Source organism: Myxocyprinus asiaticus, chromosome 10 (genome assembly GCF_019703515.2).
Source record: "Myxocyprinus asiaticus isolate MX2 ecotype Aquarium Trade chromosome 10, UBuf_Myxa_2, whole genome shotgun sequence".
In the NCBI taxonomy this organism is placed as follows: domain Eukaryota; kingdom Metazoa; phylum Chordata; class Actinopteri; order Cypriniformes; family Catostomidae; genus Myxocyprinus; species Myxocyprinus asiaticus.
This window is the reverse complement of record NC_059353.1, coordinates 32,871,329-32,988,184: the sequence shown is the minus strand read 5'-3', so window position 1 is coordinate 32,988,184 and position 116,856 is coordinate 32,871,329. Positions and strand designations below refer to the sequence as shown.

Below are 116,856 nucleotides of genomic sequence, written 5' to 3'. Positions count from 1 at the left end.
TCCAAAATAGATTTGATGTGCTCCTATTGGCTGACAGCTCTCGGTGGTATGTGTGTATGTATGTTTTGAACTCCCAGTCTCCCACAATGATATTGAAACTGTAGCAGGGGGAATTTCTACTGGTCCACCCCATGTCCTCAGAGATTCTAAATTTGGGTTAACATAGGCCACGTACACACTACAAAGTTTTAGGAGTGACGACAATCTACAAGTTTTAGCTTTTGGTACTTAGCTTATTGTAAAGCATTTTGAGATTTGTTTGCAATGTAAAGCTCTATATAAATGTAATGTATTATTATTATTATTCAGTGTGGGAGTGAATCCCCAAAATTTTCATTTCATTTGTGTACGGAATACAGGATGGTTACTCCTGCAATGGTGTTTAGCTGCAGTGTGTATATGGCCATACATTGCTTGAATCTGGTCTCTGTCTGACTTGATAACCTCTTATGTTTGCTCACTTACAATACTTTCTTTTCATATAATTTAGCTGTTGTCAACAACAAATAGGCCTTAACTATAGGCGTAGTTGCAGGAATAGACCTACAACAACAGGTAACTCTCTTTTAATGTTGTCTGTACCAAACAAATTAAACAAGTTTACTTGGCAGTTCATTAACCTGAGGTCTCACAATAGACACAGGCACAATAGTTTCCTCATGATTGCAGTGTTCTCTGTACTGCAAAAACAATGTGCCACACATAGTTGGGATGAATGCCACTGAGTGAAATGAGATTTGGGAACACTTTTTTCCTGTCAGGCCATAGAATTTAATGGCACAATTAGAGAGGCTTCCTGGTAGTTTGCAGTGTTAATGTTTTTAAGTACTGTAGTTTTAAATGTTTAATTTTTAAATCTCTGAACCAGGAAAAGGATGCTTTCAATTTGAGACAAGTTAGCCCTGCCTATTAGGAAAAATGTTAGCCTGTCACCATTACCTTTCATTGCATCTGTTTTTCATATAATGAAAGTGAATGGTGACTAAGGCTAACGTTTTGCCTAAATCTCCTTTTGTGTTCCACAGAGCAAAGAAAGTCATAGACCCCTTTTACACCTGGTATTAAGATGCGTTTCTGATGATCCGATCACATGTTGTCAGGCAAGACACATTGCTGTTTACACCTTGTCGCTTAAATGCTTCTCCTGTGACCACTTGTGTTCGAATTTCAGTGGGTTACTGCATGATAATAGCCCCCCCCCCCCAAAAAGTCATAAAAGACAAAGAAAGCATGAATAAAACCGGTGTCGTGCCTAAATCTGACTCCCCGTTAGATTATTACTCCCGCTACCTGATTAGTCCCTACTATGGTTAGGGTTAAAGGTGGGTGTTGGGGTGAGCTTTGGATTGATTACACCTCAAATGCGATGTGGACAAATGTGTGGTTTTTTGATCTAATCACAAAACATTTTACACCTGTATTTAATAATGACTATTTGTGATCGGATCACCCGAAATGCATCTAATATCAGGTGTAAATGGGAACATCATGAGGTTGAGAAAATGATTACTGAATTTTCATTTTGGGGTGAACTATTCCTTTATAAAATTGCATCTAAGGTAAAGTTAAAAAAAGAAAATAGTTTATTAATAATAATGATAATAATTATAATTAATTAGTTAATTAAAATAAAAGGCAAATGACATACATTTCTCAGACATTATCAATTCATCAATTACCAAAACAAAAAAAAAAATACCATGGTATTAGCATGTTTATGTTAATGGTATTACATGTCTAGACATGTATCATCATCATATAATGGTAGCCTGTTCTTCTAAGTACCTTATGTTATTTTAAGGTACCCATGAATATACTGTAGTAGGATAATCATTCCACTGTATACATCAAAGTAAAACCATTATTACCATCTGATACTGTACCATCCACTGAACCACATGGCACCGCCACAGTACTCTTTTGAGGGTTGAGCTTTTAGAATAACAGACTGTGTTGTGTATTTTAGTTGTATGTGGTTATCAGTGCTCCACCAACATTTAGAAAGCAGTGGTGGACAAAAAATTTAATAAAACAGGACATCCAAAATAGCAATAGGCTTCTTGATGGACAAATCCAGTTATTTTGTGGCCAGCAGTCTGAAGCAAACAAAAGGCAGCGCTTGTTCAGAATAATGCATGTCAGTCGCCCAGTCTTTGGCTGCTTTGAAAGAGGCTGTGGACAACCAGCACTGTCCCACTGTGCGAGGAGGTTCTGTAAGCCACGTTACTATATAAAAGACTGTCGATTCAAAGGCAAAAAAGCCTCAACTATTTAACAGCGAGTTGTGGGCTCTAATTATGGGGAACACAGGCAGGAAAAAGTGGCTTGGGGTTTCTCAATCCAGCAAGTAAACGTCTGTTTGTGAGGACGAGATGTTGTTTATTGAAATATTTTAAGGGCTAAACAAAGACGACTGTCATTATGGATGGTCTCCTCAGAATGTCTCGTATATACAGTACTGTATCCATATTTCACAGGATAATACATCGCTCTGTCTGCTGCGGGGGCTGAAACTGGACTTCAGCATCCACATCCTCAGAAAGAGGTAGTAGAGCCACGTAAAGCCAGAGATACAAACAGCGCTCAGACCACCGGTCTTGATTAAAAGGGCTCTGAATGTATTTTACGCTTCCAAGCTCATATGCGCTACTGTACAGAAATCCATCGGGCCAAAATGGTACTAATATCTAATATATAATACTAATATTTTTTAGGGCCTTTGGTTTCGCTTGCATGCAAAAACACCCGCCAGCTCAGCAGGAACATAGATTTTTTTTAAATAAGCCAAAATGTATGTACATAGAAAATACAGTAAGTGTGTATTAAAGATGTTTGGGGACTAGAGAGCAAGGGGGCCACTGAAAGCAGTCTTTGTGTAAGTGTGGAGCCCATCCTATGCCCTCCCCACAGTGGCGGTGCCCAGGCCCTGTGGTGGTGGATCACAGTTAATAACTGTGCGGTTGGCTGTCAGGACCACTTAGCCTGATGCGGGGCAGGCCGGACCTGCGAACAAAGCTTCCACTGGCCAAGTGTGTGTGTGTTTGAGTGAATACATGCTCATGTGCACACCAGTATCATGGTCAGAGGAGAAGAAACTTACACTCGAAGGTATGGAGACTGGGTCCTCCATAGCTCTGTCTAAACACGTAATGTGTGACAGTTGCAATGTGAAAATGTCTTTTTGAGTTAAAGGTTTGATGAGTCTTAGTAATTTGTATTTGTTAATTTGTGTACATTGAACCACATGCCCAAGGTAGGCAACCTACTGTATATATTGTGATGTTAAAGTAAACCGCTGCAGAATACAAAATGCAAACTAGAAGGTAAAGGTTGTCAAGACAAACTTTGATGTTGGCTGGACAAAGCCTGGCCTCACAGTTTAGATAGAGTTTAGGCCAGCCAGCAAGACAGACAGACAGACAGATAGATAGATAGTCCCTCTCTCCAATTAACTAATGAGATGAAAAAACAACTTTCATGGATTTTATTTGGTAGTAAAGTTATATGCTGGGATTCAAAGTCCAGCTCATATTCAGCTATTTAGATTAGATAAAGGCACGTGAATACATGGATACCTAGCCTTCAGCTTTATGCTCTGTCCTATTCTAGCATCTGATAACAGGATGCCTACTTTCTACTGAAAAGACTTACAGACGGTGTATAATTGCAGAGATTTGTGAAGCCTTTTGCTTGATACAACAACACAGCAGCATGTTGCTTATTTCAAAATGTTAAAATATACATGACTTGTAAATTTCTATATGTGGAAATGCTGTTTAAATGTGTGACCAAAGCAGTCAGTTGGTGGTTTTATTTATTTATTTATTTATTTATTTATTTAGCTCTTCTTGTTGATGACAATTATCAGTCTAAGTGGAAACATAAGCAAAAATAGCAACTTTTACAGGTTTGATGAATGTGTAATATTATTTGTCTCAGTGATTCATAGCTCATTGATCACCTCTGCATCATTTTGCAGCCATCTTTTTTTAGTTCTCAGCATTGGTAACTGCTTTGTCAGTCAACATGCTCCAGGGCTCCTGTATCAGACTCCCTTGGGTGGAGGCTGGAAAAGGTTCCCTCCACTCAAGCCAACAAATTAGATTCCAATCAGTTAGAGAGCCCCAAACACTGCTTCTAGCCAGACCCCCAAGCCTGCAAACACAAGCCACCTTGCAGCCCAGATTCCACCAAGAGCTACACAAAGCAAAGAGAGCTTTGGCCTTGTTCCTGACAGGACCACTGAGCTCACCATTGTCCCCTTCCCCTTTCCTCACACACTCTTTCTGCAGACACAATGAAAGAAACCAGGTGCTACAGGGGTTGAAAAAGTATTGGCTGTTCTTCTCTCTTCACCCCTGGAATAAATACACCATTTCCCACTACTTGAATCATTTGCACCATGGCCTTTCCACTTGCTTTTTTAATTTCTTGCTTTCCAATTTCATACTGTCAAGTTTCATTTGTAGGTCACATCAGAAACATTTAGATTGTACAGTGCAAATGTAGAAAATGTACAAATCAGTTTGTTGAGCTGACAGTTTACAACACTACATTGTTTATGGGCGCTCCACAAGATTATAGTGTGCTTTGCATGATTGTGTAGCTAGCACTATATTGCAAATGGAAATCAAAATACAAAGTCAATGCATTTAATATTTTTTCCAAACTAGCTTTGGTTTGTTTCCTGCTATAGCTTAACATTACCCCCAAAAGTTGCTTTCCCCCCGACAGTCTCTAGGACAATTTTTAGGACCATATTGACTCTTCTACATAACAACTAGCATCTCTGAGGTCAACTTGTCACTTGAGGTGTCGTATAAGTTATTTTTGAAGTGTATGTGGCTGAAAAGTCTCAATTCTTCATATACTGACGAATAAACTAATGAACACTCTCATCATAAATGATTCTGTCAAGTTTCAGCTATCTGAACAATTCAGTATATCAATTAATTATCTATTTGGCATGGGTTAGTAAGTCGAACCAACAACTGTATATTTTTCAAACTATATTCTGTATTGTTATTTGCTTCTGTTGAATGGACTAATGGATCATCAGATGTGTGAGTTATCAACTGTGGAAAGTAAATTGACAGCCATAGTCAGTGACAGGCTTATAGTTTTTGCCACTGGCCCAAAAAACTACAGCCAGGTTCATGCTCACTGCAACTGGCCTCTTTATTGCCATCCTTGGATTATATTATTATAATTTGCTGGCATATAACCACAGTTTACACACTTTTGATTCTTTGTACTGTATGGATTTCATAAGAAACCTTTGCATTCTCCTTTGAATGTTATGTCATGCGAGTGTTTCAGAGTGAAAATCCAATCTATTATTCAATGCCATCACTCATGGGATTCAATTTATTCGATACATCATCCTAAACTTAAATTAAGCTGTTTGCAAAACCATTAATGTACATGCCTGCTTTTAGATCAAATTACCCCACCCTTCATCTGAGAGACTTTATCCTCTAAATAGTTTGGATGATATTAAGTTAAGTAATGGCACATGAAGAATGAGGATCATCCAGAATCTCAGCCTTATGCAGTGTTATCCCATTGTCTCCAGGTGGTCCTCCAACTTATTTCTTGGGTATTCTTCCTTTCCCTTGTTTTTTCAATAACAAACCAGCAGTTCTTTCCCCAGTCTTTTTCCCCAAATACCTCTGTTCTTAAACTAGGCAGATCCAATGGTCACATATTACTCATTCAGAGTTTTATTTCCTTTTAAATCCAGCTCTGGCTCCTCCTTGCCTCTCCTCACTTCCCAAGCCTGCCGACATCTTTTTCTCTAATGAACTGGGGGTATGCTGTCATTGTAGTGTAGAGGGTCTGCCCCTGTTAAACAAAGTCCAAGAGCTAAGTGTTACATCAAACAAGTGTTGGGAGGGAAAATGACATATATGGGGACAAGCCAATACATAGCACTGCTTGGAGGTAAAGTTGTCTCACATGGCCAATGAGATGAAGTAACAGAGAAGAGGAAAGTGTCAAGAAAGTGAGAGACTAGGCAGGAAGGGGGGCTAACATCAGGGGGGAGGGCGCTAAACCGATCTGGTTTGCGCTATGATGAATATATCTGTATGTGATTATTTTGACAGCAGTTATAAACCCATAAGGCCTGGCCCCAGTTCCTGCTCTTGTTGATTTAAACCACTGAGCCCCATAAATAATAGCTGATTAAGTGGCCGCGCCATCTCTCTTAGCCCAATTTACTGCTGCCTGGGTCTGAGCGTTGTGGCCCTCAATGTGTTCTGCATTAGTATTACTGAAAAAGACTGAGAATACAGGGGGAATGGTCCCATGAGCAAGGGGAAGCCCTCAATGAAAGAGGATTTAATAGATTAAAACGTCTTTTGTTACATATTCAAACAGACCCAAATAGTGGTTTAATTCAGAGAAAACATGGCAGAGATACGTTTATGCCATGAGCATAAATGTGAACAGGCATAAACATGCCACACTAAGTAAACTCATTAATTAAAGAAGTTTGATATTTATAGATGGGACATTCACTCTAACTGCTATGTGTTTATTTTAGCCACTTTTAACACTATGCATCCATGGTTCAGCTGGCATTAGTGACGTGGTAGCCATTGTCGTTGGAGGATACATTTACATGGGTCATTGACTTAGTATATATTTCTCTAAATGAGCTTCTATGGATATTTATGGTTAGTATAACTGACCGTTAAAAATCGAGCAGTTTGTATTTTGGTGAGGGGATGTTTATAGCATTGTGTGTGTCTTGAATGAAGTGGAAAAAGAGAGTGGAAAATGCTTGCGTTAACACTGTCCAGACAAAAAGCTGTAATCATTAGCTAGTAAAATAAAGACTGAATGACACATCACTTTATATGAAAATATTTGTTGATATATGTACCCAGTCTGTAAAATATGAAGACTAATGTGGCATCCATTCATCTGTAAACTCAAATTTAGATCCCTTTTAATTTTATTCAACTATTAGCTCTTAGTTTTACTCTAATGATTTTGCACCGCAGAGTTTCTGTTTCTACAGATGCCCTCTGAAGTGTGAGAGCTCCCTCCAGCTGTCACTTATTCTGTTTAACAGACTTGTTTGGCAAGCAGTCTTTCTGACAAGGGGAATGGTGCAATGGTGGTAAGTGGGCTTTGAAATTTAATTTCCCCCGCTTTAGTGGGATAACATTTCATCACTTTAGATTAGCCAGCCCAGGTCCCATCAACACATTTAAGAGGGTAACCTTCACCTCCCCCCTCAGCAGTGCACAGTGAGTAGTATGAGATGACAGCGCTCTGCTAACCTGGCCAAGGGCAGCATAGCAATAACAAATACATGATCACAGTGTGACCCCTGACCTAAGAGCCCTTGCCCAACACAACACAGATTATTATCAAACAGAATGGCTTCAAAGCCACAAACAAGGCAGTAGGAAAGAGAGCACACATACACACACAGGGAAAATATAAAAGGATTATTCAATTTGAAAAACATGTATTTTTCACATAATTTTATATACTTAGAATAAGCATACAATGCTTTTGCAGTTGAGAAAATTTGCACAGCCACTTAAACCAAATTCTTACATTGATTAAATCAGAACGATTTGTCAGAACTTTGTAAATTTGTAGTAAGCAGAATAGCATCTCAGAATGCACAACACATTGAAACTTGAGGCGGATGGGCTACAACAGCAGAAGACCACGTCGGGCACTTTAATAGGACAATATTGTTCCCAATAAAGTGCTCAGTGAGTGTATCATTACAGTTCTGTCTTTTTTGTAACTCTGCAAAACAAATGATAAAATAAGTATAAATAAAGGAACTCTGTTACAAAATTGTGTGCCCAATTATAAGGCAAGTGAGTATTCTGATCTTATTATTTCCATGCACATTTTCCAACTCCAAACCATATAAACTTGAATGCTTATTGGATTCAATCATTTTCAGGTGGTACGTATTCGTGTAATGAGGGAGGGTGTGGCGAAAGTGACTAACACCTTATATCAAGGTGTGCATAATTATTAGGCAGCTTCATTACCTCAGGTAAAATGGGCCAAAAAAGAGATTTAACTGACACTGAAAAGTCAAATATTGTAAAATGCCTTTCAGACAGATGCAACACTCTTGAAATAGCTAAACTATTGAGGCGTGACCACTGGACAATCAAACGTTTTGTTGCGAATAGTCAACTGGGGTGCAAAAAACGCATGGAGAAGAAAAGGCGCAAATTAACTGCAAAAGACTTGAGAACAATTAAACGTGAAGCTACCAGGAACCCATTATCCTCCAAAGCTACCATATTCCAGTGGAGTGTCCAGAAGTACAAGGTGTCAAGTGCTCATAGACATGGCCAAGGTCAAGAAGGCTGAAACACGACCACCACTGAATATGTTCACAAGTTGAAGCATCAAGATTGGGCAAAGAAATACATGAAGACAGCTTTTTCAAAGGTTTTATGGACAGATGAAATGAGAGTGACTCTTAATGGACCAGATGGATGGGCCCATGGCTGGATCACTAATGGACACAGGGCACCACTTCGAGTCAGGTGCCAGCAAGGTGGAGGAGGGGTATTGGTATGGGCTGCTATCATTAAGAATGAGGTAGTTGGACCTTTTTGAGTTGAAGACGGACTGAAACTCAACTCTCAAACCTACTGCCAGTTTCTGGAAAGTACTTTCTTCAAGCAGTGGTACAGGAAGAAGTCCTCAGCAATCAAAAAGGCCATGACCTTTATGCAAGACAATGCTCCATCACATGCATTCAAGTACTCCACTGCTTGGCTAGCCAGCAAGGGCCTCAAAGATGCCTAAATAATGACTTGGCCCCCTTCCTCACCTGACTTAAATCCTAATGAGAACTTGTGGGCCCTTTTCAAATGTGAGATTTACAGTGAGGGAAGACAATACACCTCTTTGAACAGCATTTGGGAGGCTGTGGTTGCTGCTTCAGCGAAAGTTGATTGTGAACAGATCAAGAAACTGACAGACTACATGGATGGAAGGCTCATGGCAGTTATTGAAGAGAAGGGTGGCTATATTGGTCACTGAATATTTTTGAAAGGCCAAATATGTTATTTAATTGTCATTTTGTGTTATTTATTTGTTGCACCTACTCTAAAAATGGAGAATAAACAATTGAGTTGGGAGAAATCCTTTTTGTAATTTAGTTGCCTAATAATTGTGCACACTTATATATTCCCCTGAGAAAGACAAAACTCACGTTTTCTTTGTTAAATATTCAGGTTTGAGGTTCAATAACATTTTGGATTGACTGAGAGCATTGTGTTTGTTCAACAATAAAATTAATACTGAGGAATACAATTTGCCTAATAATTGGGCACGCAGTGTACTGTGGATTGCATTGAAAATTGTATTGTTTTCAAATCTGTGATATCTTGCATTAAAACATGTCTCTGGTGCACACCACTGAATCTTAATTGTAAATAAACAGAAATATAGACTACAGACACATCACAGAGAAAAAGAAGGATCAAATTCTGTGGTACTGCTCAGAGCTGAGTCTGACAGTCTGCTCTAGTCCAGAGCTCTCAGGCCTGATTGAGGTTTTAATAAGTACGAGTAATATGACCTGGCTCCAGTCCCCATTTCTCTCTCCCGCTCTTTGTTTTTTCTCCCTCTGTCCTTTCACTCAATGTTATAGTGCATCAGAGCCACATAAATCTGTTCCAGCTTTGGAAAATTTCACAGAGCCAAAGAAGATTTAGAACTGAGAAGGTGGATCATTGATGTGCAATACTGAACACAGCTCACTGACAATGACCTTCCTTACTCTAACCAACACATCAGCTCACTTTTTTAAACTTTTTTCACTTTTTTCTGTACTTTTAAACAGAAAAATCACCTCCTCTGAGTCTCTGCTCCCAAACCTCTGAATATATATATATATATATATATATATATATATATATATATATATATATATAAAACAAACTTTGGCCTATTACTGTATATTATATCTACAATGATTCATTAAGAACAAACCTTGTCATCATTTCGCTACTGAAAGCAAATCATAAATCAGACTCTTTGACAGATGACAAGCCAATCTACGATAATACCAGCAGTGGCTCAGTTCTTCATTGGTGAGTGTCAGTAAATGATTCACGTGTTATATATCCGCCCATTTGTGAAACCAAACTTGTGCATGCCATTTTTTTCGTTGATTGACAAGGCTGTTCTTTTGCCAAACTGTTGTCTTTTCAGTGAAGGCTGTGAAAGTCAGAAAAGCCAGATGGCCAAAGGAAGAATATCCAGTCTCATCCACCCTTGTGTTCTGGTGTAAAAAGTTAGTAATATCAGTAAGACCACTTCCTTTTGATACCTGTCTGTCCAAATGTTTTGGATAAAATACTTACCATATTTACAAGAGCTCTCCCAGTGTCTTGGGTGTTCCATACTGGGCCATGTTTAGCACTGATGGGTATTACTGATCTCTGAAGTATTACATTGTTGTTTACTCAGCACTGTGTCTTAGATGTGTGTCAGTGATTGTGTTTGTTTTAATAAAGTGAGCCTCAGTCTTAGGAATTTGTTTATTATCCTGGTCTCTAAGAACTTGGACTTTGATCCCTATTAAGTTAGTGAAGACACAAATGGCATCAGCATCAGTAGCTCTAAACAACTCCCAGACGTCCTTCACCTCACCCAAGTCCCTGAGACTGTTCTTTAATGAGAGCTCAGTTGTTTTCCATCAGTGGTGCATATGTCTGTGTCAGTGTTGATACATTGTCTAGACACCTACTGGATTGCTTGTTCCCATGCAACCTGTGATGTTTTATTTTTTTTTTGGGGGGGGGGGATGAGACCATGAGAGGAAAAATCTGCCTTTTTAAAGATGCCTGTCAGGCTGAATTGTTGTAGTTAAAATATTGAGAATACTGTTAGAGAGGGAGAAGGACAACAGGCCAGTGGATGGCTAAAAAAAAAGATAACTGGCTTTTAGTATTCAGGTTCAGTTGAATACAGCCCTGAGAAATCAAGTGAGTGTTGATTACAGTATTTCTTTATTTATTAATACAAGGTACAGAAATACACTTAGTGCTGGTGTTAAAAAAACAGCTCATCCATATGTATTATACTGTATCAGGATTATTGGACAAAGTTCCCAAATAGCTGACCCTGTGAAAGATAACATTGTTGCATTAATTAGGACCTTTGTAACATTCTAAATCAAAATGGATTATTTTGTCATCAAAACAGCATTGGCGCTCATAAATATGATTGAAGCTCAAGCTTTTGTTCCTGGTTACTAATAATTTTGTGAAAAATTCCACAACGTCCACTGGAGGGAGACTTGTAATGGAAATGTGCTAAATCTATTGCAGGGGTTCTTTTGCCAAATATAAAAGATACTCTGATGAAGCGAGTAGTTTGGAGAGAATAAATGGACTTTCCATTGGACTTCTGCTTACTTTTCAATTTAATTTAAGGAAATACAAGGAATAGTTGTGTGGAACACGAGTAGTTTACACTGAAAAAACAATCATTTATTGGCTGAATATTTGACCTCTATTGCAGAATAAATTTTTATTTAGCCTACTTTTTGTAATGCTGCATTTTTAGCAAGAGTTTCTAGATCTGTGACAACATTCAAATGCACACACATTATAGACCATTCTCTTTGTGCTGTTTCTTCAGCTCAGACCAGTAACGTCCCTTGAGGAGTTAGTTAACAACTAAAATTGAACAAATTCATTAGCGAAAACACTGCACGGGCTATGTGGTGGGTCAAAACACTTCGTGGCTAACTGACTGCCTGGTTTTCATGCTAAGTGGGCAGATCACATTCTTAAGGGCCCCTCCTCCGCTTACAAACGCTGGATCAATTTCTTTTTGCTCTGTTTATGTTATCATTTGTAAATCTTACCAGAACTGGACCATGAGGCACAAGGGGGAACTCATACACAGTCTAATGAAGTATTTACAGATCATTCCAACTGTCAAATACTTTTGCCCAATGACATAGTGCAGAGTGCTCACGCTTAACAACTCGAATTTGCTTTCCAAGCTCCTGCCTGAATGTCCTGGGTCAGGCGGATTTCATTTCAGGTAAAAACCACTGCGAGGAGCTGAGGATAGGGCCAGACAGACATCCAGATCTGTTGTATTCACCATGTAGCCTATTAAATGAAATCAATAGTTTTTGTTAAGTAGGCTATAACAGATCTCGTGGGCTCCAGAAAAAAAAAAAAAAAATACAATTTTGCAAAACATGTTCTATTTTGATGCTTACAAATATCCATGTGATTTTTTATTTATTTATTTTCTCTTAAAAGACCAAAATGAATTTGTAGGACAAGCAGAACGTATAGTGTCATTTTTGTACGTTCTCGTGTCCAGGTAATTCAAACATGGATAGCTTTTTATCCGTGATAATCACCAGCATTTCCACGTTAATTGTCTAGTGTTTTTATTTACAGCAAAGTTTTTGATTTGGTTTTATGAACCTCTTCCGACAATTTTCCAACAACAACCATAACAGCAGCAGGAACAACAAACAACAACAACAAAGAACAATAGCCTACTAATACTAATACTAATACTAATAATTTACATTTTACCTATTATTTTAGTAAATATTGCACGTTTTCTTCACTCTAAGTAGATTATAGCCTAAAATCCACTGATGCAGGCATGATGGTCTCAAATGCACCTAGAAGGGGGAAATATAGCCTATTGGGGAACTGTGACCTCTGAATTGACGCAATTTGTATCCGCGCGCTGGACTCCCTATTAGAGTTTCGCTTATAAGACAATTATCTGGGTCTTGATTTCGGTTAGAACATTATCTAATTGTCCAATACTTTTTTTTTTTTTTTTTAAATAGTCAAATGGGTTTTATTGCAATGATCATGGGATCATTCACTATGTTTATCTTCGCTTTAGGCCAAATAGCTCAAATAAAATAAAACTGTACTGATTACTTATTTCTTCTCCAACAGAAAAGACATACATGACTATAACTAATTAGACTTAACACGTGCATAATACTATAGTGAAACTAATATATTAACCAGTCGTTTATAGTCTTTATATAGCCGACTATCTTATTACATTAATTATGCATGTTTATGTGCTGCGGTAAAGGAACGAAATTGTCGGCTTAGGCTGAATTTCCTGAAAACATTGCAAATCACGATCTTAAAATCATCTTAATTTACGTCGTACGTAATTTTATGATGGAGCAATGCCTGTTTCTCAAGCAAACTGATTGCTCTTCATGGTAGACCTTGAATGTATCGGTCAGTGAGCTGTCATGTTCAAAAGTGCTGATCTTAAAATTTTACCAACATGCTATCTTAAGGATTTTGTCTCCTAAACACTAAAATAGTATCTACAAAAATACAGTCACGTTGCATGTTATTTGGTCGAGGTGCTGGCAGTTATTAAATATTACCGATTATACACAAAAATTGTGGTTTAGGTTAGTTTCAGAAATGTTAATGCTTTATACATCGAGATTAATTGCCAAAATAAGTGGCCAAGATAATCGCATGTAATGTGATTACACGCGACGTGGATCATTGTGGTGATGTAGGCTATACAGAACACGATTACAAAAACGGCCACGGGCCGCTTTGCACCCGCACTGCAGTTAACTCATATTCATATCCACAGAGAGACCTTGGTGTGTTGATAGATCTGGTTTGAGATCTGTGACTGTACAATATTAGGCCTACTTTTCACTGTTATTATGTAACATGCAATAGCCTATGTGAGTCTGTGACCGAAGTGAAGCAGATTTGAACCTGTCATTGGACGAAGAAGTGGACGGTGAAGAAGAGACAGAGCACGGGCTATATATATGCAGAGCCACAACTTTTTGGGACATGAATGTCATTATTAAGAAAAGAATAGGCCAATATCATATCTTGATTGAGTTAATAAGTTAGGAAGGCCTCATGCCTATTGGCTTACATTAATAATACATTATTGTCTGCAATGTAAATTCACACTTATCACATGGCATACGGTTTAAAGGCGATTTTACCAGCACTCGTGAAAGCGAACAGAAAGTTGCTCTTTACTCTATGGATTTAGTTCAGATGCTCTCGTAAATTTATGAAAGTTTTACGCACTTACGTGCTACTGAAATTCTATTTTGTACGAGAAACCCATGCTAATTCGATTGGAAAAGAAATTAAGTGATCAGATATTGATGACGATGATTATTATTATGTTTATTATTATCATTATTATTATTAATATGATTATTATTACTATATGCATATTGTTATTATTAGTAGGCTTCCATTTGTTTTATGAAATCATTAATACAACAACAACAACAACAACAACAACAATAATAATAATAATAATAATAACTATTATTGTTGTTGTTATTATGATTATAATTAGGCTATTATCATATATTCTCTAAGTGTACAATTAGGAGACGGTTTTGTTCGATTTGAACAAACTTTCTGACTTGTGATGAAATTTCCCGCTGGTAAGAAAGCCCAAAGAGGGCATTTAAACATTGATTTATTGACATACTGTAAAGATGCAATACATAGTTGGATTGACTTTTAATGTCAAACACAGTTCATAGGTTTGCGAAACACAATATTAATATTTATTTAAATACAAAGTTAGTATATGTTGTAGTGAAACATGTATAGAATGAGCACAAATAATTGCACTATTTGTGGGATAATTAATTGGCTACTTAATCAACGAACTATTTGCACCCAAGTGTCTATAGTAAATGGTAGTCTAAAAACAATGTACACTATGCAGGTGGGCTATGTGCTTCATATGTACGTTCATTAAGTATGTGAATTCAGTATTCATTCAGTAGCATGTTTTAAATCCCCCCCCCCCCCCCCTTTACCGCAGCTCTATCGCAACACTGAAAATAACTTTAAAGACCAGACTCAAATGCAATTCGATACAACTTTATTCATTGATTAAATCGGGAATCTGAGAGTATAGGTGTATGTTTGATTCAGGCCACTAGACGATGCCATTTGCACATTTACTGCACATCAGTCAACATAATCGTCAGTGATCTGAAGACACTTCATCTTCTTTTCAACACGTAACCCATATACGAAGACGAACACGTTTGATTCGAACATAGCATGTCGATGTTAGCTTTTTTGTATTTTTTATTTTTTTATTTTTTATTTTTTTAGAGAAAATCCTTTAGAAAGCTCCATAATATAAAACCTTGAAGGCTGCTCAGTTATTGTCAGTTATTTGTTCCAGGTATCTTACTTGCATTTAAATGGGTTTTCAGTGTTGATCTGGAAAAAAAAAACGCCCTTTAAAAATGAAAGACTTTCCCAGTGATCATTCTCCAATAAAATCGTATTTATTAAATGTTTTTTGGGGGCGTTACATGAGATTAAGCAGAAACTGGTAAAACAGATAACCTCTATATTCAGATTATTTTTCAATTAACATGGGGTTTTTAATGATTCTTAAACTTTAACATTTGATCTCCACGTCTCCAATCCTGAAAATTTGATTACATCCTTGATCCAACCTGTTGAAACGGTCAATTTAATACAAATTTCAGACGTGTTCAGATTTATCGCATGCTCCGCGCGTTCCAAACGGCCGCGTAATTATTGTCATGATTTACAAATGCTTCGGGGAAAGGGCATCTTTTCAATTATTTACTTTCTCAACCTGAATTGTTTTCTTGTCTCTGGCATATTTATTTTCAATTGTTTCACGGTTTGACTCTTTCTGCTTGACTATTGTTTTGATTCTAAGAAGTCAGCTAAATTTAAATCCCCAGTTACCTAAGAAATGGAAAGGGGAGCGCTTAGGGGACAGTCAGAATGCTCAAGAAAGGTTCCCAAATTTTAAAGCTCAATAATTTAAATGTGCTTGAGTCACCAAGCTCTTGCATGCAAAAAGTTCACATCAATTAGAGAAACATTCTCCTTGACAAATACCGTAATGTTCATTCACATTTGGTAAAAGAGTGTGGCTTGTTTCTTCAGGGGAGCATTGTCATAACAAATGATTAAATTTTTTTATAAATTCATAGGCTGCAAATATAATAAAGTCTCCATTGTTCATTCCCCCTCCACTCTCTCTCTCTCTCTCTCTCTCTCTCTCTCTCTCTCTCTCACACACACACACACACACACACACACACACACACACAAACACAAGCAAACACATATCCTATGTCATAGTCAAGCCTTTAATTACATAAATTAAATCAAATGAACACATCTTCATATGAGCCTATAACAGAGCTTGGTAAAATACTTTGATAATTTGACCAATATAATACTCTTATTATAATATAATGTAATAATTTTCACAACATTCCCACTAAAACTGTAATGTGGGAAAAGTCAAATAACAAGGTGTTATAATTTAGCCTTGGGCATCTGCCATTTCCACAGTTTTGTTGAGTACACGTTCATAATATATCTGCATATATTCAAGTTACATCATTATTAATTTAATTTTGTATTTAATGCTAGTTTGTCTTATATTTTACTCATTTTTAAATCTGCGCTATGAAATATTCATTTTCTCACAGGCAACGTATTTCCACAATAAAGTGTATTTTGCCAGCAGAAACAATAGCTATTCATTGAGAGAGACAGCGCTTTGTGGTTCAGTGAGAAAAGATGTTACTATAACTTTATGAAAATCTATTGAACAGGCGTGAAGGGTAACACGACCTAATACATTTGAATTAATATCTTACCTCAGATTTGTTGGTTAATAATTTTGCTTGGGTCTTTATTTGCCTCCCTCAGAATGTCTCGTTTCTTATATAAAGTTGAACGAGGCAATGACAAGCATATTGTTATAATAATAATAATAATAATAATAATAATAATAATAATAAGCCTGTATTAATTGTGATAAGTCTGTCTCTCTATATCCATATATTCATATTTTTTTGTATTGTATTATTATTGGTCATAAATGTTTTAAAATTGGTTAGTGCCGTTGTAGAGGTAAAGAAGCAAATTTGCTGAAGCAAGCAAAACTTTTGCAGTTTGTATTCTGTCAGTGACCACAAACATATATGCCACTTAATTTTTTTTTTATGCATAAAAAGTGACCAATTGCGCTTTCAAGATTACACGAGATCAACAGGTTTCAGGCAGTAACCTATGTTACCTCCCCCCCCCCCCCCCATATTTGAACACATTTTCTATGGTTTCATCCAGACCAGCAGGTATTAACCACTGAGCTCTGAGCCTTGTTGTGCAAATGAAAATTCCCCACTCTCTCTCTCTCTCTCTCTCTCTCTCTCTCTGATTTCGACATATAGTGTATTGACCAATTGCAATACTTGGTCCCTATTAGCAGCACAGTTCCATATTTTACCTGTCACTGACACGCAACGCTGCATCACATCATCATCGTGATCATTATCTTATATAATAATAGTAGCAAATGAGGCTGGAGAATCAGCCAGCGTTTCGCTCCCACATCCTAAAGCGTCTCAAACCAGCTGAGCTGCACACACATTTGAGCAATTAATGAGTTCTCGTTCAACCACTCTTGGATAAAGGTAAGAGATCTCTGAATATCTGCATGCTCTTTTCAGCGACAATTTAATTACAACTAGAAGACAGTAAAGCTCAGGCCACTGTTGTGAACAAAAACATTTATGGTTTTAAGAGAAGGCTGTGAAGGATCAGTTGGAACTGAGTTGGTATTGTTTTCGTAACCGTTGAGCTATGACAGCAACCATGGTGATTTAAAAGAGGTCAAAGCATTGATGAAGACAGCCAGACCCTGAAAACTTGAGTTTCACGTGCAACATATTGTATTTTTTCCATGTTCCAGCATTGCCTGTTCCTCTTGGACACCACAACTACCGGTGCACGTCGTTTTCTCACATCTTAAACCGATTCATAATCTTTACCATTGAGTAGCCTGAACATACCTCTCTGCTTTTAGCTTGTTGATACTGCAGCTGGTGTAATTTATGCTTTGAATTGTTCTCTCTACTCAGGACCACCAAATACGAGTCTGACACTTCGAATGTGCTTTTAGAAACCATCAATTAGAAGGCGATTCCGCTTTAAAAAACCAAACAAAAACCAAAGTATAAGCAGAAACAAAATTACACCTAAGTAGTTGATGTTTCTTTGAAAGTGTCTATTCCATCATTTGCCAAAAAAAAGATGTGTCCATTTTCCGTTTTAACATTAACCCACAAATCCAAGTTTGGTTTGCCCCACGGGATATCCATTTTTTTGTCACAGTTTAACGTGGGTCAAACAGATCAGTGATACTATCTTTATGCAGCTTGCTTTTCAAGACAGAAATGAACATTACAGGACAACGATGCATTTGATCTGGTAAAATGCACTGAATCAAATAAGCATCCTTACATGCATTTTATCTCAAAAGGTTTTTCGGTACTAATGCAATTTTTATATTGAACTAAAATATAACTTCTAAAATTAATTTCAGCATAGGCAACACCTGTACAAAAAATAGCTGTTAAAAGAAGTCCAGTTTAAAAGTAAGGGATATATGGCGGAATAGCGTTATTGATAACTTATATGAAATGCAGTAATTACCTTAGCCGCCCCTCCCTCCCTCCCTGTCACACTTCCTCTTCAGTCCGTTCGCTCTCCAGTCCTCTCCTCCCACTCCCACTCCTCTCTCTGCTCCCCCTCTCTGTCAGTCCGCGCGCCGCGCAAGGGAGAGATTGAAAGTGACACTCACATTTTTGCTCTTGAGATTTTACACGCCGTAATAGCTAGTGTCCGCATCGCACAAAGCTGATATTTTACGTATGTTTTTGCTTCATTTCTCTTGTTGTGCATGCAGCATAGATGGACATTTTCAGCTTCTGATGCGTGGTCTTTGCTCCAGCTGCCGAAGCTTTCAGTTCTGCCCGGTTTGTGCCACGGACATTCGTGACTCAAACTCGCGGTAAAGCGTGAGCAAGATTGCGAACTACCGGACAGATTGCCATCGGTCGCTTCTCGGAACTTGTGTCGTTTGCTTTGAGGATCTCTGTGCTGTGTTCAATCCCGTGCACTGTCCTTTCTCTCTCCCACTCTCACACCCCTCTCTCACTCTTCATGCTGTCTATCTCCTACCTGTACCCCTCAGCTCGGAGTCTCTCAGTTCCAGTGGCTCAGTCACAGCGCACAGTGCACGGAGCCCAAGAGTCCAACACCGAACCCAGCCGTTTTCAGTCCTGCACGAGGCAGCGAGAAGCCCAGCCCTGGATTCAATACTTTTAATCAATGGACAGAGCCCTCTCAACGGCCAACAGAGGTACCGACACGCCATAAGCAGTAAGTGCAACAGTAAAGAACTTTCATCCAGTCCTGTACGCATTCACGTAGACTGCTAGTGTAGGCTATTATTTGATTCCTAACATCTCAACATGGATAAACTTCTCTGAATATCTATTAGCATTAATCTTGTGTTCGAATTTCAAAGTAAATTCTTTGAGACCTTTAACATTTTGCCCTTTACCCTGTATAAACCAAATAGTTACAGGCCAATTAAGCAATGCAGAAGCACATATATGTTTCACATTGGGATATGTCTGCTAATAGCTACTTTCACAAAACACATGCAGCACCTTTGACAAGTTCCTTTTATTATCAAGCAACTATAATTTGGCAGAAAGTGATGCAATTTACCTGTAGTAGTGATTCAGTGATTGTCGTTTAGAGTGTAATCCAGAGCCTTCCATAAACTCAGTTGAGCATTTCAATTTTCGATAATGACCAGAATAATAATTGCAACAATTAGTTAATAAATTCATTTATTATTATTATTATTATTATTATTATTATTATTATTATTATTTACTCTGCCTAAATTACATTACTGAAGTTTATGTAAATTATTTTTCAAACATATTGAATAATTGCGATTTATTGCAATATGTAACATGTTTAAATCTGAATTACAAAGTAAGCAAAGTTTAGGAAAGGAGTACCAGAGTAATGCACCCGCAGCATTTAGATTGTTTCAAATTAAGTGATAATGTTTTCTTTGGATAATTTCGCATAAATATGTAGGCTATTCGGCTAAAGCTATAACTATTTAATTCAGCAGATTGTCGAAATTCTCTGAAAAGCATTTTGCCACAGACGTGTGTTGTCAATGTCTTAGTCTAGGACGACTGAGAGCGCCAAGTGTTTAGAATAGAAGTCATTTACAAATATTTTAATCATTTAAAAATATATTTGTATCTTTTTCAAAGCGATAGCGCAATTCTGCTATGGGACATTTTGAAAGCTTTTTTAAGGAAAACCTGTTTTCCTTCCATTCCAACGAGCTTATTAGGCCTCAAGTTTAGTTTTACACGTGTTTGACTTTTGTCTGCGGTCTCATCGCCCTCATGGCTCTGTGTTTGTGTGTGTGTATATGTATGTATGTATGTGTGTGTGTGTGTGTGTGTGTGTGTGTGTGTTATTTATTTATGTGATTGCTTCATTTACCTGTTCAAAGTTTCAAAGTATTCTGAGGCTTGATATCGAAAATGTGATGTAATGTACGCATTTTTATGTAATAATACAATTGAATTATATAGCAAATTTAAAGTATTTATTCTGTTAAGTGCCTTCAGAAGCCTTAGAGTTGTTTAATTGCAAAACGTTAGTCTATACCTATTCTTATTACTGTTGTGTTGCTGTTGTTCATGTTTGGTTAAATAGTTAAGGTTTTACAATATAACAGTATTTAAATATGCTACAGTGCAAGTACAGATAGAATATTTCACTGATGATTCATGTTTTGTACAAATGTATTAAATATGAGGAAGTATGAGGAGAAACAGCCTATTGCAAAAAGTAGCTACCTGAAACAATAAAGAGAAACACAGCGGGCTATGTCTGAATCATTGTTTTATTCAACGTGAGGAGATTATTGATATAGTTTTCAATACATTTTAGATGACTTTATATTTAGCTCATGCTCAATATAGGAATAGCCAAATTAGAAACTTTGTCAATTTAGGAGTGAAACCTAACACAGAGAGAAACACGCAACGTAAAATAATTCAGAGTTAAACACCGAGACAACAATTTATTTGTAATTCCATCTGGTTGTTTCGAGAGATTTTATTATTACCCTTGGGACGAAATAAATCAAATACGTGCGACTTTTGCATGTAAGTAGATAGTCTGATTCATTTGGTCGCAGTATTTTCAAAACTATACTCTTTAAAAGTAAAATATGTTATGGCATTTTTTTTTCTCTCCCAGAATATTTTTCTCCTTAAGCCTTTAAAATAATTACATTTGATCTTGCCGGAGCTCGTGAATTTCTCTTTCACATAAGGAGGATGGATGAAGTAGACCGAGAATTCTTTGCTTAAAGCAAAAAAAAAAAAAAAAAAAAAAAAAAAAAAAAAAAAAAATCTGACAAGAAAAAAAGAAACTCTGAGTTAAGTATTGAAATCGCTATCCATCCGTTGTCAAAAACAATACACATTAAATGGAACCACATTTGTAGGCCTGTTCTTATTATATATTGAACTATGATGTAAACAGCTAAATTAAAAAATTAAAAACACACAAAGGCCGAGTGCACATGATTTTTTATAATATTACATGCGATATTTTCTCTCCGTCTAAAAACTTTAAAACTTTTTGGCAAAGTATTTGAAGAGTCACTCACAAAATCATGCATGTGCAAGATGGTTTGTTTGCTATATAGCTGCCATCAGAGTTTCTTTTTAATGTTATACTGATCTCTCCATTATTCATTTGTACAAACTTGGCCCCCATAGGCAGCGCAATATTTTTTTTTTTTTAAGTCAAGAGGAAAATTAAAAACAAAAAGTTCATTAGTCTCTGTAACAGAAAGGTTCTATAAGTCTCGGATCAAATCCAGCATTAATTCACGGCAGGTTTTTTTCCAGGCCATACCTACTTACAGTTGTATCAGTAAACCGTGACTCTATGGAGCGTTTTGGTTCAGCGTCAGAACTTCTTGACATTATACTATATTTTATGTTATAGCCTACTTAATATTTACAATAGTCTATTTATGTAATATGTAATACTTTATAGGCCCATAAGACACCTGTAGCTAGACCTTTCGTATTATGAAGTAAGAAAAGGGTTAAGACGGGTAAAACTTCTTAATTTTGCAGTGCTTCGAAATGTCTAGATAAAATGAGAGATTTAAAAATTAAGATAAATGTCTCGGTCCGGCTTTGACAGTGACAGCTGCCGGTTAATTAACGGTTAATTGACAGTTTTGGACGCAGCATAGTGCCTGCTACCCCTTCAGCCATGACTCATTTTACAATATAGCATGGAAGACCTTAGTGCTTTTATTAAACGGCTATTACATTATGTACAAATAGCTTATTAAGGACATATATTTAAATTAAACACTTGCCTATTATTTGAAGTACAATTCTTCTACTAGAAGTTATAGTCCCTGACATGTAAATTAAGATTTGGCCTAAATGGGTGCTGCAGTGCACAGTGTCTTGGTGAACTGGTGTTTTGCCTTTTTTATATAATTAATGTTAATTTCCAGCACATAGCTGATCAAAGCTTAATAACTGTATGCCATTCGTCACTTTTTCGCCACACGACACTTAGTGACAATCGAATTTCAAAACTTTTTTAAACAGACCTCAGCTCCTTATTAACAAAAAGATGACATTGCAAAAAAGTTAAGAATTGTGGAATGTGTTCTCTCTCTCTCTCTCTCTCTCTCTCTCTCTCTCTCTCTCTCTCTCTCTCTCTCTCTTCAATTTTCAATTTAAAGTAATTTATTGGCATGATTGTTTTACATAAAATATTGCCAAAGCATTAATACACAAAACAGATAATGACAAGAAAATAATAATAATAATAATAATAATAATAAAACATTAATTTAAAAAAGTTAATAATAAATTATAAAAAGTTTTATAATAATAAAACTCTCCCTCTCTCTTCCTCTCTCTCATTGTTTGTGTTTTGTTCTTTGTGTATTTGCTGAATATTATATCTTATATTTAGGCTATGCAAACTTTTCAGTACTACTATTACAACTAAGAATAATAATAAACACTGATAAAATAATATATTTTTGGTGAGGTGTGGGCAAAAAAAAAAAAGTAAAAAAAAAAAAAACAGAGTACTAAATGATGAGGTAGTATTACAGAGTTTTCTAATTTTTGACTTGTTTACACATTCTTGTTTTAACTAGTTCTTTTGGGGCAATTGCTGATTGATTTAGCTTAACTGAGGACGTATTCTTTCATAAATATGTTATTAAAATGTTTCCTTAATATAGCTTAAGTTAAAAAAGTTCCCCTGTGGTGTATGCATCTAAAGAAAGCTGTGCGTGAACATAGAACATGAATTTAGTTGTGCCTGCTTTTGTGAAATGGTACACACACAGAGGTGCACGGTATATTTAATATGTATTTAACACTACATACCTAAATCCAGACCACAGCCACTGCCTTTTGCATTATAGGTTCAATATGTGTGTGTGTGTTCAAGTGTGTTTTATAGCCCTGCTTAGTGTTGTCTACCATGTGTGATTTTTGTCAATGTGTGGTCCCTGGAAGTATCAGAGCTGTGAGCCTGCTCTGTGGTTTGTGTGTGTGAGTGTTTGTATACAGTTGTGTTTCTGCGCTTTTGTCTATTTGTGAGACGGGGAGCAGGAGATTGAGGGAGAACATAATAAATTGCTGCTTACTCTTTATCTTTTATATATATATATATATATATATATATATATATATATATATATATATATATATATATATATATATATATTCATTAATTCATCTTTAACTGTCTAAGATGTTTATTAGCCAACTAAGTGTGTTCCCCCTCTCTTCGTATCTAAATCTACACCTTCTTCACACATGTTCAGTACATTTACATACTCACTCACATAACTGTATTTGTTTCGGCAATGCAAGTTCATTTTCAGTCGCACACTAATCAATGAAATTATATCCCATTAACACTTATGTATACCACAATTAGCTGTTTTTATTGTGCCCTAACTATGTATTCATACCAGATGTACTCCACTAGACATATGTATTATAAATATGTTCAAGGAAGTCCAAGTATTGAGTGTACTGTAATCATCTGTCTTGGTAACAGTTTGATCTGCCATCAAATTCATGGGTGATAAGGTGCTATTTATCTGTCCTTCCCTTCCCAACGCACACACCTGTGCTGGAGAGAGACAATGTGGGGGCCTTTAATGCGTATCCCTAGACCATCTTCACCAGCTTTATCTGTACCCTTACTGAGCTGATGCTTTAATAACCCTGCAATAAATGAGTATCACAGCCCTATTCCCTGGTCAATAAGGTGAATGCCTTAGCATGTTGTCAACACAGAGATACCACCTAGTTCTGTATCACGACACAGCTTTATCTCATCGCTCATTTGTATTATGTCACCATTAGTTGTTATTAACTGTTATTAAAATGTTTCTAGTCTACAGTTTCCTGTTTGTCATTTGCTTTTTTTCTGATGTCTTAGGCTCTTGTTCCTTTCTCTTTCTGTTTTACCAACCTTCTGCCTTTTTTCTTAGTATCTCTTTATTGCTCTCTCCACTGTGTATACTGACCGACAGTGTGAGCATAGTCAGATCAGTAGTGTTTTGTTTACTGCCCTCAGTTTCCTGTGTGTGGTAGAACTGGCAGAGGCCACTCTCAGTGCCAAAGAAAAGAGTGAAATGTGGAGAAAAGAGGAAGGTTAGTGAGGGTAAGAGCAGAAAATGTATATTGCATGCTTAAGAGAGAGTCTCTGCAGTGTGGTCGTTGTAGTTTGGAAATTTGAGTCTCATGGGATCTGAGTTCTGTTCCACTCCCTCGTCTGGCTTCTCTCATCTACCACTAAAAATAACAGTCATTAGTTATGTTTGTAATGTGTGGCAGCAAGCATTACAAATAAAAATTGAACTATGTATTTGGTAGTAAATACCTATAGGCATAAAACTGATATTGTAGGAATTGTGGAAGTTGTCAAGAGGGTGTATAAGTAGATTTTTGTAATAATACAGAAAACTGCATATTTGTAAAAGCTTTACTATAAGAAACATTATAATGACTTAGTTCCCTAGATTTCAACTATTTGCCATTTTATTATAAGCAATTTCTTAATCTCACTTTATGAATCAAAATCTTGCTTTCAATTTATTAAAATGACCTTCACATTCTTTATAGATTATTCCTGATAACTTGCACTGATTAGACATTTATCTCTTTTTGTGTAATCTTTCTGTCAGAGGGATAGCACTTAAACATGACTAATAACACTGTTATGATCAATTAAATTCAACAATGTACCGTAACTCCCCTGATGAATACAAAGATGGAATTACAATGGTAGCATTCAGTTATGAATGACTGTCTAACATTTATGCTTTGTGATATTCTAATGGTTCATACAACTTGTATGTGTATTAAGAAACAAACAAGTAATTTTTCCAGTCAGTCAATTAAAAATAGCCTACACTCTCTGTTAATAGGACATGAAAAGGTAGTTATGACAGTTTTTAAGTGCAGCAAAATCTGGTTGAATTTAAAATCCTGTAAATTCAGAATTTCTGAATTCTAAATTCTGAGATGAATCACATTGCTTTCCTCAGGAAGCGCAAATCAATAACATTTCCCATCATTGAATGACATCGGTGTATTGCAGAAGTGTCTGAAACAGAGTATCACAACTAGTGCAATTCTTCATCAGGCTTTTTTTAATCTAGTAGGTGTCAAAAGACACAAAATGTCACCTTCTTTGCATAGCCAGTGCCATCTTCATATGTAAGTGATGTGCAGAAACACTGGAGCTGGTTTTATCTCCCAATCAAATATTTGGAGTTGGGGCGGAGGAGGATCAGAGAGAAAGAAAGAGAGGGAGAGTTTGGCATAAAGATGGAAGAAGTGATTCAGGCAAGCTCTTGATTGGGACCGAAGGACTCATTAGAATCAGGCAGGTTTGAACCTGTGAAGCCCAGTAAAGGGAGGAACAAAGACACCCCACCGGTGCTAGATGAACTGAGACCGATAAAATACTTTAAGGGTTGAAAATACAGTAAAGAAATGGAGGGTGAAGAGAGGCAAGCAAAGGAAAAACTTGTATCGTCACTGATGGCAGAAAGCTTTAAGCACAATGGTCATTGTGTCCATTTGCGGTTTCAGGCTTAAGATTTTTTGCTCAGCTCCATGCCTGTATCTGAAACATCCAAAGACACTTTTTGTGAAGAGAGTTTATTTTGCCCCTGGGACTGCAAGTCTAATGGGTAAGCCCACATCGTAGAAGAGCTGTTAATTAAAACCAGACCTGTTCTCCTCATAAAGCTGAAGTGGATCACAGTGATCTTACACTCAGTAATGGGTTTTATCCGTTGTGCTTTAGGACTTGATCCTCCGCTGTTTGTGAGGTGCTGTGTTTTCAAACTTTGTGCCTGCTTTTTGATAGGACTTGAACATAAGCGGATATACTTTTTAACAGCTGCATGTACACTGGGGAAACGGCCCTAAGCCTAACGGCCAACCTAGTCTCATAGAATGAAAGTTTCTTTAACTATATTTTTGCAAACTGAGTTTTACATGCTGCGTTCTACGTTTCGCCACAGTTTTCTTGTTAAATTAACACTAGAGGCGCTACAACAACTGTGCGTTTTATTCACTTGCACACAAATCACAAGTACAATGGCTGATTATGACTTAATAAACACTTGTTTTTCGCTCTGTCAGAATCAGAATCAGAATCAGAATGAGCTTTTTTATCAAGTATGCTTACACACACAAGGAATTTGTTATGGTGACAGAAGCTTCCAATGCAAATGCAACCATATATATATACATACATATACATTTAAACATATATATATATACATATAGTGATATAAAAAAATAAGATATAACAGATGAAAAAAAGAGAAATATACTTTAGAGCAATAATGTTGTTAGAATATTTTATATACAGATATACAGTTATGTGCAGGTAATGTAATGTATTGAAGAAGAGGTAGGATATATTAAAGAATATAAATGAAATATGGATATAAGTAGGAAGGGATGGATTGAATATTGCACATGGTTTATTGACAAAAGGAAAGTATTTGGGGGCAGTTTTAACTGTTCATGAGGTGGATGGCCTGAGGGAAAAAACTGTTCCTGTGCCTGGCTGTTCTGGAGCTCAGTGCTCTGTCGAGCCAGCCAGAGGGCAACACTTTGAAAAGGAAGTGTGCTGGGTGAATGGGGTCAAGCGTGATTTTACTCACACACTGCTATTTAATGACATAGAAACAATTTTACTCTAAGGCATAATTTGAAAACCCTTTTTACTCTTGTATAACAGACCCACCTACATTTACACACTTATTCCAATTTGATTAGCTTCCACAGTAACTCACCTGATAGAGTGTTGGGCTTACTCGGAAAACTGTTATTTGAGGCCAGTCAAGCACACAAACTAACACGTGAGCCGAAAGTGTCATAGAAGCTAAACAAAATAACGTAGTTGCTTCAGAAAATGTGCTTTTCATGTCACATTTGCTTTTATCGGTTAGGATTAGTTGTTGGTTTAGGGCAGTGGTTCCCAACCCTGTTCCTGGAGGCCCCCCAACACTGCACATTTTGTATATCTCCCTTTTCTGACACAGCCAATTCAGGTCTTGGAGTCTCCACTAACGAGCTCATGAGTTGAATCAGGTGTGTTTGATTAGGGAAATATCCAAAATGTGTTGTGTTGGGGGGCCTCCAGCAACAGGGTTGGGAACCACTGGTTTAGGGTAAGGATGTCTGTTTTATTTACCTCTCATTTGCTTTTAGGACACTATTGGTTAGGTTTAGGTTAATGTTTTAGGTTATGGAGGTACCTTTTACTTATTATCCATCTAACATTCACCTTTAAAAAAAAATCTCGTCTGATTACGACACCATTTCACTTGCTTTTGGTGCCCCTCGCTGGACATTTCACTGGGAAACTGCAGCAAAACGTGTAATGAAGCATGTAATTTCTTTTTGCAAAAATGTTGCTACAGTCACGTAATTTTCATGTGATCAGGCTGCTAACAGCAGTTTTAATTGGAATGCTATGTTTAATGGTAAATGGTCTGCACTTATATAGCACCTTTTTTTAACCTTAGTGGTTCCAAAGCGCTTTACACTGTGACTCATTCACCTATTCACACACACACACACACACTTACACACCAATGACGGCAGAGCTGCCATGCAAGGCGCTAGCCTGCCATTGGGAGCAACTTGGGATTCAGTGTCTTGCCCAAGGACACTTCGGCATGTGGAGTCATGTGGGCCAGGAATCGAACCGCTAGCCCTGCGATTAGTGGCCAACCAGCATTAACACCTGAGCCACAGCTATTAATTTTATATATATATATATATATATATATATATATATATATATATATATATGATGTGAGTGTGTTTTTATAAGCATGTATGTGTCATGATCCTGTTCTGTCTGCCCTTCGGTCTCTGTCTGTTTTCTGTTTGTGTGTGTTTGTCATGTGTATGTGTAATTGGCCGTGTCTGTGTTTCTGTTAGCCCTGTGCATCCCTGTCCCCGCCTCCTCATTACCCTTGTCACTCTCCCTCATTTAGTCCTTGTTATGTTAATTGCCTTCACCTGTTCCTCATGTGCCTTGCCTATATATTGTGCCCTTTTCCCTCTTGTATTTGTCTTTTATCTCTCTTGTGAGTTTTGTTACTAGTCAGTCTGGTCCTATCTTTTTCCTGTTCCCGGTTGGTCTTTGTTATTATCCTTGTTCCAGTTTATGTTTTAATTTGTTTTCTCTCCCCTGTGAGAGTTTTGTGTTGCCTGTTCTGTTTTCAGTTGTTTTAATAAAATAATTTTTATATTCATTCATTCCTGCATTTGGGTCCTCATTCCTGACACATTCTGTGACAGTATGCCTATTGTTGTAGGGTGTCGTTGACACTTGATCTATTAAATTGTCTCAAAGGCTCTGTAAAACTAAAAAGTGTTTGTGTACAGTTTGGATCATCAGTTTGTGTCCCCTAAGCAGCACTCTAACACATTTCTTTTTATCCAAATGCCCTTAAAGTGTTTCTCCTCCCACTCGCTTATTAAACTCTAAAGAATTCAGACACTTGCTTTCTGGACCCAAGCTAGTTTTTTATCACATAGAGGCTAATGTTTTTAATTTATTATTCATTTTGAAAATTTAGCCTCAGCTTGTAATCCTCTTTGGACTTTTTCTGTTCCGTGATGGTGTTTTTCTTGTCAAGCCCTGAGAGGATGAGTGATGTTTTTTGCATAACCACAGGGAGGAGGATCTATGTTTTAGAATCATCACAGTCCCTCTGTATTTAGGAAGTGAAATGCAAATCAAAGCGTTCCTTTAGGCTTGTGGGGAGTATGTCCACAGTCTTTAACTTGTTGTGTGGACTCAATACTGCCTGGCACTGACTCTGGACATTACCAATATTAAAGGTTTGGCTGGAAAACAAAGACCTCTGGAAACTGTCCCCATGGAGCACCCTGGCTCAGAGGAATATGTACACACATTCACATGCATTGGACAGTATTACATTTGCACACAAATGCATACAGATATACACTTACTGAGCACTTTATTAGGAACACTTGTATACCTACTTATTCATGTGATTATCTAATCAGCCAATCGTGTGGCAGAAGTACAGTGCATAAAATCATTCAGATACAGGTCAAGAGTTTCATTTAACGTTCACATCAACCATCCGAATGGGGAAAAAATGTGATCCCAGTGATTTTGACCATGGCATGATTGTTGGTGCCAGACGGGCTGGTTTGAGTATTTCTGTTACTGCTGATGTCCTGGGATTTTCACGCAGAACAGTCTCTAGAAATTCTTCTAGAAATGGTGCCAAAAACAAGTGAGTGGCAGTTCTGCAGAACTAAATGCCTTGTTGATGAGAGAGGTCAACAGAAAATCACCAGACTGGTTCAATCTGACAGAAAGGCTATAGTAACTCAGATAACCACTCTGTACAATTGTAGTGAGCAGAATAGCATCTCAGAATGCACAACACGTCGAACCTTGAGGCGGATGGGCTGCAACAGCAGAAGACCAATTCGGGCACTTTATTAGGACCTAATAAAGTGTTTAGTAAGTGTAATTATGATCACTTGGTTAGTGACTTAATAATTAATAAAAATAAAAATAAATTATTCCCTTCATATAGTATATTTATATTTGCCAAAAGTTCTGGCATTTTGGCTACACATGCTGCATACAGACACACACATGTACTTAGCTATCTTAATGAGTACATCCCATAGACTTCTTTTTATTATTTTTTTATAAAGCTAATTATAATTACTATAGACTAACCCTAATCAAAAACGTTTTGCATTTTAGCCTTTTTTCCCCCCAAATGTTTTGTCATATTTAGCTCACTTCTGGAGACAAGTTTGTCTCCAAACTATAGCTAAGTAAACCCACACACACGTACACGCACGCTCACACTAGTTTACATTCCCCACAGACTCTGGAGAAGAACGAGACACTGAGTCTCAACTTCTCTGTTTGCTGATAGCGGTGATAAGATGCTCGCATCCTCTTAAACATTCTCTTGTATTTTGGGACACAGTCTTGAGTTTGACGTCTGTGTGTTGTCTACTAGCCACAGCTTTTCAGTTTCTGTTTATGGGTCAAGTCATGGGGAATCCTCTGACTTGGGAGTGAAGTTTACTTGTAAAAAAAAGCTCCTTAAGGAATGCTAATGGAATTTCTATCGTAATTTGGAAACAATCTGAAAAGGATCAAATTACAACCCTCTATGAATGAACAAAGAATCATATAAGATCCCACTGGATAAGCTGTCAGTTCTAAACACTACTAAGTCTTTGTTTGAAAAGGAATTAATTGTTTGCCAAGTTTAGACCTCTCATCCACACTGGAAAGATGTTTGCCTCCACCAAAAACTGAGACATACGAAACACTCTCCATAACCGCATACTTTGGAAAATGATGATGTTAGGAAACTGAAAATGGATAAGTGTGGACATGGCTTGAAACTCAAATTTTTTTGTTCAAGTTATACATTTAAAAATTTTCAGTACATTTTATTTTTATTTTATTTTTTTAGAATTTTAATTTACCAATAAGATTTTTGTCCCTTCTCATTTTATCTTTAGGATTTGTTCCAAATTATTATTCTATTTCAATTTAGAAATTCCATTAACAATCTATTAGAATTCCTTTGGAATGTTTTGAATATCAAAACATGTGGATAAGACTAGGATTATTTGTTGTTTTGCACCTTCTTACAATTAAGCCTCACAGGGTGACACAGATATGGCTTAATATACAGCTAGATTATTCTTTTTTTATTTTATACTATGATATTTTTATTTTACTGTGATATCTGCAGTGGAAACCAGTTCTGTTAAACACCATGTCTGTTTTAATTTTTCCATCTATCTCTCTCTTTCTTTATGTCTCCCTTTCCCTCCCTCTCTTGCTCATTCCACTCTCTTTGTTATTGTTGCATATACAGTTTATGATGTTCAACAAAAAAGCATGTACTTTGATGTTGATTGTGTTTTTGACTACTCTCTCTCCCTCTCTCAGGTCCATATCCTCTGGCTGGTGTTCCCCCTGTGGTGTGGAGGGGGATGGAGCGATGTGGAGGAGAGAGCCCTCATTTGCGGGAGAGCCCAGAGCGACGCGGGAGCAGCAGTCCCGATATCGGTGGTCCCCCACAAAAAATAGGCCGTCTGGAACTTAACGGCAGTCCCACTGGACACCGCAGTCGCCACAACGGGGCAAATCAAAGACCTCTCGGAGGTAAGACACTCACTTTATGGACAGAAGAGGGTTCTCTTCTGTCCCTAAATTTCTAAATATATATATATATTTTGATTCTTTTCAAATCAATTGATTCTTATTAGTTATGTGGTAGAGAAAGATGGAAATTATGGAGGAAGAGAGACTGGATCAAGACATGTTGCAAGCCAGGCACAAACCTGCATCACCCACATGCATCAATGTCTGGTGCACAGATGCAGTGCCCATCCTATTCTTTTGGGGGCCCTAAGCAAAAATGTGTGTGGTATCCTCCATCAGTATGTTCGTAATACTACATATAATGTCTTTGACAATATGGGGACCCCCTGGTGGATTGGGGGCCCTAAGTAACTTGCATAGTTTGCCTATAGGGAGTACCGACACTACACAGATGTTAAGGTCTACATAACAGCTCCAACAAATATAGGCTGGGTTTCCCAAAGCACTAAGAAGAATGTTAGTAGCACTTAAGTAGTATTTAATTTCTTAAGCACGTTTCCCAAAAACATTATCTAAGTAGAGCTTAAAAGCATTTGTAAATTAATGAGAGTTTTGAACTGCTCGTATGTCCATTAAGTGCAACTTAAATGTATCTTTCTTGCATCTTTTACAGTTTATCAGAGACAAAGGGACATTTAATAAATTACATTAATATATTTTTACAATTGGAAAGCTACTGTACACTGTTTCAGATGATGAAAAAGTGTTGAAAAAGAATTGCATTGAAATCAGTTTTCTCGGTCTGCGCATGTGACGTGATAGGTCTAAATTTACAAGACACATAATTAAGCAGTATCACATGAGCAAGAGTGCCATATAGCACGATTGCGAGTGTGAAATTGCTTATATACAACAGTTCAATGAACAAGTAAATTAAAAAAAATTAGGAAAAACTGAGTACAGTCATAAAAACACATTTGTGCATGGAACTACTTTCTTACGTGACGGATCAGAATCTACCGTTGCTGGTTCAAACCAAATAATGCGTCCAAGACTCAGTTAGTAATTCAGAAATGTGACTTCAGAAATAGTATCACGGCTTCTGCTGTTTCTAACAAGTTATTGGATAAAAAAGGATGTATGTGTGTGTGTGTGTGTGTGAGAGAGAGAGAAAGAGAGAAAGAGAGAGAGATGGAGCGTGTGCGATCACCTGTTGCCACTCCCAAGCAGAGACACTGTCAGCTTTCTGAAGATCAGCTTTCTCAGCGGAAAAATAGCCATCCAAGCGGGGGTATTTCTCCTTATTTCGTGGTAGCCGGTGCACAAATGTCTTTCACTATAGAAACCGCAATCTCCTCCACCATTTTAAACAGCACGTCCTCTCCAATGTGGAAAGTCCGGTAAGAGGTAAGCGCCTTGAGTTTTGTAATTAATCAGTCTGTTGTGTCACTCAACTGTGATGAGCCTTAATGCTGAAGTTGTTAGTTTAAAGCCGTTTAATGCAATTTCCTAGCTTTAGTAGTGTAGTAGTAATACAAGCGATCATGGAGCGCTGTTGTATGTAAACACTGGCCAACCGGATTCACTTCACTTCACATCACCTAACCTGCTCATATTACACACAAAAATGATCTTTTGCCACCACCTGCTGGCTAACATATGTAATGTAAAAAAACAAATACATGTAAAGAGACACACATACAGTACCTCTTAACAAATATGCACTGCTCTTACACTTTAGTTTAGCACGAACACAAGCAGAGTGAATCACACAGTCAAGCATCCAAGTGCTGATGGTGTGAGACAATCAGTGCTCATGGAATGTCTCTCGTCCAATCAGATTCAAGGACCAGAACTAACTGTTGTATATTACATTATAATGTTTTATTGGCCTTCTTTGATAAGCATAACAAAATGGCAATAGAAAGGTGATATTTTCTTATTAAACAGATTAAGAAGACATATGTGAGTAATGTGACCCTGCAGTTTAAAACTTAAATAAATAGGCCTAAATAAATAATTAAAATATGTTTAACAAAGGAGATTAGGGTGAGAGTGCAATGAGCGACCCAACTCCCCCCCCCACCCAGGGAGACCAGATTCCAGCCTTCCTTTTGCCCCCTCCCAGCAAAAATTAAATTGACGTATCCTTACCTAGGCGCAGATCAATGCGAAGTAGAGGGTGCATCCGCATCTGTAACTGTTGTCACCTTGTAATTTTCGCTGGCAGCAATTTTTCTCGTTTGTCTTTCAAGAGTTTTTTTTTTTTTATTTTCTCCCCTTTCTCCCCAATTTGGAATGCCCAATTCCCAATTCTAAGTCCTCCTGGTGGCATAGTGACTCACCTCAATCCGGGTGCGGAGGATGAATCTCAGTTGCCTCCACGTCTGAGACCATCAATCCGCACATCTTATCACGTGACTTGTTGAGCGTGTTACCGCGGAGACGTAGCGCGTGTGGAGGCTCACGCTATTCTCCACAGCATCCACGCACAACTCACCACACACCCCGCAGAGAGCGTGAACCACATTATAGCGACCACAAGGAGGTTAACTCAATGTGACTCTACCCACCCTTGCAACCGGGCCAATTGGTTGCTTAGGAAGCCTGACTGTCTTTCAAGAGTTTATTGTAAAATGCAGAGCAGTCCAGTCCAAAATGAAGATGTACGAAAAGCATTGCCTTCATGAATGTTAAACTAAGTCGAGATCTATCCGGTGTCCATGCTGCGTTGATTAATGAGAACGCACGCTCCACAGATGCAGATGTCCCAGGCAGGCATAAAACAAACTCCACGACCTTGGCTAAGACTCTGTCCATCCCTCAGACATGCCTGTCTTGTTCATGTTCCACTCAGTGATTCGACGAGTGACAATGTTTTTCGTGCAAGCCCACACATCAAAGAGCGTGGTTTCATCAATCAAACTGAGAGCTGAGATTCTGGAGTAGAAGTGTTTGAGGCTGCTCTGAACATCTTTCCACTCTGGGTTATCTCTCAGTAGGGCCCACTTAAGTTTTTCTGTGTTCTCCAATGAGCAGTTCCAATTTTGGAGGTAATCCACCAAATAAAATGCTGAATAAAAGTTTTTCACTGCCAAAAGAAATCATCTGCTTGCATGTCACCAGCTTCAACCAGGGCATCCAACTGCTTTTTAATGTCAGAGGGTATGAATGATTCCTCCAGCCTGGCCTGCAAGAATTTTCTCAGGTCATGAATGTGCAAAGTCACTTCTATGGCTGATAAGTGGTCTTGCTCTACTATCTCCAGTGCACAGTTAAAAGTGGCTGTTTGCTTGAGTGCAAAGCCAATCCAAAGTTTAGTACAAGGATCGCTGAAAATGCCTCTAAGAAACTTTGGGCCATTTTTCTTGAGAAAGAAAGCATGCACGCAGACCATTAAAAAGGTGTAGTATTCTTTCAAGAGCTGGACTAAGAGAGAGGAAATGTATGTTGCCATGCTGCAGTAATTTCTGATAGTCCAGCTGCACAAAAGTGAGTACGTTGCATATGACAGCTTCAGATCTGGTGTGGGCAGAAGAAAATTTCAGATCATCCAATTTCTTCATCAATTTCGTAGTGCAGTCAGCCGACCGAAAACTATGACTGTGCACAAAAGAATGATGAGCAAAAAGTCCTTCACTTGCGTGCACCTTGTCAGATTCGGAACTTTGCTTCACAAAAAAATCTCTAACACTTGATGTGGCACACTTTTAGCAGCATCCACATGCTTTTTTGTATGAACATGCCGGTGCAATGGAAAAGCAAGCTCCACAAATCTCACACCTCACTTTACTATGCTCTGTCTGTGACTCCTTTTTTAGATATTTAAACTCCTCATTTTGATATTGAAGATCCTCATTAAATGTACATGCACGCTTCCTTGACATTTTTCCAGCCGCAATTTCATCTATGTGCTCTTTCAAACTGACTTTTCAATCAGTTCACTAACTGGACTTTCGCTACCACCCCCCCCCCACACACACACACTTCATTTCTCCAATGGCTTATTCAAATTGGCTCCAGTAGCATATAGTCTCTTTATACGGTAACACTTTTCAATAAGGTTCCATTTGTTTACATTAGTTAACATGAACTAATAATAAACAATACTTTTACAGCATTTATTATTCTTGGTTGATGTTAATTTCAACATATAGTAATACATTTTTAAAATCACAAGTTGTATATGTTAATATTAGTAAATGCACCATGAACTAACATTGAACAATTGTATTTTTATAAAATAGCATTAACAAAGATTAATAAATGCTGTAACAAATATATTGTTCATTGTAAGATCATGATACCTAATGGATTAACGTTAAGGAATGGAACATTATTGTAAAGTGTTACCCAAATTGCATGTTTCATAATTGCATTAAGGCTACAAATATACACAGTGTGCCTTGCCTAAAACTCTAACCAGATGATCTATTAATATTTAGATAGGTATATGAGTAGTTTAATATTTATTTCCATCATTTTAATCCTGTTCTGTGTGCATCTGTTCAGTTTCCAGCCAAGGAAACAAAACTTTAGGTTATGTGAGAGTCCCTTATTATTTGCATTGCGTGCATTCACATTACATCTTCCCAAAGTCATCATTATTGCTTTCATTAAATTCAGTAATAGTTAATAACATTCGATGCCTCTACAAGGTTACATACAATTTCCATGTTTGTTATTTCCGCATTATTTTCATTTTGAGAAGACAAACTCCTGGACATATTGGCCAAAGTTTCAGCACCTTTGGCCGGACAGCTCCTGTAATGAAGCACTTAAGTTCAACTTTATAACGAGCAATCTACGTGCTAGTTTGGGAAACATACATTACTCTACTGATAACTAACGAGCAATGTTGGTTAAAATGATCATAAATGCTTAAGTTACAACGTTATTGGAGAAACTCAGCTCTTGTCATTTTTAATCATTGATTTAAAGTGTTCCTCTAAAATTTAAAGGAATTAGCTACAAATTCAGAAGGATAAATCCAGAAGAACCAGTAATCCTCCTGAGCCTTTATATTCTCAGTTAAAAAAATTAATCAGTTAATTTTTTAATTAACATCAAACCCCATTTCTGGCTGAGCTGTTTCTCTAATTTAATCCCATATACCACTGTACTTCAGCCTACAGAATTATTGTGGGCATTAGCTCTAGTGAAAGTATTATGGGCATTAGCATTAGTGTATTAAGCCATATTGACTTGATTTATTCCCCTTGGTCAGTAATCGATTGCAACAGTAACATGTGCATGGGTTTGTAAGAAGGTGGGTCATGTTTATTGCAGTGACCATAATGAATTGACACATATGCAATGGTGTGGTCAAAGCTGTGATAATTGAATGGATTTAAATATGTTTTTACACACAATATTTTAGGTTCTGTAACTGGTCACCATTTCTTTTACATTTTCAAAAAATGTTATCAAATTTTCATTTATTTGCAGTTTACTTTGATAGTCCTGTGTGACAAATTATTTTTTAAAACAACAAATATACCATGTAGTCTCTCAATTAATATGAGATAATATTAATTGCATGTTAGATAATTATGCTAGAATTGGGGAAAAAAAAGATGTTTAAATAGTTTTAGATGAAGCATACACAGCAGGACTGCTTAAAATTACATATCAACTATCCACATACAGTTACATATGAACTGTCAGGTGGACCTAACTCTAAAGCAGTTACACATTTTCCTCTAAAGAAACATACTGTACAGCATGTATCCTGAAACACCTCAAAGAAGTGTATACTCTGTCATCACTTACACTGTGCAACCCCTGAATTTATGCATTGGGCCAAAAAGTAATCAAGGTCAAGTTGTAATTTAGCTTGACAGTGAACAATGTGTGTAGCCAATCATAAAGATACATATCACAGTGCGATTAGATATTTTTTAGAGGGCAAGACCTTAACAACGCACGCTGTGTGTTTGCATTTGTGTGTGTGCACGTGCATTTGTGCATGTGTGCGTATCAGTCGTTACACACCTATGGAGCAGTTATGATTTGACGCAATATCTATGTCAACGAACAGTAAAAAATAGATTGATTTCTCACACTGTACGGCAGTTCACACACAAATCAGACATGGACTATCTCACACACATCACTCAGAAAAATATACCTGTGCATCACTGGAATTTCGACATTCTTATTCAGGGGTCACATAAAACATACTCAAAATGCTATATATTATGAATATTTCTGAATTATTACAGGCTTAAAACACAAATGTAGATCCACAATTGCAAAGAAGTCTGTGAGCTAACATCCATCAAAAAAGTGTAGGTATGTTCCTGCACAAAGTTTTATGCTTAATATTTGTAAAAACACTTATTTGTTGTTTATACGGCCTCCAACGGAAGATGGCACCTGGCTAGTGGCCCCAAGTAATTTGAGTTTTAGACCCATGTTCTTGTTGTTTCTTCAGTCAATGAAAGTGTCAGTGCAATGATAATGATTACTATACAGTCCACGGATATGCTTTGAGTGAGTGTATATATATATATATATATACAGGGTTGGGGAGTAACGAAATACGTGTAACGGGATTACGTATTTAAAATACAAAATATAAGTAACTGTATTCCACTACAGTTACAATTTAAATCATTGTTATTATTGACGAGATTACTTTGCATTTTACTGTCATTTGTTTCATTTAATATTTAGTCTTTTCAGATGGAAAACATTTATACATATACAGGTGCATCTCAATAAATTAGAATGTCGTGGAAAAGTTAATTTATTTCAGTAATTCAACTCAGATTGTGAAACTCGTGTATTAAATAAATTCAATGCACACAGACTGAAGTAGTTTAAGTCTTTGGTTCTTTTAATTGTGATGATTTTGGCTCACATTTAACAAAAACCCACCAATTCACTATCTCAAAAAATTAGAATATGGTGACATGCCAATCAGCTAATCAACTCAAAACACCTGCAAAGTTTCCTGAACCTTCAAAATGGTCTCTCAGTTTGGTTCACTAGGCTACACAATCATGGGGAAGACTGCTGATCTGACAGTTGTCCAGAAGACAATCATTGACACCCTTCACAAGGAGGGTAAGCCACAAACATTCATTGCCAAAGAAGCTGGCTGTTCACAGAGTGCTGTATCCAAGCATGTAAACAGAAAGTTGAGTGGAAGGAAAAAGTGTGGAAGAAAAAGATGCACAACCAACCGAGAGAACTGCAGCCTTATGAGGATTGTCAAGCAAAATCGATTCAAGAATTTGGGTGAACTTCACAAGGAATGGACTGAGGCTGGGGTCAAGGCATCAAGAGCCACCACACACAGACGTGTCAAGGAATTTGGCTACAGTTGTCGTATTCCTCTTGTTAAGCTACTCCTGAACCACATACAACGTCAGAGGCGTCTTACCTGGGCTAAGGAGAAGAAGAACTGGACTGTTGCCCAGTGGTCCAAAGTCCTCTTTTCAGATGAGAGCAAGTTTTGTATTTCATTTGGAAACCAAGGTCCTAGAGTCTGGAGGAAGGGTGGAGAAGCTCATAGCCCAAGTTGCTTGAAGTCCAGTGTTAAGTTTCCACAGTCTGTGATGATTTGGGGTGCAATGTCATCTGCTGGTGTTGGTCCATTGTGTTTTTTGAAAACCAAAGTCACTGCACTCGTTTACCAAGAAATTTTGGAGCACTTCATGCTTCCTTCTGCTGAAAGATGCTGATTTCATTTTCCAGCAGGATTTGGCACCTGCCCACACTGCCAAAAGCACCAAAATTTGGTTAAATGACCATGGTGTTGGTGTGCTTGACTGGCCAACAAACTCACCAGACCTGAACCCCATAGAGAATCTATGGGGTATTGTCAAGAGGAAAATGAGAAACAAGAGACCAAAAAATGCAGATGAGCTGAAGGCCACTGTCAAAGAAACCTGGGCTTCCATACCACCTCAGCAGTGCTACAAACTGATCACCTCCATGCCACGCCGAATTGAGGCAGTAATTAAAGCAAAAGGAGCCCCTACCAAGTATTGAGTACATATACAGTAAATGAACATACTTTCCAGAAGGCCAACAATTCACTAAAAATGTTTTTTTTATTGGTCTTATGATGTATTCTAATTTTTTGAGATAGTGAATTGGTGGGTTTTTGTTAAATGTGAGCCAAAATCATCACAATTAAAAGAACCAAAGACTTAAACTACTTCAGTCTGTGTGCACTGAGTTTATTTAATACACGAGTTTCACAATTTGAGTTGAATTACTGAAATAAATGAACTTTTCCACGACATTCTAATTTATTGAGATGCACCTGTAAATGATGCGATCCAAAGTGCATTTGAACAGTGGTGAAACACTTTCTTATGAAGTGTTACATTCATACGAGCAGACAGAGAAGTTTGAAGTTTGGAGCAGAAGAAATAGAAATAAACCTTGTGTAAATTGTCAGCTTTACACTAAGCTAAAATGCTATTTCTAGCCATTTTACATGCACGTTACCAGGCACGATCATATTTTTTATCAAGAAAATTCACGTAGGATCATAATTAATTTTTTTGTAGTAAGACCTTCGATATTAGGGCAAAAATCGTATTCTTGATAATAATTTTTTATTGTTTTCCTGTAAAAATATAAAAAAATCTTAAAACAAGATCAATTTTATTGATCTTGTTTTAGAACAACACTGCATAAGATATTTAGGTTTTTCAGAGAATGTATTTTTAACATGTGTATTTTGTCTTACTGTACTGGCAGAGTTTTTATAGTCAAAACAAGTGAAAAAATCTACCAGTGCTGAAGAAGTAATCCAAAGTATTTAGAAAACGTTACTCACTTTGAGTAATCTAATGGAATATGTTACAAATTACATTTACAGCATGTATTCTGTAATCTGTAGCAGAATACATTTCAAAAGTAACCCTCCCAACCCTGTGTATATATATTATGCTTGGGATCTCTGCCTTTTTCACGCGTCGATAATTGAAAGATTTTCCCCGATTATTATCGATAGGGGTGTGCGGCAAAGCCATTATCTGTATTTGTATCTGTATCTGTTCATTTGACAAAATTATCTGCATCTGTCTCTGTATTCGGATAGAATCTGTGTGGGCGGGGCTTAAGATGGAAGTGCGTCAAAAGTAAATGAAACGCCCATTTTAAAATGTTACTCTTACATTTATAGTTTCTATTAATAAAATATGCCTTGTATATGTCTTTTCATAATAATAGCCTAATAAAAATAATTGTATAATAATAATAATGCCCAGTGATGTACTGGCCACCTGTCCAGGGTGTTTCCCTGCCTTCGGACTGAGACAGCTGGGATAGGCTCCAGCACTACCCGTGATCCTGCATAGGACAAGCAGCTAGAGAAGATGGATGGATAATAATAATAATATTAACAATAATAATAATAATTATTATTGGCCCAATAGCCCAATTATTATTTTAAATATATATTATTTTATTATTTTTGTTCTTACCAGATGAAGCTGAGTTTGTAGGCTAATTAACTGTGGAATATATTGTTAATGATGGTTTCTCCTGGTATTTCTGATATTTACAGAAATAATAATAATACATTTATATAGCACCTTACCAGAGATCAAGAACGCTTAACATTCTCACATTTAGCACAGTTTAAAGAAGAAGAAGAAAAAATAGCATGTTTCAGTTTCTTCATTTTACATAAGGAGGAATATTCCTAATATATGAAAACTCTATGGAGCATTTAAACATTTATGGAGTATTTTAACTTTTTTTTTGGAATAAAGTCTTAACCAGATAATAACCTTCATCGCTGATGTGGATATAAATGTGGTCAAGTTAAAGAGATAGACAGAAGGGCTCCGACGTGAAATCATCACTTCAGGTCAGGAATTTAACATCACACTCAGGTTTAGGCTATAAATGAATACTTGGGAATCACGTGTGAATCGTGTGATACATAAACATAGACATTTCAAGAAGTGGGAAGTGTATATGATGTTATATCTTAATGTTACACTTGACAAGCTCTAGACGCGCTCAATTAACAGAGACCGCAAATGGAGTCGAGACCGCGTCCATCCGATCTGAAATTACACCATGCGCATTTTCATTCATAATCTTTACACTTTAGAAATATTGGCTGCACAGATTCATAAATTAATTGTAATTTTGGATATGTTTTTTTAAAATGTCGCTTTATCCTTGTGCTTCTTGCATAATCAGTCAAATGAATATTTAAAAAAAAAAAAAAATATTCGGATGAAACCGTTATTCGTTTTGAAGTCATTATTCGTGCCTTCCGAATAAGGCATTCTAATTATCTCTAATTATTGATATACATCAGGATACAAATAGGTCTAGCACAACAGTCTTTGTCTTTTTTAACATATTTCAAAACACAACTTTGATAAAGTGTGAGGAAGCACACACCTGGTGGACAACATGGCACGTTCTAAAATTCTGAACAGTTATTTTCTAAGAAGGTACACACACCGCTAACGCTCAGCGTAAGATTTCTTACAGCGTAAAATTTCTTATTAAAAACTTTAAATTCAACCTAAATCATTATCAATGATTATTTACTCTAGCCATCAGTAGATGATATATTGTGTACATGTTTCTTTCATTTAGCCTACACAATGTATTTTCAGTTACAAGTTTGTCATTTTGTGGTTTGACAGCTTGAATGAAAGACCCATTCAAGGCTACATACAGAGAAATTACATAATAAACGTCGCCACTTCTAATCGTTCAGTTTGCGCAGTTAATTCAGTTTCATACACTAACCTGCAAACTCATCAACTTCACTTTGTTCATTCTTGAGGACAAACAAAAACCTTTGTAACTTAGTACTGCCATCTAGTACTGCCGTGATACCTGTGCCTTATGACCTACTTCAGTAAATGTTATATCACACCCTTGTGGTCTCCCAAGGCTATTATATATATATATATATATATATATATATATATATATATATGTATGTCACACTCCAACTTACTATCATGAGTCTGAACAATATGTACAGGAATTAATACACATTAAAACAGACACAATGACTCAGATTTAAAGTTACAGAACAATACTCACAAATGCAAGAAAATGTATCAGATTGCTATTATCTTATGATGAAACTGTGCTCATACAGGGTACAGGGACAAACACATGGGAGTTAACCATAGAGAGAGAAAGAGAGAGAGAGAGAGAGAGAGAGAGAGAGAGAGAAAAGGACTGCTGGGAGCTGCTGTGTGTTGACAGTTATATTTCCCTATTGGGGGAAATTCACTTACTTGAATTGGCACTGGCCCCTGGCCTGTAATTCACTCTATAAGAGCATTTTGAATTGGAAGCCAGGGTGATTAATGGAAAGGAAATAGAAATATAGGAATTGACTGATTAAAGTAAGGGGCTCTGGTACCCTTTTCCACCGACATGGTTCCAGTACTGGTTCCTGGGCTGGTGCGAATTCTCGATCCGATCTGCGCATTGCCAATGCAGACAAGACAGTCCTGGGGCAGAAAAACTAGTTCCGCACCAGCCCCAAAAGCTTGCTGGTATAATCATCTGCTACATCAATGTTAAAAATGATTCAACTGTTACAGTTTAGAGTGCTTAGCTAGTTAATCCACATTTAAAAATCATACAAAATAATGTACCTTCGTTACTAGTCGTCTTGAGCGTAGATGTTGTCTCTGGCAATCTTGTTGAGCAATGTAATACTATTGGATTGCATTACTCTTTATGTTTAAACTTGTCCTCAAAAACAGGAGTAAAAGCTGTACACAAACACCGTGGTGTGCCATGTTTGTTTGTGGGCAGTTTAGATAGTCAAATAAAACTTCCACAAAGCCAAGTAACCCGTAACATCACCTTTTGGTTCTCAAGTCAGTGGAAAAGCAGGCCAGTTTGTGATAGGCTCCAGATTTCTCCAGCCGAGAACCAGCCAAGTACAGGCTCTGGCACGAGAACCAGGACCATTTCAGTGCAAAAGGGATATCGGGGGGAGCTCTCTGTATGTGTGTGTGTGTGTGTGTGTGTGTGTGTGTGTGTGTGTGTGTGTGTGTGTGTGTGTGAAAAATTAGGAAAGAGAGTACCGCTTTGCTTTTATTTTTGCCTCATGATTTCAGTCTATGATTTCTGTGGATAGCATTAATTAATAGTCAATGGATAGAAGGCTGTAAGTCAAGTCATTTTTATTTGTAGTGCTTTTCACAACACACATTGTTTCAAAGCAGCTTTACAGAAAATCATGCATTAACAGAAAAAGAAACCGTAACATATAAAGTCTTAAGAGTCTTCATTGTGTAATTTGATTAAATATGATTATGAAGTGTGTATAAAAATAAGTAATTAAATAATAATTATATTTATAAACCCAGTGAGCAAGCCGAAGGTGACTGTGGCAAGGAACATAAAACTCCATAAGATGTTGGTTAATGGAGAAAAATAACCTTGGGAGAAACCAGGCTTACTGTGGGGGCCAGTTCCCCACTGGCTAACAGCATGAATATAATGCCAATATTACTTATTTATGTGCAGTGCAAGTCATGGCTTAAAATTAGTAAACTAAGTAAGTGTTAACGGTCAGTGTTTAAACAAAGATTTTGTAAGAACTGTAAGATTAATGACTAATGTCTTTGAAGTTCATCCTGGATTAACTGCAGAAGTTCACATAGATGTATTGTCCTTTGTTAGTTGGCTGATGAAGGCTTTTGTTGGCAATTTATTGATAGTCTATGTATTCCATTTCAAGAGTGTAGTCCATCATTAGACCGAGGTGATGCAGGCCGAGATCAGTGAGGTGCTTTGCAGTTCAACCGGGCGGTAATTTTGGTGAGGCCTATCTTAAGTCCAAGGTTCAGGCAATGACATATGAAGTATTCCATGTCTTATGGTTGGAGTTGGCATCAGTTCATGCTCTGAGGTCCATCGTAATAGACTGAAGTGATGTTTGGCTGGCACCGGCTGCATTTTGTCATCATCACTCAGATGGAGTCCGATCCCAAGAAGGAATGGAGCTGGTTCCGGCTGGTTCTGGTGATCTCGGGATAGAAGTCCCAAGGTTGAGACATGGAAACAAATAGAATAATATTAGCATAGATGCCATTAAATTATTTGCAGCGTTATAGATCATGATTAATGATCTAAAGCAGCCTAATTGTGTGGTGAAGAATAAATTAGGTGTATGCCTGGCTAAATAGATGAGTCTTTAGTCTAGACATAAACTCAGTGAGAGTGTATGCATCCCGAACAGTGTTAGGGAGACTATTCCATAGTTTAGGAGCCAAATAAGAAAAGGATCTACCTCCTTTTGTGGATTTTGATATTCTAGGAACTATTATCAGGCCAGAGTTTTGCGATCATAGAGCACAATGCATTTCAGGAAAATTGGAAGAAAAAAAAATCAAGGAGGAACAGATTAACCAAAGGAAACTTGGGTGGGATGTGTGTTTTTCAGGCATCATTAGGTGCTACATACAATTTCTCAACAAGTCGTGGGTGACTTTGCATCCCAACATCCCATTAAAAGACGGGACTCTGTACCCACCGATATACTTGCCAACATATTTTCCGAGTTAATCATAAACATTTTCAAATAAAATGTTAACAAAGCCAACACTACTAAAATAATGTGTTAAGTTGCAGAGCTATGAGCCGTAACTTGAACACAGAAGGCACAAAGGTTTGCATATCCTTTGTAGACTCATGAAACTAATTTTATTATGTGACCCTGCCGTTAGTGCGTAGTTGGTTGACATGAGGAGATATCAACTAAACTGCCCTGACAAAGCAGAGGAAGGTACCATAAAGAATGATAGCTTTAATGGAGTATAAAAGAGCTGGTTTGATGGTTGGTTTGATACAGAATCTGGACGTTTATCCACATTGACTATTTGCATGGGCCAGAAAAGCTAGGACAAATGACTGACCCTGGCCTTCTTATTCAAATGAAAATGATTAACCTATTAATCATTAATGGTTTCTAATGAAAAGAATGTTCTTGCAAAAAGCACATGTGCCTATTCAAATTAACGCTATGCTTGATTTAGAAAAGAAGCCATGAACATAATTTGAATGAAAATGCTTAAAATTCTTGTATGAAAATGAGGTTGAGCCTGATTTCCATTTGTAAAATATCGACTCACAGGGTTGTCTTTTCAATAGATGACTGTAGTGTAATATAATATAAAATGGATAGTTCTGACTCTAAATTCTGACTGGATTAGCCGAAGCCATAATGAAATGACTATAAACACACACCTATGAATGCACATTATATATTAATGCATCTAGTTACCATTTTTCTTGACAAAAGCCTACAGTAAAACAAATTAACTATATTACTTGGCCAAGAATTGTCTTTTCTAATATTATTATTCATAAATATTGATGTGTATAGAACATTAGTGTCTTTTATCAAATAGTTGTTGCCGCTGCTTTATAAAAGTAATAACGCACAGGCTCCTGTGGCTTATTGTTTTATTAAATCAGTAACTAAGCTCTTCACTTTTGACTATTGTTTCTGTACTGATATTCATGCCCTCTTTCTCTCCTCTATTGCAGGTCTGATGATTCCAGTCTTCTGTGTGGTGGAGCAGGTGGATGGAGGGATGATATCAGAAGGAGAAAGCCGTGAGGAACATGCAGAGTTTGTGCTGGTCAGGAAAGACATCCTTTTCACTCAGCTGGTTGAGACGGCACTTCTAGCCCTAGGCTACTCCCACAGTTCTGCAGCCCAGGCACATGGTGAGTTCACTACTGTCCTAGGATCAGAGCACTATATGTGTTCAAAGCAGACACAGACTCATGAAAAGGTCCATGTAAGACTTGATAGAGTGGACAAATTTACACTTAAAATTTTAGTTAATAAAATGCACTGACAAGTAGAAGTCAAGAGTTTCACTTCAGAATGGAAGACATTGTTTTAGGCTCATATTAAAAATCTAGGCTCATATTAAAGGTAGATGCTATTTACACCCTAGCGCGAATAGTGGCAATTCTGTTTTTTGTACCAAATTGGATTAAAAATTCCAAATAACCATATTTATTTCTGATATAGCTGGATGCCAGAATTCAATCCAATTATACATTATATTTACATTATATGTTTTTAAATAGTACAGCAGTATACAGTACAATACTGTGTAGTATGCAATAAGCATTACAGTTCAGACCTATTAGAGTGGCTGTGAGGATTTGGAGGAGGTCTGGATGTTGAGATGTTGACAGGAGGATATACTGTTTTGAGCTTGTCTGTCTGAGAACTCTGAGGAGGACGGGCATTTGTTTAACATAACCGAATCCCAGACAGTCTGAAAATGTCATTAAAAGAGAACAAAGGAGATGGGGAGGCAAAGAATGTGGTACTTTCACGTCACAAAAAATGTGTGTGAACTGTATTTGTGTGTATGTGTGGTATGTGGGAATGCATGTTTGTGTCTGCTCAAGGTCTTTGTACTCACATAGTATGTCCACTTTTCTGTGTATGTGTGTTTGTGAGTGTATTTAGAGAATGTTTATGAGTATGTGGGCCAAAGAAGAAATATAATGCCTTACTTTACTGTTGTACACATGCTTGTCATCTCCCAGAAGACTGTGAAGTGTACTTGTATTGTTGGTAGAAAATTTAAAACAGCCATTTCTTCATGTGGATGCGGGTTAACAAAAGACATTACAGTTTACGTCATAGATTGAGCGTTTGGCATCTGTCAACTAATTATTTTGTTTTATTCACAGTTCACATTTTTTACCTCTGTCTAAAACAACGTTTGTTGTGTGATGAGATGATGTTTTATTTTATTGATGTATTTTAAAAAGTATTGTCAGTAGACACATAGACAGAAAAGAGAGAGTGAAAAGAGAAAACTGAAGGCCACATTTTAACCTTTAATTAAACTATCCTTCAGGCTAAACTGATGAAATGTTTGCTCCTTTTTTGCAGTGCCAAGACTGCAGTATTAAAATGAAAGTGTTGTCTGGTATTGTATGTGACTACAGTTTGTAAATAATCAAAAAATAATGCATCCTTTTCTTTCTTCTTTTTTTATAAATAAATAATAGGTTTGTTAATCTGTTAAATTTTGTAATAAAAGTACAGAAATGATATGATATGCAGATTAATTAATCAAATTAATCACAATTAATCGCAAATAACCCAGACTGTCTGGGTTCCTCAAATAACAATTATTAAATAATTATAAATAGTTATAAATAAATAAATAAATATAATTTATTTTTATAAATATAATAATTCAGATAATTGCAATGCTTTTCATTACTGTGGCAAACGACTAATGCATTGATAAGACAAGGTGGCTTTAGAAGGCAATATTTAGCCTAGTTTATTTCCATATTATTAAACTAAAGCCTAAAATTGGCCTACAGTCCACAGCAATCCATTTTGCAATTGAATTTGTCAAACTGTCTGAGATAGATTTATTATAAGGTCTTTTCTAAGAATGTGTCAATGTACACATACATGTGTCAGAAGCACTCTTTTGTAGTGCCTTACTTTGGGTCAGGTCATAAACACAGCATCAGGTAATTAACACAGCGTTTTTTTAGGTCGCTGTGTCAAGTGAGTCAAAACTTAGAAAAACACATCTCAACATCCCTGCATTCAGAATTGCGCTCAGTCCAGCTGTGTTTACATTTTACATTATGCATTTTGCAGAAGCTTTTATCCAAAGCGACTTAGTGCATTCAAGATACCCATTTTATCATTGTTTGAATGCAAGAACGCATTCTCATCTTGTGCTGTTGCAATTGTCAAACAAACCTGAGTGTGGTTGTCTGTATAGCTGCGTGTTGCCTTTACAGCTAGAGTTTCGCTAAATGCACCTTGCTGAAAACAGGTGGAACTTCACGTTTGAATTGCTCCAAAGGTAGGAATATTGCTTATCACGGTCCAGGTACATGATTAATTTAGTTAATTTTAACGTGTTATTTTTTAAATATAATTAAAGCAGATGCTGTTTGCACCCTGGTGCAAATAAAGGTAGAAGTTAAAAAAGAAACTTAAATCACTCAAAGGGGAACAGCATGTCTTCAAATTCACTCAACCCGCCTTTTAGAGATTCCTTTGAAAAGCCTAAATCAGGCTATAAAAATCCTTATGCCATTTGTTTAAATTCCAACAAAACCTTTCTGTACTTTAAAATTAAACAAGTATGCAAATTAAATAGAAGCGGCATTATGATTGTAAAGGCTAAATAGCCCTGTCTGGCCCACACAATGGCGTCACATCTGAGGGGGAAAAAATGAGAGGTCACTTCTGCGTTTCAGAGCAGCCCGATGCAAAACAATATCAAAAGGACACAGAGGAGGACAGGGCAGTGGTGGAAAACAAACAAACAATTTGGACAGAATATAATCCACACTCCCTCACAGTCACCAGTTTAGCCCAGATAAAAGAGAAGGAGAGGAATATGGCTAAAAGAACTATCCCACACTCACTCACACATACTAACAAGATTCTCCCATTATGGGGAAGGACACTGACTTTTGTTTATTCCTTAGACTTCACTGAAAATGAGATGGAGAGAGAGAGAGAGCTCTCCTCTCAAATGAATACTTTTTGTTTTTTAAAGCAAGCGTTTATGTTAAATGAATAATTTCTGGCTTAAATTAAACATTTTTCCTCTGTGGTTCACAACCAAAATTACACAGAGTCCCATCTATTTTCTCCCTGCTTGAAATGTGTCCTGCATAGCTCGCTCGTAGTGGTGTATTTAAGCTCCTCTCCCAGCACCGCGGCCTTTCTTTAATTAGCCTGGCCAGTAATTAGCTGGGAGTTATTGTTTATTTCAATTATAAGGGTCTGAGTACTTTTATAGAATTGTATGGACAGACCTGTACTTTAAGGCTTCAGACAATTAACAGTGGTGACAGATTACAGTACGGGCGCATTGTTGCTCTGCCACGTTTGACATGCAGCCACCGTGGGTCAGTTTTATGAAAATGCACTCTGTTGCCTGATAGGGCCAAAGAGTCACTGCACATACATTGTTCAATGGTAAATAACTAGACAACTAGATATGCAATTTCTAAATGGTGTTTTCGACAATTCTGACAAGAATAAAAAAATCATACCATTGTAACATCAAATTTGACAAATGGTATTAATATTTTCTGTGGACCATATTGGTTTGGTTAAAAGTGCATTTTTAAGACCTGTCTCTGTCCTCAACTGAATGTTGAAAATGTAATCCAGCTTGCTATCTGACACACCTGGTAGCTGATTGGTCATTTATGACAGCCACACTATAGTTTTTTCCTTAGACATAAACTCCTGTATTTGTAGTAACACACAGTTAACCACATAGATGGCTCTTTATTACCATGGTTTAATCACTATAACTATAGTTTCTAAAAACAAAAACTTAAAAAAAAAAAAAAAAAACTATGGCATTCAGTAAGCTTTAGTGTGGTAAGAAGCCTAAACATTTAGAAATTCTAACTACAACTGCCATAGATAAAAATGAAATAGAAAGTAGGATTGTTACTATAGTATTGTCTTGGGAGAGAGTTGTTCTCAGGCCTACCTTTCCCATTTGATTTGTTCACCTATATACAGTAGATTGACCATTGTTTTTATTGATTGATTACTTTTATAATGATGATTCATTGTAACAGTATAGTGATTTGTGACTTTCCTGATTCATAGACTGAGGCATCCCTTCAACAGAGCCAAGTCATTCGGAACACAGGAGTTCAGTGCATCTATCCAAACTCGCTCTTCTGAATAAAGTATGTGTTAGGAAATATTTTCAGACTGTGTGTGAGGTTGCGTTTGTGTGTGTGTGTGTGTGTGTGTGTGTGTGTATGTGTATGTGTATGGATGGGTACACATAAGCTTTAGCCAAGCCACCAGCCGACCACATGAAAGGCCAGCACTAGGAGGAGGAATTATAATGTGGCAATGGGAACAATGGTTTGTACTTGGGGGAGGAAAATGACAAGGAACAGAACCTTTCCAAGTTAAAAATGATTCATTAATGACATTACCACAGTCTCTGTATGATGCTATAGCTTATACTGTAAATAGGAGTACATTTAACTGCCGTTTATTGGAAAAGGGCACATTTTCATTTTTTTGTGAATTGGTGTGGGCTGTCTGTTCAACATTGCACATGTGAATGTAAAATGGTTGATTAAATTGCATGGGAAGTGGGGTGTTTGAAGTCTAAACTCACTGACACTCGAATCTTACAGAAATCACAGCTGAATGTGGACTTTCCGTTGTACATTGAAAACACTCTCAATTCAGTCTCAATTTGATGCTACTATTCTGAGTGGGAATCATGGGTTCTATACATTCTGGAGGCTCAGGAAATGTGGTGGCATTCACTCAGCATTGCACAATGGGACCTTCAAAAATCAAAGGAAAACCAGTTATATAAACATACACTTTAAAAAGGAGGACAGTGCTAAAGGGGGGAGTGGCACAAGCTCACAAATTGTCTTCATCTGTCTGACTTGCCTCTCCTCTTCCATTCACTGTCTGGGGAATATATCTCCACGAATACCTTTGGAACACTGAAACAAAGACGAAACGCCCCAAGACTGAAGTTACAAGGCTCACAAGCAGTACCGTCCTATCATATACAGTAGGCGGTCGTTTAGGACCCTGACGTGCTGGGGGTGATTCTGTGAGATCCATAATAAACAAGTAGATCATAACGTCCAGCATGAAAAAGACACTTAGCACCGAATAAACACTGGAAGAGGGTGGCACTGTGACAAGTATAACTATATATCGGTTCCCCTATGATAAACGAATGCTATTGATTTAATTCTTATGAGTAGCTCACTCACTGTGTAGAATACATATAATGCCCTTCTTAGGTCAGAAACATACTTTAAGCAAGTACACAAACACACAAAAACGCTTGGTCAGCACATTGTAAGTGCACATTTTATTTTTTATCTAAATTAAATTCATCTTTAAATGTAAGTTTGTTCCACATTGCTGTACCTAATTTCACTGGAAACCTTTTTTTTTTGGTTTGTTTGTTTGGACAAAATCTGTTTGAATTTATAGGCCTATTTACTTTTGTACATAGATCTGCCCCAATTGTCTGTTTACACTGAGTCTGTTGCACTAAATAAACATTTATACTCAAGAATTGTGAACAGTTTGAATATTTCTGTTGCTTTCTCTTAAAAAGAAAGAAACTACTTTTGTTGCAGTGATTCTATAGAATTTTATATATTATGTATATTATATATTTTCATAATGTTGCCTAGGGCACCACAAACCCAGGGGCCAGCCATGGTCACCAGATCTGGTGACACTGATATGCTCCCACGGAAGAAGCAATCAGCCAATAGGGAAAGAAAACAGTGGAACAGGTCACATAAAACGTCTCGTTAGCTTCTCTCTAGTCAAAACACAAACGGTTTGATAGTTTGGGGGAGGAGCAAAGGCGGTATACTAAGGAGGTTCCTAATTATACGTTCGCCTCCTAGCATGTCGGTCAGAACACAGGATCCAAACAGCCAGGTTCAGTTCAAAGGGGGGTTTGTTTACATTGAAGAAGCCACACGGCACAGGCACATGACAGGTTGAATATTAAGGTAGTCAGGATAATATGAGGGTATAGGAGAGTATTTGAATAGGTGTGTTTATGCTTGTGTGTGCGTGTGTGGTTCTACAACAGAAACAGAAAGAAAGAAATAGATTAACATACCATCTCTGTACTGTTATACCTCTAACAAATCACAGGAGATTATGTAATCATCAATAGCAATATACATAACATAATATAGGAATATCAGCTTGTAATGCAATAATGCTCACTACAACACGCTGATATGGCATTAATATGTAAACACATAGAAACTGAAACCGAAAGTAAACCACTGATCGGCAATGAACATCACTTAGGTGAATTACACTTCATTCATATGAACATAACAGATTAATTCTAGTCATCATCAAGTGACATGTATAAAGACATAATCTGCAATATTACTGCCTCAGGAGTCAGATATCAGCGAACAAACACATGTGAAACACCGCGCAGATGACACTAAGATAACAGGTAACACCAGATCTCAATACACTCAATATCAGCGGATAAACATCATATTAACAGTCAGGAAAGGATCTGTGGATTAATCAGAACATATATCAGGGAAATAATTACTCACAGTCCCTCATAGACGCACACTTTAGCACCCACAACAAGTTATCTTAACACATCTCACGGGCATGTCTTTCCTCTGCCTTGCTCCACTGTATCATGGCGGTGATTGACAGGCATTCTAAGCTCCGCCTTTCCAACATTGCCTCAGATTTGTGCGCAAATATGTCCCTTTGGAAAACGGACACCCCCTTGCTATTTTCTACTGGCCTGGGGATTGTCCTCCCCTTCGGGAATTTCAGGGAGAACTATTAGGCATGCTATGGGCCGAGTGTACACTTTGTCCTTTATCTCTATCTCAGCTGTTTGGACATGCCCATCTGTACCCAGGAAGACTCTCTTAACTTTTCCGATGTGCCACAGGGAACGGGGAAGTTGAGGGTCAACTAACATGACTACGGTGCCGGGTACGATGTCAGGGGATAGTTGCTGCCATTTCCCTCTCGTCTGCTTGCTTGGTAAGTAGTGCCTTATGAAGGAAGTCCAGAACCTGTCTGCTAGCACTTGGGAGTGCCTCCATTGGCATCTCGATAGGAGCTCAGACTCAGGATAAACTACTTGCGGTAAAGCTCTGTCAGGCCACCCCATCAGGAGACATTTAGGGGTGACGGTATCTAAGTCGGCCAGGACAACTGATACGTAACCTAGCGGCTTTGAGTTCAGAATAGCCTCAACCTCTGTCAGCACAGTCAGGAGCACCTCCTCAGTCACAGTTTCTGCTCCCAGGGTCGTATGAAGGGCAGCCTTGATGGACCGAATCTCCCTTTCCCACGTCCCTCCAAAGTGTGAAGCTGCCGGAGGATTGAAGTGGAAACTGACCTGTCTCTTGGCTAACAGTCTACGCAGGTCATGACCGAGCTGGTCGAAGGCTTCCCTGAGTTCGGTCTCCCTGCCCTTGAAGTTAGTACCCTGATCAGAGTACAACTCCACCGGCTGGCCCCGGCTGCTAATGAATCTCCTTAGTGCCATTAGGAAGGCATCAGTGTCCATGGACGTTAGCACCTCCAGGTGCACTGCTCTCGTGGTTAGGCACTTAAATAGGAGACCCCATCGCTTTTCTGTTCGACGGCCCACTTTGACTAGGAAGGGGCCAAAACAGTCCATTCCGGTTGAATAGAACACTGGCTTGTACAGTTGGAGATGCGGCAGTGGCAGATCACTCATTTTCTGCTTCGCTGGCTTCTATCTCCACTTACAGCACTCAAGACAGTTCCTCTGATGCTTCCAAACTGATGCTTCCAAACCTCTCTACCTCTCAGGATCCATAATCTCCTGTGGAGCTCAGAAAACACCCACTTGGGTCCAGGGTGGTGGAGTCGAGTGTCATAGTCCTTGATTAGGAGTTGAGTACTGGGATGTTCGGGGTCCAGTACCACAGGATGCACAGTGGCAGGATCAAGGATCACTTGTCTTAAGTGGCCTCCGACATGGATGAGCTGGTGGTCTGGGTCAAATTAAGGAGAGAGGCAGAGTAAATGGCTGGTAGCGTGAACTGATTTACCGGCCTTCAGTGCCTGGAACTCTTCGGGAAAACTGCCCATCTGTGCCATCCTTAGAACAACTGTTTTGGCTTCTCGGTAGGCACTCGCCGGGGAGAGTCATCCTGCACAGCAGCTCCATGTAGCTCTCGAGCGACAGCATCTACCATGTCCTCCCACCTATCGTACTTCCTCTCATCAGAAGCAGCTAGGGTCTCAGTAATGATTCCACAGAACGAGCTCCCTTTCAGCTCAGTGGTGTCCTCAGCTTCGGAAAGGTGCAGGGTTGGAGGAGAGGGCCACTCTGCTGGAGGTCATAGTAGGAATCCTGGGCCTTGTATCCATCATTTAGGACTGGCGAAGTCTTTCAGGTTCCGGCCTCAGGTGAGATCATCAGCAGGGTTGTTTGTAGAGTCTATATATCACCAGGCTTGTAGGTCAGTCAACTCCTGAATCTCTGCTACTCGGGAGCCTACGAAGACCTTATAGCGGCAGGACTCGGAATGCAGCCAATGGAGGACGTTCATGGAATCTGTCCAGCAGGTGACTCATCCGATTTCCAAAGTGAGCTCCTCCGCAAGCAGTTTTGCCAGCTGTGCTCCTGTCAGGGCTGCGCAGAGCTCCAACCTGGGAATCGATTGCTGCTTTCGCAGGGAGACCCTGGAGCGGGCTATTAGGAAGGCGACATGGAATCCTCCTTGGGGATTCTTTGAACATATGTAGGCGACGGCCCCGTATGCCTTCTCCGAGGCATCACTAAAGATGTGAATCTCATGGCGGGTATCTGGACAATCCATTGCGATAGGAGTGTAACATCTAGGGAGTGTTAGGTGTGGTAGGTATTGTAGCTCATCCTCCCAGGCTGTCCAGGCCCGCTGGAGCTCTATACTATTATCTTTGCCCGGGTGGAAGGATGACTCCGAGGGGGTCATACTGGCTTGCCAGTACCCGGTAGATATTTCGCATGGTCAAAGTCTTGTAAGTGATAGGTCGGTGCTTAATTCCCAGGCAGTCCAGCTTGCAGTGCCAACTCAGGCCTAAGGTAGACTCTCTTGGGTTGGCTCTGTCATGGGAGAGCCACAGCTCCAGCTCAATGGGCCGGGCCTCCTGGGGTAAGTGCTTAACGAGCTCAGGCACATTGCTAGCCCACTGACAGATATCAAATCCCCCAGAGCCTAGAATCTTGCGCAACTTGTCCAGTAACCATTGTGCTTTTTGTGCTGTGGGGAGGCTCTGTAGACAGTTGTCTACGTAGAAGCATCATTCTACTGAGACTCTCACATTGTCACCTGGGGCACTGTGCATTACTACATTGCGCTGGAGTGTGAATGATGCGCAGCAGGGGCTGCAGGTAATGTCGAATGGCAGGACTCGCCATTCGTAGACATCAGGAGGGTCGTCTCTGCGCATGTCACGCCATAGGAAGCATAGGAGGGCCCGGTCCTCAGATAGGAGTCGGACCTGGTGAAACATCCCGCAGATGTCCCCGCTTATTGCCACAGCATGCTCTCGGAACAGCAGTAGGACCCCTAGGAGTGAAGGACTCAACATAGGGCCAGGTAAGAGAGAGTCATTAAGGTTCAGACCCTCATATTGGAAGGAACAGTTAAACACTAGGCGGTCCTTACCATTGTGGTGAACCATGTGGTGCAGAATGTACCAATTCTCACCTGAGGCCACATTCTCCGCCTCCCACAGCTTGACGGCTGCCCCGGTATCCTCCAACTTCTTGATCTCTGCCTTGTACACTTACGCCTTGACAGGGATCTGGGCGAGCCATCGCTACATTCCTCGGAGATTAGGCATCACTGCCTCCTTAAGGGCACGGAAGAAAGGGAAGTCTTTCCTGCATAGCAAGGGAGTAGCATAACGAAGTACTCCATCCACCTCCACTCGGGTGATCACTGCTTTCAGGAGGTGAATAGCTTTTTGATCCTCTTTAGATCTGGTAACTTGTTTCTCGCAGTGGTAGGGCAGAACATCAACTTGCCACAGCCTTTCAACATCCTTCCACAACGCAAGATAAGCAGGAGTGTAGGATAGGAAGAAGCAGTTCTGCGGGCCTATCTGACTCTTCACCAGTCTCACAGGTCCTTGCGGAGTCCATCCGAGCCTGGTCTGAATAGCAGCAGGTCCTACAGCTGGGCCTAAGCGGACAGGTGATATAGGCATAATGAGGTGGGTATTTTCAGCTCCAATTAGCAGAAGTGGGCACACTTTCTCAAAGGCTTGCAGTGACAGGTTCCTTAGGTGCTTGTACTTTTCCAGAACACTTTGAGGGTAAGAATGGTCAGCTAGGCCTAAGCGCTCAGCTGTGAAGACAGCAGTGATCTCGAATACATTCTGTGGCTGTATCAGAGGCGAGATATGGAAGGAGACTGAAGAGCCATTGACTATCTGCACATCCTGTTGGATGGTCCGTAGGGCTAAGTTCTCTACCTGTCCACAGACCCCCAGCTCTTTAGGAGCAGGCGATAGAAGAATTGTCCTCTCTGAGGCGTCATCAAGAATGGCATAAGTGTCAAGGGTCTTGCGTTGGTAGCAGAGTAGGACTCTGACAACCTTCAGAAGGACCCGCTTGTCAGTAGCTGGCTTGTATATGTACAACATGTCAGTAGCTGAACTAATTAAGCAAGAACCCTCTTTCGCAGGCTTAGTGTTGACATCATGTAGGATCTGGAGTTGCCGACCTTTACAGAGACTACAGGGTTTCCTAAGGGTGCCATTAGCCGCTTGATGGGTGCGTCCGCAGCGCCAGTAGCGGTGATTCGGCGTAACCCAGTCGGTGATCTGTTGCTTATTAAAGGATTTGAAAGTGGGGCATTGACTAAGATAGTGATCTTCTGAATCACAGTAGGGACAGAAGGCTTTAGGCACCGCTTTGGCAGCCCTTGAACTGACTGAGGGAACTACAGGGCCTGTTGTGGCAGGTGGCTTAACAGGGCTAGTGTCTGCTCCATGAAGAACTGTGGCTGACCATCTAGCAAGGGCTCTGAACCTCCCGTGGTCTGCCTGGGGCTCTGACGTTCGCCACCATTCAGGGATGTGGGCCTCACTGCTCTGGCATGATGACTCATACTGCAGCCATTCTGAGAAATCTAGGAGGTTGTAAACTGCCCCAGGACAGCGGAACATGTGTCACCTGAATTCTGACCACATCTCAGGGGGTAGCTTACTGAGCAGCCTCTCAACCTGTGACCCGCACTTTAACTCAGGTCTGCCCTCAGGACCTAGTGTCTCTAGCATTCCTACAAGGGACCTAACTTGCAGGGTGAATCCATCAAAGGCTACAATATCACCTCCTCGGATATCAGGGGCATCCATTACTTTGGCTGTCCTCCTAAAAGCTAGCTTATATGGCTGTCCAAATCTCTCAGTAAGGGCTGCCATAGTGTCAGTTTAGGGGAAAGGTGAATTGAGATAGAAATCAGCTATCAGCCTTGCCTCATCTAGCCTCAGATGATCCAGCAGGATTTGGTAATAGAAGAGCTCTGTAGTGTCGGGAGTAGGAGGCTCTCTAGGGTGATCTTGAGTCTAGTGAACTCACTCAGGTCCCCTGTACTGAAGTCAGGAATTGTTGGTGTGGGACCACGATATGTGCTCTCTCTCCCCCCAGGATACTGACTAACTGCTGTGTAAGCAGGCACAGGGCTCATAGGCGGCTTTTGGTCATAGCATGACCATTCAGGAGGCAAACGTGTAACCCTAACAGGCTCAGAAGTCAGACCTGCATGATGGCTAGGAGCAGGACCCCAACTACTGTACTCATTAGGTGGCAGACCTCCTCTATGGTAGGAATGGCTGACAGTTTCACTTTTGTAACCCTTAGGCTGGAGGTCACGATGGGTAAGGGGCTTTACAGGTGAGCCTGCCTGTATCTGATCTCTTACTACTTGAATCTCACTGAGCATCTTGCCCAGTAAGTCTAGCACCTGCTTTTGGTGCGGCTCTACAGAGCCTTCAACTAGCTGATTAGGCACATCGTCACTATCTCTCCTGTCTGCAGCCTGTTCTGAGGGAACTATAGGGTTATAGACTGCACTATAGGCAGGATGAGGGACTCTATTAGGTGTGACGGTGGGCACTACTAGATGCGGTGGCCACATGGGGCTAAGTAAGCGAGGCAAAGGCGTTAAGGGTGAATCAACAGGGTAGGATATGCACTGCGTGACTGCTGAGGATTATGTGGGGTAATATGAGCACTCTGTGGAGTGAACCGAGTCTGGTTCCCTTCCCAGGGCCTGTGATAAGGGGAAGACTGAGCTGTCGGAGCTGACTGTGTAGGAACTTGAAACTGTGACAAATCTCCTACACTCTCTCTGTCATAATGAGGCCCTAGGTTGTAGGTAGGTGCAGACCACTCATCCATAATGCTCCAAGAATACTTACTAATAGGGCTGTCGGCTCTGCCCAACAATGAAGGAACTCTCACGACATCATCCAGCAGGCTACCACCTCCTACCTCCTCATCATAAAGTGCCAAAGTCTGACTGATCTTTTTCCACCGTGTGGCCGTGAGCTCATAGTCCTCTAAGTAAGCTGGAGGGCGGACATGCCGCTGAGGCCTCCCTCCATCTGCATATACCCCTTGTGGCTACATATTAGGGCTGATGAATCCTCTTTATCCAGGGGAACGACTGGATCCGGCTCGAAGGACCACAATGTTTGATAGTTTGGAGGAGGAGCAAAGGCAATATACTAAGGAGGTTTCTAATTATCCATTCGCCTCCTGGCGTGTCAGTCAGAACACAGGATAGGATCCAAACAGCCAGGTTCAATTCAAAGGGGGGTTTATTTACATTGAAGAAGCCACACGGCACAGGCACATGACAGGTTGAATATTAAGGTAGTCAGGTTGATATGAGGGTATAGGAGAGTATTTGAATTGGTGTATTTATGCTTGTGTGTGGTTCTACAACAGAAACAGAAAGAAAGAAATAGATTAACATACCATCTCTGTACTGTTATACCTCTAACAAATCACAGGAGATTATGTAATCATCAATAGCAATATACATAACATAACATAGGAATATCAGCTTGTAATGCAATAATGCTTACTACAACACGCTGATGTGGCGTTAATATGTAAACACATAGAAACTGAAACCGAAAGTAAACCGCTGATCGGCAATGAACAACACTTAGGTAAATTACACTTCATTCATACGAACATAACAGATTAATTCTAGTCATCATTAACACAGTGACATGTATAAAGACATAATCTGCAATATTACTGCCTCAGGAGTCAGATATCAGCGAACAAACACATGTGAAACACCGCACAGATGACACTAAGATAATGGGTAACACCAGATCTAAATACACTCAATATCAGCGGATAAACATCACATTAACAGACATGAAAGGATCTGTGGATTAATCAGAACATATATCAGAGAAATAATTACTCACAGTCACTCATGGACGCACACTTTAACACCCACAACAAGTTATCTTAACACATCTCACAGGCATGTCTTTCCTCTGCCTTGCTCCACTGTATCATGGCGGTGATTGAGAGGCACTTTAAGCTCCGCCTTTCCAACACAAACACTGAGCTGAGAGAAAACAATGGAGCACTTGCTAATTTGCAAAAGTATTGTCTGTCCAAAGCTAACTTGTTCACTTAGGCATTAGTGGCAATGGCAGTGCTGTGTCTGGATGTAGGTAAGTCATCCATCGGCATGTCTGTGTGTGACTGAGCAGCTGGAGCTCTTCAGATGACACAAACAGCCTAAAGCACCCAAATATGACAAAAGAGAGAGAAAAAGGGAGAGTGAAGCTGGGCAGTGTCTGGGTCTCGTTTAGTGGATAGTAATGTGATTAGCATTGTTTAGTTTTCACAGCTTCAGCCAGTCCCTCATAAGACTATGGGAAATACTTCTGAGAGAGAGTGAGTGAGTGAGTGAGTGAGTGTGTGTGTGTGTGTCTGTCTGTGTGTGTGTGTGTGTGTGTGTGTGTGTGTGTGTGTGTGTGTGTGTGTGTGTGCGCGTGTGCGTGGATGTGTTTTGTATCTAATCGTGGTGTGCCCTTTGTTTTTGGTCAGCTCTATTCGCTTCCTGTTTTCGGATATGTCAAATATATACATTCACACAAGGGATATACTATACATTGACTGCACATGCACACAAGCAGTGCATGTTAAAAAGTGTTTACGGACGTGGGCAGTGTTTGGAAAACAGTTAATAATGCAATGAGTAGAGGTCCAGTTTACATGTAAAGCACATCTTGGCAATGATTGCGACATCTGGAAATAAACAGAGCGGAGGGCATAATAGATTCAGCTAATTCATTTTTAATAGCACAGTGTGGTTCTTGGAAAAAAAAAATCTATGGCATCCTCAGTCCACAGCAGAACAGGTTTTGTCTTGGCCCTGACTCAAATTATGAACTCGGTTCATCTGTAAGCGTGTTCAGCTTCAGTGTAATTTAAAGAGATATACTTTAAATACTGTTTAAAAACTGATTTATTTCTATATACTGTTGTGCACATTGTTACATGAATGTGACTTTTGAAATTGGAGGTAAATGCACTATAACAGCCCTTTCCTGTTTTTTTTAAAGTAATAAGTAATAGTTAAAACCCATTAAACATTTCTCATTAACCTTCACACAATGTTAAAATAGGAAGCAATGCACGTCTTTTCACCCAATTCAGTCTGGGACGGCCTTAGTTACCTGGCGTATTTACAAAACAATCAGATGGCATCGCTCAGCAATATGGCATTGTCACACCGTGACACCCCGATTACAGATTACTCTTCAGCCATAAATGCTTGTCTCATCCTTTGCACAACGAAAGGCATTTATAACAGTCAATTTGGGTTAATCATACAATCACTGACCTGTGTTTATGACGGCCCATTAATGGGGGGGGGGGGGGGTGAAATTGTCCGAGGCTGTGATGCGCTAGACGAACGGCTGCTTCCTACATGTCTTGTCTGGTTGTAAAAGAGCCAGAGGCGCCCCTGGGGCCCACGCTTAATGGTCTGATCCTCAGCCTGTGTGTTAGGTGCTTCTTCCTGACCTGATAAGTGTTTAATAGATAAAGCCTTATCATTGGTAGTACTGTTCCTTGCTGTCTGCTTTTATAGCATGGGATGAACCACTGCTGAAAACGAGAAAGAAGGAAAAAAAAAGCCCTCCACATAATTTCCAAAATCTATGTGTAAATATTTCTATTTCATAAACAATACACTGATGCATCATCATGTCAGTTAAATACTCAGTGTATAATTATGTATTCAACATATGCAGTAAATCACATTGCTCCATCATTGCATTGTACTTACATGCTATGTACAGCCCCAAACCACCCCAGTCCTTTTTCCCATCCCTCCCTGATTCTCTTTTCACTGTCATTTAATCGTGATGTCTTGTGCGCTCACTAATGCTAAATCTTTTTAATTTATTTTTTTTAATGTAAGAGGGTGCTGGCATGATGATGTAATGTACTGTATTCAGACTTTGGTTCTGGTTTGGTGGAGCTACTCACTGAATGCAATGGTGCCCCTCCTCACTCTTATTTAGATTTCATTACAACCATCATTGACATGAGGCCATCCTTGATGATGTCATGGAAAGATGCTACACGAATTCATGGCACAGTGAGATCAAGTGGGGTTAATCGACTCTCCTTCTCTCTCTGCTTACTTTCCACAGGCATCATTAAGGTAGGCCGTTGGAACCCGTTGCCCATCCATTGCCTGACAGACACTCCAGAGGCAACAGTCGCTGATATGTTGCTGGACGTTTATCACATGGTCACGCTCCGCATCCAGCTACAGAGGTAAGAGCAAAGCCCCAAGGGATCCAGTTCTTAAAAATAAAGGTTTTTCAGAAGTTCTTTGTTCAGGCACAGCAGAGAACCCTCTTCCAACCATTAAATCATGTATAATCATTATAGGTTCTTCATTTCAGTATTTTTGTTTCTGGGTTCTTTAAAGCACCAGTACATATATACATTAGTTTTCTGTAGAACTAGAGAACAAAAAGTTATTTGTGGAACTCAAAAAGGTTCTAATATGGTAAAACCCTTTTTTGTTTCATTTGTTTTTTTGTTTTTTTTACATCATAAAAAAAATAGAGCTACATCATAAACTCTTTTAAATGTTATTGAGAAATATTGAATTCCCTGTCCTCAAACTATGGTAAAATAAAATATTGGTTGACTGTATTATTTACAGTATATTACTCTTTTATGTAAACACTGTGACAAACCTGGCATTCCATTTCTATATATATTATTTCTACACTGTAGGAAGTGTCTGGATAATTCAGGATTTTTTTTGCCTGTCAATGATAGCCTCTAAATGATAGACAGCCTCTAAATTTGTGCATATTAGATGAAGGACTGTTAAGGAAGGCTTGTGGATATGTCAAAAGAGCAGCAGACAGGCCAGGCTAAACTTTTATCAGAACTGCTCAATGAGCTCTTTCATGCCCACTGATTGCAGTTTACCCCTGAATGCTGGAGAGATAAACACAGGCTCCACATGAGAGGATTGATGTAGTCATTGTGTAGTCATGTACCATCTAGATTTGTTTTCTTGGGTTTCCATGGTGATGGTAATGTTGACCTGGCACTGTGCCTGCTGCAGTGTTTATCGATTAGGAATTGAAGATGATTATGGTTGAGTTATGGAGGGACAACTAATGATGATTTTATGGAAACAGCTTTGCCAAGCTGGAGGACCTCCCATCAGAGCAATGGAACCACGCAACAGTGCGCAACGCCCTCAAAGAACTGCTGAAAGAGATGAACCAGAGCACCTTGGCTAAAGAATGTCCACTCTCCCAGGTACAGTTGCAAACCGCTCACAGTAAGGTTTTCTGCTACCAAACACACTTAGATTTGGCCAATTAAATTGTTTTGTAAAACATATACAGTTGTACCACTGGTACAACTATGTGCCAAAGCTAACAACATGTCCTTGCAGATGTTCTTATTCATGAAGTCAGTGCATGCTTAATGTGGCCAAAATCTTCTTGGCTCCATTTCGACCTCTGATTCAAAATTTCCGCAAAAATTCCTTGCATTCATGGGCCATTTCTAAAACCCAGAAATTACTTTAACATGAGAGAGTGTGAGACATAGAGTATGTGTGGGTGTGTGTGTATATGTGGGTGTGTATCCATGATCCTTGCTGTGCTCATTTCCAACCAAATGAGCAATCTTGGAGATTTATGTATCTGCACATGCTGTTTAAGTGGAACTCTGCGTGGGTGTTGATCCTCATATCAATTGTTTGCATATGTGTGCGACTCTTCATTTCTACTTGTGTCACTGTGGCTCAGAGCTTGTCGTGGTATTCGCTATTCGCCTTTCCTGGTTCAGTTTCCGCAATAATGTGTTTTATAGGTCATTCATCATCACAATTTTTTTTTTATGAATTTGACAATGTGCTTATTTCTGTTATCCCACCTCTGTAGTTTTACCCATTTTACCGACCTCTCTCGTTTCTTTGGCTTTTTCCAGAGTATGATCTCCTCTATAGTGAATAGTTCCTACTATGTTAATGTCTCAACTTCAAAGTGTCAAGAGTTTGGTCGCTGGTACAAGAAGTACAAAAAGATTAAAGGTAAGGCTTGAACAACTTATCAGCACTTACAAACAGTGCATTGCTTCCTATATTTTTTCACTCTGACCAACCAAAATACACCTCAAAAGTTTAACATAAGTTTTTCCTCTGTTATTTGGTGTCATCCTGAATTGAGTGTGAAAAGCTTAACTACTAACCTGACACCCGCACAGTAGTCTGGCTAGGAAATAATCTGTTTTTCTAAAATGATGACCCATTTCTGGCATGTGGTAAGGTGTTCAGGGTCATGAAGGATAAAAGTCCTAAGCTCTGTGCTGCATATTATATTGTGCATTATCTCTTAATGACTCCTATTACATGGGATGGGGAAACCCAAGCCTCCTCGTGGCCTAATAAAAACTACCACTCCTTCCACCAGAATGCTGCAGGGGGTCTCCCAGCAGCAGGTCCTACAGAGGGTTGTCCCACAGCTCCGCTATTTAAGCCTTTTAGCATCCAAATGCCTGTGACAATTTTCCTCCTCTCCTTGCCCCTTCAAAAAGCAAAATAATTATACAGCAGGACAGATCAAAGTGGGGGCCAAACCCCAAGTGCAGCGAGAGAGAGAGAGAGCCAAAAGAGAATAAAGAGATCCTCGGCATTCTGACAGAATAAGTGGAGTTGAGTTACACCGAGCCCCCTCCATTAGTTCTGCTCCTTGCCTCCCAGAGTTAAACACTCAGCCTGCATTGCCAGATGTGTGTGCCACTGCCGAGAGACCCCATTGGATGACTCACATATCAGTCATAGGGTTCAGATGAAGTTGTGAAACATTTCTGTTACTAAAAGAATGGTGTTGTTTTAACTGCCAGTGTCAGTGTTAGCATGACTGGGTTAGAGAGTGAATGGATTTGTCACTTACCATGATTCTCAATGTTCCATCTGTCTTTTTCAGGGGATTATTTGTGGCAAGGCCGGGAGAGTTCTGAAATCAAGGGTGAGTATCTACGCTTTGATGTTTCTTTGGGTATAGGGCTGTCTTTGATTTGTCTCTCTTGCTCCCTGAGGGTAGGTAACTTATCTACTCTTTCTAAAACTAGAAGACTAGAGAGTTAGTTCTAGTGCCTCATGTGCTCCTCTTATCTCCATCCCTTCACAGTTGAAAGAGACAGTCTAGCTGATTTCTGTGTATCAGCACAGCGTCCACCGCCTCACTTGGCTGGGCTTGTACAACTTGGTCCATTTAACAGTGCTGGCTCTCTGTTGAAAGGCAGTTCTGGAGAACCTCAGAATTCTGCCCAGTCTCAGCCTCCAACTCAAGGGCAGCCACAAACCCCATCATCTCACGGACAGCTCCATCACAGTCCGCCGCTACGAGCACAGGTGCCTCCTCCACCTCCGCCTGCTGCCCTGCAACCTCTTCTGGCACCAGGGGGACTTCTCTCACCCCAAATCAGCCCACAGCTGGTAAGACAGCAGTTAGCCATGGCTCATCTTATCAACCAGCAGCTGGCCGTCAGCCGCCTGCTGCATCAGCACCCGCAGGCTCTTAACCAGCAGTTTCTCAATCACCCACCTATACCTCGGCCTAGCAAGTCAGGTGGCCCTGGAGAGCCTGGATCCAACCCCTCAGCAGCAGAAGTATCCTTTGATATATACCAGCATGTGCGAGATGAGCTGAAAAGGGCCAGTGTCTCACAGGCAGTGTTTGCTCGAGTTGCCTTCAACCGTACACAGGTACAGTGACACACAGACTGCATGGTGATAAAATGGTACAAATGTTTACAGAATGGCCAAGATTCAATGAGAAACCTTTTCAGATTTTTTTCCAAAATGAAGGAGCCTTTAGGACACTTGGCCAATTTATCTGACTCCATATACTGTATCAAGACCAAGTCAAGGTTCATATAAATAAAGGATTAAACAAGTTAATTTGGCATTGAACCAAATACAGGTACATAAATAAAGTGTTAGAGCAGAGAGTTCTGTTGAAAGTTTCAGGTATGTGGGCTGCTGGTTTGAGCATGCCAGCTTGATTTCTCTAGTCTCCAAGCTGGATCCAGAGGTTGGATACTCTCTCATACACCCTCTCAGCAGCAAATGCATCTGGTGAACTGAGTCATTGCAGGCCTAAATTATGCCTAATTACAGACAACATAGTGTTCAGCTTAAAAGTGAGTGGAGGCTTACCTGTACATGGTGCAGGTGAAGTACAATTGACATTAGTTGTGTAACTGCATGGATGTTTTGCAAAAAATGGGCTTTCCTAATAGTAATGGCTCTGCCTGTTTATGTGTGAACACCAGGGCCTGTTGTCGGAGATCTTGCGGAAAGAGGAGGACCCACGCTCAGCCTCTCAGTCCTTGCTGGTTAATCTCAAAGCTATGCAGAACTTTCTCAATTTACCTGAGAGCGAGAGGGACCGCATTTACCAGGAAGAGCGAGAACGCAGCATGAACCCTCCTGTTGGTCTGCCCCCAAGCACAAACCCCAGTCCTGGGGGCCCCCGCCTCTCTCAGGTACCCCACTTTTCCACCGATCACCAGGTTCAGCCCAGCACGTTTCCTTCTTCCTTTGTAGTGCCTCTGTGTTTGTATGTTTGTATAGTTGGGCATAGAAATACCTGAAAGCTTGTGTTATGTCTGTTTCTGAATTGTTTATCTCTACGCATGTGAGATTGCTTTTGTTTTTGTCTAGATTAATGTGATCTGTTTACTTGTCTTGTTTGTCTTACAAAAATGCAAGATCTTGGTTTAGTAAGTCAAATAAAACCAAGATCAAATCTGTACTTCCTATGATACTTTGACAGCTTTAGTTAAAGTATCTAACAGATTGTTATGCCAGCATGCTAGTATTATGTAAAAAATGTAGCATATTTTCATAAGATTTTAATACTTTATTGATGTTTTGACAAAAACATTGTGGATTTATTACTAAAACTACACTTTATAGGTCAAAATAGCTCAAATCTGTGTCAGTGAACATTATTTGCTAACCTCACATCATACCACCCAATGCAGAAAGTGTGGGAGCGCAGTATTGATGAACAGTTAACCCCTGATGCATGGGCATCTATTTGGAAGAATAAGACCAAAATCACAAACTTGGTAAGGATTACATCCACACGCTGCATTTCCTCTTAGAAAGTACCTCATTCCGAGACCTCTGAGATCTGTTCTACATGTAGTGATCATTTTGCAAATAAATGCATAGGCGAAGGTCATATTTATGATTATAGATTTTTAAATAGATATTTATAAATAAAGATTTCTAACCATATATAATAAGAATGTTTGTAAGAGATTACTGGGTTAGTACCCATTAAAATTTTGGTCCTCAACTTCTTGTCCTTAATCCTCTAAAGTGTGACAAAAGTAGGATAGCACGGCTCTGCTCTTGTCAAGGCATGTTTATATTAAATGACCTGGAACATGGTGCGTGGACTTTCTAGAATGCTTGTATGAGCCAAATGAATGGACGTGCTTTCATCCCCAAGACCGTTGTCAATGAAACCATGTAAATAATAAAATCCTTCTGATACGAGAACAAAGTTCTCATTCTTCAGTCTTGAGGGAATGTGGTTGTGTATTATCATTACTATTATGTCTGTATATGTTTATCTCATGATCGTTTCTACTGGGAAATGTGAGATTACATGCCTGTGCCTGCAGGATGACTTCAAACGCTGCATGAGAAAGCATAGCACTCTAAAATCAATACACCATACATCAAACATGTACTACAAAGAATTTAGAGGAAGCCCTAATGACTTAGATGCTAAAATCTCAAGACATTGCAGGTACAATAAGGGATCTGAAATAAAATTTATGTATCTCAAATTGTGCTATCTCTGAAAATTCTAAATATTTATCTCATCAAAAAAAATTTCTGTTTCCTTAACTTCACATTTGACTGCTGGACCCTAACAGTCCAAGGCTTCTGGTCCTAACCCTGACCTTCCCCTGAAACTGGAGTCACTGGTTAACATCACTTCAGGCATCTATGATGAAATCCAGCAGGAGATGAAACGGGCAAAAGTGTCTCAGGCATTGTTTGCCAAGGTTGCAGCCAACAAGAGCCAAGTAAGAATTGTTACAATAACTGTTAAACCAGATTTAGTCTTCATATAGCTTATAAACCTGACACTTCTCCACCCTTTCATGTAACATAATGCTAAAGGTAAACTTTGCACTCAACTGAATATATACGATCCTACAAGAACTTAAAAGACTGCCGATGGTTCCTCCAATAAAAAGGAAAAGGTTTTTGCAGCACTTTAAATTTTGAAGTTTCACAATATAATATTTGAGGAACATGTCGTTTTTTTTTTTTTTTTTTTTTACTGTAATTTCTTTTTTTCTTTCTTTTTTTTTTTTCAGGAAATGCTAAGATTTTACTTAGCATAAATGTTCCTTCCTCAGCCAGTGTAGTGGAAGTAATGGTGTCTGTCTATGCAGGCGTTTATATCTTATCCTGGCACGTCTCTGCAGCTGATAAACAACAACAGTAGAAATCATGAAAAATGCCTTTCATTTATTCATCCTAGATGCTGCCAAAGAATCTTTCTCCCTGTCTTTATTAATCTCTCTCTGCCTTTCCATGAGTCATAGCTTATGCCGTGATACAGATTTGCATCAGTACATCAACTGGATTTGTCCATTGTATTTCCAGCGCCACAGAGATAGATAAAGTTCCACATACTTTCGATATTTACACTTGCTCCAAAACAGCTTTATAAAGAATGCAAAAGATTATGATTAGATCTATAAAAGGATACGTCATAGCAGAGCTATAGTCAGTGTTTTTGAAGCTTTGAAAAACAAGTATACAATCATAGTGGCAGTTATAAAGGACACATCACATTGGAGGAATCTTCAGAATTTCGTAGTCTTTGGTATGTTCTTCCCAGGTTTTAATGACTGCATGTACTCGAGATTGCATGTACCCCACAAGATTGTGTAAACACTGATCATCCATGTTATCCCAGCATGATTTTGAGAATGTTTGCGAGAATCTTCTGTACAAAGGTGTTAACATGGTCAATGTCAAATTTGCTTTGAGACCTAGAAATAGTGCAGAATCTGAAATATATTGTTCTTCATTTTACATCATAACTTTGTTTTGTTTAAAAATGTTCACAATTCTAAAGCATTCTGTTTATACGGTTTAAATACAAATCTGTAGGAAATATATATGGGTGGTAAATTTTCTCAACACTCCTGCCAGATGAATGACAGGAATGGCAAAAAGTTAATTTTGGACCTAGAGGTTGGACACATTATCTAAGCGCAATGGACAACAGCGATCCATTTCTTTAATGTAAGCTGGAAAAGCATGGCATTCATTTCTGAGTGTTGATTAAAAAATATTTGAAAAGCTATTGGCCCATTTGTTCTTCTCTTTCTCATTTTATACAAAAAAGAGATAACTGATTTAGTCAAATATGATCCCACTCCCAGCTGTGCCTAATTCTTACCATGTAATAGCCTGAGAGAGACTCTGTCTCTGCTGCTTGGTTTACAGAGGACCTCTGAATTATTAGGGCATGGCTTTGCAGGTGTGACTACCTCATATAAAGTAAAGTGTTAGGGGCAGTGTCTTTGAATGTTTGCATGTATGAGATGTGTCAGCAAATTGGTGCTCTGGTGGGGTGACAGATGCGGTTAGGTCTCACAGGTCTGGGGTCAGGTGTGGGTGTGGGGGGTTGGTTGGTCATGGCTAAACGCGCCCATCTGCTGCAGCTGGCCAGGAGGAGCTGAGGGAGAAGGAGAGGGAGAGAGAGATGCTTAGGTCATTAACAATGTGTGCTGGAAGAGGTTGGCTGCACACAACAGCTGGTGTCAAAGACTGGCCCAGTCTAGCAGAGATAATCAAATCTTCCTAATCTCTCACCATCTCTTTTTCACACAGTCTCTTCTCTCCCTCTCTCAGTTCTCTCAATGCACTTGTGATGCTTTGTAGTTGTAGTTGTGCATAAAACAAACATGAATGGACCCTTTTCAGATATCCGGGTTTGGAACGTGGAAGAAAACTATAGCAGAGTGAACTTCTGTAGCAATAAAATGGGGAAAACAGAAAATGTTCCTTTTGCATTCCCATTTGCTCCAACTGCAAAAGAAAAAATCAACTACTACATTTCCACAACTTTCTTTTATCTTTCAGGGATGGCTGTGTGAGTTGCTTCGCTGGAAAGAGAGTCCCAGCCCGGAGAACCGGACTCTCTGGGAGAACCTTTGTACTATCCGGAGGTTTTTGAGCCTACCACAGGGTGACAGGGACCTGGTGTATGAGGAAGAGTCTCGCCATCACCACAGCGAACGGCTGCACACTGTACTACACTTGCCCTCTGACCCTCAAGTGAGTTTTCACTTAACATTTAGTTGAACTCTTCAGATATGTAGAGCAAAAAAAAAAAAAAAAAACAGATTTAATGTGTAAGACTTTTGCATTAAAGGGGTTATATTATGAGAAATTAAAGAAACTAGACTGAACCCATCAGCAAACCTGCAGCTTTGGAGTAAGCAGTGCAGCAAAGCACTCTTGCTCATTTCAAATACAAAGCGGGTGTTTACATAGAAGTTTTAAAGGTGCACTCAGTATTTGTTTGTTTATGTTGGGTTGGTCAATATGGCAGTCCTCTTGGACTTATACTGACACCTAGGGGCATGAATACAGCATCATTCAAATGCACTATTTTTCAGTTAGTGATGTCATTGTAAAAATGCACTATTCACAGTCAGCCATGCTTAATTTAATCCAGGAGTTAAAGTGTCCAATAACAGGGTAGTTACTGAGATGAAGCAAGTAGTACTTGGCTGGTCATATGATCTTAACATGGCAGCCCCATAAGGAGACCTTCTACCTGTAGAATAAAACAGATTTTATACTGCTTACTTTATACTGGTTACTGATATGACTGGAGTCTTCATCTCACATGAGTGGTCATGATTTTATGCATATGCTTCAAAATTACTATTCATTTCTTTAGAAAACTTTTAAAATGTTTTAATTGAAAACAACAACAACAACAAAAACACTGAGTGCACCTTTAAAAGAATGCTCCGGGTTCAGTACAAGTTTAGCTCAGTTAACAGCATTTGTGGCATAATGTTGATTTCCACAACAAAAAAAAAAAAGTATTTTTTTTTTAATTATAATAATTGACTCGTTCCTACTTTATTATTAATATTATTATTATTATTATTAAAAAGCAAAAATTGCAGTTATAGTAATGCACTTACAATGGACAAAATGGGACCAGTCCATAAACGCTAAAATACACATATAGTACTTTTAAAAGTATAGCCACAAGATGTAAACATAGTACATTTTAAATTTAATAACCTTATCTGTGTCAAGATATATCCAATATTACATCTATATTGTCATGACAACAAAGCCCTGTAATCAAGGTATTGGATACAACTTTACACAGATAAGGTTTTTTATTACACTAAATTCATGTTAAAGTCGTCATGAAATTATTGACATTTATTGTGAACGATTTATCCAAGCATATATATAAATATATATATATATATTTTTTTTTTTGGTCCTTGTAATCTTTAATCAAAATGTCACAACTTTACTTGGCAGTGTGGCAGTTAACCAGTTGTTAAATGTTTTTAGTCCGTTTTAACCCCAAACCTTCAGAATGTCAGTCTGTAAAGCAGCAAACGCAAAGATGGTGAAGAGGTGTATTTCCGTCTGTTTCCCTCCCAAAACCCTGTTCCCTATCCCTAACAACCTTGGTTACGGGTCCGCCGGCTTGCATTTTTACATTTTGAAGAAAGTGGAATAATATAGAGTTCACGGTTGTGTTCGAGGCACATCGCGCCTTAATATTTTCAGAGTGATCACATCTGAATGGATTGAGGAGAAAATGGCTGGAGTTTCTTCATACTTTTTAATACAGGCATTTTTCGGAGATATCTTGTGATGTACAGCATGAGTAAGTGTTATTTATTCTTTATATTAGTGTATTGTGGTTCAAAATTTATAAATATTATAATATTTTACTCGCTTGTTTCTCATTCATCTGCATTGGACTTGCACAACAGCTCCAGCATCGTCGCAAGCAAAGACCATGATGTGCTGTGTGCATTTGTGGACTGGTTATGGATTAATGTTGTCAGACAATTAGTTCATCATTCAGTTGTCAAGTCTTTGAAAAAGTGGGCTGGTACTGAGATCAGTTCTCACAGGTATGTGTGTGTATGTGCTGCGATGTAAACTAAAGCCTATTCGCTGTTTTTTAAAAAAAAAAAAAAAAAAAAGGGATGAGCTGTTCGACATGTCCCACCCCCACTTCCTTTTCCAGTAGGAAATACGTCAAAACACCAAATACAACTGTGCTCAAGGCACTTCACTGCAACTTTAACATGTATGATGAATACGTCTTGAGGCTATACTTTTGAAACTGGGTGTATTTTAGTATTTTTAAGCGAAGGGCATTTATTAACACATTCAGTGTCTACATTTGTTTATTTAGTTAGTTTTTTTGGTAATAAACACTATGCCACAAATGTTTATTGAGCCTAACTTGTATTGAACCCAAAATATTACTTTAAAGGCACAGTAGAAAAGGGAAAAAAAAAAAAAAAAAAAACCTGTTAAGTTCAAAGGGTCAGACAGAGGGTGGAAAAAAATAAATTATGATTGTTTTGGTGCAAGAAACCTTGAATAACATTATAAGAAGACCACAAAAAGAAATTTTAAAATAAAAAAACACGATATGACCCCTTTAATGTGTAAGACCTGTATACTAAAAGTGGACGGAAAATGATTTTGAATTCTACATAAAAAAGCACAATTCTCTTTACATATTGTGGTTGTGTGGTCATTGTGTAATGCACACTTCTTTCTGGTTTTAGTTTTAATATCAGCATTATTTATGCAGCATTTATGCCAACATCTAATAACCCAGCACACCCCAACCAATCTCTCTCTCTCTCACACACACACATACGCACACAGAATTCCAAATAACACTACTGATTAAATGGACTTTCCCCTATGCCAGCCAGGGTCATTACAGTATGGACTGTGGCCACACACATTTCCAGTATTAACATAGACACACATTCATATGCAGTATGCACACACAAGTGCGCGCACAAACCGCATACACATAAATCTACAAACACTTGGATCAACGTGTTCCACCCTGTATTCTGTTTTAACCTACTGTTCTTTCTCACCCTGCCAGCAAAGCATTGTGGTTTAATTCACTCTCAATGATTGCTGTTTATTAACATTTATTAACATTAGTTAAGCAGTCGTATTGAGATTAAGTACTAACAAATGGAGACAGAGTGACTCTATGTAACTGTCTTAGCCTATCTCATTCTCTCTCTCTCGCATTCTCTTTTATGTCAGTGGAATAAACAGTCTGTTGGCAGCATGTGTGTGTGTGTGTAAATACTCTCATTTATGTGTTTGGGCACAGAAGGAAATGCCCCATTAGGGCACACCCTGACAGACAGTTCCACCACAGCCCTGATATTAATAATTACAGGAAAAAAGGACACACAGAGACACACTTATGTGCACATTCACACATACACATGAAATGACTCGTGGGATTTCACTACAGTAGGTCTCTTTGGTAACTCCACAGTGGCTTGGGCCATGATCTTGAATAGCATTTGACATTTATTTTGTATTCATAGTCTATTATTAATATTATTATTTAGATTTAGGACTTTTGCAACTTATATTGCAAGTGAAAGTACATGCAAGACACAATGCAGGGCATATTCAAACCTGCATCTTTTGCATGAACCCATGTTTGTGTATGGGGCATTCTATTGCTAAAGAGAATGAAGGAATTGCAGGACTTGAAGGGATAGAGAGGGTAGCCTATGTGTAAGTTTAACCATTGTGTGTTGTGTCGTCACATGAGAATACTGTACAGGAGAATGTGGGTGTATGTGTGCATAGATCCTCATTACTGTTTTCTTTTTTTTTTAAATATATATATATATTTTTTTATTTGACATAGTAATGAGTAACCCTCCTTAGATCAAAATACCCAGAATACACCAGCTTGGCTCCAGCCTGCCTGCCACCACAATCGGCACATGTGTTCCAGCTGCTTGTGTAGACACAAGCACATACAGTAAATGAACGAACACACACAGCACATACATGTATACAGTTTATTTAGCAGATACCTACTCAATGTGACTGACAATCTCTGTTGATGTATTTACTTGATTTTTACAGGATCATCAAATATAAGTCAAACACCTAGCACATAAACAAGTCCTCCCCCTATTTCAGCCTTGAAATCCTGTAACATTTGTATGTTCAAAAAAATAGTGCAAATGGAGATTTGCGTACTGTAGGTCCCAATTTTTTCCTAAGAGCAAGTAATCTCAAAGGTGTTTCCCCACAGTTTCAGAAGAGAACTCAACAAATGGTGCTCAGATTTTCCATGATCCCAAAGTCTGCAATCAAAAGTCAAAGATTTAAATAAAAAAAAACTTTCATCAAATACTTTGCTCCATACTCTTACTGTATGTAAACAATTGTCTCATTTGTTTCTAGTATAATTTCTTCTAAGGAATTTAAGGAGAAACACCTGGTACATATTTGATACTTAAATGAAACATAGCTAAGAACTTAATTATGTCTCGAGCTATGAAAGGAGCAACTTTTGAGCAATAAGCCTTTCCTATGTTAGTGCCAACATGAACTATACCACCGCCAGAGTGAGAATGCTGTCATTGTTTTTGCATGTATGTGTTTGTGTCCTGTTCAAGGTATTGTAGCATAACAGTTTCATGCACTCCAGGACAGGTCATGGGTGGTCATGTAACAAGCTCCACGTAAGCCCCTGGGTGCAGCTCACCACACCTGAGAGACACACTCACACACACTGACACACTCTGGATGACTAACCTGGTCCCATGTCGTCCCCAAGTTGCTTCTGCAGTGTGCATGTGCGCTTGGTCTTAAGTGCCTCCCTCTGCTCATTTGGCAGGACATTCCTTATGAATAATTTCTCCTTTGTCTTTGCTAAATTGGATGCTATGATGTGCACTGAAGTGTCCCCTAGACACTGCCATGTGGATTGGGACCCTGATTGAGTGCTGGGGTATGAAGAGTGTTGGCAATGCACATACTTCTACATGCACACACATTCAAATATTTTCACTGACATCACTAGCACACTAATATACGGCTATCAATGCCTTATTAGGAGTCCAGTTCTCATGTTTTAAAGCCAAATTACCAAACCACTTATTCCATTTTGCATATTTTCAATGTATTATTTTATTTTATGGTAGTTTAGTTCCTTAATGTAATGCTTAGGGTGACTAAGCATTGTGTGCTATGTTGATAAATAAAGTATAGTCATATTCGGTTGTACTTAGTTTCTCTGTTATTTTTATGGACTGACTAAACTCTAAACATTCTTAAATGAACATCAGGGCACACTCACACACATACTGACTCACCCATTCCTGAGGTATTGCAATGTGGCACATTAGAAACATTATGATGCACACAATAATTGGAGAAGGTGAAGTCATGCTCAAGCAAATCAACAGGAAAGTGTCTTTCTCATCATTACATATTTATCTGCCTGTTAATGGTGTCTCAAGTGGCAACACAGCCTCCCCATCACAGTCCTGCCTCCGTCCCCACGAGGATCAGTCCTCATTAAGAATCAACTGAATCTTTTATGTTCTATAATTCTTTCATACTTCTTCATCATAATTTGCCTTGATTTGTGTTTAAAGAAAAAAAAAAAGAGATATTTTTCTTAATGCAATGAACTCACAAACCAGTCCCTGCTCGGAATTAGAAAAGAAGGAAATGATGGGGATGAATATTGAATTATACTACGAAAAAAGAAAGAGAGGAAGTAGGAAAAATGTTCAAATATGGCTTGTGTGGTTGAGAAGACGTTTAAGTACTGAGTAGGTGAATGAATTGGATGGTGGAGAAAATCAGATGCTGACCTCATTGCTAAAGTGGGATTGGGGTTGATTTTGAAATGGAGTCACTCCTCTGGCTTGGCAGAAAAGCTCTTCATTAACATACTATATTAGAGCACATGGTCCCTGCTGAAAAGACCAACTTGAAGCTGTTTGACCAAGGACGTTCTGTTGGTTAATCTAGTTAAGAAGCCTGGTGGAGACACCAGAAAACTAGCCTACAGTATACTGGTGACCAGCAAGGCTTGTGTTCTCAGCAGGGTACTCTGGGTAGACTCTTGGAGGACTTACTCACCATCTTAGATAAGGCACATGGATGTAATCATTAGTCTGAGAACCAGACCAGGCATACTTGAGAAGGTGTGTGTACGTGTGCATGAGTGTAGATGTGTTGTAGGTACATAATTTGAAAACGAGTTATTTGAGCTCTACAATAGGAATGCAAAAACAATGATATACAAGAACACAAAGTCTATATGTGCTGTACATATATACAGCATACAGGATGATTGGATTGTAAAATGTGTGTGTGTGGTCTCTTAAGCCAGGGTAATGGGTATTTTGCAGTGTTATTCTTAAGGTCAATCTAATTAATCACCATCTTCAAACTTCTTTGACATTTTTTTCTCATCCTTTCTTGTGGCCTCTGTTTGTTTCTCTGAGACATGGAAAGTAATACATCATGAAGAAATAAGAGAAGAAAAAAGAACAAACCTACATACTTCCTGTAAAGCTCCAGCCCAAAACAGCCCCCACAAGTGAAATAGGAGCAATTTCATGGTCTGGCCTGCCCTCAATATTATTTAAAAAATACCCTGTTATTATTGAGGGAATAGAGAAAGAGAGCACGTGAGAGACAGAGTGAGAGAGAGAGAGAGAGAGAGAGAGAGAGAGAGAGAGAGAGAGAGAGAGAGAGAGAGAGAGAGAGAGAGAGAGAGAGCGGCACATGACTATTATCTTTATGTAGGTCCTTTAATTTTAATGCACCGCAGATTTATAGCTTAGCATTCCAGTGTGGAGGCACTGGGCACCCCACCCTGGTCATAAACCCAGCAGGACAGCGCCACAGACTCTGACACATGGCACCTTCCCTTGTGTCGGAGCTCGTCAGATTCCTCTTTTTTCCCCTACAAAATGCATGACATTAACACCAAATACTATTTTATCACTACTTTACCTTTTAACCTGCATATGGTTTATATAGTAATAATAATAATAATTTTTATTCTCAATACTCAATGTAGCTTTGCAGGGTAGTTATATACAAAGCAGAGAATTAAAAAACAATCAATGACCTGGGTTATCATAACACAAAGCAAAAAGGTATGTTTTAAGCTGATATTTGAAGGCTGGCAAAGAGGAAAGTTCATGGAGAGAGGGTGGGAGAGAGTTCCAGAGGTGTGAGGCAACTACTGACAAAGACCTGCCACCCATCATTGCTGTTAGTTTTCTTGATTGCCTTAATGCATGATGGAATGACAAGAGATTCAATCTTGTGAAATATGTGTACAATTTGCATAGTTAAACAATCATAGCCTGGGGCAGTCTGGTTGGATTTTTAGCAGAGGCAATCACAAACTCAAGTGTACTGAGGACATTAACTCCAAAGGACATTCATTGAAAGGACACTTTGAACTTTTATGCAGTTTTTCACTTATTCATTACTGCTTACACTTGTGTACTGCTTTAGGGAAAAGATCACTGTGCCCCACTAATAAAACTTTTCATCTTTCTCATCAGGTACTTCACAGACAACCTCTGCAGCCACTGAAGGACCACTCTCCAATCCGAGAAGACCCCGTGCCCAGTTCTGGAGCAGAAGAGAACCTTCAGGGTAGTGCAGGTTCAGGAAACAATGGAGGGGTTAACAGTGTTACCAAGAAGCCTCGCTCTCGTACCAAGATCTCACTTGAGGCTTTGGGCATCTTACAGAGCTTTATCCAAGATGTGGGCCTCTACCCTGACCAAGAAGCAATCCACACACTTTCAGCCCAGTTGGATCTGCCCAAACACACCATTGTGAAGTTCTTCCAGAACCAGCGCTATCATGTCAAGCATCATGGTCGGCTGAAGGAGCTGGGAGCTGAAGGCAGCGGAGTGGATGTGGCCGAATATCATGACGAAGAGCTGCTCTCCAGTTCAGAGGATGCAGAGTCCAGTGAAGATGGCCATGAGGAGATCTACAGCGGCCATGACAGTGCATCAGCTGGAGCAGCCAACTCTGCCTCAACTCCAGCTCCTTCTTCTGGCCAAGATGAGAGTAAAGACAAAGTGCTGCCTCTGGGGACAGCCAGGTCCAACTCCCTGCCCCCATGTGGTTCATCCCCTAGTCCCCGAGATCAAGTAGAATATCAGAGATAAAAGAGCCTCAGCAGAGACAATAGGTGGTGAAGGGTAGGAGTGAGCACTTACAACTATTCTGTAGAGGAGGAGAGTGTGTATCGGACAGTTTAGAACTTACTGACAAAGTGACACAGTGTTCTTTGAGGACCTGTAAACCATACCAGACAAGAATATTTTTTAAGGTGGCACACAGTGTTGCTGTAGAAAAATGAGGTGTGAGGAATTAGTCAAGCGTGCCAGGAGTAGATCACAAGTTACTAATGAGAATAATATGGTCCAAAAGAAGTCCCGATAGAGTACTACAAGGAAAGAATTTGGTTTGTTGGAAAACTAAAATTTACTGTGAAGGCAGGGTATTAATATCAAGTTTTAGGAAAGCAATCAAACTAGCATGCTAAGACTGTCAAGGTGGACAGTCTTTCATTAAGTTCTTAAAGAAAAAGCAAGTTTTCAGAACAAGACACAAAATTCTTCATAATCTGACATGGAGACCAGAGGGTCTCTTTTACAAGATACCACTATCCATGCTCCTCTTCACCTCTACAGGGTTTAAGACAGGGACAGAGCTTTAGATGAGCCATGGCTCTCCATTAGGGCACCAATATCTTCACTCCTGCCTGATCAGGGAGCTTAGTGGGTGGCTGTGGCTTTCTTCAACTTCCCCTCCATGACGGGGCATTCTGGCTGTCTCCAACTGGGGGCTGTGCTTGACTGCTAAAGTGGTTGGTTGGGTTGGAGGTACAGATGAGATCTTGGGTGTACACATCAACCCAGCCTATGAACCCTACTATAAACACATACAGTGTGCTGAAATGTCCATAGTTAACCCAATATTGCTTTTGAAGATTGCACCATCCCTCCCACAACAAGCCACATCATTCCAAGCAGTCCCACATGGGTAAAGAAGTTATTCCTTTTACCCCTCCACCTAATGCACACCCAACACAGACTTCCGATCTGTCACTCCAGTCCAATGGTTGAGTGCTTGTTGTGCTCTCTCAGCACTTAAAAAGACAGCGAGAATAAAACAGCAGGAGGACTGACTGCTATGGACAGAGTAAAGGACAATTTTGAATTAACTGCATCAGCCTACCTCTGACCTAGTGGAGAAACACGAACGATTTCCAGCAACTGTCAACAATCATGCGCTTGTGTGGTAGTCCTTCTCTCTTCTGTCGCCTGGCATTTCTTTCTCGTACTGACTGGTGCCCACAATGTCCTGATTTGACTGCACCTACCCACACCCAACTCCACAGCACTATTTATTGCTATCTTCACCCACAATTATTATTGTTGTTATTGTTATTATTGTTGTTATGGTTGTTCTTGCTGTTATTTTTAGTTCCATTTTCATGGTCTAATATCAGTGTTTGGCTTGCAACAGTTATTTTGATCATGAGAGACATTGTGAAAGAAAGGAACACTGCCAAAACAGAGCAGAAAGAATGAAAAGCAGTTACTGAAGTTACTGAGTGAATAATGTGATATATGCTGCCAATTCTATTAACATTACGTACTTTTCCAAAAAGAACAGCACTTGGCAGATGAGCAGAAGAATATTAAAACATGAGAAAAAAATAGTGATCAGTGGAATTTATATGGTGTTTTTGTGCAAAAAATGTCAATTCTTCTATTGAGTCAGTAAGAATGCAGTAAGCATGAACTCCAAATTCTGATTGAAACGATAATGAACATAATATGACTTGAGGCAACATGGCCACCTTTTGAAAAACATCCATGAAACCATGGTAACACTTGGATCCAGGGTTCTGATTTTGCTTTTAAGAATCAGCTGCTACCTGCTATTTCACAGATAATAGAAAAAATAGTCGTTAACTGAACTATTTTTTATTTCAAACAAGTGATAACTGTGGTCTATGTCCATGTTTTGTCTATTACAAATGGATATATTTTATTTAGTCTTTAATGTGCAAAATGATGTGGTTCTTTAATTACTTTGAGCATCCTGAATCCTTCACACAAACATTGTCCACAGAGTATTACTTCAAAAGGGGTATCCACATACTATTCTCAAAGAGTAATAGAAGATTGCATCCCAATTCAATAATAAACTCCTCACTCTGTTGTCAATGGGGTTGTTTTGTAAGTATATAGTCTTAACATGTTCTCCTCCAGAGCACAAATCCTTTGTACATGGATATTAATTCTCTGGTGCTTAGCAGAGGCCAACCTGTGTGACTGTGGCCAGGCTGCCTCTCACTTCTATTCAATTAAAGGCCAGTGTAAAGTCTCAAGGACTGGAGCTCTCTAATAAGGCATGCAAGAGTGACTAATTCACATGAAAGTACTGGTGCTATCAGAGCAGTCAAGCTGTCATACATAAGCCTGCTGCATTTCATACCCAGCAAGCATTGACACCTAGCAAGCCTTAGACTATTATGCTGTTCTCTGCTGCTCACCACTCCAGAGAGATTACATTTTCCCCATTCATTTTCTGTCCAATTCACCCAACTGCATCGTCTTTTTTCTTATGTCAATATCACCTCAAGTATGCTACTTAACCTCTCCGCACTTAAGTTCTTACATTTTCTGATTCATGAAAGTTTTCATATTTTCAAAATGTTAGTCGGTACAAACATGTCTTGAGTAAGACATCTGAACATTTTGTCTTCTTTCCGACAAACTAACATGACTACATTTTGATAGAAGTAAAATTAAAGAAGTAATGAAAAAAATTATTAATATTTAAATGAGCGAAATTAACCTTAAAAAAAATAACAAATAATAAAAAAATAAAAAATCTTTTATTTAGAAAAGTTTCTTAGCTGCTTGCATACATTTTTTCATAAAATTGCTTATTTCCAGCAGGTTTTTTTTTTTATATGGATTTGCATTTTATTTTCTTGATAAAAAAAATAAAAAAATAATGCCCTCTAACGTGACATTAAATTGAATAAGCTCTTTTATTTAGATTTCAAAATTTAGTATAGGCGTCAATAAATCATGTTCAGTTGACGTTTAGTCAGTGGTAAAACCATAAATTAACACATCGTGGGCAGGTGTGTAAACAATACAATGAAAAAAAAAAGCCCGCACACTGTCGTATTTAGCTTTTTCAATCTGTAATATCTTACAGCCTTTCGGTCAAAGACCTTCTTCAGGCATCCTATCAATTTTTTTGAAGGGCAAGGCAAGGGAAGTAGGCTATATCACTGTACAGTCTTGGATTTACTCGAGAAGTTTCTCCAATGACGCTGCCAATATGCTCAACTGAACCAGAGAAGGTGGTGGACATCCTCCTGTTGGCATGAACTGAATTTTTTTTACACTAAAGCTTCATGTCAAACCATTTTTATTGAACTATTGGACTAATTCACAAAATAACCTCTGATTACAGCAAATTACTGTAAGTTCCTCACTTTCTTTTTAGATGCGAGTGTTTGCTAGGCCTAAATCAATATTTTACGATATGAATACACTCCATTAAAAAATTCCGAGTCTGAAGCCTTCCTTATGTGGCATTTTCATGCGCGTGAAATAATTACTCACTAGATTGCAGATGATAATTGTGAATGAACATGCACGCGCAATCTCTTTACAAATGTTTGGAATTCACTAACTTAGACAAGTTGTACTAACAAATCTGTTGAGCACGAAGTGTTCATGAATCCAGCGGAAAGTTTTCGGGAAGGTCCTTTTTATGCGCAAATTACTCCAAATGTACTCATATATTTATGAAAGTTTCATGAATGAGGCCCAATGTCTTTCATCTCATCTTTCATCTTTATTTCAGCCTCGCTACAAAATATGTCTCTTTTCATGTTTACTGAGGTGATTTCACTCTGAATGCTCCTTTTATCAGTTATTAAAAACCTGTAACGTTCATTACATTAAGCATTACCCTATCATCTGGTTTGTGGCAGATACTTGCATACATGTCGTAAGCATATTTTGCAGGCAATGTTTACCTGCAAAATGCTCTATTTATGCATTACCTTTCTTAATCGTTCATCTCACTTTTCCAGAGAAATCAGTGTAAAATGCAACTAAATGTGCCAAATGTAACAAGCAGACCTCTTGTGTGAAAGCAACATCAGACTCTAGCCTGAAGTTAGCAACTTAGAGTGGGCTGAGAGTGACCATGTGTGACCAAGTGTGAAGAATTTTTCTTCTAGAATGTTTACAGGATCATTTATTTTGGCCCAACATTTTCATAATATATTGGGCACATAGTTGAAGTTTTCTGATTACAAATGGTCGCAAAAAACACCTCAGTAGCTCTTTTTTGTTGTTTTAAATGGAACAAATTCGGGACGTTTCTTATTTGACACATGGTCTCTCGTTGCAGTTTATAATGGATAATGGACTCAGGAAATGCTGGATACCTGCGGATTTAGCAAAAGGTCTTTAATAACATGGTAGTGATTGCTTGCTTGATCTACTCCTTACTTAAGGCTGTCAGTCATCTGTCACTTTATAAGGCCTGCCCCACCCCTTTCATAACTCTCCAGGCATCTGCCAAATACAGATCAGCTGGAGACAAGCACTTCTGATGAGTCCATCCTTGGACACCTCCCAAATTACCCTCATAAATGAAGAGAGCGTGTACACACATGTGTCTGTGTGTCCTAGACTGGTGTTTAACCTACCATGGGGGTGGCAGCCCACTCAGCATGAGTGAACAACATGCACTTCTTCTCCTCCATCGCCTCCTCCTCCCTGCCTTTGTCAGAGTTAGTGGAGAGAGAGGAGCTGAGAAGAAAACAAAGAAGATTCCAAGAGTCCCTGATGAGCACAAGGTCAAGGTCACTTCCCAATTACCCATGTCTTTCATTTTCATTCTGTATTTTCAGTTCTCTATACCATCTCTCTGTTCCCTCATTTTCTCATTCACCAGGCGGGAATGTAATCGTTCTCTCCCATGCTGTGGTGTCGAGGTTAAGTGGAGGTGATCATGTCTCCTTGTGGAAAGAGTAGTTCCTTGAGAGACAGCAGACTTCTGGAGTGTCATGTCTGAGAAGTGGAGTTGCAGTTAAGACAAAGGCTTGGTTTGACTCTAGCAGCCCGAATTTAGTCATTTGCTCTGTACTTGATCATCTATAAAGCCATTATACCATTGGGATGATTTTCAATGTTTTGGGTAGAAAATTAAAAGCTGAAGGCCTCTCTGTATATGCTTTATGAACACTTTCACATTATTTAAACATGTATACAAACAATTAGATATAAATTATATCAAATTTGACCCTCTTAGCATTAAAAATGAATGACTTGGAAATTAAATGTACATGTACACAAGAAAAAGATAAAACATGACAGAATCACCTACTGTAAGCAGCCTGCTTTAATCACATTTTCATTACCCCACACATTTCTGAAGAAGGATATTCTTGCTCTTCTAGATAATACTTCCATTTATCTTACAGTGCCTCTGAACTAAGCACAATGCTCCTGTTCTTTGATTTGGAGATGACAAAATTTGATGATCTCGTAATTTTCATCATTGTTTTCATCATTTTTGTACTCATAAATGCCTACAATGTGAATCAGGGTTGCCACTCCTGAATTGGTACTTTCCTTGTCAATTGAATGCATTGTCATTATCACTAAGTGATAATTAACTTATGTGCATCATTTGACTCCTTTATTTGTATGACAATGTTTTGTTTTGTTTTTTTATTTTGTTTTTAAAATGCTGTTGTTTAAATAAAGTGCATTCAAGGATGATGGAACTATTGTCTGTGTGTTTGTTCAACCTGCAAACTATTGGTCACATATTGACTAAATGCTCAGACTGGACCAGGCAGAACCAAAATTTGGTGGCTGAAGTCAACTTATCCTTGGTCCAGCAATACAGTTCCAGAAATTCAAAGAATGCAGTGGGTGACTATTGCACAATGATGTTTTTAGCAGAGGGATTAGACGTGGATACAAATGAGTGGTGTGTCCAAAGGAACAAAATAAGTTTTCATTTGTACATAAAAGCAATCTAACAAAACATGATTTTGTTTTAACAGGAAGACTGTTACTGAAAATGACAATGTAGCTTTTCATACCTATCCATTTAGAAAACTTGATTAAATAAACTACTTTATCTGCAATCTAGTGAGTAATGAACAATTTTCTAGAATTTGCCTCTCCCATGCCTGTCTGAAGTGCCTCCATATATCATACTCGCAGAAGAAAATTCTTGAGAATCAATTGTTATTAAAAATGGCCATTTTGTCCCAACTGAAAACAGAAATCTGACTTTCATTTCAATACAATAAACAAGAACTACATTGAGGAAGACTTTACTGCATCAATAGTCCAACGCCTTATTGCATTTTACAACCTGATATTGCTGCAGACTTTTTTGCATTCATTCCATTGTGTGTTCTCTTGGGTTTATTGTGGGTTATGAAAGGTGCATTTGCATACAAGCAAACAGCATACAGCTTAGGATATTTTTTTGTGATTATTTATTATTCTGTCCAACTGGAATGATCCATGTGGAATCTCCTTTCCATTTGCCCTCAGTGAACTGAATGTGTAAATTCAATACAAAAAGTACTGTGGCTGTACCATGGTGTTTTGGACATGTACTTTGGTGGTACCATTGTATTCTTGGAAATACCTTGGATTGCCATAAATATAAATGTATTTCAGTGAATTTCACTACCATGGTATATGTCAAAGTACCATGGTATTACAATCTGATACCACCACAGTACTTCTTTATAAGGGCATGGTATTTCAAGGTACCGTTTTCATATACCATAGAGTTTACCATAGACTTCTAAGAATACCATGGAGTATTTGTCCAAAAAAGCATGCTATTGTTGGTACCTTGGTACAATACAAAATGCCTCATCAGCTGCCCTATCAGTCCCTTGACCTCATGTAGTCCTCCAGCCAGAGGCGTCGGTACATCACTAAAGCCACCCCAAAACTCCTGTCTCTGGCCTGCTGCCAGGCCTCCCTCCTTCCTATGGTTCCCGTCTCTCCAAGAACAGCTTACAGTGGTGTTCTCTGGTTTTCATTCCACACCAGCCCTCAAATTTCCTAATTGAACTTATTATTCGCTCAATTGGCTTGCTTTAACCCTTTAACCCCCTCCAGGTCCAAGGCTGGATGTCATTAGCCAGAGGATTTTTCGAGTGTCAGGAGCTTTAGGGGTGTAGCAATAAAACCATGGTCCCTGGCAGGATTTGCTGCTGCATCCGCTGGAAGAGAGTCAGCGCTCTTTCTATGAGTGCAGTGGAGCCAGACCACCCAGAGAGGGCTGTGTGGCCCAGTTTGTTTTCTGGCCTCCGCTCTCTTCCTAACAAAAAGGGTGAACTACATCTCCTCACCCGTACAAACAAGGACTTTTCAAACTCATGCCTTGTGCTTCAGAGAAACATGGCTGAGTGAATCCATTCCGGACTGTGCATTACATCTGCCTGGCTTCCAGCTGTTCAGGGCGGATCGCATCACGGAGTTATCAGGGAAAACGAGAGGTGATGGAACATGCTTTTACATCAATGAAAGCTGGTGTACAGATGTAACAATGTTAAAGATGTGCTGTCCTAAGTTGGAAGCACTCTTTATCAACTGTAAACCTTTCTACTAACCGCGGGAGTTTTCCTCGTTTATTCTGGTGAGCGTTTATTTTCCTCCACAAGTGTGTGTGAGTGCAGCGCTGAATCAGCTGGCTGATCAGATCATAGACATGGAGCAACAATACTTGGACTCACTTATTATTATTCTCTGAGATTTTAACAGAGCCAACCTCACCCGTAAACTGCCAGAATACAGACAGCACATTAAATGCCCCACCAGAGACAGAAATATATTGGATCACTGCTACACAACATTAAAGGGTGCATATCGCTCTGTCCCTAGAGCAGCTTTGGGACTCTCAGATCACTGTCTGGTTCATCTTCTTCCAACCTACAGGCAGAAACATAAATCAGTTAAACCTGTAGTAAAGACTGTAAAAAGATGGACCAATGAAGTAGAGATGGAACTACAAGCCTGCTTTGACTGCACTGATTGGAGTGTTTTTGAAGCTGCAGACACCAATCTGGACGAGCTCACAGATACTGTAGCATCATATATCCATTTCTGTGAGGATATGTGCATTCCTACTAGGACTTACATAGTGTTTAATAACGACAAGCCATGGTTTACAGCAAAACTCAGACAGCTTCGTCATGCCAAAGAGGATGCTTACAGAAGCAGGGATAAAATATTGGATAATCAGGCCAAAAACACACTAAGGAAATTAAAGTGGCTAAAAGAAGCTACTCTGACAAGCTGAAAAACAATTTTTCAGCTAACAACCCTACATCAGTATGGAGAGGCCTGAAAGACATTACTAACTTTAAGACACCATTTCCCAACACTGTAGGGAATCAACAGCTGGCTGACAACCTGAATGTGTTTTACTGTAGATTTGAAAAGCCCAGTCTCACACCCCACACCCTCTCTAACCTTCACTTCACTTCACTTCATTTCACACAAACACCAACACCTCCTGCAACCACCCTCCTCCCCAACCACCCCAGACAAGGAAAGCACAGGGCCCAGATGGTGTTTCACCCACTTGTCTAAAATCCTGTGCTGACCAGCTGGCCCCCATCTTCACACAGATCTTCAACAGATCACTGGAGCAGTGTGAAGTTCCCTGCTGCTTCAAATACTCCACTTTCATCCCTGTCCAAAGAAACCCAAGATCAAAGGACTTAATGAGTACAGACCAATCGCTCTGACGTCTGTGGTCATGAAGTCATTCGAGAGACTGGTGTTGGCCCACCTGAAGGACATCACTGGACCCTTTCTGGATGCCCTTCAATTTGCTTATAGAGCAAACAGATCTGTGGATGATGCATTCAACATGGGATTGCATCATATCCTGCAACATCTGGACAGACCAGGGACATATGCAAGGATCCTTTTTGTGGACTTCAGTTCGGCTTTCAACACCATCATCCCAGCTCTCTTATGGAATAAATTAACCCAGCTCTCTGTTCCCATGTCAATCTGTCAGTGGATCACCAGCTTTCTGACGGACAGGCAGCAGCTAGTGAAAGTGGGGAAATTCACTTCCAGCACATGTACGATCAGCACTGGTGCCCCCCAGGGATGTGTGCTCTCCCCACTACGCTTCTCCCTGTATGCCAACGACTGCACTGCCAAGGACACCTCTGTCAAGCTCCTGAAGTTTGCAGATGACAATACTGTCATCGGCCTCATCCAAGATGACGGTGAGTCTACATACAAAAGGGTGGTTGTATGGCTGGCTCACTGGTGCAGTCATAACAACCTGGAACTCAACACACTCAAAACAGTGGAGATGATTGTGGACACCCCAACACTGACCCTGCTTACCATTCTAAACAGCACTGTGGCAGCAGTGGAGTCATTCAGGTTCCTGGGCACTACCATCTCACAAGACCTGAAGTGGGAGACCCACATTGACTCCATTGTGAAAAAGGCCTGGCAGAGGTTGTAATTCCTTCGCCAGTTGAGAAAGTTCAACCTGCCACAGGCGCTGCTAATGCAGTTCTACTCAGCAGTCATTGTGTTTGTCATCTGCACTTCAATAACTGTCTGGTTTGGTTCAGCTATGAAATCGGACATCAGAAGACTACAAAGCAAGGTTTGGACTGCTGAGCGCATTATTGGTTGCCCCCTGCCCTCCTTTCAAAAACTGTACACTTCCAGAGTGAGGAAAAGGGCTGGAAAAATCAATCTGGACCCCACTCACCCTGCCCACTACCTTTTTAAACTGTTGCATTCTGGCCGGCACTACAGAGCACCAGAACCGTCAGGTACAAGAACAGTTTTTTCCCTCTGGCTAGTCATCTCATGAACATTTAAAACTGCCCCATGTAATTACAAGCAATACACAGCTTTGTCAATTACATTTATTTAACATATCCTACTTCTTCTGCATTACATTCCCTTGCACTGTATATAACAGATTTGTATTTGTACATAGGTATATATATATATATATATATATATATATATATATATATATATATATATATATATATATATATATATGTTGTCTTATTGTGTATTTCAAATTAATCAAATCACTTTATTGTCACTCAACCATATACACAAGTGCAACAGTGGGTGAAAGTCTTGGGTGCAATTCCGAGCAACATAGCAGTCATAACAGAGATAAGACATATACCAATTTACAATAAACTTCAGATTTACACAACACAATTTACATATCTAATATGCACATAATTACATACAACACAATATACAAATAATAATATACAATGTACAGTATACAATACACACAATATAGAATACACATACACACAATAAAGAATACACAGTATACAAAAAATTTTTATTAAATATACAGTAGGTTGTATCGTGCTGTATTGACATTCAGGCTGTCAGTTGATAGTCAGTTGCCAGTGTGTTGTTAAGAGAGAATATAATTTATGACAGTCCAGTGTGAGATTAATAAAAGTGCAGTGCTGATGTATATTGATCGTGAGAGATCAAGAGTTCAAAAGTCTGATTGCTTGGGGGAAGAAGCTATCATGGAGTCGGCTGGTGCGGGTCCTGATGCTGCGATATCGCCTACCTGATGGTAGCAGTGAGAACAGCCCATGGCTCGGGTGGCTGGAGTCCCTGATGATCCTCCGAGCTTTTTTCACACCGCCTTGTATATATTTCCTGGAGGGAGGGAAGCTCACCTCCGATGATGTGTCTGGCAGTTCGCACCACCCTTTGCAGTGCTTTGCGGTTGTGGGCTGTGCTATTGCCGTACCAGGCGGAGATGCAGCCAGTCAGGATGCTCTCTACAATGCAGGTGTAGAACCGTGTGAGGATGTGGCGGTTCATTCCAAACTTCCTCAGCCATCTCAGGAAGAAGAGGCGCTGATGAGCCTTCTTCACAACGACTTCAGTGTGGATGGACCATGTGAGTTCCTCAGTGATGTGAACACCCAGGAACTTGAAGCTGCTGACTCTCTCCACTGGTGCTCCATTGGTGGTGATGGGGCTGTGTTCTCTGTCTTTTCTTCTGAAGTCCACCACAAGCTCCTTTGTCTTACTGACGTTGAGGGAGAGGTTGTGATCCTGACACCAGTGTGTCAGGGTGTGCACCTCCTCTCTGTAGGCTGTTTCATCATTGTCAGTGATCAGACCTACCACCGTCGTGTCATCAGCAAACTTAATGATGGCACTGGAGCTATGTGATGCCATACAGACATGTGTGTACAGGGAATACAGGAGTGGGCTGAGAACACAGCCCTGTGGGGCTCCAGTGTTGAGGGTCAGTGATGAGATGTTGCTGCCTATTCTAACCACCTGGCATCTGCTTGACAGGAAGTCCAGGATCCAGCTGCACAGCGAGCTGTTTAAGCCCAGAGCCCGGAGTTTCTCATCTAGCTTGGAGGGCACTATGGTGTTGAATAGTCATAGTCTACAAACAACATTCTCACATAAGTGTTCTTTTTTTCCAGGTGGGAGAGAGCAGTGTGTATTGTAGATGCAATGGCATCATCAGTGGAGCGGTTGTTGTGGTAAGCAAACTGCAATGGGTCAAGAGAGAGAGGCAGTACAGAGCAGATGTAATCTCTGATTAGTCTCTCAAAGCATTTGCTGATGATGGAGGTTAGAGCAACAGGACGCCAGTCATTTAATCAAGTTATTTTTGATTGCTTTGGAACAGGCACAATGGTGGATGTTTTAAAGCATGTGGGGACTACAGACAAAGAGAGGGAAAGGTTGAAAATGTCTGTAAAAACACCAGCCAGCTGGTTCGCGCATGCTCTGATGATGCGGCCCGGAATGCCATCTGGACCCGCGGCTTTGCGGATATTCACACGTAGGAAGGATCGGGTTACATCCTCTACAGAGCCGGAGAGTGAACTAATCTCTGTAGCTTTGGCCGCGAGAGCTCTCTCCATGAGGGCAGTGTTATTTCCCTCAAAACGAGCATAAAAAGTATTTAGCTCATCCAGGAGAGAGATAGCGGTGTTCAGTTTTTATTCCCTTTAAAGTCCATGATGATGTTAATTCCCTGCCACATGCTTCTAGAGTTGGTGGTGTTAAACTGTCCTTCAATCTTGCTCCTGTACTGGCGTTTTGCTGAATGGCTTGTTTATGCTCCTCCGCGTTCCCGGAATTGAAAGAGGAGGTCTGCACATTAAGTGCCGCGTGAACATCGCTATTTATCCATGGCTTCTGGTTCAGATAGATCCATATTGTTCTGGTCGGAACTACGTTCTCCATGCACTTTTTGATGAAACACATTACGCTATCAGCGTAAACCTCGATGTCGTCATCAGAGGCGGACCGGAACATCTCCCGGGCCGTGTGATCAAAACAGTCTTGTAGCATAGAGTCTGATTGGTCCGACCAGCACTGGATCGTTCTGAGGGTGGGTGCTTCCTGTTTCAGTTTCTGCCTGTAAGCGGGCAGAAGCAGAATGGAAGAGTGGTCCGATTTGCCAAATGGTGGGCGGGGGAGGGATTTGTAGCCATCCCGGAAGGGAGAGTAGTAAAACCCGGTCCCCTCGTGTGTTGAAACTGATGTGTTGGCAGTATTTCCGTGCTATTGACTATTTCTATAGATACTTATATTTTCTATTGGCTTTTTTATTATTATTATCTCTGTCTTGTTGCTGTATTGTTTGTGCACTGGAAGCTTCAGTCACCAAGAAAAATTCCTTGTATTTGTACACATATTGATTCTGATGAGTTTTAGTCCCAGTTGATAGCTTTGGCAAACTGGGTCCCACTCTGCTTGTTCATTCTCTGTCTCCTCCTCTCTGATGTGAACTCAAATCTGTCTAAAACATTTTAACATCCATCTGTGTGGTGCTATTTTTCACATATCAGTATGATGTGATTGTTCCGTAAGTGTATAGATATCGTTCCTACCAAATGATAAGCCAAATGATCAGAATACAACTGCCAGAGAAGAGATAAAAGTATGGCATTGTAAGTGGCATTGAAGTTTCAGATAACCCATACGTTAGGAGTCATCAAAACACTACATCACCCAGGGGAAATTTTTTTAAACATCTTTACATTTACATTTAGTCATTTAGCAGATGCTTTTATCCAAAGCGACTTACAAATGAAGAACATAGCAAGCAATTTGTCATACAAAAGTCAACAATATCTACAGTATCCCACTGCCAAGTGTCCAGGGAAAAGGAAGGCAAGCCTGAGAAGCAAGCCCTGAAAACATACAGATATCGTGAATGGGCCTTCCAGTGCAGTTTTTAATGAATCAGCCTTTAGATGGCATGCTTATAGACCGCCCACCAAGTCCGTTCACAGACCATCTGATGCATAATGCACACAAGCTCTAATCTGATTGGCTGGCTTTACTCAAATTCAGGGATTAAGGGCACCGGGAAACAAAAGGCACACTAACACCATCGGGCCGAACTGTTCTGAGCACGGTGAGTAACAGTTCTAAAAGCATTTCCACTTGAATACTTTTAAATATGGTATGACTACAAACCGTTCCCAGCCTGGAATTCTCAACACGGTTATATAATCACACTCAGAAAAGAGAATAGTGCTGGTTGAACGCCTGAAGTGATGTCCCTGCTACAAAGACCAGCTTAACCAGCATGCAATTCCAATGATGGCCTTGGCTTGTTTATACAAGTTAGTGCTGGTTTGGTGCTGGTCTAGCTGGTGGACTAGCCTGCCATGATTTTCACCAGCATGGTCTTTCTTATGAAGCTGGTTAAGCTAGTTTAAAAGCCTGGTAGGGTCACCAGCACACAAGCAACCCTTGCTGGGGACCAAGCACCTAAAACACAACATAAGCTGGTGACCAGCAATCTGGTCTTTTCAGCAGGGGTGTCGAATCATGATTGGTCACTTGCTCAGTCAGTCCATTTTAATCCTGATTTTGCAGCACCACAGTGGGAAAAAAACGCAACAAGCCCGAATAGGAACGGAATGGCACAATTCTGCAAAAAGCATCGTTAAGCCTGCTGGTGGAAAACTGACTAAAGACATGTTTATAAGGTCTCAAGATGATATAATATGAGCTTTCGAGGAAGAACTAATCTTGGAATTGTCAATGTTTGCCATTGACCGTCATAAATTATATTCTCTCTTAACAACACACTGGCAACTGACTATCAACTGACAGCCTGAATGTCAATACAGCACAATACAACCTACTGTATATTTTATGTATATTTTTTTGTATTCTGTGTATTCTATATTGTGTGTATTGTATACTGTACATTGCATATTATTATTTGTATATTGTGTTGTGTGATAACAGTAACCTCTTCGGTTTGATATATACATTTGGAAATCAGGTCAGGGCCTCTGAGTCAGTGGGCATCACTTGGGCATGAGTGAAGCACACCCCCCTGAATAAATATTGGCCCACCAAAGCACCACCCAAACTTTCTAACACTGAGCTGTCTGTTTGTAATTATCAAACCACAGAAAAGTGCGTGTGAGGAAACTCAAGGGGCCCATGTGGCCAAGGGCTTTTTGCGGACACAATAAAAGGCATCATTGTTTCGGTGGGAAAGGTTTAGATGTAGCACTGCGTTTGATGGAGAATTGTGAAGCCGTGGCTGTATGCGGTTTCCCTGTGTTGCTTTCTGTTTACATCAGTGTGTCTGTGAGCAGATCTGTGTGTGGCCTTTTTGACAAATAGTTTGATTCTGTTTGTTGTATCAGCCCTTGTTAATGCTTTTTAAACTGTGCCAGGGACTCTATTTCCTGGTTAAGTGACAAAAACATCCTGAAAAACAATGGTTAGAAACACTCCAGAATTGCATGACATCAAATACGCATCTATTTTCTATTCAGCTTGGGACAGTTATGGAGTTTTGATGTAGTATCTTTTAGATTTTGTAGTGAACTGAGCTGTTAGACACAGTGTGGTTAATGATGGACAGAGAACAGATGAACAGAGATTGACAGTTCTCTGCCAAGGGAGAGGGGGCAGCTGCCAGGGCACTGCTGCTGGGGTATTAGGGCCTGATGGCAGCGTGATTAGGGGCCATTAGAGGTGAGAGAGGGGGCGGCACGGGACGCAGGTGCACCAATGCCTGTAATTACCCAGAATTCAGTGGTGTAAAGCGCAAACACACACCTGTGGTCTCCCGTTGGCAAGCTCATACCCACCCCCTTAAATCTCACTCCTGCACATTAATACACACACTGATAAACACACTAATACCCAGAGTTTCTCCTTCCTTTTCAAACGTTTTTGCTTTTTATATTGTGTTCTCTCTCTACATCAGATACACACACAGATTGCACACATAATCTTTCAGAAACATTTATAAATATATAAACAGATATAAATGTATTCTGTGGCAAAAAAATAAATAAAAATATTAGTAATTTAATTATTGATTGAAAATGAAAAAGTTTTCTAACATGTATAAATAATTGGTTTTGACCAGGGATGGAATGGCCATTGGGACCTCCGGGAATTTTCCTGGTGGGCCGGTCGACTTGTGGACCCACAGCTGTAAAAAGTTTATATACAAGTGATGTACAAGTAAAAAAAAAAAAAAAAGTTCAGATATCGTCAGTCCTGCAAATTTGAGCAATGGGGAGGGTAGTTTAATATCTCAAATGATTTCTCCATTGATTCATGACCGTCACTTGTCTATTCTCATTCCACCCGCCACCGCTGTTCGCATCCGAACTGGGAGAGACAGCTTTACCACGCAAGAGATCCTACACCTTGTTTATACATTCATGTTAATTGCAAGAGTGAATCTATGCCAGAGGAAATGAAAGGTTATAGAAGTTAAAATATAGTATTATATTAATACTCTGGCAATAAAATGTCCTTTTAGAAAAAAATATTTCAAATGAATGTAATCATGACAATGCTATTTTAAAATGGACAATTTAAAACATTTACAATGTTGGCTACAGTATCTAATCAGTGAGAGTTTGCAAGCATCTGTGTCTACCATAATTCCATATTTCTATGTTGCTGTCACCACTGCCCTGTGCATGGGGTACCAGGACCGCAACTGATTTCACCAATGTTGTCTGAACAATTTAGGGAGAGTCAAGTTAAATGAGCCAGTTTTCTCTTAAATTGCTCTCTCTAGGCTGTAGGTCCAGGGCTGATTTTTAATCTCAGTCCATGTTTTGACCATATTCATTTGAAGCACCGAAGACAGACCTAAGGAACTAAAACGTTTGTGTTTTCCTTCTTTTGTGCACTTTAATTTATCTGTGAGTCATGTTCACCTATTGGTTAATACAAAGTAGTTTTTGTACAGTTCTTTAGTACAATTTATTTGGACTGATAGTTTCTTGCTACTTTGAATTTGCAATTGCAAAATAAACCATGACAGTGTGATCAGGACCGCAAAGCGGAGCTTACTTAAGGGTGCTTTCACACTTGGTTCGATTGCTTGGGCCGAACCCAAGTTTGTTTCCACCAAGTTAGTTCAGTTCTCTTGGTCCTCTTGGTCCGGACCAAAAAAGAAAATGATACATTTAGTCCTGGTTCGCTTAGCGTTCACACTGGCATTTTTAACACCGAACCTAAAGATATGAAACAAAAGGCATCAGGAAAAAGTCCCAACCTGATTGGACAGCTTTTATGATGTATATTTTGCGATGGAACTTGCCGAACATCCAAAACAATGCTGGCTGCTGGGCTAAATGCGCTTGTTGGATTTATATATGTATATATGGTGGTATTTTTACCAGCGGAGAACAAACGAAGAGCTAATAAAATGTGTAAAGGAGTCAAAACAGCGGCAGGAATTCCTCCATTGCACACACAAACGAAGATATGCTGCAAGGACGGTTGACGGCGGTTCCGATGCCTGTACCGAACTGTAATGGGCAACATAGCTCCTATGATGAGAAGAACCAGGTATGATTGAGGTCAGTATTAGGCAAATTACTTCCTGTTTTTGGTCTGTTTAGACATCTTTGGTCCATGTTGTCCAGCGTTCACACTTGTTCAAATGAACTGCACTAACAGAGCAATCGCACCAGAGTTCATTTTAGTCGAACCAAACCTGCCAAGTGTGAACACTGGGCACGTTTGCTGCGGTCCAATTCCGAGTGCGATTGTTCCCGGTGCCCCCCGCAGCGTTTTTCTGGTTTCACACTCACTTGATTCTATCGAATCCCGGTACATTTGCGTTCATCTTACGTCATCACAAACACGCATGGAGAACACAACACGACTCATCATACTTTTTGTTTTATTGTTATTTTGGTGCCATTATGCACAGCAGAGTGAACGATAACTGTGTATATGTGAGCTTCATGGCGTAAATCATCAGACGTCCAGGGGAAGGCGGCTTGCTGCTGCTCGCAAAGGGCGTTTTTTGAGGAGACAGCTGATTGCAAGGAATTCATTTGCATCTTTGTTTACACTGCACGCTTACGCTCGTGTCCAAGGTGAAGTTATCGCCACTGTCATCTCCTATTATACCCTATATTTATAATCTATAATAGTATTTATATATAATATTTATAAGATAGATAGACAGAGAGATAGACAGACAGACAGACAGTATTTATAGTGTTGATTGTTCTTGTATGTCATTGTGGTGTCATTACTTTTTTGGGAATTTCAGGAATGAAAAACGCATGTGCAGATTACTTTACTTCCTGAACGAGTGCACATCCAAGTCCGAGTTGCTTTCACATTCACGTGAATCGCACTACAGTTCCATTGCAACTGAACTCAGACCACCTCCTACAGGTAGTCTCGGGTTTGGTACCGTGGTACACTCCCCGGTCTGCATGACAGCTTTCACATTACCAATTTTTCATGCGAACCGTGCTCTGTTTCGAATTAAACTGCCAGTGCATCCTTAGAGACCACAGAGTGATATAAGGGTGCTTTCACACTGGCAGTTTAGTTTGAAACAGAGACTACCTGTAGGAGGTGGTCTGAGTTCAGTTGCAATGGAACTGTAGCGCGATTCGCGTGAATGTGAAAGCAACTCGGACTTGGATGCACACTCATTCAGGAAGTAAAGTAACCTGTGCATGCGTTTTAGCCGATGACAGCATCATTAGTTTCGACAACACACGAGGGCCTGAGTGGCAAGGGAATGTTGTGGAACACAGAAGAGGTGAGGTGCCTCATTCAGATATGGGGAGAAGAGAACATACAGGAGCAGTTAAAGAAAACTCACAAGAATGCAGATGTTTTTGCATTGTTAAGCGCAAAATTGAAGGAGTCTGGTTTCAATAGATGAGTTACGCCATGAAGCGCACATATACGCAGTTGTCGTTCACTCTGCTGTGCATAATGGCACCAAAATAACAAAAAAACAAAAAGTATGATGAGTCGCGTTGTGTTCTCCATGTGTGTTTGTGATGATGTAAGATGAACACAAATGGACCGGGGTTCGATAAATCAAGTGAGTGTGAAACCAGACCAACGCTGCGGGGGTTACCGGGAACAATCGCACTCGGAATTGGACCACAGCAAACGTGCCCAGTGTGAAAGCCCCCTAAGAGACAGCACATTAGCACAGCAGGAAACATTTGCTGCATCCCAATTCACCTACTTATCCTATGCCCTTAAAGTGTTGACACTTTTTGTGATGGAAAAATGTCTTTTTAGTGTGACAAAAAAGTGTGCAAGTATTGGGACATACTATATCATCTACTATATACTATATCGTGGCTTGAAACCATTAGTCACATTGTTACATGCATCCCCTGTGTGCATCCTGTCACCGTCCACCAACCTGTCAATCATCCTGTTGCAGTTGATCATCAGTCAAGCAAGGGATTGTGGGCAATATCAGCTGAAAAAGTGTTCACAGATACACACTTCAAAAATCTACAAGAAATAGTAGACCTTTAGGACACTCATTACATGGTCAGTTATACAGTGTTGCAATGGACAAAAGTTATTATTCAGAAATATTTGACCACTGAAGTGAAGTGCAGTTGACAAATCAGAATCCAATTTTCCAAAAAGCTAAAATAATATAATCCTCAATTCATATCTCAAATTAAGAACCTAGAGCAAATATTTGCCAACCCATCTGTTCTTTCAAAGTTCTCAGAATGTCAGTTGTTGACTTTCATGTTTAAGCATGAATGTCTTTCCTCAAACATGACAACAGTAGGACAACAAGTTCTCAGAGAACACAGAAGTGCTGAAGAACTCAACAGAGCCCCTGCTAATCATTTGAGTGAGAGATTGAGGATGAGAGGAAATGTGAGCTGTCATGATGACATCCCGTGGGAGATCAGGCTAAAGCAGGGCATCTGTCACTGGCCCGTATCAGAGTGTCATACGTCCACACTAATGCACCAAACAACAACATTCACATGAGCACAACCCAATCAGCTCTCATGAACAAACATTCAATTATCTCAACTGAGCATGAAAACCAAAACTGACTCTGTTTGATTGGTGCCCCTAATTAGCTTGACAGCAAAAATCTAAATGGCTTTTGAGAAACACAAGGATACTTTTTTCTGTATTTTCCAAATTATGATTTGAAGTTACATTTCAAGATATATATTTGACCTCAGATAAAGCAACCTGGTAGGATATCTTGTTGACTAAGACAGATATTTAGATGTGATTAGTTTATGGAGTCCACATAGGAGACACATTGGTGGGGGTCAGGTACGTGTGGCAAAAATCTGTTTGTGGTAAAAAGAACAACAAGGGTTGCAGTGGGTTTGATTTGTCTGATTTAATCAGTATACCCGTCAAGCACAATATTTAATATAACAGGCCAAACAGCTGCTGCAATTAAAAATGTATTATATGCCACATTCCTCGTAATCCCAGAATAACTAATCTCCTCAGTAACATGAAAAAAACATGAGAGGAAATGTAATGATTTCATCCATCAAAAACCTGAACAAAAACACCAGCTCACACATTAGACAGTCTCACACACACTGTCTGAGAGGAAAAAGGCAGAGGTATCCAGCATTATCCCCTCTTCATCTACAGCTCTTCAGGTGATGGGATAACCTTCAAACTTCTACAGAATCAGCAGTTTCCCAGTAATTTGGAATACATCTATTGCCAAAACCACTGTTTGAAGCAGCGGGAAATACTTTGTTTCAGCATGTTACTGTACATCTTTAGGTCTTTTGGAATGATGCATATAGAAGTAGGTGAAGTAGGGGAAAGCAGGAATAATTTAAAAACACTTTGGTTTTTGCTCATTAATTGAAAAAATGTTTAGCCAAATGCTTAAAAAAAATTATGAAAACTTATAAGTATGGTTAGTAGGCTTGGGGTCAATGCATTTTTCACGTATCGATAATCAGAAGATTTTCCGGATGAATATCGATATATATCGGGATTTTTTCAGATATAAATAGGCTGCTCGTTGCACAATAGTCTTCGTGTTTTCAAATATATTTCTCAACACAGCTTTGGTAAAGTGTGAGCGGCAGGGTATTTTTAAGGGGTTGCACACCAGACATGTCTGGCAGATGGCATGGTGGGTTCTAAAATTAGAAAAAATAATTTTCTATGAAGGTAGAGTAGTAGGCTCGCCATCTCTCAAGGCCGCTTAAAAATCTGCAATGCCACAGAGCGCAACACGCATAGGTTTCCATTCAATTCGACCCAGATCATTATCAAAAGAACAAAGATTATTTACTCTAGCCATCACTGGATGATATATTGTAAACATTTATCTTTCATATAAGCTATGCAATGTATTTTCAGTTACAAGTATGTCTTTTTGTGGTTTGACAGCTTAAATGAAACCTCTTCAAAGATACATAAAGAGAAATTTTATAATAATTTCCAATCATTCAATTTGCGCAGTTAAATCAGTTTAATACATTAACCTGCAAACCCGGTCACTTTCATTCTTGAAAAAGTAGAAAAACCTCAGTAACTTTTGTGTGTATGCATTCTGTGCATGGAGCTCTAAAATACCCATCCTTTGTTGTGATACCAGTGCCTTGTGATCTGCTTCAGTAAATGTTATATCACCCTCTTGTGGTCTCCCAACGCTATTACACCAACTGACATTAGGCATCTAATTTAAATGTCGGCTAATTTTAATACATCGATGCCTCAAAAATACATCGATAAAATAACGTGCCGAACAATAATCGATATATCAATATTTTATGACATGCCTAATGGTTAGTCCATACAAAACATATCCTCAAAGCTAGACATATCCTCAGACTATGAAGCATTGCTTCATATTTGCGATATCAGACTACATTCAAACAGAGCAGATTAATATGAAAATTACATATTTTGATCAACTTTAAAACATTTTTGAATGCATAACATGAGTGAAATACCACAATATCAACCCTTCATGCTTCATCCATCTACACTTTACTTATTAACAGTTATGGCTAGGGATGCACCGATGTATCAGCTGCCGATATATTTATCGGCCAATTATTGACTAAATTAAAACCATCGGCGTATCGGTAATGAGCATGACAACACCAATATAAAAAAACTGATGGTTTATTTATAATTCATTAGTAACACAATTTGTAAAAACTCTGTGATTTCAAATGCACAATCCAGAAATAATAATAGCCACAAAAAATTTTAAATATTAAATTATTATTCTTAGGGTTGGCACTCCTAAGAACATGTAATAAAAATGTTTAAATATTAAATTTTTATTCTTTCTCATTCTCACGTTAATGCGGAAAAAACGCCATAAATGGACGTGACCGTTGTGAAAGCAGCACTTACCTGTAGACTACATGATGAGGGAAACCATCCAAAATGCTTTGAAACCAGCAGACTTTGACTTCTGAGATATTGGAAATTATAAATATTGGAAATTGTTTATTGTTAGAACAGTAAAAAAGCTTTTGTACCTCTTGTTGTATACATTTTTAAGCATTTCTAAGTAAAACAGTGATCTGGGTAGGGTTGCACAAGCTGTGTGTAAGTTCTCACGTAAGTTAGGATGTAAAGATCACACTAAGGGCTTAGTAACTACTAGTTAGTTTGTAACTAAGTCAGTGCTTAATTTGGTTGCACCACCTGTTCTTAAGGCAAGACTTAACTAGCAGGTCATAAGCTCTCCGTAAAGTAATGCATAGTCACATAATATGACGTTTACCTGTATTGATCCAATAAACAGCCTTCAAATTTGTACACAAAAGTGTTAAAATGCTGTGAACTTCAATTTTATCTTGTTACGGTTGATGTTCAAACCTTGTTTCCTCATGTAACTGTCAGCTGTAAAAAATTATATTCTTAATAAAATACAATACATAATAAAAGTAGATTTGATAAATAGTATATTTGCCTTGTGTAAATAACAATATATAGAAACTGTATTTAAAATAAATAAGGGGTGATAAATAAATACTAATACAACAGGCTGGAAAAATAGACATTTATTCATTTTAATATCCTATGTCTATTTTGAATGTGTTGAAACTTGACACCGGGCGACGCACCATGAAAACTGCACCATTTGAACTGTTTCATGCTGAAGAGCTGCTTACAAGTACGTTTTTTCTCTCTCTCGTAAATATAAAAGTGTCAACATCATACTGTATGTCAAAAGGATCGAAGCCTGTCACGCAAAACATGCTCATTGATGTCATAAAATATCAGTCTGCTTTTTTATTCCATCCGTTACTCTTGGTCTGCCGTAAATATTTAGTTTATACATAGGGTTACGTCCTACCTAAGTTTAATGGTGCAATGCTCAAATATTTTGTAGTGTGTAAATTGTGACTTAGTGCCCATTTACGCCACAACTAGGCTAAGTTGTAACGTACGTATAGCTTGTGCAATCGGCCCCTGATGACAAAGCTATTTAGCTGTGCTGATTAATTATGCAGGAAATATTAAACATGAGCATATACTGTATCTTGGATTATTAAAAGAATTTGATTGGAATATCTGGCAAAATACAACAGAACTAGTGACATTAGCGAGCCTGTACTCCAATATTACACTCTTACAATCCATTCACGTTATGTAATTTTATGTGGCCTTACACAATACCCAGTGTTATCTGAAGCAGTGAAGTGCATTTTTTCATTTTCTGGTGTCTGACCAACATCTACTTCTGATACTTGGAGAACTTGAGAAACAACAAAAGTTAAAGGGCTCACAGGCTGAACAGTGCAGATTCACTGTTTTGTTTTACCAGCATGTCAATTCGCACAGGACTACCTGTACCTTGGCTTATTTTTTCAGGACATTTTTATAAAATGTAATAATTACATGACCCCACCTCCCAATATAAAACAAATTTCGTCCGAATATGGTTTAATTTACCGACTTTGCTAGCTTTTAAGCTAGCTTGAGCTAAATGTAACTAGTTAGCCTATAGAGACGGGGCTGTAGGAGTGTTTGGAATACTTGTTTGTGAACAATCATTATATTGTTAACAAACAACATTTTTTAAATGTTTTTGCAATTTTGTTGGTTGCCGCTAGTACCGCAAAAACAGGCCTACATTCTTCAGCTTTAAGTATTGTTTGCATTTTTTTGGTTTTATCACATGAGCAGACAGCAATTAACACTGACCCCAAAGAAAACATAATCAATTAAATTGTCTTTTCTTTATTTGTAAGCAGATCTCTGGCATTTGCATTTATGAAGTTCAATCAAGTTAGATCGATAAGATTACAGAATATGTGATTGGAACACATAGAGGAATGCATTTCACAAGATTCCACTAAGATGCCATCACAGCCTCCTCTCTCATGCCCAAAGGCGGCAAGGGCATAGTGACAGGTGTGTGGAGCAGGCTTGCCCGAGGGGGTCCCGGGGTGAAACGCCTCTGCCCCATCCAGAACTGATGCTTTCTGACAGTCGGGCACTCTTATGAGGACAAAGCTGCAAAATTTATCACACTTCAGAACTTAGTACTTTCTAGACATTTCCGTGTTAATGATATTGACTATATAAGTACTGATTATTGATTCAAAGAAACTTTACAAGACCTCACATACTCAACATGAACAAACTAACACAAAAAAGCTTGGCAGTTCTTTGAGATAGAGAGAATTCTCATGTTAAGCTAATAAATTTAACAGTTTCCGCCACTGTTTTAGTCATTGTCTCTACGGCAAGATCAACATGCAGCTCCCTGATTTTGGCTTCGTCCTCATCAACACACACATATAAACCTGCAAACAAGCAAAGCTATGGACAAAGCAAAGCTTATATAAAAAAAATTGGCTGTCCATTAACATGTCCTGTGTGTAATTCTCTCAATCCATTTCCATACTCTCCCTCTAATATCCTCCTTATGCAGTGACACATCATCCATGAATGATTGACCCATTCAGACGTGACATTGGCAAGTGCTGGACTCCCTTCAGACATTAACCACAGTACCAGACGTGACTGAGCAGCTCATCTCCCCGTCACTGATTGTCCCTTTATTGTTTACTTTATTAAAGCCTGACTGATGGCTGTCATTCTTTTATCCATCAGAGTGCGTCTTCTCCAGCCTGATATTAAACTTAATATGTTCCTTCGCAGCCAAAGCAGAGACTTGTAAAGATTTGCCATGCAAAAAGTAACCTTATACCAAAAACTAGTGTGTGACACCCTGAGTGGACACATATTTTGAAATCCATTTATGGTTACTAATAACACCTGGGAAATACAATTGTGTTAGAGGAATGTGATCAGGAACTACTTTAAAATGAACACTTTCCAAGCACCAAATCCAGGTAAAAATTGGTTTTGGCCTGAGTAAAAAACAATTTGAGAGATGGCCAATAACTTTTTTAAGGAATTGCAATATGTAATGGTTTAAATCACAACTTAAGAACAATAGTTTGACCCCTGCCCAAGTTTTTCCCCTAATTGCTGTAATGAAACATACAGCACCTTTTTTTTAACCACTAAAACATTTGAAGAACAAAATTATGACAGGTCTCAATATTTTGGTGACAGGTGCCATTTACAGAGAGACTGGCTAGAATATACCGATCAGCCACAACATTAAAACTACCTGCCTAATTTTGTGTAGGTCCCCATCGTGCCACCAAAACTGCGCCAACCCGCATCTCAGAATAGCATTCTGTGATGCTATTCTTATCATCACAATTTTACAGGGCAAAATTCTAGCCTGTTAATAGTTCCTAGAATATCAAAATCAACAAAAGGAGGTAGATCCTTTTCCTATTGGAATCCTATACGGCTCAAAAACTATGGAATAGTCTCCCTAACACTGTTCGGGATGCAGACACACTCACTCAGTTTAAGTCGAGACTAAATACTCATCTATTTAGCCAGGCATACATCTAATTTATCTATTAGCTCATAATTAGGCACCAGTTGCCTTCAGCTTGCTCACTGGGTTTCTAAATATAATTATTATTTAATTATTTAATTATTTATTTTTATACACATTTTACTTTCATATTTAATCAAACTACACAATGATGACTCTGACTTGATAGATATTACAGTTTCATTTTCTGTTAAAGCATGATTTTCTGTAAAGCTGCTTTGAAACGATGTGTGTTGTGAAAAATAAAAATGAATTGACTTTTTGAAAAAATTGAATGGTGCCAAAAACAAAAAACATCCAGTGAGCAGCAGTTCTGTGGACAGAAATGCCTAGTTGATGAGAGAGGTCAACAGAGAATGGCCAGACTGTTTCGAACTAACAAAGTCTACAGTAACTCAGATAACCGCTCTGTACAATTGTGGTGAGAAGAATCACCACAATTGTGAAAAGAGATGTGGGTTGGTGCTGATTTGGCAGCACGAGGGGGACCTACACAATATTAGGCAGGTGGTTTTAATGTTGTGGCTGATCGGTGTATGAGAGGAGCGTTCTAAATGCTAATTGCAAAAATGGTGCCAGAAAAAGAAGAAAGAAACGTTAATTCTGTCTAGCACCATTTGTTTGAAAATGTCACTTGGTTTTTATATTTTGTATCTAATGCAATGGCATTCCTGCATATTTAAGTGTGACTGAAGTGTCAAAATATTTTTGGCCCCCACTGTATAAACTCACCGACCACTTTATTAGGAAGACCTTTACACCTATATATTCATGCAATTATCTAATCAGCCAATCGTGTGACAGCAGTAAATGCATAAAATCCGGGTCAGGAGCTGAGGCTGCAGTGGGCACAGGCTCACCAAAGCTGGACAGTTAAAGACTGGAAAAACATAGTCTGGTCTGATGATTCTTGATTTCTGCTGAGGTACACAGATGTTAGGCCCACTGCAGCCTCAGCTTTCTGGCTGAAGTGGAACCCAACATGGTCTTCTGCTGTTGTACCCCATCGACCTTAAAGTTTGATATGTTGTGCATTCTGAGATGCTATTCTGCTCACTACAATTGTACAGAGTATTTATCTGAGTTATCAGCTTGAACCGGTCTAGCTATTCTCCATTGACCTCTCTCATCAACAAGGCGTTTCCGTCCGCAGAACTGCTGCTCACTGGATTTGTTTTGTTTTTGGCACCATTCTGACTAAACTCTAGAGACTGTTGTGCGTGAAAATCCCAGGAGATCAGAAGTTACAAAAATACTCAATCCAGCCCGTCTGGCACCAAAAATCATGCCATGCTCGAAATCACTGAGATCACATTTATTCCTCATTCTGATGGATGATGTGCATGATTTGCACTGCTGCCACACAATTGGCTGATTGTTGATAAGTAGGTGTACAGGTGTACCTAATAGTGGTAGGTGAGTGTATATTTGAATGCAATAATATAACATACAGTTTTATACCCAGTATGAAATATTTATGGACGATACATTTCTCAATACAACATTCATTGACAGGCGTGACAAAAAGATTATTTTGGATCTGAATGTGATCTGTTAGGATGTATCGTCCTTTAAGGCACAGCACGTATGACAGGTAAATATACCTACTGTAAAAAAGCTTGTTAAACTATTGAGCAGTCTCTGATTCTATCATGTCAAGTGCCAGGTATGCTGTCAACTCAGGGAGTTGTCTTTAAACTACATTCACACACCCACACAACATTTTTTAAACTTCCTTCATATATGTGTATCACACACATATACACTTGTCATGTAACCACATACTCCCACGCTAATGTAGCTTTACACACATTATTCAATATAAATCAGCAAGCTGTCACATAAAATGCTTCTACCGCCAACTCAATCACTGTACGCTGGTTAACAGCTGACAGAGCAGAGCAACCTAAGACTCAACTACTGTGGATTTTTTGTAGTTCCTCTATGTATAGCCATCTCAAACAACATGCTGCCGTTTACAATCTCTGGGCCCTAGTGATTGATGGTCAGGGGTGTCTGTGTAAAAAATAGGAAATAATGATGGGCTTGGTGCTCATTGTGCCTCCTCATGTTATTAAAGGTCAGAGCGTGTCAGGGGAGGCATGGAGAATGATGATAAATTCACCTAGTATAATGAAAAGATACAATAAAAAATGTATTTTGTAGATAAATGAAATAATAATAATTACAACTTAAAATATTCTATAACTGTTTATAACTGAGAACATCTGTTGCGAGTCGCGACACTTACATCTTCTTCCGACTTGACTTCCACCTCAGTGACAAACTTACCTGCACAAGTTTATTTAGAATGCAAAAGGTTTTTCCAGAACTCCATGTGGTGACACATACGTAGATAATCCAAAAATATGTGGAACAAAATCTCAACATGTATTACGAGTGCAGCATGATATCGGGTTGATGTGTCCTCATGTTTTTGTGATAGGTGCAGTTTTCCACATGGAGTTTATCATAAATAATCACAAATATAGGCTACAAAAAGTACAAAGTGCTTACTGTCTTAAGACTCTGAAAACCCCTGTTTTAATGAATGGGAGTAAAAGGGATGTTTCAACCAAATAATGAAACTTATGACTTACTTTCTTAACCTCCTGAGGCCCCCTGCATGACTTCTGTGTGCATTTTCCATTTCATTTTTTGATTGGTAACTAGTAGCACCTAATTAACAAGCAAAATTCCTAAAATGATATATGTGAAATATGTCCTCATATGTGGACAGTGGGACTATGTTGTGAAATTTTAAGAAATGCCAATCTATACAAAGTCAGATTTTTTTCATCAAATAATTTATTATGTGTCCAGGAGTGTTGGTTATTTGTGTTTTTAAGACCTTATAGATATTACAGCTGATTTTCTAGAAAGATGAATACATAATTCATAATTCATAATAATAAAAGTAATGGCCAGCATCATCAAATCACTGCCAATCATTTTAAAATAAAATTTTGAATTATAAAATACTGAATAAATGTACTGATTATCATTGTCCGATGTCTGCCAAACATGTTGAGTGCTCCAAACATCATCTGCAGCCTGAAACTAAACTTTTGGTTGGATTTTAGTAGTGAATGCACTTAGCTGCATAGGCAGGGTTGGGAGGGTTACTTTTGAAATGTATTCCACTACAGATTACAGAATACATGCTGTAAAATGTAATTTGTAATGTATTCCGTTAGATTACTCAAGGTCAGTAACATATTCTAAATACTTTGGATTTCTTCTTCAGCACTGGTAGATTTTTTCACTTGTTTTGACTATAAAAACTCTGCCAATACAGTAAAATGCACATGTTAAAAATACATTCTCTGAAAAACCTAAATATCTTATGCAGTGTTGTTTCTAAAACAAGAATAATCAAATTGATCTTGTTTTAAGGATTTTTAGATATTTTGTCAGGAAAACAATAAAAAAATTATGATCAAGAATATGATTTTTGCCCTAATATCAAAGGTCTTACTAGAAAAAAAAAACATTATGATCCAACGTGAATTTTCTTGATAAAAAAATAAGATCGTGCCTGGTAACATGTGCATGTAAAATGGCTAGAAATAGCATTTTAGCTTAGCATAAAGCTGACAATTTACACAAGGTTTATTTCTATTTCTTCTGCTCCAAACTTACTTCAAACTTACTTCTCTGTCTGCTCATATGAATGTAACACATCATAAGAAAGTGTTTCACCGCTGTTCAAATGCACTTTGGATCGCATCATTTATATGTTTAAATGTTTTCCATCTGAAAGGACTAAATATTAAATGAAACAAATGACACAATAAAATGCAAAGTAATCTCTTCAGTAATCAAAATACTTTTTGAATGTAACTGTATTCTAATTACCAAATATTTAAATTGTAACTGTAGTGGAATACAGTTACTTATATTTTGTATTTTAAATACGTATTCCCGTTACATGTGTTCCGTTACTCCCCAACTCTGTGCATAGGAAAGCTATAGAATGCATCCTTGATCCCTTGCTCCCTATTCGGTGAATGACTTAACCTCCATTGTGCTGTCTGTCTGCACTGGTCTCAGAACAGTTTGAAATGCACCTTATTTTCATCCTAACTCCATATAAAGCCTCTGAAAGTAAAAATGTTCAGCTTTTGGATGAATACATTTATTCTTAATATGGACGTACACTACCGGTCAAAAGTTTAGGGTCACTTACTCATTCTTTATTGTTATTATTTTTCACATTTAAGGATAATAGTAAAGTCATCAAAACTATGCAAGAACAGAAATGGGACTGTAGGAACTGTGTTGTGACTAAAAAAAAAAGAAAAAGAAATCAAAACTATGTTATATTTTAGCATCTTCAATGTAGCCATCCTTTGCATAGACTTTGCAGAAATGTACTCGACATTTTCTCAAACAGCTTCTTGAGGTATCACCATAGGATGCTTTTTAAACAGCATTGAAGGAGTTCCCATCAATACTGGGCACTTATTAGCTGCTTTTTTTTTTTATTATTCGGTCCAAGTCATCCATTTAACTTTATTTTATTTTTTTTATATAAAATTTTAGTTTTGTAATGAAATAAATTAATATGTTGGCACAATTATATTTCTGTCTACAAAACTAATTTCAAACATTTAAGCAAACGCCTTCAGATCAAAAAGTTTTTAAGATCATGAGAAACATTTCACTCAAGTGACCCCAAACTTTTGAATGGCAGTGTATGTCAGAAAACCACTCCACAGCACTCATCTGAGTACTTCATGTTTATCAGCGCGCCAAAGAGCGAAAAATGAACAAAATATTTAAAGCAGCATATCAAACGAAACTAGAGATGCTACTCTTTACATCCAAACAGGTTTCAGTGAAAAATTGAAGAGGTTTCTTACCAGAGGCATTTTTGTTGGCGCTGCACACATAGAAGCAGTTCATGGAAATCAACGCCATGGTGTTTGGTCATGTGACTCCATGCGTCAGAAGTTTAACCCTTAAATGACTCCTTAGAATGTCTTGAACAGTATGCAATGAGTTTAAATGAATTTAAATTATGCGTTGCATATAGTGAATCAAAAATAGCAAGTTCATGATGAGGCTGCAGGGTCGCACAAGGTTAAATGGAACACAAAATGATATGTTAGGCAGAATGTTAGGGACTAACAGCTTCAGTCCCCATTAACTGTCATTGCATTCTTTCTGCATACAGTGGAAATGAATGGAGACTGAGGATGTCAGTCCTTAACATCTTTTGTGTTCCATGGAAGAAAGAAAGTCATTCGGGTCTGGAACAAAATGAAGGTGAGTAAATGATGACAGAATTTACCATTTCAGTCCCTTACAGAAAAGTACCATGGTATTACCAATATACTGTGGAGAACCATGGTAAAACCAAAAGTTTTTTGGACACTACTATGATGGTAATACCATAGTGTTCTTTGAAAAAGACTTCAGTCCCATGTTTTCCCATGGTACCTAAATAAGCTAATCAAAACATACCACAGAATTACCATCTGTTACTTTCACTGCACCATAGAATTGCCACAGTACTTTTATATAAAGGGTACAGCCATAATAAGTATTGAGCTCAAACTGCTGTTATCATTTTTCTACATCAGTAAATATCTATGCCATTTGTTAATCAGTATGTAACATTTTCTCACACTATCTCTCCCTCCTTTTCTCTCCTCCCCTTAAGTGGTGATTAACGAGTAAGTGGTGCTAGTCTGCTCAAAGGCAAGTATGTTTGAGAAATGCCACTGATTTCTGACCCTGAAGTAGTTAATGGCTAAATGTCAGTCATTAAGGCAGTCAGTCCAGTTAGTATTAACTTTCCCCTCCAAGTCTAAGCTACATCCCTGCCAAAAAGACCAGCTTAGCCAGCATGCAATTCCCATTGTCTTTACACCCCCAGTGAGCAAGCCAAAGGCAAGGAACACAAAACTCCACAAGATGTGATCTCACACACTCTGGAGGAAATTAACAGCAACACTGCAATATGTGACCAAGACACCTGAATCATCTCTGATGACTGCCCATCTAGATATGATATATGTCAGGTTATTCTCCATACGCTCTTCTCCATATTTTAATCATTATTTGATGAATTACTGTTAATATGATAGAAAACATACACAGATATCTCTTTCAAATAAAATGTATTTTACTGCCTGCAGTAATAGCACGATTTAAATTGTGCAAGGCAATTTCTGTGAGTGAAGCACAATCTACAGTATAATGAGCCTAATTTACATAGAAAGAAGGCATATTTGCATGGAAAGGAATGACAAGAACTTAATTTAAATACTCAAGATGCAGCACAATTTCAGCACTGATTGCACCTGCTTAAACTAGTCTGTGGCTGGTAAGTGAATATGATGCAGGTTTTTGCACTGAACTACCACACGCAAAAGTGGCGCAACCATTTAGTGAATCTGCCCCATTATGAATAAAAAGTCAATGAACAAGAAATATTTTAGAATCTGCAAATTAGTGATACTGGCCATGTTAAAATCTTTGTGGGAAAGGCCAGATTTTCCTGTTTCCCTTGAAACACGCAAGATTCTCTTTGGAACATTTTCATATCATGCTGTGATAACATGGATCATTGGGTTTTACACAAAATTTAGGAGTCTATGCCAGCTCGAGCTCATGCTGTCATTAAAGCAAAAGAGGGACGTACCAAATACTAAGAAATTCATGTTAATTTTTCAGTTTAACTTTTCACTACAATTTTTACATTGATAATATTATTTGTAATGCAAAAAACAGTATTACATTTAAATAAAAAATTTTATGGACTCTCACTGTACCACTGAATGTTTAAGGCACTAGAGGTACACTGTTTTGTGTCTTGTGTTCACGCAGTGTGTGCGCCCATACGTGTGAGCATTGTCTTTGCATTACCCTGCGTGGGAGGTAGTATTAGCTCACCTGTGCGGCACAATGCCTCATGTCCCCACGGTCACACTCAATTAGCCACCACTGAGCGTGTGCAGGGCTGCCTCTCTTGTTTGCTGCCATTGGCTGATGGCCCCATTGATAGCATTGAGCTGCTGTCTCCTCTCTATCCCCAGCATGCAGCGTTCTGTCTGCAGATGGCTGGGATGATAGCATTCACAGCTGCACTTGGACACTTTCATCTGCTGCACATCTCCCGGCCTGATGCCAGGCACAAGCAAGAGAGGGCATGAACTGCATCCGGCCACTCATTGCCTTTCAATGGCCTGTCCAAAGCAAAGGTAACACAGTACCCACAGTTATGGTGTTAAATAGTCACAATAGGGGGAGAAACAACATGGATAAGAATGTAAACCAGGACAAAAGAGTGACCAAGAAGAGTCCTTTTCTAATCATATGAGAATCCTACACAACTGTCCTACAGTCTGTTAGGTGCAGTTATTTTAACCACCATATTCTACCTGATGTTTCCTGATCTTATGAGAAATGTTACATTACTTATGTTTGGGGTCTCAGAGACACCAGCTATGAATAAATGCAATTTATTTTCACATGCTAACATTCTATGATTGTCTTACTCAGAATAGCAGTGCATTCCTGCAAGTTTTTCATTTGAATTTGTTTTACTGTCTTGTTCTACAAAATACAGTTTTTTACTACAATGGATAACAGTTACATTTCTGGAAAAATGCATGTCTACTTTATGATGTAACAGCTGGGTTAAAGCTCCAGTAATTTCTGCCTTCTGGGTTTTGATTAAATCAGAGGAACAAATCAAAGGAACTTAAAGAGAAATGTCTAAATTACTATTATTATTTATTATTATAATTATTATCTCTGGGACCACAAACACAAAAAACCTAAAGTCAATCTAAACAGAATTTGAGGGTTAGTCAAGGTCCCAGGGCTTCTATCATAACTGTCCTCCAGTAATTTCGGTTTGTGCATTGTCCAAAGTTTTAAGGGTATCATTTATCCACTGTGTTTTGCATGCTCTTGTTTGCTTTTTGGATATTTAGATTTCACAAGATTGTAATTTGGGACATATTAGGGCACCTCTTGTTCTACTGCCATGTGTTCTATTTTTTACTGTAAATTTGATACTGACTTTGAATAGTCAGTTAACCCCATTAGTATAAGCTCACCCCATTAGGAGAAAAGTGAATGTGTTTCAGCCTGTGTCCAATTCCCTTAAAATAAAGACTGTATGAAATGCATCTTAGCCTCCTCTATATGTTACTTTTGTATGTCTCATAAAATGTGAATACTGTAGCAAGGCACAGTGACATTTCTAATGCATGAGTTACTGTTAAATATCAATAGGTTTATAGAAACCTAGGCCTAGTGGTTAGCACACATGCTCTGACACATTAGGCCGTGTTACTTATGTGGGGGACACAAGTTTAAATCTTGGTTGGGACATTTCTTTGTCATGTTTCCCTTGATCATTTCCTTTTATTTTTCCATCATCTGTGTCAATAAAAAGGCTAAAAAAAACTTGAATTACCAACACTTTAGAAGGGTAATGATTCTCTTACAGCTCTAGTATGTATGTGTTTGTTAATCATGAATTGGATTCCACACTTGAGTCATCATTCACCCAGCACACATCATTATCTGTGAATGAATTATTGGTTTATTCATTAAAGATACTTTACCAGAGAAGAGGTGACAAATTCAACGGAAGGTCACCATTGCCTCTCACGAATTACTTCTGTTCTGTATAAGCTGAAAGCTTGTACTTGGTAGCTTATACTTGGTTCATAGCTTACGCGCGGGTGTGCATAATAATTTAGAGACTCCCTATCAGAACAACAACACTGTAACAGGTAAAGGTGGGCAAGGAGGAGGCGGGAACCGGCTGAACAGTCAACATAAACTTTTAATGTCAAACTTAAAACAGCATAAAACATAAGACGAACACAGACACACATGCAGCACGGCCGCATGCGTCTCTCTCTCTCTCTCTCTCTCCTGAACTGGCGTCTCTGGCTCCCCTTTATCTCGCTCTCCCACTGATCATCTGATTCAGCGCTGGCCGTGCACATTCATGGCCCGGCCACGCCCTCCTCCTCGTCACAAACACCAACAACAAAATAATAATAATAAATGTTATGCTCTGTTTCCGTTCATTTAAAACATGCTGTCAAATTATTGCCTGACATGATTTTTATCCGAGAGAGGCTCGGAGTAGAACCGTTGCTGCTCCGCGTTGAAAGGAGCCAGTTGAGGTGGTTTGGGCATCTGATTAGGATGCCTCCTGGACACCATCCTGCAGAGGTGTTTCAGGCATGTCCAACTGGGAGGAGGCCCAGGGGAAGACCCAGAACACGCTGGAGGGATTATATCCCTTGGCTGGTCTCGGGATCCCCCAGGATGAGCTGGAGGATGTGGCCGGGGAAAAGGACATATGGGCTGCTGTGCTTAGTCTGCTGCCACCGTGACCTGGTCCCGAATAAGCGGTCGAAGATGGATGGATGGATGATTTGTTTCCCTTTATAACTAACTTTTCGTCAGTGATTAAAAACAAATTTTTCATCTAATTTTTTTTAGTTTAACAATTGTTTTGTAAGGCATTTAAAGAATGGAACTGACAACCTGGATCATTGTCTTCAAATTATAAGAGTAAAGTTACAAAAACCCCAAGAGCTTTAACACATTTAGAATACTGGTAGCAGCCATTGCTCAGGACTGATAATTGGAAGGTTGCTGGTTCAAATAGCACAAGGAGAGAGCCAGAAGCCGTCACCATATTGTGCTCTTGAGGAAGACTCTTAGCTCCAGGGGAACTGTGCCTTTAAAGAGGCATTCACATTGACAGTGATTTGCAGCTACACAGCAATCAAAAGTAATTCATTTTCAATGAGAGTTGGCAACATGAGCAACAGTGACCAAGTGACAAAATAGAGCAGAGTTTAACTTTATGCAAATACGACTACCAATGGGAGGGAGGATATTGGAGCTCAAGTAATCTACCTCCTGATACAGTTGGATATTACAATCGAGTAGGAATGTCTATTAGTGACCAACTGCAATTTAATAATCAGTGTGAATGCACCTTAATAAGTATTCACAGAAAGTCACTTTGGATAAAAACTTGCTGGTTGACATGGAAATTCATACTAGTCTACAGTAAGATAATCTTTACAGCAGGCATGGTTGTCCATTACACAATAGGCCATTTCCCACCAACAGTCCTGGTACTTTTCCTTTAGTAACTTTCTAGATGAGAACTCTTACAAGGAATGGCACACCCTTGGAGACTTTTCCTATTTTGCTTTTGCACTCACAGAAGTATCCCCAGTAGTGACATCATCTAGTATAGATCATTTTTCTTTTCGACCAAGTTATCTGCACGCACGATCCAATAGCAAAAGCAAAATCAACAACACCAACGGAGGATGCCGGGATCAGCACTACACTTTTGTTAGGGCTGTTTTATAAGAACTTTGTCTGCTTCCAAAAACATAGGCAGCAGTCCAATCAGTTAATGTTTTAACCAACAGTGTTTTGGGATGAATGGAGCTCTTAAGAAAACTGGTCTCTGAAAAATTATTTCATCCCATTTTCATCCATCCTTATACAGCTTCCAAAGGCAGCTAGTGTCTTCAGGTTACAGTTTGGCACTTGAGTCATGTGTGCGGTGCTCCGTGCTGCAGCCCGAGTGAGAGACAAGGCGGTCTTTGACCATGTAGCACATGCTGAACACAGCAGACAACATGTTGAAGATGCACTATAAACCTATTTATCAAAACAATCTTTTATGACTCAACATAAATTATGGTACTGAAATACTCACTCATTGATATAAAAAACACTTGATGCAAGTTAACCACGTAGTAACAGGCACAAAATACTTCCTTCATGTAAACTAGATTTCATGAAAGTTTAGTGTAAAATAGAGTTCCAATACCTACTCTTGATAAACATATTATTTATATCCGTCATCTCAGAAAAAAATTTATGTAGTAATCCAGAAATCACTTTATTTTCTGTATAGTCACATAGTACAAACAGTACAGATGCGATGAAAACTCAAAGCGTGTCACCCTATGAAATCACGCTGCAGCTCTGCTCAAACACACACATACTGTATGTGAAACAGGTGATCCTCTTTGAATACTTTGTTGGTTTTATGTTATTTCTGTTAAGGGAATTGCAAAATTAGCGCAATCCTCTGAGTAGCAGCCTAGCAGCTAGTTTGTTTACAAATGGCAATGTGGACTACTCTCCTTTCTCAATGCTTTGTATGTCATAGGTTTTTGACCAATTACAGGCTGCAGCACCTCCCACAGTCCCTATATGCCCCAAAAGTACCTACCCCGGAGCAAAAGCTAAAAATGTCCCTTAATACGACTTTGAGGAACTATAGATCCTCAGGTGCGAAAACAATGAAAACTAATAGTCCCATGGGAAAAGTACCTTAATCAGACTTTAGTACCTGCAGTCGGAAAGGGCCTAGTGGTCTCAGAGACAATCCCCAATGTCCCTTCCAACAGTGATGTTTTAGTTTTCTCATTCGAGTCTTTTGCCTGTTCAAGCAGCTGATAAATTCTTATCGCCACTTTACTGGAGGTGCTTATCTGGATGGCTCTTTTAGTCCCATGGGTGTGGGATGCCCACCCTCCAGGGCCACATACTCACTCCACTGCCTTCCCCAGAGCCCCTCTTGCCTTGTCCAAATCTGTAATTGTGGTCTAATGGCCGTGTTTGAAGCTGATCTAGCACATAAACAGGCGGAGGAAGTCTTTAGAGCCATAATCACTCAGTCCCTCCTTCTCTCTTGCTCTCTTACGCCCCCCTTCCTCTCTCTCCTTCCCCATCTCCCCTTCTTAGGTTCAGCCGATCAGGCTCCTGCTTCCCAGACAACTGCAAACAATTAGGCAAATTAGTGGCTCCGCCATCACCATCAAGAGGCCTGCTTGTTTATATCTTAATTGAAGCGAATGTCAAAACAGTCAAAGTTTGAAAGAAACAAGATGCGTCCATGAGATGAAATTTAAACTGCCAGCCAGCCCAAATATTAAGAGTGTTTGTTTAATAGCGTGCGACCAACTGGGAAAGAAGAAGGATATAGGAGAAAAAGAGAGGCAGAGAGAGAGAGAGAGAGAGAGAGGGAGGGAGAGAGAGAGAGGGAGAATGATGGGTAGATATAAAAAATACATACAGCATGGGGGAAATACATACAGACATTTTCCACATTTGTATATAAGATGCCTTTTATCTGTTTAGTCCCTCTCATTGCACACACAAACAGATGGGGGAATTTCAGACCTTGGATCTGTATGGATGCACAAAGTCATTGTGAAAGCTTTCAGCTAACTAAATAGAGACAAAAAATCTGCACTATTCATTGGGCTCCTCCCTTCCCCCCTCCTCCCGTACAATACATAAATAAACAGGAATGACCTGATTGAGATGTAAAAGGCAGGGACTCAGCTCTGGGAGCCATTCGTTAGAATGATGCATTAACCATAGTATTGTCAGCAGGGCCAGTGGCACTATGCACGCTAAGCAGGGACCATTTAAACTAATAGGCCTTTCCCATTACAACATATTCATTCTGGAGTCAGGACAGGGTTTTACTCACGAAGGCTGGCTGTTAGTTGTTTACTTGTGGATTGTTGTGTGAGTACTGGTAAGTGACTTTGCCACCTGCTCACAATGTGCCATACATGGCACTCTTTTGGCAACATTTGGCCTACTTAGATTGGTGCTCAACTGCAGCGGGTAATTCAACACCACAGTTTCCTCGCAAACATAAAACACGTCCACTGCCACAATTTGCAGTCACCATAAATATGAGTATAAATTATAAAAAGCAAATGGCAAAAGCATGTACCTTACAGTGCTTCTTTATATGTCTTTATTTATCTTTATTTGTTTTGATCCATTGGATTGCCATCCTACTGGGTATGCACATGATGGGGCTCATAAAAACTAAAAACAGGAGGCAGCTAAAATTGCTTTGACGATTGTGGTATAAATGGCAACAGCTATACTGAGCCATATTTTCTTTGTTGTCAGCACCTCATTTCAAAATCAAGAGTTAAATACAATAGAGCGGAGTCAGCACTGGTGGGAGAAAATATTTTTTATTAATTTTACTGAGGATGACTGGGTGTCCAACATCGGATGTTATGCAAAACTATTTCATTCACGTCAGCTTGCGCATTTATTTTAAACTAGACACCCGTCTCCAGTAAGACACACATACTTCTGTTTGAGATGCATTTAAACCTGGCCAAGTCACTTCCATGTCCTGAGGTTTGTGTGATCGTATTTCTATCTGTTTAGTAAAAACCCGACAGGGTAACATTATAATAAGAGTATCTATCTATATATGTATTGTTATACATAATAAAGTGTAATCTTAATCAGGCTAAAATGAGAATGAAACAAACAAATAAACCAACATGTTGAGAAGGTTGATGGATGTTCATGGACCAGGTGAGCTCAGAGGTTTGGCTCCAGCATTAGGGGCCCAGACAGACATATAGACTCTACCTATCAGGCACCGGTCTGCACAGAGCCAGCGAGTATCAGTGCTCTAATTGGATCAGTGGCACGAATGTGATTACCGCTGGCGTATTTATTTACATAATAATTATTATTGCCAGCCCTGTGGTGTAGGAGGGGGAGGGCCAGAAATACGGCCGAACCCATGTGTGTGTGCAAGAGGTCGTAAAACGCACCTCCCCCTTCA

The 116,856-nt window shown here is 39.1% G+C and overlaps 1 protein-coding gene across 1 annotated transcript; it reads left to right on the top strand.

Annotated features, from left to right (window-relative positions):
* The first annotated feature begins 18,909 nt into the window (after nucleotides 1–18,909).
* Nucleotides 18,910–83,755, top strand: LOC127447478 (DNA-binding protein SATB2-like). The gene is made up of 13 exons (XM_051709380.1): nucleotides 18,910–19,265; nucleotides 31,515–31,730; nucleotides 46,191–46,373; nucleotides 61,921–62,047; nucleotides 62,935–63,058; nucleotides 63,737–63,839; nucleotides 64,735–64,776; nucleotides 64,939–65,516; nucleotides 66,086–66,298; nucleotides 66,800–66,886; nucleotides 67,709–67,861; nucleotides 69,942–70,136; nucleotides 77,468–83,755. The coding sequence occupies exons 2-13, from the start codon at nucleotides 31,559–31,561 to the stop codon at nucleotides 78,086–78,088; spliced, it is 2,598 nt and encodes an 865-aa protein (XP_051565340.1). The 5' UTR covers nucleotides 18,910–19,265; nucleotides 31,515–31,558; the 3' UTR covers nucleotides 78,089–83,755.
* The last annotated feature ends 33,101 nt before the right edge of the window (nucleotides 83,756–116,856 follow it).

Excerpts from the sequence above, each read along its gene's own strand:
- LOC127447478 (XM_051709380.1), top strand. The coding sequence starts at position 31,559 with ATGGAGCGATGTGGAGGAGAGAGCCCTCATTTGCGGGAGAGCCCAGAG. Across the intron at positions 46,374-61,920 it reads TTCTGCAGCCCAGGCACATG|GCATCATTAAGGTAGGCCGT; the intron begins GTGAGTTCACTA and ends TACTTTCCACAG. Across the intron at positions 64,777-64,938 it reads GGAGAGTTCTGAAATCAAGG|TTGAAAGAGACAGTCTAGCT; the intron begins GTGAGTATCTAC and ends ATCCCTTCACAG.